The following is a 144,179-nucleotide window of genomic DNA, read 5'->3' as shown; positions in this document are numbered from 1 at the left end:
CACACACACACACACACACACACACACACACACACACACACACACACACACAACACACACGAGGGGGGGGGGGGGGGGTATCTGTGTTTGGTTTCCCTTCATCCTTTGACCTGGAGATGGCCCTTAGAATGATATGACCATGCATACAGTTCACTGTTCTGAGATGTTGAAAATGATTTACTTTTAAGTTAACATGCATGCATTGGTGATCCGTTATTGAAATGCTGTATACCTAACAGGGATCTGCATTATTACTTCCTGTGATTTTGGATATGACTGTGATGTGGCTATGTATGAGGTGCTGATGAGTACTGCAGCACTGATGCACCCTGAAAAACACTGTTTGCAGACCTAGGTCCATTTTGCTGTTGTTTGGTCTATTTTTCCTATTGGTGACATGCCGAGCTCCATTCGAGTTTGCTAGGAGAAAACGTTTCAATGATCTAAAACAGGGGTTTTCAAAGTCTGAGAATGTGGGCCTCCCCACAGACAAAGCTTGGAAGAAGGGAGCCATCGTCTGGTTTGTCAGGACGGCGTCTTCCTGTTCACTCCCTATCTCAGATAGCCTGACATTGCTGTTTGACAAACTTCAGACTACACTACACCAAATACAAAAAGGCATTTATTTGTTTCTGACTCTGGGAAAGTGGGAAAAACTGTCAAAATCTCTTTAGCCAAATCACACACATTTAGGCTATTCTATGTGATCTCCTTTTGATAACTAATGTAATAACTAATGTTATATTTTTTTTTACTTCCATTCACTGAGCCTCCCATGAAACTGCTTGGAGCTCCCATGTGCAGGCTTGCCTCCCACTTTGAAAACCTCTGATCTAAAACAGTGGTTCTCAACTGGTGTAGCCTCAGGACCCACTATTTTCCTTGCCATGAAGTCGCGACCCAAATTTCAGATTTTTTTTTAAACCACTCAAATTTATTGCACAAAAAATAGTGCATTAATTTAATACACAATGCCTTCATGCACTGTTATAAACCTCAAATGAACAAAAAAGTGCAACAGAAGTGCAACTAGGGCTAAAAACCAATTGAAATAAGGCAGACTTGAATTACAGGCCTATATGTTTTTAAATTTAAACAAGTCAAACTGGTCATGCTCAGAAAGTCTTATTTGAACTGTATGAAATATGAAATAAAAGGCAGTCTTATCTTGAATTACATGCCTATATGTTTTTAAACAAGTTAATAATAATAATAAAACAAGTTAACCTGGTCATGCTAATCCAGTTTCAATAGTCTGAATTTAACTAATATGAAATAAAAAGGAATCACAGGCAGGCTATATGCTTTTTAGTTAAACTGGTCATAACTTTTAATTAAACTGGGGCCATGCTAATCCAGTTTCAATCATCTGAATTGAACTAAAATTAAATATGAAATGAAAAGGCAGACTTCTCTTGAATTACAGGCAGAGCATATGCTTCAGCTTGTTAAACAAGTAAAACTGGTCAGGCTAATCCAGTTTCAATAATCTGAAATTAAAAATGAAATATGGGAAAATTTTTTTTTGCCAATGTCCCAATCAAAACGGCCCCGCGACCCACCAGTTGAGAAACGCTGATCTAAAACATCAAGAGTAAATGTCAGGTTTCAGTGTTCAGAGAAATGTAAATGTTAGTGTTATTGGAAAATAAAAGTGTACATTCCAAGTTGATTAATTATGAAATCTCAAAACAGGTTGTGTCTGTAAACCCAAACTCAAATGCCCTTTGCCCTATTAAACATGTATCTGAGTAATCTACCCAGTAACACTTTATTTTGAAACACAAAATCGGATTGTCTCTAATCTGATTTCTGATTGCATCACTGCAATTTAGTTGGATGTGATCAATCACCCACCAAGTGAGTAGTATGAATACTGAATGACACTAAGAACTGATACTTCCATGATAAACAAAGAAACAAAAAGAGGCAGGAGGTAGTACTGGGTGTCTGGTTCTTTTACCGACGGTCTCTGTGGTGAAATAAATGCACAAACACATCAGCTGTGTGTTCCTTCTCCTGCATGATGACATTGAGGAGGTACCAGGCTGTTGGGAGTACATGGATGCTCCTGATGTGTTCAATGAATAAAGCATGAAATGGGCAATATTCTTATTTGTTCCTTGTTACTGATAGAGTTCAATCATCCAATTTCCCAAACATCCATACCAACAGGAGAATACACTGCAATGTTGTGCAAGTTCACACTTCAAGAGCTAGCTCAAAGTTCAGCTCACACAGATTAAAATGAAGTAGTTCACGTTCATATGGTTCACAATTTTGAATTTTGATGTACGTTCACAGACAGTCCCAAAAAAGACCAGTTGATGTTCTTTCTTTTTTTAGCTGCTCTGAGCAATAGATAGTAGCCAATCAGTCCCTCCAGGATTTCACAGTAGGTTTTCTCAAAAATTGAGATGAAATTGATGTTTTATATATATTTTTTAACCGGCAACATTTTCAGGTTGGCGGGGGATCGATATTTTTTTCATAACTACAGACAACTTTTCTCTAAAATTACAATGGAAAAATCCCATATATATATATATATATATATATATATATATATATATACACATACATACATACATACATATATATATATATATATATATATACTCACCAGCGTGTGTGTGTGTGTGTGTGTATGCATTTTTTTTTGTATAGGGGAGAAATTAAGAGTTAGAACACCAAAACAAACAATATAGCCTGTAACCTTATAAACATGTTATAATACATTTCAGGATTGCCCGACTATAAAACTCTTAATGAGGGTTAACATAATAGAATAAAATCATAAAATTAACCTTATAACCGTTATAAGCATGGTTGTGTTGTGTAGATTGTCGCTTTTATTTTCAAAGACAACTCGCCCATCCGGAAATGCTGGTAGCTTCTGCTATCTTGCGCAACTAACTTTTCATAAACATGAGGGGAGGATCTCAGAATTTGGCAACGCCCCTCAAAGTGCGCTATTTCCTTCCTCCATTAGGTCCGCAAAAACAGTTTATATTGTGACGCTTTCTGAGTCTCTTCATCAGTTTCTTCTTCTTGAACTAAACGAATCAGCACGATGTCTGGCAGAGGAAAGGGTGGAAAGGGACTCGGGAAAGGAGGCGCCAAGCGTCATCGTAAAGTCCTCCGTGATAACATCCAGGGAATCACCAAGCCCGCTATCCGCCGTCTGGCTCGCCGCGGTGGAGTGAAGCGCATCTCTGGTCTGATCTACGAGGAGACCCGCGGGGTTCTCAAGGTCTTCCTGGAGAACGTCATCCGTGATGCCGTCACCTACACCGAGCACGCCAAGAGAAAGACCGTCACCGCCATGGATGTGGTGTATGCTCTGAAGAGGCAGGGCCGCACTCTGTACGGCTTCGGAGGTTAACTTAATTTACCGACAAACAAAACAAAGGCTCTTTTAAGAGCCGCCCACATTTACCAAAGAGTCTTCCCGTATCTAAATCATCTACTACATTGTATGTTTTCCTACCGACTGAACTGTTAACATGGCTATAGGGTTCCCACGGGTCGTTGAAGTCGATTGAATGTAGCCTACGTGTATTTATATCATGATTGCCTTTACATAAATGGGATGCGTTCCGTTGTCTGCATGTGGTCAGCCATCACTTGCACAGCATAGTTGAGACATGTTCACACATTCAAGTCTCGTAATTGTCAACACATAATTGAGTTTGTTAAATGTAACCCTGATCACATTGTGTACCAAATATGTAAAACAAGGACTCATTTATTACCCACAATTGGTTTAGGAGAGGACTGAATTAATTGATTTGCAACTTGAACCACAAAGAAACTGCACTTCACATTTGGAGCCCGTAAGCTGTCTGTGCATTTAAGTTAAGGTAAGTTATCCTTTATTTATCCCCTTGGGGAAATTCATCCTCTGCATTTGACCCATCCTCTACTAGGAACCTTCCTAGAACTAGGAGCAGTGGGCAGCCACTGTGCAGCGCCCGGGGACCAACTCCAGTTATTTTTGCCAGTACCTTGGTCAGGGGCACTGGCAGGAGTATTAACCCTAACATACATGTCTTTCTTTGATGGTGGGAGGAAACCCACACGGGGAGAACATGCAAACTCCACACAGAAAGGACCTGGGACGGACCGGGGTTCGAACCCGGGACCTTCTTGCTGTGAGGCAACAGTGTTAACCACTGAGCTACCGTGCCGTGCATGTTCTACATTGCAACGCAATGTTGTGAAAGAAAGGAGCAATAGGAGTACTTATGCAGGTGTGAGTTGCAAGGCGGAATAAACTCTTGAGTGAATATGGAGGTGGCTCTTAAAAGAGCCTTTGTGTTGGTGTCAGACAGCAGATGGTTTTAAGCAGAACAAACTACCCTGAAAGCTGCAGCATTTCGATCACCCCATATACTCATGAATTGTTGGCTTAAACTACCAATCAGATAATTAAGGAACATTTTGCCTGTACATTTTCTAAAATTGCAATATGAAGAGCCTCACACACAACATTCTGCAATACACATACTAGACATTATATTATAAGTGATTTATGTAGTAATAGTAACATTCTGTATTGTTTAAGGGTTAGGGTGAGCTGCATTTTTAAAACAGAATAGACTCTTGAGTGAATATGGAGGTGGCTCTTAAAAGAGCCTTTGTGTTGGTGTCAGACAGCAGATGGTTTAAGCGCGCTCTCCGCGGATGCGGCGGGCCAGCTGGATGTCTTTGGGCATGATGGTGACCCTCTTGGCGTGGATGGCGCACAGATTGGTGTCCTCAAACAGGCCGACCAGGTAAGCCTCGCTGGCCTCCTGCAGAGCCATGACAGCGGAGCTCTGGAAGCGCAGGTCGGTCTTGAAATCCTGAGCAATCTCTCTGACCAGGCGCTGGAAGGGCAGCTTGCGGATCAGCAGCTCAGTGGATTTCTGGTAGCGACGGATCTCTCTGAGAGCCACGGTACCGGGCCTGTAACGGTGAGGCTTCTTGACGCCGCCGGTGGCCGGGGCGCTCTTGCGGGCAGCCTTGGTGGCGAGCTGCTTCCTGGGAGCTTTTCCTCCAGTGGATTTACGGGCGGTCTGCTTGGTTCTGGCCATGGTTCAACTCTTCCTTCTTTTAGAAGTTGGAAAATGAGCTTCTAGGCAGTGAATGTCGGCTTTATAAAGGCAATGCCGGAGAGCTGCTGCACGCTGATTCGCCTGCCCGAGGGGAGGAGCGAGCTGCAACATATTAACTAGACCAATTGGAGGAAAGCCCGCCGAAATGTGCGTGCGTGTGCGCGCGCGCCTGTGTGTGTCGCGCGCGTGCCTGGCTTCGGGGGAGAGGGTAAATCTGCCACATCAAATATCTGTTGTGCTTTTTAAATGCATTTGTTTCGAAAAAGTCAGAGGGTTTTTACAAATAAATACAAAAAAAATAACTTACAATACAAAAGCACAAATAAAATCATTACATGGTCGAAGGGGGGAGACTCACAATTCATATCAATACATCAAAATAAAGTATGATTTCAAAAGTTCAGTAGATTCCAAGGGAAAGTATCTTGCCTGTCCAGAGTTCTCCTCCTGAGCTCAGCCAGGACCTGCCTTATGACTCTGTCACTATTAGAAACAGTTTATTGGATGCTCATGACAGATCTGGTTTTACATAATTTGTAACAGACTAATGATGAGGTGGAGGAACATCTCTTCTTGCTTAGAGGGCATCACCTCCTCCAGCAAACCATGCATGATGGAAGTATACGTGATGTTAAAAACCAGACCCAGACCTTGCAACATGGCCCAGACCTCCTGAGCTCTGTAACAGTCCATCAGCAGGTGTTGCTGCGTCAACAGAAATCAGCCATCTGACATCTCAAATGCTCTCGAGGTTCTCATTTGTTATCACCTCTGTGCTAGTGTTATTAGTTAAGTTATTACTTTCTACATAATTAGGCCACCATAAAGAGCATTCATTTAATTCTAAATCATTGTACTTGGTAGCCAGTCTACATGCTGGTATTCAGTGAAAAAGTCACCATAAATGACTGTATAGGGCCATATATAGTTTGGCTCTGCCTTGCAGTTTCCTCCACATTGAGGTCACCAACCCAGAGAGCATTTCTAGCGATGACAGCTGAGACATTTTTAACAAAGGCAATTTTCAGTCTGGAGCAAAGCTCTAGTCTACAGCACCCAAACCACCGTAGTACTTTTATACAACAGCATACATTTTGTAATTTACCTGGTTGTACCCCAGATTAGGTTAACACATTTATTGTACATATTGTGTGCTGGTGGAAATGTTTGCTAGGAAAAGCAGTTTGGATAGGATGCAAGTCTTAACTATATATTCTTAATTTAAAATGTGTACTTTTATTTTCCCATTTTAACACTTCATCTTTAATTTCACAAAATGTTGTCAATCTACAATCTGGTTACAGATGGTTAGACCAATTACTTTAATTTATTGTTTAGTTTGAATATTAATATATAAAATCTGTTGTGTAATGTGTTGTGATGGGCTCATAATTTGACATGAAATAATAATCATAGTAAGGATGCTCTTTCATGGAGGTTGTGGGTGGCTCTTAAAATAGCCTTTTTGGGGTGGGAGAGAGGCAGCCGCTTTACTTCTTCTTGGGTGCTGCTTTCTTTGCTGCTTTGGGCTTGGCAGCCTTCTTCGCTGGTGCTTTCGCGGGTGCTTTCTTGGCGGCAGCGGGCTTCTTCACCGCCTTCTTGGGACTCTTGGTCGCCTTCTTGGGGCTCTTGGCTGGTTTCTTGGCCGCTGCAGCGGGCTTCTTGGCTTTCTTGGGAGATTTCTTGGCGGCTACGGCTGCTGGCTTTTTAGCTGCAGCCTTCTTCTTGGGGCTCTTGACTGCTTTCTTGGCAGCGGGCTTCTTGGCTTTAGGAGCGGGTTTCTTGGCAACCGGCTTCTTCACCTTTTCTGCCTTGGGGACCTTGAAGGAGCCGGAAGCCCCGGTGCCCTTAACCTGGAGCAGAGCGCCTTTTTCCACCAGCTTCTTGATGGCGATCTTGACGCGGGCATTATTCTTCTCCACGTCGTAGCCTCCTGCAGCCAGGCTCTTCTTGACGGCGGCCAGAGACACGCCGCTTCGCTCCTTGGAGGCGGACACAGCTTTGACAATCAGCTCACCGACGCTGGGACCAGCCTTCTTCGGCTTCACGACCTTCTTCTTGGCGGCTTTGGTCGCTTTTGCCGGGGAGGCAGCGGCGGGTGCAGCTGGAGCGACTTCTGCCATTCTTCTCTCGTCTTTTCTGTTTCACACAACTCGACAAAGTCTGACCGGAATAATGTTGTCCATGCAGAGCAAGAGGCGGGACTTATACACAGCATGAGGACCGTGTAGACTCAACACACACAGCCTCTCTCTGCGCAGCTCAAATGTGGCAACACTTGTGTTTTCTCTCTCACATTTGAGGGATAAAAGACACAGATCGGATCAGTTTTGAAATGTAACTGTTATTGGACCTGTTAGAAAACATGTTTCCTTTCGAAATGGAGTCATTTTTAACAATGAGGAAACTTTATCTTTATTCAGGGAAGCTTCAGACCTCTGCATTACACTGTCACAGTATTCTGTTCGCAGTGGGATTTCCTTGCATTTCAACTCTTAAAATGGTTTAATATGCTTTATATTCCAGGCAACACTATTTTTCCAGTAAGCAGAGATGTCTGACGAGACAATAAAAGTCAGAGTACTGTAGTGCTGTGATTCGTTTTGTTTTAATTGTCGGATGTTTTCGTGTCCGTAAACACACTGATGCTGCGGGCGGGTTACATTGAGACTGTTCCTATGGAGCACTAACTTTCTGACTCTGGTGAATGATGCAGTCATGATTAATGAAACTGAAAATATTATGTTTCCTTTAAAAGTTTGATTTTACATGAAAGTAGGCCAAACATGTATTTTCTCCAATGGACATAATTGTCAATTGACTTAGACACTGTTATCCACCTTGCTGTGGTTGGTCCATTAGACAGACATTCTGCATTTTGTATAGACTACTACTACTCTACTGCTGATGTAGTTTCAGCCTGATATTTAAATCACTATTCACATTCTGAGACAGCTGGAATGGATCACCACTTTAACTGCCCAAAAACTGTGAGGGATGTGCCTTGATCAGATGCAGTGTGATGTGATTTGTTGAGGGATGAAAATATTTATTTGTTTTTGTTATTAATAGTAGCAAAAATGTGGTAGTTTAATATTTCCATCATTAACTTCATAATACATTATTCAGGCTGTGCTGGTCTTGGATCAGATCATCTCAGTCTTTGAATAAAATACCTGTGTCACCTTCTATTGTTTATTTCTGTAATAAGTAAGATGAGCAATACTACACATACTTCCCCACTGTCCCTGTGGGGAAATTTGTCATAAAATACAAGTTTAAAATACAAAATATTAATCTTTATGCAGTAAGACTGGGGCGGCATATCATCCAGTGTAGTTTAATATAGTTCCCAAGCTGTTCTGACTGATCTAGATTCTGAAAGGGTCGGGTGCTGTCAAACTTAAAATTGTGAATAATATTTCATACAACTTAGGCCCACTGTAGGGTAAAGTAGCCTGTTTCAACCAAACTGGAACTATACTGTAGTAATCTACATAGGCTTATGTAAATATGAAGATGGAGACATGATGGATAGTAGGCCTACTAATTGTGTGATTTCATTTTTTAGTATGAGCAGTAGGCTGTAGCATTACGTAATCACATGGCATTTTGGTTAGTTTACTTTTCGGTTTGAATTGTTAAAATGAAAAACAAACAAAATAACTTCGTAACTCCACACAGAAACAACTTGTGGTCTTCAGTCATTGTCTCTTGCATGGACGCATGGACAGTGGACACAGAGCGCACCTTACTTCATATTCGAATGAACTGGACACACAGTAAAGCAACAAAAATACATTATCTGAATAAAATCATAGTAGGCTATAGATACGTCATTGTAGACCACTATATTAATTACTTTACAAACTAAATGAATAAGCTCTTTGTGGAAGTTGTGTGTGGCCCTTAAAAGGGCCTTTGGGTTAAAGTAGTTCCAAGCGGTTTACTTGGAGCTGGTGTACTTGGTGACGGCCTTTGTGCCCTCGGACACGGCGTGCTTGGCCAGCTCACCGGGCAGCAGCAGGCGGACAGCTGTCTGGATCTCCCTGGAGGTGATGGTGCGGCGCTTGTTGTAATGAGCCAGTCGAGACGCCTCACCGGCGATGCGCTCAAAGATGTCATTGACAAAGGAGTTCATGATTCCCATGGCCTTGGAGGAGATGCCGGTGTCGGGATGGACCTGCTTCAGCACCTTGTACACGTAGATGGCATAGCTCTCCTTCCTGGACTTTCTGCGCTTCTTGCCGCCCTTGGCAGCGGTCTTCGTCACGGCTTTCTTGGAACCCTTCTTGGGCGCTGACTTCGCGGGTTCAGGCATGCTGACTTCTCGGTACTTGAGAGCAGAGAATGAAGTCCGCTTAACAGAAACACTCTATTTATAGGCAGCTCATGCAAATAGCGCTATTCGGCTCCCCGCCTGCGATAGGTTGACTCTCGTCGTGACTGTGACGTGCCTCGGTTCACTGCCCGCGCGCGGACTATATATTTCCCCTCCTCCTTCATCAACAATAGACCCTTTTCACGGGGGCCATTTTGTGTCGAAAAGGCAGAATAAGCACAGGTGCAAGCAAAACACTAATGAGGGTTTCCAAATTCCAATCATGGAAGTTGGAAACCCTCATTAGTGTTTTGCTTGCACCTGTGTTTTCCCTGCCTTTTCAACACAAAATGGCCCCCGTGAGAAGGGTCTATTCTCTCTTTGAACTAAAAAGGAATAGAATAGAATAGAATAGAAATATAAATAGAATAGAGTGGAATGGAATGTGATATAACATAATAGACTAGAATAGAATAGAATGGAATGGAAAGCAATAGAACGGAATATATAATAGAATAGAAACACATTTCAGAAGCAAAGATTGCTCTGCATTTTCCAATTGCCATGTAAGATGTCTTCCCTGTGCTGATGCATGGCCCTGTTTATATTTAAGACAGAGACAAATCTCCCATTGTACCTGAAACATTGTATCTGAAACATTGTCAGAAACATTGTATCTGAAACATTGCATCTGGCATGTAGCAATAAACATGTCAACGATATTTGTATGGACAGCTTCAATAGTGGGGGAAGAATAATCTCAAATTCAGTACATTTGCATAGCCTAATCTATAGGCTATAGGCTAATCTATATATATATATATATATATATATATATATATATATATATATATACACACACACACACACACACACACACACACACACACACACACACACACACACACATATATATATATTTAGAACACGGCTCTCTTGAATACTCGATTCTGATTGGTCAATCAACAATATTCACCGGTCATTATTTCTCGACAACCGACCGCTGCTCTGCCACACCTGGATTAATCAGTTGATAAGAGCTTTTTGTCAGCAAGACACTACTAATTAGGCCAACCAGTTGCAGCTGTGGTGTCTTGTGTGCCAATTACGAATGAAACCGCTTTGTCGTTGAAAACGCTATTAAAAAATCTATTTGAATAATTATTTTTGTCAGATTATTGAATGATTTAGTTGTAGGCCGTGTTCTAAGCGGGATAATGTATATTGAGGCGGTGATTACTGGGAAATAATGACCTTCAGGTGAACGATTAAGCCCTCCGCTGGCGCGTCGGGCTCAATCCACCTGTCGGTCATTATTTCCCCCGTAATCACCGCCTCAATATACATTATCCCTTACATACATACACACATATCAAATCACACACGACACACACACACACACACACACACACACACACACACACACACACACACACACACACATAAATTGTCTCACGTTTTATTCTACAGTAGATGTGTGATGTGATTATCTCTTTGTGATGTAATGATCTGTTTTTGTTGTAGCCTACAGTACATACAGAGTACAAGGACGAGGAACACATTGTCAGTTCGACTTTTTATTATGTAGGATAAAAAAGGCAAAATGGAAAAAAATACCTTCTTGGCTATTAGGATCACGATTTAATGTAGAAGTAATGTACAAGTGTACTGAACAAGTTTACTAACAATGTACATCTTCAAACAAAATAGCACGGGCAACAAAATGCAAGCGTTTCAACCTCACTGGTCGTCATCAGGCTGAATAAAAAAAAGCATAAATCAACAGTACAGTAGGTCCCAATAGACCCTTCTCATGGGGTCCATTTTGTGTCGAAAAGGCAGGGTTAACACAGGTGCAAGCAAAACACTAATGAGGGTTTCAAACTTCCATGATTGGAATGTGGAAACCCTCATTAAAGAAAATTTCTAAAACTATAGTGAACTTTATATGGGGAACTATTTATTTCTACTGTTTATACAATGTATTTACTGTAAATGTAACCCCTGATTGAATAATTGAATAAAGTATATTTAAAAAGGAAACCCTCATTAGTGTTTTGCTCGCACCTGTGTTTATTCTGCCTTTTCGACACAAAATGGCCCCTGTGAAAAGGGTCTATTGTGGAAAAAATCATGAGCATCTGCTCAGCATCTATAGCCTACAGTCACTTTCCACTGTGGCCTCCATTGTTCTTGACAATCAGGGGCAGAACTTTTGCTAAACCATTAATCAGATTGTCGCATGTTTGAGGGGACAGTTTGTTGTTCCAAAAGTCGCTGATGCCAGAAACAAGCTCATCTTTGGTCTTGGGTTTGATCACTTTTCGTATGTGATCTTTCAGAAGATGCCAAACTATTTCGATTGGATTCAAATCTGGAGATTCTGCGGGGGTTCTGACCCAGTTTATCACTTCTGCCTGGATACAGGCTTGAGCAGCGGAGTGCCTGGGATTGTTGTCTTGAAAGAAGCGATGGTATGGGCCAAAGTGCTTTCGAACGTATGGCCCGGCAGTCGCCTTGATTATCTTCTCCTCGAAGAAAATTCTGTCCATTATTCCATCGAAGATGACCATCGGCCCGGGCCCATGCCGTGAAATTGCCCCCCAGCAGTGGAGCTCGACAGGGTGCTTAGGGGTGGTTTCAGGAGCGAAGCGACCCTTCTTCATAAAAGTGGACCTTGCAAGCGAGTCTCAACTCTTTGTTCTTCTCTCTAATCATTGGGGTGAAGCAGGTGGGGAAGAACAGAAAAATAATAAAGAAATTAATGCAATGAACTGATAAGAATTTCACAAAATTCAATAGTGTTAAAGTGCAACGTGTTCCCTATAGCAACAGAAACTGTCTATACTTACTCAAACATTTTCCGCTTACGTGGACGCGAAGGTGCCTTGACTTTGAAATTACGTATTATTGTCTGGCGGCTTACATTGATGCCAACCGCAGCAAGATGTCTCTGTATCTGCCCGGTGGACTTCCCTGACGCACGAAGGTGGCGGATGTCCACGCTATGCTGCTTGGAGATCTTCATTGTCTTTTCCCAGGTTTAGGATAGAATCAGTTGATGTTATCTCCTGGTTATATACAGTATGAAACCATGCCCCACTCCACTTTATGGTCAGTGCATTCAAATTCCAGTTCAAACCAGTTTTCAGTTAGTTACCCTAGGCTACTTATTCACAGTGCACTTTTCAACCCACTGAATACTGAATTTGAATGGTTATGTAGTGACCATGAAGTGGTGTGTAGCTTAAAGTTTGAATAGAGCTTCACACCTACCAGCCACACCCGGCCTATTTTCTCTTTTAAATCATTAGACGATTAGACTATTGTAATGTCATTACCCAGCAAACATCGTCTTGACCGCGACGTCACCAGACGATATAATTGTGGTTTGGCATCTACCCAGAAAGTCTGACGTTCTCTCCACATTCCTCCAAAGTAACGTTTAGACTGTCACTTCAAAACAAAAAATATTGATCTCATATTGCTTTGAAAACACCACATGTAGGTGTCTTTTGTGATTTTGTTGAATAAAATGACATTTGATTGACAATTTACCTGTTGTGTGATCAGATTGTCACAGTGTGATGTGCCCTCCACATGTAACGCCCTTTTCTTTTTTTAATATGAAAACTAGGGCTGTCAAACGATTAATTTTATTAATCGCGATTAATTGTGCGATTAACTATAGTTAATCGCGATTAATCGCATCTTTGTATCGCATGTTTAAAATGCCATTATTTTGCATTTCAAAGCATTTTTTATTAGATATTAATCATTCTTACCAGTGTGTCGTGATTGGGAATCAAATTAATGCAAATAAATGTACTTTGTGATATTGAATTTTAGATTTGGAATGTACAGGAGGTAACAATGTCTACAAAATATATCTAGAACCGATACTTCCGGCGGCGGCGCTGTGGAGCAGTCGAAACCCAAAATGACACAGCCAAAGAAGGCTGTGTCTGAGCTAAAAACGTTGGCACCTCCATGTGAATAATGGCTCGGTATTGGAAACTGTGTATTGATAATGTGTATATCGCATGAAGCCATTGGAGCCGACCTCCCAGTGGTTAGAGGACCCGCGCATCCGAGATTCTGAAGGAAGAATGAGTGATGAGTCTTGCAGCCAGCTAGCCAGCTGGCTGCGAGACTCATCTAGCTATCAGTAAACTAATGACTTAGAAAGAATATTGATACACATATGGAGTCCAACAGGAGTCTGTTATTATAGACTGTTGTAGGCCAGGGACAAATTATTTAGTATGAATGGCTTGCAAAAAAAAAATCCCTGCATTGATTAAATATTAGCTAGAAGAGGAGCGAAATGTAAACACTCCTAATTTTCTGTGAAGTAACAGCCTATTTCACTATGGACTAACAGCTTAATTTCCAGTAGGATATACAAAAGTTTAATAACATTCACTAGGACAAGTATATGATTAGGAAAAGACAAGAGTGTCATTATAAACTCTCAGACCCTGTATGCTCACTGAGTAGGAAATTATTATGTAGGACTAGTATAGTATAGCCATCACAGGAAAAAATAAAAATAAAAGGCTTCTTGGAGATTTGGACAATATCACAGCATCATGTTCCATTTAGTCTTATGGAGCACAGGAATTTTTTTTCATTCCCATTCAGGTCCGCAAAGAAGGTTTATGAACTGAAGCTGTCCAGCATTTTGTATCTCTTTTATACCCTTTTTATCACTTTTGATAGGCTACTAATATTTGTATTTCTTTGTCTATTGACATTTTCTTATATTGAGTAAAAAAAAATAAGGAAAAAAAGAATAAACAAACAAACAAATTAATCCCATGGTGCACATGGTGCACTGATTTGACTGTGATTTGATGTGAACTTGTTAACCTTTTCCTGTCTCTCCCCATGGAGTCACTTCGAGTGGAAAACAGGGACTGAAGAGGACTGCCAGTCAAGATTTCAAGATTCAAGATTTCAAGATTTCAAGATTTTTATTGTCACTCCATGGTACAAGTATCACGTGTGAAATTCTTGTGCTGTGGACTCCGTTTACAACATAGTGCAAATAGTACAAATATAACAAATATAACAGGGCATATGGGTGCAAAAACAACAAGAGACACAACAAGCATAAGGCAGTATAGTGATAAGACAAGTCAGAGACAGTGGCATATTCACTGCACATAGGTGCACGTGTCGGGTGCATACTTTAGATGTGCTTAAACATTTTAAATTCTGCGTATTTGACATACAGGTGCAAATAACATATTCCTTATTAAACATACAATTAAACTCGGCATTTTAAATTCGGCGTATTTGACATACAGGTGCAAATAGCATATTCCTTATTAAACATACAATTAAACGTTAGACATACGTAATGGTAGCAGCTACAGTACGGTACAGTGCGGCTACTACACTATTTGTGTATGTTAAGGAGTCTCGTGGCCTGCGGGAAGAAACTGTTCCTCAAGCGATTTGTGCGTGCTTTCGGAACCCTGTATCTTCTCCCTGAGGTTAGCAGGGAGAACAGGATGTTGTGGGGATGGTTTGTGTCTTTGATGATCTTCAGGGACCTCCTGAGGCACCGCTGTTTATACAGTTCATGCAGATCTGGCAACTCACATTCTGTTACGTGCTGTGCCGCGCGTCTCACTCTCCGTAGCGCCCTGCGGTCCATGGTGGTACAGTTCCCGTACCAGGTGGTGAAGCCGCCAGTCAGCAGGCTTTCAATGGTGCCTCTGTAGAAGTCCCTGAGGATTTCTTTCCTTAGCCCAAATTTCTTCAGGCGCTTGAGTCCGTGTATTCGCTGTTGGGCCTTTTTGACAACAGTGGCGGTGTGGTTGGCCCATGTCAGGTCCTGGTGGATATTGATTCCCAGGTACTTGAAGCTGTCCACCCTTTCCACCACTGTGCCGTTGATGGTGATTGGGGGGTGTGCGCCCCCCCCCCTCCTGTAGTCTACAATGATCTCCTTGGTCTTGGAGACGTTCAGAGAGAGGTGGTTGTCCTGGCACCATTGTTCCAGGGCCCCCACCTCCTCTCTGTAGGCCGTCTCGTCGCTCCCCGAGATCAGCCCCACGACTGCTGTGTCGTCTGCAAACTTCACGATGGTGTTAGAGGTTTGAGTCGCCACGCAGTCGTGGGTGTAGAGGTCATACCAGAAGGGGCTGGAGATGCACCCCTGGGGCGCTCCTATGCTGATGGTCAGTGGGGAGGAGGTGAGGTTGCCCACCCTCACCACCTGGCGGCGGTCTGTCAGGAAATCCAGGATCCAGTCGCACATTGCTGTGTTAAGTCCCAGGTCCTTGAGCTTGCATACCAGCCTGGAGGGTACTATGGTGTTGAATGCTGAGCTGTAGTCCACGAACAGCATTCTTACGTAGGTGTCCTTCCCCTCCAGGTGGGACAGGGCGGTGTGGAGCACGTGTGCTACTGCATCCGCTGTGCTCCTGTTGGGCCGGTATGCGAATTGTAGCGGGTCGTGGTCCGGGGGGAGTGTGGGGCGGATCTTTGATATGACCAGCTTTTCAAAGCACTTGCTGGCTATTGGTGTGAGGGCTATTGGGCGCCAGTCGTTGAGGCTGGTCACTTTCTGCTGCTTGGGAATGGGGATGATTGTCGCTGCTTTGAAGCAGGAGGGAACTCGTCGGAGGGAGAGAGACTGGTTGAAAATGTCTGTGTATACGCCTGCCAGCTGGTGGGCGCAGGCCTTGAGGACCCGCCCGGGGATGCCGTCCGGGCCGGCCGCCTTGCGAGCGGTCCCTACAGGAACCATTTAATTTTGTATCAGTTTGTCTTTCCTTCCAAAGAAAACACACCGAAAACAAGTGTAAAGGATGTAATGTGAGAGGCATCAAGTCAATAGAGAATAGAAATATAAAAATTAATCCTCTTCTTAAAACACAATGTGATATTATATGTGCACAAGAATTAAGGTTGACGACACAGGAAGACAACATAGTGGATGTAATGAATATGTGGTCAAAAGGCACTTATATTATTTATATTGGAGGGGATAGAGCTGGTATATGTTTTAAAGTAAAGCTGAAATGATTCAAAGTAGAGAAATTATTCCAGGGCGTATCCTTTTATTTGATTGTTTTTATGCAAACACGAAAATGAGAATTATAAATGTGTACACACCTCCTGATGCCACATCGAAAATCTGAATCTTTAAGAAAGTATATGAATTCCTAATTGTTGGTTATCATACAGTCCTTTGTGGTGATATGAATGCTTATACAGACGTAATGACCGTATTGCGTTACGACCCTATAAGCCTAACAGGGAAGGAAAGGCACTTAAACATATGAGTGATTTATGTGGTGTTGGTGATGTATTTAGCATGTTGCATCCAACTAAAGTGGATTTGACTCGTTTTGATACAATGTGTAAAAAATGAATAATTCAATAACGTATTTAAAAAGCAAACTCTGAATACAAGCATAACAGACAGAAATGTCCCCTCTGATCTATGAAACTTTATTTTATGTCGCACAAAAGAGCATTTATATTAAAACCTCCCTCTCGTTAGTATGAGAGACCCTGCTTCAGTCTCTGTCACAGCTTTAAGGGGGCAGTGAGCTCAGGACTAAGACAAATCACCATTATATCAGATCTGTCTAGTATGAATGGCATTATGAATGCAATTTCATATCGAGGTAGTGGAGAAGCAGACACATAAAATCTATGGAGCAGCGTTAATTACTTTAGTTAGCCTATGGTTTTGATAAAACATCAATGTTTTCTATGTTGTAATTATGTCTTCTTTTAAATAAAGAGGACACGCACATAAAAAAAAAAAACATGCTGGGTTGGGTGCTGGATCAAAATATATAAATAAAATATATATAATTAGTTTTAAATAAGCCCTTAATGTGGGGACATCTAAACATACCTACAATGAAATAAACGGTGCTGCTGCATGCAATTTCAGCATGTTCAGTCATGATTCTTGTCAGTGTTTGAGGTCTGTGTGCGGAACACTTGTACCCCGCTAGTCCATCTGATGGACTTTTCCTGCATTCGCGTATGGGCCGTTTCAACATTTTTTGAGTATATGGTCTTAAATTAAGGCTAGGTATTTTTTGGGGGGTATTTGACAAAAATCAATCATAGTTATCATTTTTATACGATCCTAAGACCTATTTTCAAAAATACTCCTCAATTTACTACTGGTCCATCTGATGGACCCATTGACTTCCATTGAAACCACTCTATTGGTACTCCCAGCAAATTTTCACAAAATTAATTTATTTCATTTATTTCAGCGGGCATCCTGGACCAAATACCTTGAACTTTGACCTTAATATCTAACCTTGGAGTTGGTAGAAATTTTGGGGGAGTTACATGGTCTCAAAGTCCATTGCATAGTTGTCCCATTGATTTCAATGTTAATTTTGCACAAAAAGAACATTTTTTTTTGACTTCCAGCAAATTTTTCAAAAAATCATTATTTCCTTGATGTTACACATCTCACCTTGACTCAAGCGGTTAAAATTGTAGTTTCTAATGTGTTTGCCTATTTCCCCATATTCCCCCAGTTTTGGCATAGCAATCAATTCCATACAGTTTACGTGAAATGTAAAAAAAACTGATTCCTATGCCAAAAATGGGAAAATATTAGAAAACTGAATTTGACAGTCCACACTACTGATTTGAAGCCTTTAGACCAGGATAGATGCTGGACTAAAGCTTGTTTGGGTTTTTTGGGGAAAATGGCTGGAAGTCCAAAACATGCGCTTTTTGGATTTTTGGCTCAAAATATGAAAAAATACTATTTTTACAAAAAATCACAAAAAATACAAAAACCCACTGATGATGTCACAATGTCTGTGACATCATCAGTAATGTCATCAGTGACATATTATTGACAAAAAATCATCTCATGACATCACTGATGATGTCATAGGCTAGTGATGTCATAGCTATTGTGACATCATGCCTGCGAATCTTTGATACTAGGCATCTTGCAGTGGTGACTTTTGTAAAACACCCCAACCTGCCCATAATATCAGACCCAAAGCCAGTTTGTCTTTATGGAAATGGAAAAAAAATCACTTTTCTTTTATGTACTTTTTTTTTTTTTACTGTACTTACTGTACACTGGCATTTGAGGGGTTACAATTCGAATAGGTATGAAATGTTGGTATGAGGTATTAGGGAAGAAGTTACCAATGAATTATAAACAGTCAAAAATTTAAAAATTTAAATTAATATTTATAAATTAGTACAGTATTCCCGTTAAGGTCCATCAGATGGACCAATAGTAAATTGAGGATTCCGCGGCATTGGGGTACAAGGGTTAAATAAACTACGTTTCCAGTAGCAAACTTATCTCACAGCTTGCTTTGATGTAGGCTACATCTTAGTTATTCAAACGCATGCAACAGAACTGAGTAATAGGAGCTCTTTGTGGAAGTAGTGTGTGGCCCTTAAAAGGACCTTTGTGTTGGTGGTGAAGCTCTAGCGGTTTACTTGGAGCTGGTGTACTTGGTGACAGCCTTGGTGCCCTCGGACACGGCGTGCTTGGCCAGCTCACCAGGAAGCAGAAGACGCACGGCGGTCTGGATCTCCCTGGAAGTGATGGTGGAGCGCTTGTTATAGTGAGCCAGGCGAGACGCCTCACCGGCGATGCGCTCAAAGATGTCGTTGACAAAGGAGTTCATGATGCCCATGGCCTTGGAGGAGATGCCGGTGTCGGGATGGACTTGCTTCAGCACCTTGTACACGTAGATGGCATAGCTCTCCTTCCTGGTCTTTCTGCGCTTCTTGCCGCCCTTGGCAGCGGTCTTCGTCACGGCTTTCTTGGAGCCCTTCTTAGGTGCTGGCTTCGGGTTTTTAAATGGCTTTATTGGAAAATTGTTCAGGTACAAGTTTATGCAGTCAAAATATCAAAATAATACAGTTTTTTGTTTCTTTTTTTACATAGTGCATCAATCAATACAACCATAAAAATAAATTATAGAGCCAACAGGTGCCACGGTGTGGGTCTTTTAGTTCGTAAGTCCATTGTCCTCTGTTTTTTCAGTTCAGACTTGATCTGTTTAAAGACCACCTCACCCGGGATGGAGACCTGACGCATAATGATGGCACACCTGGTCTTCCACAACTTAGACACCACCACACATATCACCGACCAGAAAAAGTCCTGGTGTGGTCTAGGCAGTTTTTCAGTGAAGATGTCACGGGGTGACAAGGGAGATGTGGTGTGCTGTTCATATAATCTTATTGTGTGCGGTGTTTATTTAATGGGATTGTGTGCTGTGCCTTATCAAACTATTTTGTGTGACTCGGTATTGTTTGCTGTTTCATATAATCTTATTGTGTGCTGTGCCTTATCAAGTTGACTTTGTTTCTACTATGCGCCAAACCGTTTAGTGCGGTGAATATAGTTCTTATGATTGGGACAATGCATGGACTTATTTGCATGTACACATCATGGACAATTGCACACAACACTTTCCCCTTACTCCCCCTCCTACACTAATTGTCTCCCACTGATTGGCCCCGGCCAGCCTGCACCTGCTATAAAGGCAGGTGGAACTTACCTGTGAGCCCTTCCTCTTCCTTTTTAAATATACTTTATTAAATTATTCAATCAGGGGTTACATTTACAGTAAATACATTGTATAAACAGTAGAAAGCAATAATTATCAAAAATAAGAAGTCTGTTAGAAGGTGAGCAGGTGCCAGGGTGTGGGTCTCTTTGTTCTGATGTCCAGTGTTCTTAGTCTTTTCAGTTCTGTTATGATTTGTTTATAGACCACTCCACCCGAGATGACGGCTTGGTGGATAACCGTGGCACATCTCGTTTTCCACAACTTGGCCACGACCACACAAACAACTGTCCAGAAAAAGTCCTGGTGTGGCCCTGGCATTGTTTCATCAAAAACACCATACATCACAGCATTATAATTCACAGTAACATTAAGACCGATACTGACCATTTTCCCCCAAACATATTTAGATCGCTCACAGTTTAGGAGCAGATGTTCTATGGTTTCATCCTCTATGCAGTCATCCATAGGACACTCTTTGGTTGTGACAAAGCAGCTCCACTTAACGACTGTTCGGACTGCTAGTCTGCCAACTGAGACCAGCCACATGATGTCTCTCTTGTTTTCTGAGAGACTCTTGCTAAATATATTTTTTATACAGACCTGAGAGCTTGTTTCATCCAAATGTTTGTAGGGGAAAACACCACCATACAATTCACTACACAATTTTACATATATATATTTGCTGGACATTTGATTCCAAGCAATATTCATGTGTGCAAACTTGTTCACAAGATCACCATACAAAAGTTTGTAATATGGAACTGAGCTCCTTGCTCGTCCTATTTTTTTGGTCCAGCTCAGGGCCTCACCTATCCACGTGGCCTTTCGCTCTATGGCTGATGCAACGTTCTTACAGAAGGCGATGTTTACTTTTAACCCCAAGGCCTCCCTCCTTTTTACTCTTATAGAGTAGCTCCCTTTTTGTGACCTCCCTGGTGGTTCCCCATATGAAGTTCACTATAGTTTTCGAAATTTTCTTTAATGTCTGGGCTTTGGGGGGGAAAACAGTTGCTAAAAACAATAATTTGGATAAAACAAACATTTTTATTATTAATATTCTAGTTTTATAGTTATTTAATTTATTACCCCATTTCTCAAGTTCTTCCTTTATTTCTATTTCTTTGCTGTCCCAGTTTTCATCGTAACAATTTGTATTACTTATTTTGATACCTAAAACTGTCATATAATTTCTATCATTTATATTAATTACAGGTCGAGAGTTATTCTCTCCAAACCAGACTCCTTCTGTTTTATTGTGGTTCAGTCTGGCACCAGACACCTCTTCGTATGTCCTCTACAACAAGCGCTTAGGTCACATTTGCTTCCTGCATCGGCGAGTGTCCGCACGGAAAAGTGAGTCAAATCAGCAGACGCGCCCCTCCACAAGGTAGACGGTTTTCGCCTGGCCGTGCACACCCCGAATTGTCTAACTGCAGCTGGTCGGACAAAGTGGAGTTTTCAAGACTCCAGCTCACTTCCGCGAGCACAAACACCCACACAGTGTATAAAAGCTCCACACGTTTCCTCGTCAACATTCAGTCTCTCATTTCCGTGCGACAGCCCAAACTTCAAGCATAATTCCCACATAACGTTATACTCAGGGCCGATTTTACCAACGGGCTTACCCGGGCTGAAGCCCGGGGCCCGGGACATCAAGGGGCCCCAAAAAAAAAAAAAAAAAAAAAAAATTGGGGGGGGGGGGGGGGGGGGGACCCTTGATGTTTTTTTTTGGGCCCCCTGTCCAGGGTCTTCACAAAAAATGTTTTTTTTACTGACGCCATTCAATTTTTTTTGCAGAGTAATAACATCCACTGTGAGAGGGTGTCCACCCGCTATGCCGACCACTCGCAATGCCGACCTTAGGTTTAGGCGTGGGGGGTGGGAGAGGTTAGGTTTTGGGTTAGGGTCTGGGGGAGGTTAGGTTTAGGCGTGGGGGTGGGAGAGGTTAGGTTTTGGGTTAGGGTCTGGGGGAGGTTAGGTTTAGGCATAGGGGCTGGGAGAGGGGAGGTCGGAACAGCGAGAGGTCGGAAACAACGACATGGAACCCTATGAGAGGGCTCCCGAATTTGTAGATGAAATATAGTGCAATTCAAAGAATTCATCAAAAACAAAGACAATAAAAGTGTGCGGCACTTGCTTCAAATAATAAGGAAGAGGAACCTGTCATCAGTTTTTCCAAATGTGGATATTGCCTTCAGGATTTACTTAACTCTCCCTGTAACAAATGCCTCTGGAGAGCGCTCCTTTTCAAAACTTGGGCTTGTCAAGAACAGGATACGGTCTACAATGGGACAAGAAAGGCTCACCCACTTGACATTGATGTCATTGGAAAGTGACATTGTTAGAACATTGGACTTCATCACTCTAGTCAAACGCTTTGCCACGGCAAAAGTCAGGAAGAAGACATTTCAGGTACGAACAGACTTGAATACTGCTTGATTGATTTGTGCAATAATTGTGAGAATGTGTGTGTGCACTGTAATAATAACAGCAATAATAAATACTAAATAATAATAATAAAAGTGCTTGTTGTGACATCTCAGTGGCAATGTTTTCTTTCCAATCAGGCTGTTTATGAAAGAACATGATGGCTAAACCTACAGTTTGTGTTTGTAAGTTAGAATGCTGACAGGAGAGCAGGTGGTGACATGAAAGTTAGTGAGAAAAGGAGAAGATACTGAATAATGACATCACAACAGTATAATCCTAATGTTGATTTAAAATGAGATATTCCTTTAAATACGGCTAAAAAAGGTAAAAAAAAAACACTAAAATTTTTTTTCGGCGGCGCCCGTTGGGCGCCACCGAAGCCCCCCCTTCCGCTTGAGGGAGGGGCCCTGCAGAGATGAATAGCCCAGGGGCCCATGAAGTGTAAAATCGGCCCTGGTTATACTGCAAAGCATGTAGCCTACAACAAGCCTACAACATACACCTCGACCAGGACATCCTTCAAAAATGTTTTACCACCGCATGCTGAGGAATGATTTGCATCCCTGCCTCATGATCATCTGCCTGTCAGCCTGTCATACGGGCTGAGAGAGAGAGGGATTGCAGGGCCGCTTCTGGGCCTTTTGGGGCCCTATGCAACATCAGAGTAGGGGCCCCAAACCACTGTCATCATAGTAGGGGTGTCACAATATATCGTCCCACGAAATTTCGTGATTTTTCTTTCGGACCAAATGTACAGTAGACCACATTTCAATTAACAAGGCCAGGTCGAAACCTGGCATAGGGCCGGTGTGCTCAGTAAAGTGCAGAACTCTGCCAAGGTGTATTGTGCTTAATGTATGAATTAAAAGCGTTATTGATAATGAAGTAGCCTATGCCTCATCATGTTCATTCAGGGATACTATGATGTAGGGGTGTCACGATACAGTCAGTCAAACAAGCCTCCCCCTTCCTCCCCATGAAACATGTGTGTGTGTGTGTGTGTGTGTGTGTGTGTGTGTGTGTGTGTGTGTGTGTGTGTGTGTGTGTGTGTGTGTGTGGTTCTTTTCTTTCCTGTCAAACAAGTTTTTTGTTTTTCTTTTCTCTTCGTTCCTCTCAGACATTTTTTATTTCCTGTCAAACAAGCCTCCCCCCCCCCCCCCCATGAAACAATTGCTTTCACCTCCAACCACCCCATTACGTAACAATCAGACAAAAGTATCATGATGTAACAGTGTTGCTGCTGAGTCATAGGCAGACTTCACCGTATATTGACCAACACACACACACACACACACACACACACACACGCACACTGGCCTTCACTGTGTGAATAAGCTGTAGGCCCTCCCCTTGTTATATAATGAGCTGCAGATTCTATCAGTTTGCTCTGGTAAGAAAACAAGAGTTGGATGGTGTGAGGAAAGTTTCCCCGCCTCCCCATTGGCTGTGCCCCCACCCCCTTCACCCCCCTCTTTATCAGCCTGCTGGACTCCCAGACCCCCACAGATCCACTGACGTCCAGAGAACCCGCAGGAACCTCCAGAGAGCCTGCAGGAATCAAACCAAGTCTGCAACATGGGTGAGAACACTGCATGTGATCATTCATTTTATTCATACAGCACAGTTCATTCAACAGATAAAAGTGATGTTTTTTTCTTCTTCTAGCTAGACACTTTCTCTGCAAAGCCCTCTGAGACATGCTTGTGATAAACCCATATGGAAAAATAAATAGAAGAAACATATATGAAGTCCTGTTGCCTCCAATAGCAAATCTTTATGTTTTATATGTATTGTATGTCTTATATGTAAACTCTTGAAAGTGGCCCCTTTCATATTCTTCTCATATAAGTGAATTAAGCTAATTATATATAAATCAAGTAAACATCATGTATGTAGCATATAAGGAAAGTGCATGGGAAATTGTATTTTCCATACATGTTCAATATAATGTTTGTCATTTTTAATTATATGAGACATATGCTTTTTATAGATGAATATATGCCATTATATCTATGTTTTTTGTATGTAAAATGCATTTAATTTAAAAGAAAAGTATGCTTTCTTTATATGTTTTTTCTAAGATTGTTATATGTCAGCCAATTAATATTACCATATAGGTATAAAAAACATATACATTATATATATGTTTTTAGTATGTTAAGTGTATGGTAAAATATACTTTCTTTATGTTTTTTTAATACAATTTTTATATGTCCGACAATAAGAAATTACCATAGCAGTATAAAAAAATATATACTTTATTTATACAATTTCATACAGGTTTCTGTTGTCAAAAACGTTGTTAATAATAATAATCAGAGATGGGAAAAGTACTGACATTCTGTACTTGAGTAGAAGTACAGTTACTTGTGTAAAAAACTACTCTGGTAAAAGTAGAAGTACTGATTCAATTATTTTACTCAAGTAAAAGTAAAAAAGTACAGGCTCTGAAATGTACCCAAGGAGTAAAAGTAAAAGTATTTTTACCGTATCTTTCTGAATGACTGAACCTCACATCATAGAATATAATTTGAGGATAAAAGATCCCCTACAAATGTTTTACACATCTTAAAACTCTTCTTTAAATAGTGTGCTATGGTTTTTCCCACACAAAAAACACCATTAAAATCATATCTAGTCCCCCCTCATTAATATTTCCTTGATATATGAATGTGCAAATAGTTATACAAGTTTACCTGCTGGATACAAGGTGTCCCTTACAAAGTGCAGTATCACAATACTCGAGACTGATATGATACTGATACCTAATGGATAAGGAACTGAATGTCCACAGGTTGATCACATTCACAAATTCAAGGTTTATTATTAAGACAGAACTGTCTCTGGTGTTAGAACACCACCATATTCCATATTAGCTGAATGTTGACAGTGCACAAACTGAATGTATGTGTTAGAACAACACCATAAGGGGCCATGCACGCAGGGAGCGGTTATTTAAAAAAGAACGCTTGGAAAAGCCAGATTATTGGCAACTCTGGAAGCAGCGAGATGAAAATCCTCCTCTCCTGGGAGAAGACTCGAGGTGGGAGGAGTGAAGAGGAGCAGGGCACTTTTCCTGTTCAACTTTCCTCAGCTTTCAGCGCCCAGAGCGCTGCGCTAAAAAAAACACCACCAGCTTTTAAACGCGATGAAATGCTTCTTGAAAGAGATGCGCGCTAAGCGCGTACTTATAGAGAATGAATTGCAAAAAGACGAGCGTTAATAAGTGCTGGCTGTCTGCACGGCCCCTAATGTCTGCGTGTGTCTCCCCTCAGAGAAAATCCGTGTTTATCTTCTTTGTGCTTCTTTGTCCACGCCCCGGAGGAGTGCCAAGTCATACTATTGGCGGAGCTGGAATGAGCTTTTATCTATTACTTCTGCTCTGTTCTCTTGTTTCTACTCGTTTTTAAATTACATTCTCGTGCATTTAAACAAAAGTAACGAACCTGTTTTGAAAATGTACACAAGTAAAAGTACAGATACTTGTGTTAAAATGTAACGAGTAAAAGTAAAAAGTCGTCAGAAAATTAAATACTCAAGTAAAGTACAGATACTCGAAAAATCTACTTAAGTACAGTAACGAAGTATTTGTACTTCGTTACTTCCCATCTCTGATAATAATGATAATAATATTTGTGCTTTTCATACAACTATTCACCTTATGTAGAAGAGACCGTCTGGCTTGAGAGACTAACAGGAAGTGTAAATACAATCGGAAGTTCCGATTGTTCCGATTGTATTTACACTTCCTGTGACTCATACACCTAGTCTGACTCATAATCCAAGTCAAACTAGTTTGAGCAGGTAAAACAGCAAGCATTTTGAACAGTAAGTCGTGATACGATAGGTCAAGTGGGCGGGGCTATATGAGGTGAATAGCAACAGTTTTCTTTTCACACTTGGAGCAACTGCAATGTATGACACCACACAAAATCAACGAGTAAATAGATGAGACATGAAAGTTTGTTAGTAACTAGGAATTGGCAGATAATTTACTAATACATTTAAATTACACAAGATTAATAATGAATATACAGTACATTCATTTGAAAGAATTCTGACTAAATAAATGGCTTAAAGGGGATTAGGGAATGTCACAAAATATGCCCAAGGACACTTAAGGACAGTTGACAGTCATTATCTACTCACCCACATGCCAGTGGAAGGTCAGGTGAAGTTTTTTAGTCCACAAAACATTCCTGGAGCCGACACAATTTATTTTCTTTTTTTTATACAGGGGTAGTCTCACTGAGAGCAATGCTCTCTTTTTCAAGAGCGTCCTGTTCACATTCACACACACACACACACACTCACTCACACACACCTGGAAGCTGACCAGTACAAGCTTTCCAGTACTGATCTGTTGGCCACTGAGCAGCTCCACTGGAGCAGTTGGGGTTAAGGGCCTTGCTGAAGGGCACCACAGTGGTGGTAATGAGGGAGGGGCAAGTGCTGCCTTTTCACTTTCCCCACCCAGATTTATCCTGCCGGTCCCGGAGATTGAACAGACGACCTTCCGGTCACAAGCTCGCTTCTCTATCCATTGGGCCAACATTGAAGTGGATGTGACCAACTTTCAAACTTTCTCGTAATCCAAGTGTCTGAAAGCCCTGAGATGCCAAGTTGACTTGAAAAAAACGTCCTTTACACAATGTTTTTCGCTGAAATGTTCATACTGTAGCTACATAGCTCCCAGTCGTGTCCATGTTAAAGGAGAATTCAGTTTTTTTACACCCCGGACCTTATTTCCAGCTTAAAATATTATGTTTTACTCACCCAGATAACTTTGGTATCATTCGGATCCCCATAGAAAATATTCACATCCGAGTAGAGTCCTGGAACAGTCCAAAATTGGCGAAAACGGGACATACAAAGTACACACTGTAACTAACAATTTCTGCAATGTAGCGGTTCATATCCTCATATCGTCCATAAACGAATGTGAATCTGTCTATTCTCCTCCGGGCTGCCTCAGTTTCCTAATCTGGGGTCTGTGACTCCAACAGAGGCATTCCTCGTCTGTGGGCATACAGTGGGTTATAGCGTCCACAGGAACACCACCACCAGTCACCATTTGTTAATATATAACAATAACAATATATATATATATATATATATATATATATATATATATATATATATATATATATATATATATATATATATATATATATATATAAATAAATATATATATATATATATATATATATATATATATATATATATATATATATATATATATATATATATATATATATATATATAGTCTATTAGAAGGTGAGCAGTTGCCAGGTTGTGGGTCTTTTTGTTCTTACTGTACAGTATGTCCAGTGTTCTTTGTCTTTTAAGTTCCGATATGATTTGTTTATAGACCACTTCACCTGGGATGACAGCTTAGTGGATAACTGTGGCACACCTCGTCTTCCACAATTTTGCTGCGACCACACAAACAATTGTCCAGAAAAAGTCCTGGTGTGGTCCTGGCATTATTCCATTAAAGACACGATACATCACGGCATTATAATTCACAGTAATATTAAAACCAATACTTTCCATTTTCCCCCACACATATGTAGATCTCTCACATTTTAGCAGCAAATGCTCTATATATCTTAAATGATAGAAAACATACTGTGCACTTATTCTTCAGTATTTATTATATTTGAAAATCACTCCAAACAGCCAAGATGATCTCATTCGATTTTTCTAGTTTCATAAGTAAAATGGTATGGTTTGTCTTAGACCTCCCAGGCCAGGCAGAACCATCAGGAGGACCAGGTCTGTCCCCCGGGCCACATAATGCCCAGGTCTGCGTTAAAGTGTTGAATGAATGGACGGATAGACTGACACATGATATTGGGGCAATACAGCTGACCAAAAATCTATATTAATTCAATGTTGTCTTTTCAACATTGAAAAAGCACAGAATTAGACTATCAACATTGATTCAATGTTATTATAGCCTTGAATATTCAACCAACAAAAAATATCATTATGATGGAATTCCAACATTGAATCAATATCATCTTGCTATCTATCCATCCATCTATCCATTTATTTTAATGTAAGATGCAGGATGTCCTGCGCACAATATTTTTTTTTATGGCAAAGGCATGACCTGCCCTACTCTGCCTCTGATTGGCTTATACCCTGATATTTTACCCTAAGCTTAACCAATCATCACTCCTCATGGCTAAACCCAGCCATGCCTTCACCATCCTAGATGCCTTCTAAAACAATCCTAAGATGGCAAAGGCATGACCGTCCCTATTCTGCCTCTGATTGGCTTACCCTAACCCTAACAAATCTCCTAATGCCTAAACCTAACCAACCAATCTTCCCGTTTGGAGGCGGATCCAGAGTCAGCTGCTATCTGGGTACATAATGTCTTATACGTTGTTTTTTTTTAAATATCAGGTGGCAAGCTCGGGCTTGGGCAGATGGAGCCCCGGAAGTGATACTAAAAGCTGTAGTTCCTCGAATGGCCACTTGAGGCTGGCTCCAAAAGGGAATCGTTCCCAATTCGCCCCCATGTTAAAATGCCTGACTTTACAACTAGATTAAACATGTTTACAGCCTGATGCAGCTACGGCTCTGTGGGAAACCCTTGATCTTGTGCCGTCTCGTGCGAGCTGCGCAAGAACCCCAAGATGGCGATGGCCACACTCCCAGCTTCAAAACTGGGATGTCCAAAAATCAATGGGGGATGTTACGATGACTTAATTTTTTGAACACTTGCAAGATTTCGGTTTCACTATGGTTGCCCAACTCATAGAAGTTTGATAGTACATAAATCTTCTAAGGATCTTGTATGTGGATTTACTGTTATATATATTTCTTACGAGTTCCCAAATCATATAAGTTTCATTTTCCACAAATTTACTAAGAATATTGTATGTAGATTTACTGTCATATATAGTTCTTGTAAGTGACCAAATTATATAAGTTTCACTTTACACAAATTTACTATGGATCTTATATCTGGTTTGACTGTCATATATATTACTTACATATTACTTACAAGTTTCAGGTAAAACATATACAAATTTAGTAAAATCTTTTCCATATGGGAAGGGCTACCTAAATAAACATAATTACAGATTATGAAAGCTACCTGCTGAAATACGTACAGTACGTTGTTGCTGCTGTACCTATTCAACACCTAAAGGACATTCTTGAGTGCTGGCCTTTTCTTCCTTTTACGTTTCTACCTTGGCCCTGCACCTCGATTTTATTAGTTTATTAGTGTCCCAAAGGGCAAATTGAGTTGCAGCAGATAGAAATACAGATAAAAACACATGGAGTGTGCTCGCCACTGCTGTTCTTTGACCTATCTAAATAAACAAGCTTGAACATAGTTGTATTGAAGAATGAAAAAGACTACAAGTATTATTTTAAAATCTATTCTAAAAGATATGGGTAGCCAGAGCACATAACCTAATACAGGAGTTATGTGATTGTTTTTTTCTTCTTGTTTTTGTCTTAGATAAGAACTGGCACAGGCTGGCAGCGGCGTTAGTTAACAGCTGCCTTTGGGAGACAAGTAGAGCATTAGTCCACTATAGAGCATTGCAGTAATCAAGGCAACTGTGCAACCAGCTCAGTGGCCTTGTGGTTTGAGTGTCCGCCCTGAGACTGGGAGGTTGTGAGTTCGATCCCCGGCCGAGTCATACCAAAGACTATAAAAATGGGACCCGTTTGCCTCCCTGCTTGGCACTCAGCATCAAAGGGTTGGAATTGGGGGGTTAGATCACCATATGATTCCTGAGCACCTGCTCACCGCTCCCCCAGGGGATGGGTCAAATGTGGAGAACAAATTTCGCACACTCAGGTGTGTGACAATCGTTGGGACTTTACCTTACCTTTACTTTATTACTGGCTCCATTGTTGTCTTGCTTTTGACTATTTATTTTGACCTCTTGCCCAAGCAGTGATGGGCAAGCTACTTGGAAAATGTAGTAAGCTAAGCTTATCAGTTGCTCTCGATTAAATATAGCTAAACTACATTGAAGCTATCCCCAGAGAAATGTAGCAAGCTAAGCTATGAGCAACATGGCAAAAGCAGCTTGCTAGATCAAAGCTACTTTTTTCTCGCATTGAATCAACTTCATGTCAAAGAACAACTTTCGACCAAACAAATAGGCAGGCAAAAAAAAATCTCATTTTGATTGTTTATTATATTATAAAACACACTGAAACTCTCACTGGCACAATATTCAAAAACAGACAATAAAACCTGAACGTCTTCTTCATCTGTAGCTTCGCTACTTGTAGCAAGCTACTGCCCAACACTGTGCCCAAGAAGAAAACTGTACACGCATAAAAATCTGCAAAGTACATTTCCTCTCTTCCCGGTCGATGCCACCAATGCGGGCACATCTCCCACTATTCTGCCACTATTCTAAAGTATGGCACCCATTCTACCCTAAAGCATGGCACCCATTCTATCCTATATTTCCATATTTTCTATATTTCTCTATCATATGATTGTTCAATGTGTTATTATTACTACTGTAATTTGCTACTGTTGTGTCAGCTAGCCCTCCTTTCCCTGTTCTCTCCACATACTCTCTCATACTCCCCCTGCTCTCACTCCCCACCTCCTCCCCTTCCTGAACCCCCCCCCCCCCCCACTATTCTAAAGCATGTTCCTGCTCTCTCCTCTCTCACGTTCCCCCTGCTCTCCCTCCCCTGCACCCTCCCCACCTCCTCCCTTTCCTGATCTCTCCTCCCCACTATTCCCCCACTATTCTAAAGCATCGCACCCATTCTACCCTAAAGCATGGCACCCATTCTATCCTATATTTCCATATTTTCTACATTTCTCTATCATATGATTGTTCAATGTGTTATTATTACTACTGTAATTTGCTACTGTTGTGTCAGCTAGCCCTCCTTTCCCTGTTCTCTCCACATACTCTCTCATACTCCCCCTGCTCTCACTCCCCACCTCCTCCCCTTCCTGAACCCCCCCCCCCACTATTCTAAAGCATGTTCCTGCTCTCTCCTCTCTCACGTTCCCCCTGCTCTCCCTCCCCTGCACCCTCCCCACCTCCTCCCTTTCCTGATCTCTCCTCCCCACTATTCCCCCACTATTCTAAAGCATCGCACCCATTCTACCCTAAAGCATGGCACCCATTCTATCCTATATTTCCATATTTTCTACATTTCTCTATCATATGATTGTTCAATGTGTTATTATTACTACTGTAATTTGCTACTGTTGTGTCAGCTAGCCCTCCTTTCCCTGTTCTCTCCACATACTCTCTCATACTCCCCCTGCTCTCACTCCCCACCTCCTCCTCTTCCTGAACCCCCCCCCCCCACTATTCTAAAGCACTTTCCTGCTCTCTCCTCTCTCACATTCCCCCTGCTCTCCCTCCCCTGCACCTTCCCCACCTCCTCCCTTTCCTGATCTCTCCTCCCCACTATTCCCCCACTATTCTAAAGCAGGGCACCCATTCTATCCTATATTTCTATATTTTCTATATTTCTCTATCATATGACTGTTCAATGTGCTATTATTACTACTGTAATTTGCTACTGTTGTGTCAGCTAGCCCTCGTCTCCGTGTTCTCTCCACATACTCTCTCTCATACTCCCCCTGCTCTCCCTCCCCACCTCCTCCCCTTCCTGAACGCTCCCCCCACTGGACTGTAAATAACTTTGACTTGTTTTGGGCGAGACCACTCCTTTTAAAAAGGGATGGCCTCCACCCAAATAAACTAGGTGCTCAGCTTTTGTCCACCAACATCGCTGATTGCCTTGACCTGCTTTCTGCCTTGGGGCATGACATCAGATTATTCCAGTGAATAATAGAGAGCCCAGGGCTAAACCCATTTTGCCTGTGATTATGTTTTGTTGCCAAAGAAAGCAGGAGAAGAGCATATGGTGGCGTGGTTCATAGTAATTTGTTTTCTGTAGCCCGGGCAGCACCACCAGTGCCGCCCGTTAGTCAACCTGTGCCCCTCAAGTTGGCACTGGTAAATGCCCGCTCCATTACCAACAAATCATTCATTTTAAATGACCTTTTCATCTCCAAAGACTTAGACTTCTTGCTCATTACAGAGACTTGGCAAAAAAGGGAGGAATATGCCGCTCTGAACGAACTATGCCCACCAAACTGCTCCTTCACCTGTGCCCCCAGGTCCACGGGCCGAGGTGGGGGTCTTGCTGTGGTGCATAAAACTGTTTCCTATCTAGGATGGTGAGCGCTGAAACCTCTTTCTCCTCTTTTGAACTTTTAATGACCAAAGTTGGGCGTTCTAACCCATTTTATTGCATTTTAATTTATCGCCCTCCTGGTCTAAGTAGCTCTTTTCTATCAGAATTCAGTGACTTCTTAGCCTTCTGAGCGGATTTTGATGGTTGGTGAGTTTAAACAGTGTTGGGCAGTAGCTTGCTACAAGTAGCGAAGCTACATAGCTTAACTACATTTCTCAGTAGCTTGGTGGTAGCTTCACTACTTTTGAACCAAGTAGCTTTTTCAGTAGCTAAGCTATTTATAGACCCACGTAGCTTGTAGCTTCTCGCAAAAGCTACAAGCTACTTGCCAGAGAAAATCCATGAGCAAAGCACGCAATGGAGATTTCTGCTGCGGTTTGGAATAAACAGGAGGAGACATTGCATATTATGTCAAGTGTGTCTGTGTAGCCAATAAAGCACTTCCATTTCCATTATGACTGACCACAAGTGTTGTTGTCTGATCCTTGCTTTTTAGCATCCTTACCTCTCTTGCAGCAAGAGCACTACTCTGCCTCTGATTGGGTTGGGTTTAGGCAATGAAGACTGATGATTGGTTAAGGGTAGGGCAAAATATGTCATGTGCTGGCGAAGTCGCTTCAGCAACGAACTTTGAAAGATGGCTGAGCCACTGGTAGTGATGAAGAAGACGTTCAGGTTTTATTGTCTGTTTTTGAATATTGTGCCAGTGAGAGTTTAAGTGTGTTTTATAATATAATAAACAATCAAAATGAGATTTTTTTTTGCCTGCCTATTTGTTTGGTGGAAAGTTGTTCTTTGACATGAAGTTGATTCAATGTGAGAAAAAAGTAGCTTTGATGTAGCAAGCTGCTTTTGCCATGTTGCTCGTAGCTTAGCTTGCTACATTTCTCTGGGGATAGCTTCAATGTAGTTTAGCTATATTTAATCGAGAGTAACTGATAGCTTAGCTTACTACATTTTCCAAGTAGCTTGCCCATCACTGAGTTTAACATCCATGTAAATGACACGACAAATAGTGTGTCATTGAGTGTTACTGAATCGTTTAATTTTGTTCAACATGTCAGAGGCCCGACGCACATTAAGGGTAACACTCTGGACCTTGTTTTTACTTTTGGTTTAAACATAGACAGCCTTGGCTCTGAGGAGTTGCTTGTGACTGACCATGTTTGTGTTATTTTTAATCTGTCTTTTAACACCGATCGTTTAACTGATAAGCGTGTGAAGTGCTCACACATGTTAAATGACTTTTCTGCAGAAAATTTCTCCTCTGCTTTTGATAGTGTGGTGCAGCCATCTAACGATGTCGATGTTGATTCCTTAGCCGCACTGCTCTCTCATCTTAGGGGCCCTTTACACGAGGACGGTTTCCTATGGTGACGGGGAATTATTTTATCGTTAGTGCCTCCCTTTTAGACGGCGACGGCGAATTTGGGCTTAGGAAACGACCCATTTTGAAACCATCCTCCAGAGTGGAATTCTTTGACACGCCCCCCGCTGATCGTTCCATGTAATCGCTTTGAGACGGCACATTTCAGAAACTCTGACGTGCCTGCACACGCGACACACGCGATTACGCCATAGCCGTGCGCGAGTTGGCAACCATTTTCAAAATAAAACGTCAGTATGAATGAAGTTTGGCAACATTCAGAATTAAGCTACACTGCGGCCAACTTCAGTTACATGTTCATAACGTTACCCGGTCGGCATTTAACGTTAGTTACAAAAGCACGTCGACAGTGTTTTCTCACTGCCAGTAGCCTAATGCTGCATTCGTTTATGGTAGGAGCTGGCAAGTGACAAGTGGCCAACGCGTCATATCCGACCTATTTGCGTTCGAGATTGCACTGGGAAGTAGCAAGTAACATGACGCAAAATGACGCGTTTCATTCAATCTGATAAAAGTTTGATGTTTCTCACCATAAACAACATGCGTGGCCATCCTGAAATGACGTCAAATGACGCGGTGGGAGCTACTGGGGGTTGAGAAATCATTCCCAAGTTTGCGGGTAGGAACTCCGAGTTATAGTGGCGTTTTATTTGATTTTTGCTAGTAGCAACTGGCAACTTGCCACATCCCACTTATAATCGAACGCGGCATAACTACAGTACGGTTTGACAGATCACAGTCAGCGCTCCCGGTCCTCGCTGCTCGTTAAAGATTTCCAATAGGCGTTATTCTGATAAACTGGTCACATATATGTTACGTTCTCACCCGACAAATATTAAAACTTTAAAACTGTTTTATTTTAGCTTGAAAACAGCTTTTTGGCAAGTGACTGTGGTCAGGGCCGTAACCAGGGTTCCGAAATAGGGGAGGTCCAGCAAGGGGAGGCGGATTCGGTGCCGCCCGCAAGGGCGCCGCCGAAAAAAATTTGAGGGTTTTTTCCCCCTTTTTTAGCCATATTTAGAGTAATATATCATTTTAAATCAACATTAGGATTATACTGTTGTGATGTCATTATTCAGTATATTCTCTTTCATGTTACCACCTGCTCAGCTCTCCTGTCAACATAATTGTAACTAACAAACACAAACTGTTTTAGCCAAATTCATATCAAAATGACACCTACAAACACAGGTACACAACCCAAGCCGTACACAACACACAAAGTCATCATCGATAATAAAAAAAACATACAGAGGGACATTTATTTATTCCTGATAGGAACGATTGAAAAATAAAATAAAATATATTATGTTGTTTTTAACTTTACACCACCTCTTTTTGTTACTTATTGGGTCATGAAACTGAAACCATGCATATAGCCACCTGCATACCTGACTTCGGGAGCTTGGCAATTGGCATCATGCATGATTAGCCAGTAGCATCCCAACGTGTCACACAGGTAACATTACTTAAGAGACAGGCTAGACACTTACTTTCTTGGTTGTTGCTAAAAAATCTGTCAGTGTCACTCACTGTCTGTCGTTCACTCGCTCACTGTCTCGCAGCTCGCTCACCTTCAATTATCTCGCCAGGCAGACAGACAGTCATCACTCACCACCATGCTGCTGCTCTCTCGGAATCAAGTTACCGCAGACGCGGCGTCAGATGACTTCCTGCCTGACCTGCCTTTCGTTTCAAAATAAAAGTGATCCCGTGTTTTTCCATGCTTTTCCATGCAGATTGTTTTATTAAAAAAAAAAAAGAAAAGAAAATCTGAAATATTAGGGGAGGTCCGGACCTCCCCGTCCTCATAGCTAGTTACGGCCATGACTGCGGTAGGCATACTCTACTTCCGTGTTTAAACCGGAAAGACGATTACGAAATGACGTCATGCAGAAGCGTCCTTGTATGGGCAAAGAATAAGGTGTGAAGGAAAAAGTGTGAAGGAAACGCTATTGTGACGTTTCTTCCAGAAACTGTCCTCGTGTAAAGGGCCCCTTAGATGTAGTTGCTCCTCTTAAGTACCGTTCTGTTCGCGCTGTAAATTCATCACCCTGGTTAAACGATGACATTCGCTCTTTTAGGCGTAAATGTCGGGGTGTGGAGCGCCGGTGGAAGTCTTCTAACCTGCAGGTCCACCGCCTATATCTTAAAGAACTTTTAACTGAGTTCAACTCCATGGTTAAGGATGCGAGGGCTTCCTTTTTTGCCAATCTTATCTCCTCCGGTAGGCGAAACCCTAAAATCCTTTTTGACACAATAAAAAACATTGTTAGCCCTCCAGTGCACTCTGCACCTGTGTCTTCTGACAATGACTGCGACATTTTTCTTTCATTTTTTGTCGACAAAGTTGCGAGGGTGAGGTCGAGCATTGCTCCCTCCTCCTCTCCCCTACCCGCTTGTCCGGCTCAGCAGTCCATTATGTCTTGTTTTTCTCCCATCTCCTTGGAAGATTTAACGGAGCTAGTGGGCAGTATGAAAACTTCCTCCAGCCCTTTAGACATTTTACCAACTACATTGCTAAAGGATGTAATGAGCTCTATAGGCCCCTGTGTGCTAAAGGATGTAATGAGCTCTATAGGCCCCGCCCCTGTGTGCTCAATATCATAAACTGCTCACTGGAATCTGGCTGTGTTCCCTCCTATTTTAAACAGACAGTTGTCCAGCCTCTCCTTAAAAAGTCCAACGTGGACCCTTTTCCCAGCAACTACCAGCCCATTTCAAAGCTCCCTTTTATTTCACAGATTTTAGAAAAGGTCGTTGCCAAGCAGCTCACTGATATTTTAAACAACCATAATATTTTAGATAATTTTCAGTCCGGTTTCCGTCAGAAACACTCTACAGAGACAGCTCTCCTTAGAGTCTCCAACGAATTATTGATGGCCTCTGATGCCGGTAAATGTTCTGTTCTGGTGCTGCTTGATCTGAGCGCAGCTTTTGATCCTGTGGATCACCGCATCATGATCGACCGGCTCAGAGAGTGGGTGGGCATCTCGGGGTACGCCCTGGATTGGTTTTCCTCTTATCTTTCGGATAGGAGTTTGTCTGTAGCTGTGGGCCCTCATAGGTCTAAGTCTGCCTCCTTATCCTGTGGGGTGCCCCAGGGCTCGATAATGGGTCCTTTTCTTTTCACCTTATATATGCTCCCTTTATGACTCATTATTAGCAGTTTTAAGGGTATTTCGGTAACGCTTTAGAATACAGCCCGCAAATAAGCATGTAGTTATAGTATAACTATGGGTACAAGGAGTGAATTTAAACTTTAACTAGAGGGTAACAAGATCTGTAGTTATAGTATAACTACGGGGTACAAGGAGTGTAGTTATAGTATAACTACGGGGTTTAAGGAGTGTAGTTATAGTATAACTACGGGGTTTAAGGAGTGTAGTTATAGTATAACTACGGGGTTTAAGGAGTGTAGTTGTAGTATAACTACGGGGTTTAAGGAATGTAGTTATAGTATAACTACGGGGTACAAGGAGTGTAGTTATAGTATAACTACGGGGTACAAGGAGTGTAGTTATAGTATAACTACGGAGTTTAAGGAGTGTAGTTATAGTATAACTACGGGGTTTAAGGAGTGTAGTTATAGTATAACTACGGGGTTTAAGGAGTGTAGTTGTAGTATAACTACGGGGTTTAAGGAATGTAGTTATAGTATAACTACGGGGTACAAGGAGTGTAGTTATAGTATAACTACGGGGTACAAGGAGTGTAGTTATAGTATAACTACAGGGTTTAAGGAGTGTAGTTATAGTATAACTACGGGGTTTAAGGACTGTAGTTATAGTATAACTACGGGGTACAAGGAGTGAATTTAAACTTTAACTAGAGGGAAACAAGATAGTAGTTATAGTATAACTACGGGATACAAGGAGTGTAGTAATGCCATCTCAGAACCTTACCGTAATAAATTGCCTCTAGTTACCCATGAAGTTACTCACTACTTGAGTAGGGTTTTTTATGCCTCTGCCGGCGATAGCCAGGCCGGAGGCATTATGGATTTGTGTTGTCCGTCCGTCTGTACATACATACGTCCGTCCATCCGTATGTACATACGTCTGTCCGTCCGTACGTACGTCCATCTAATGTTCGTTAACGCGATGTCTGAGGAACGCCTTGATGGAATTTCATCAAATTTGCCTCAAAGGTCGACTTGGACTCAAGGATCAACTGATTACATTTTGGTGGTCACAGGTCAAAGTTCAAGGTCACTGTGACCTCACGAACGCCATCCCCACGTTCGTTAACGCGATATCTCAGGAACGCCTTGACGGAATATCATCAAATTTGCCTCAAACACTGAATTGCACTCAAGGATGAACTGATTATATTTTGGTGGTCAAAATTCAAGGTCATTGTGACCTCACGAATGTCATTCACAAGTTTGTTAACGCGATATCTCAGGAATGCCTTGACGGAATTTCTTCCAATTTGGCTCAAACGTTGACTTGGAGACAAGGATGAACTGATTAGATTTTGGTGATCAAAGGTCAAAGGTCAAGGTCACTGTGACCTCATGAACGCCATTCCCAAGCTTGTTAACACGATATCTCGGGAACGCCTTGAAGGAATTTCATCAAATTTGCCTCAAACGTTCAAGGTCACTGTGACCCCACGAATGCCATTTTCAAGCTCGGTAACGCCATATATCAGTAACACTCAGGGTAGGAAATTTACTTTTTTTAACAGGGGCTTTTTTTGCCCCTGTGAAATATGTTTCGGGGGCATTTTGTATAATTTCCAGGGCAATTTGGTCAAATGTTGGGAAATATATTAGTTCTTCTATTTTGCAGATATCCAATGACTTGCAAGCATATTTTATTTCTGACATATTATGTAATACTTGGCAAAAAAACATTTAAAATAACATCAATCAACCATTTTGTTTGAAGCTTTTTCACACATATAACCTTTAGAAGCATTTTTTGATTGGTCAACACCATTCAAACACTCCAAATGAAATGCAAATTGCAAATTGTTGTGATGGAGCCTGGAGGAATTCAAGCCAAGGTGTTAACTGTTCCTTGTTACAACTGTCCCTGCTCTCCCCTACTTACGTGTTGTGTGAAACAGGGTAACGGGAGCTAGGCCAAACTATCACGTGTTTGTAAACAAGGGATACATCATCAGTGATGATGATTCATCACACATGGGCTAATATAGTTTTACAGTATTTGGCGTTTTCAAGGAAGATTTGGACGTTGGGGGTTAATTAGAAGGAAAAACAGCAGGAGAGAACAACTAACTTTATCGCATCTGATGCAAGTTGGTGTGCATGGTGAGTATTTGTGACTTGTGGTGGATGTATTTTGCCTAGCTTTAATCTGCCGCATCGTTATACAGAACGTGCATAGATTTGACTTCACTTCTAGATGGAACATATTGATCGTAATATTGTGGCATGTTGCGGCGAGCGGTGTGTTTTAATGTTTATTGGCTCACGTTAACGGACTTGCGAGCGGGTTTGCCTCTCTCTCGGACCTCGGTCTGTCTCTCTCTGAACGGTACCGTCGGGCTATTTGTGTGATACATTTCACCGCGTCGGACGTCCACACAGCATGAGAGCGCAGCACTGCTATTAGATCTCACTCAAGTAGGCTACTGTCTGTTTACAACATGCTGCTCATCTTGTAGGCTAAACACACTGGGCCCTATTCTCCCACAGGCCTTCGGCGCTAAAACGGGCCTTAAACGCAAAAAAACCTGCCTTGCGCCTGCCTCGGGAAGATATCAACATGGCTTTACGCTGCCAAATGCGCTTTAGGCCGAATGGGTGTGGCGCAGTCCCAGAATGGGCGAGAATAGGCGTGTCGGTCTTAAATACCGGCCTAATGATATCTTCCGACCTGGCGTAAATTTAGCGCTTTGCGCTTTTGAAAACCAGGCCTATTCAGTGCGCCGGGGACAGGATAGTGAATGGAGAATAGAATATATAGAAAAAAATAGTTTAGAATACAATAGAATATAAGATTGGAAGATTATCATTACAGCATGCAGTGGCAACCCTTATCAGGCTTTGGGTGAAGCTGCAATGCACAGTTTCATTTATTTAGTTTAGGCTATCATAATCATCCCCATTTATGTGCAGCATCCAGACAGCAGCAGAGTTATATCTGTCTGATCTTTTTCAAATGGGATAGCTGTCTAACTACACATATTTGATGTATAAAAAAGTCATTTTGGAACATTTTGATTAGCAATATTAACGTTGTATTAATATAGCTCAACATTTTATTATCCCCCCCCCCCCCCCCGAAATTAGCTAGGCTACTAATATTACTAATATTCCTAATTAATATGTATTATTATTTCATTCAGATAATTGACATTATAGGCATGTATATCGTTTAATGTGAGAGAAAGGGAGAGAGAAAGAAAGAGAGAAAGAAACTGGAGAAACTTTTGTGTAACGCTTCTTCAAACCCCACTCTTCATTACAGCTATTCATTACAGAATTGTCTGTTGTATTTATATTTTCTGTGTGCAAAGCATAGTAGTTAGAATTATTTCCAAATGTTTCCCGCGTCTGTGGCAGCGGAGCTGTCCGAGGTGCTGAACAAGCCGCAGCGCATAGACGGCCACCTGGGGCGGCTCACTCAGGCGGTCCAGGACTGGGCGCGGGGCGTCGGCGGGGTAATTCCCCTCCCCAAACAGTGCGCAATGGTACATTTGAACCTGAATGGATAGATGAATAAACAACTTAAGTAAAGAGTTGTTTTGTAGCTATTCAAAATGGATGGTGGACAGATATATCACCTGATTCGCCAGCACCAATTTCTCCTCAGCTGTGAACTTCGCGGATCTGTTTTGGTCTGCCATGATCACACTACGCCAGCTGCTGCCAATCTGGCTTTTAAAGCCACTCTGATTGATTACTGAAGATTTTATTGAGAATGAACATATTTGTCAGAGCCTGTGGGCAGGGGGTGGGGGGGAGGATGGGGGAGCATATATAGGCCAAATAAAATACAAATACTCAATAATAAAATCCAGTAAATAAAATAGAATAAAGTAATCAGATCCAGTAAAAGTGATAGGTGTCATTCAGAGGATGTTGCATCATGCAGTGGGGGAGAAGAGAGAAAACGATATCATTCTGGCCAAACTTTCATCTAATCTCATGACATCCAGCCGGCTATATTTTTTTCTATCCGATGCGTTTAGAACATTATTTTCACTTTGATCTTGCTATAGTGTAGCGTATTTACATGCTTGCAGTATTTAAACTGCAGTTAGATTGGTTTGAGAAGCATAATAATATGGAATAATAGCCTATATATGGAGACAGACAGACAGGATGAAGGGGGGGGGGGGGGGAGCAGAGCGCTTGGCTTGGTCTGGTTTTACTGGACCACTGGAATTGGAGCTTAAAAGGCAAGCGTGTGATTCGTTTATTGCACTTATCCAATGAACTGACGGTGCATAATTTTACGCTTAAAAAGGCGTGGTTGTAATGCTTTAGGCTGCGTGTAGCGCCAACACGAAGATATCAAGTGCGCTGGTCCACGCCCACTGATTTGCGCAGCGCCAGGCGCTCGGCCTAGAAACAACGCCGATGCAACGATAGGGGCCACTATGTTTGTTACGTGATTGTTTGGCCATTTCGAGTCACGGTTTTGTTTTATTTTACAGGGCAAAAAAAGCCCCCGTCATCCCAATTCCAAGGGCAATTTCAGATCTTTTAGGGGCAAAAAGCCCCGAGCCCCCGCAAATTTCCGACCCTGGTAACACCTTGACGAAATTTCTTCACATTTGGCTCAAACGTCAAAGTCTCGACAGACATGGATGTCGACTGCTCACTTGTTGGCGGAGGCATATATCCGCGGTGCGGTCGCTCTAGTTTACGGGATACTTTTTTACTTACTCAGGTAGTACTTTTACTTCTACTTGAGTAAATATTCTTATAAAGTAACCGCACTTTTACTTGAGTGCCGTTTTTGTTTACCCACCACTGCCTGTGTTTTTAGCTATGCTTGGGCTCTATCTTCCCAAAAGCGCTAATTTAGCGTTTGCGCTCGTTTAACGCCATGCACAATGCAAATTGGGGGCGGACACAAGCGCATGTCTGTGATAATTGTACTGGGCATTGGCTGCCACAAGCCAAAGCAGGCGTTTCAGTGCTAAAATGTGGTGATAGACGGCATTATGCTATCGTCAGCAGCGCGCAATTACTTTGCGCTAAGAGCTTTGAAAAGGACCTCTTATGCGCCAATTCCTCTCTGCGCTGAGTTGCGCACCATAATCTCCGTGCAGCGCAGCGCAGTGCAAGTAAAATCCCGTTTGGATATGTCATTACGCACAGCCTTGCCATGCCAGGACATCAAATTATGCTGCTAAAATTGGGTATTAGCAGATAATTCAGTGAGGCAATCAACTATAACTCACTGAGAAACTTTTATCACATCGCAAAGAGGGAAATTAATTGAGAAAACTTGTTGGACAATGGACATAGGCTATTTACCGTCATAACCCGGAGGGTCGTTGGCACCACAGACGATCTGTCAATAAGCTCTCTCTGTCCTCGCACGAGTGAGTACACTCTATTACGCATGGAGAGAATTACAGCATATTGCATGCCTCGGTGAGGCAACCTCGCGCAAACAGCCATTGCGAGACGGGAATCTGAGTGGTTTTGATTGACGTAATGCCCAGCCTTGCCTGGCCATGCCTGTGAATAATTCTGGTAGTTAAGACCGCCCAAATCCCGTTTGCGCAGGCATTTTGGGGCGCAGATGATTTTGGCACGGCTCTAATTTGCGTCTGCGACAGGTGCCGTAAACGTTTCCGCATCCCGGCCGAGAATTGCATCCCCAACATATTCCGGGGCTGTTTTAACTTAGAGATCACGTCTACCAGACGATTATATCACTTTTAAACAGTTACATTTCTGTATAAATGGTTACAAGTAAGCTTCCGTGAGGTGGGGATGCTTTTTTTCCTGCTGGGCGGGGGAGCAAAACTCGGCAGAACACCTGGCGGACGGCGCAAGGCGGACTGCTATCTTCCCGTGCCTTAAGGCACGTGCAAACTGGTGTGCAAGCGCTATTAGGGGATAGCGCCTGTCGGAAGATATAGCCCCCTTGTCTTTTATAAGTTAGATCTAACTCAGCACATGCTCTGTAAAGTTTATAAGTTAGATGTAACTCAGCACATGCTCTGTAAATTTTATAAGTTAGATCTAACTCAGCACATGCTCTGTAAAGTTTATAAGTTCGATCTAACTCAGCACATGCTCTGTAAAGTTTATAAGTTAGATCTAACTCAGCACATGCTCTGTAAAGTTTATAAGTTAGATGTAACTCAGCACATGCTCACAGTCCTCTGAGCCATGTTTGTAATAAAGGGCTTGGAAATAAAGGAACTTGAACTTGAAGCGTGCACAATGCTTGTGGCATCCTGCTGTGGGGTGTCAGCTCTTTCTCCCAAGTGGAAAAATGCACTTCTAATCAAGTAATTCAAATGAGCTTTAAAACTGAGATGTGAGTCTAAAATAACACCCAGGTTTTTCACTTCTGCTTTTGTTTGTTGTCATTCTGCAGTTTAGCCAGAGTTTAGTCCGAGGTTAGCTGTGTTGTCAGTGAAATCACACAATTTACTCATTTTGCTGGGGACTCCCCCTGCGACCCCTCGTGTTCGAGTATACAGGTCTACAGGGCTGCCAAGTTTCAGCCACAGTTAGGAGTGAGATTTGCCAGCCAGCAAAGCTGGCTTGCCGGCAAAAAATTTTTGGCCCTTTTTTAGGGTAGATTTAGAGGGATATCTCAATTTAAATTAACATTAGGATTACTGTTGTGATGTAATTATTCAGTCTTCACCCCCATGCCAGCTGCTCTCCCTGCACTGTCAGCCTCCTCGTGCTCTCTCTCTGTCTTTACTCTCTTTTACTCCCTCATCTCCTGTCTCCCCTGCAGTCTCATTCTCTGTCTCTTCCACTATTTCATCCTCTGTGTCTTCTGGAGTCTCATTTTCCTCCGCTCTGTCATTTTCTGTCAGATCCTCCACTGTTTCCTCTGACCTGGCAAGTTTGGCAGGGGGTGGTTGACCCTTCACTGCCCAGAATGACAGCAGATCTCTCTGCTGCTTCTTCTTCCATGACATCTTTCAAACAGACAAAAATCCAAGTGTGCAGTTAATGTAAATCCCCTTAGCTCATAGTAAGTATCAATTGGCTCACACATGCGTGATGATTTTAATGAACACTGCTTGTCACGGTTGTTTGATGTTAAACCCACAGCAGCAATGTGCCACGCTGTTCACTTACCCCGCTAGCCGGGCGCTTCTCGCTCATACTGAGCACATTAGCGCCCGGCGAACGTCACGCATTTCCCATCAAACACTGTGCCATTTTCACGGATATAACGCCAGCTCCTACCTGAGTCTTCACGTGAAGACGCTATCCGATACGCAACATCCTCTATTATACGGCTCTGGTTAGATGTAGGCAGGGGGGACTGATGATTGGTTAAAGTTAGGGTAAGAATATCGGTCAGCCAATCAGAGGCAGAATAGGGCGGGCTCACCCTGTGACAGACTCGAACTACGGCAAGCCGCAAGCAGCGAGTTATGGAAATATAAGAAGTGAGAGGGAAACATTTATGAGCGTGTGAAATAGCAAGTGTGGCGTGTGCGCGTGTGAAGAGGTTAACTTGCGTGACTCTCACTCTCAATGGGTGAGACTTGGCAGCTCTGGGTCTAGCTGCCGTCGGCAAGTCAAGGCTGACGTAGCATGTTTCCAGCTTGAGTCTGCAGAGGACAGAGACGGCTGTAGGCTCAGGTGGGATTATGGGTAACACAGTTTCTGGTTCTGGATCTGTTCAGGTTCGGGGTCCTGCACATACAGATGCCACGATGCTCGCCATTATGATTATGATATGGCTGAGCACAGCCGCCAGTGTGAGCGAGCCGCAGCCGAAACGATTACGATTACGAAAACTTTGTCCACAATGTGGAAATTTGTCTTTGGTTTCACCATAAGACATAAAAACATAAAACACAACATAAAAACATATAAGACAATATATTGTCTCAACATACACATTGATTAAAAAAATATAGCTCACAATACACAAGTCAAGTTTACAATTCAATCAACACACATTCACTTACATGCAACATGCACATTCATAAAAATACAACACATTACGCAAGACAAGTTTACAATACACTCAACACACACATACACACACACACACACACACACACACACTAGGGCTGTGAATCTTCACTGGCCTCACGATTCGATTTGATTACGATTCAGAGGGCTACGATTCGATTACGATTATCGATGCATCTTAAATCGATGCATCACTTTTTTCCCCAATACATGTTTTATTTTTTCTCACTTTCTTTTTTCTCACTGTGTGGCTACTTTTAAAGTAAAAGTGCATTTAGAATTGCATTGTATTATGATCCATAATTAAAATAAACAACTGCATGTACTTCCATTATATTTTATTTGATTATAAATATATATATATATATATATTTATTTATTTTTATTTTTTTAATAATCGATTTTTGACATTTGTGAATCGATGCAGAATCGTGCAGGTCCGCATCGCGATGCATCTTATAATCGATTATTTTTGACACCCCTAACACACACACACACACACACACACACACACACACACACACACTCAAACATACATATTCATAATAATACAGCTCAGTGAGCTCACAATACACAAGTCAAGTTTACAATACACAGGCCACTATACAGCCTATCAAATTAACCTACGGTGCATCACTGACCACCCTGTGTCTACCGGGTTTGTCAGGGAAAAAGTGAATGGGGTTTTAGAATGGGGATTTCACTTAAATGCATAAAATAAGGTCTGTGGTTAACAAAAGTTTATGGGAGCGTGAATTTGGGTTCAGCAGGATAATCTTCACAAACGTTAATAACTTTGGTGACTTTTGGAACGTAAATGCGTTTTCTTAACACAATTTTTAGAAACGCTTCAAAAGGCCACTATACACCCTATCAAATGAACCTATCGTGCACCACTGTCCACCCTGTGTCTACCGGATCTTCGTTTTATTTAATGCCTTGACAGCATCTGGGACAAAGGATTTCTTAGAGATATTTATATTTCCCATGGGTAATCTGTAATGCTTCCCTGAAGGTAAAAGGTCAAATTCACTGTACAGTGGGTGAGAGAGGTTAAAGGTCAAATTCACTGTACAGTGGGTGAGAGGGGTTGCTAGTGATTCTATCAGCTTTACTTCTCACTAGTTCATCCGACAGTACTCTATGTAACCTGTAACCTCTGACCCCTGTGTGCAGCTGGCTGCTCAGGATGTGGACCGGGGTACCGCAGCCCTCTGGACGCCATGAAGGGTAAGCAACCTCCCATGATGCACGTGTCCACACACTCTACATGTAGAGACGAGCAGTCGAGGTGTCAGACACCAGAAGCTATAATAAAGAATATACAACTCCATCAATACTTTAAAGAGGACATGGCACATTTGATCATATATGGTGTCAGCGCTACACGCAGCCTCAACCATTATAACCACGCATTTTAAGCGTAAAATTATGCACAGTCCGCTCATTGGAGAAGTGCAGTAAAGAGTCACATGCTTGCCTTTGAAGCTCCAATTCCAGGAGAAATCCAGTAAAACCAGACAAAGCCAAGTGCTCTGCTCCCCCCCCTCCCTTCATCCCGTCTGTCTGTCTCCATATATAGGCTATTATTCCATATTATTATGCTTCTCAAACCAATCTAACTGCAGTTTAAATACTGCAAGCATGTAAATACGCTACACTAGCAAGATCAAAGTGAAAAGAATGTTCTAAAAATTGGTGAAAGTTTGTCCAGAAAGATATCGTTTTCTCTCCCCTGCTACAGGTAGGATGATGCACATAAATATAGCCTACATTATGTAATGGCCCAATCCCAATTCCTATCTTCCCTCAATCTTAACCCTCAGTCTCAAAAATGCGCACTCCCGCGAAGTGCTAGTGCTGTCCCGATTCTCAGTGTGTTGAGTTAAGGGTGAAGTTTAAGGGCTGTATGTCCCTTACTTTTGAGATTTTCCAGGACCACCCTTGGCAGTGAGTGCGATCCCAGAATCCCTTGCTAGATCCATTCAGATGGAAGATGGCGGCGAAAGGAGGAAAAAAGCAGCCCTACAAAGTTAAGTATTTCCTTGTTAATAGCGATGTAAAAATTACGATAACCATTGTATTAGCTTAGTTTAATGTAATTTTATGGATTTCCGTTTTGGAATCCTATCAACAATTGTTGTTGCTAACTATCGATAGTCAGTAGCCGTGCTGGTGCGGTCAAGCCATATTATTATTATTATATTATATTATAACATTGTTAACGTTGTTACGAAATGCCATAATTCTCGGTGGTAATGTCGTTGTTGAGTTGTTTTTTTTATCAAGATACAGCCTACGTGTAATGTTTGCACGGACATTTTCGTAAGATGACCGGGCTAGCGTTATCTCCCAGGCTGTTTATCTAACGATAGATCATTAGATAAAAAGCATGGGAGATAACTGCAAACTATTATCACATGAACACGGTAGTCAGTAGTTACAACATCCAGCAGTGCCGATAACATGTTTCGGTTTAACTGATGACCGTGTTAACTCGGCTACGTTGCAACGTTAGCAATGTTATAATATAATATAATATAATAATAATAATATGGCTTGACCGCACCAGCACGGCTACTGACTATCGATAGTTAGCAACAACAAATGTGTTAGGCTCCAAAACGGAAATCCATAAAATGACATTTAAGATAATACAATGGTTATCGTAATTTCTACATCTATATTATCAAGGAAATATTTGTAGGGATGCTTTTTTCCTCTTCTTTTGAATTGACAGACTGGACGGAGCTTTGGCATATTGCTGCCCCCCACAGTCTGAAGACGTATCTCCCTTTAACTCATTGAGTGCCAAGGACGGACATGTTCGTCATTTCAAATAGTAACGTAGAGTGCCAAGGACGGACATGTTCGTCAATTGCGTTTTTTGACGGTGGGGCGTCGATCAAAGCCTTCTGCCTCTGATGTACAAATATTATAGCTATTGGATGTGTCTAACCTATTTTACAGAACCCTTAGGTGGCGACAGTGCTCTCCACATAACAGAAAGGCAAGGAAAAAACAAAGAAGAAGTCGTTATGGAAACGGAAATCGCATCGCATCCGTATGCATCGATATGCTGAAGCACGTTACTGCAGCTGTGCCTGCAGCAGCCAATCTGCTCCCACAATTGAGCCGGACAGCACATCCGCACATCCACACCGTGGAGTTGTTATTATTCTCAACTAGAAGCATCGTTGCCGGTGACAAACACACGCGGAACGCTGTAAAAAAGCAGGATGTCGATGTCCCTTCACTGTGCGCACAGCAAACTCAGCAGAGAGCCACCACAGACAGGAGGAGGAGTGTGCAGTTGAGGCGAGGCGAGGCGAGGCGGGGCGGGGCGGGGCGGGGGGGGGGGGGGGGGGGGGCACGCAGAGCAGCGCGCAACACCCAGACAGACCCAGGCAGCAGGACAGGATTGACAAACGCAAGCCAGAATATCCGATGCCCACCAGATGACTCAGTGAATGTGCTTGAAATGCTGCATTTCACAAAAGGCGGAATAACTCAGCTTCTAATTTGAAAAGTGTCTTTTTGCTCAAAACAGCCTATCTTCTCCGGCTCATAACTAAAGAACGGAAAATGGGATCAATAAACTTTTTTTTGCAGATGATAGAATAGAGTCTCATCGTTCTTTGTGCGTGTTCAGTGTTTACATAGTAATATCACACAATATTCTGTGGGCCTCGAGAAATCACTGAAAACGCTCTGAAACTCTGGCACTGGGAGCATCCGTTCTCCAAAAGTGGCTGGCACTCAATGAGTTAAGGGCTGTCCCATTTTAAAGTCGCAAGATAGCCCTTAACACTTAGTTTTGAGGGCTACTAAGATTGAGGGTTGAGCTTGAGGGTTAAGATTGAGGGTTAAGAAAAGAATTGGGATTGGGCCAAAGTAATTGCATAAATGTGTTTTTATTGTAAAACTAAAATGTGAAGTAGAGCCAATTTATTGGAGCGGACATCACAGTAGGACATGACAGTAGAAGCGCGTTACGCTGTCACTTATCTAAATCACGTTAAATCGACGAGGGATATATATAGGACCAGGATGACATATATGTTTCACATAGGGTGGTGTTTTCATTTCGATGTTTTATTTGGTCCAATATTGAAATGTTCTACAATTGCAGGTTGTGTTACCATTACACATTATTTACATCTACCTTTATATCTATTTCGGCTCATTTGGTTGCTATTTAGTAGCGAAATGGAGTAGCACAATGCATGCTGGGACATTTCACAGGCAGTGAACTTACAACTTCTTTTTCCTATGGGACGTGTGTTGTGTCTGTCTGAGCGAGGGAGTCAGAGAGAGACAGAGAAGGGTGACAGAGAAGAGGCAGAGGAGCGCTCCTCGCAACTGGCGCACTGAATAGGCCTGGTTTTCAAAAGCGCAAAGCTCTAAATTTCCGCCAGGTGGGAAGATATAGGCCGGCATTTAAGGCCGAAACGCCCATTCTCGCCCATTCAGGGAGTGCGCCACGCCCATTCAGCGTAAAGCGCATTTGCCAGCCTAAAGCCATGTTGATATCTTCCCGAGACAGGCGCAAGGCACGTTTTTTTTGCGTGTAAGGCCCGTTTTAGCGCCGAAGGCCTGTGGGAGAATAGGGGCCTAGGATTTTCTTTTATTTATGTATTTGATATGTACTGTGTGCGCACAGGACTACAGATGCAAATTAGCTCTTAGCTATTTCTGGTGCAATATATTTATTGTGTACTGTCCCTGCTCAAATAAACAATAAAGATAAAGATAAAGATTTGCATTTCACCTCAGACAAGACAGGACACTGCTTTAAGTCTGAAATTTACCTAGATTTGCTAGGAAGATAAAAGCAACAACAAAAACATTTAACCTTTTCGCCAGCTAGGGCACTAGATGACACCACGAGGTTGACAGTACAGTACAGTACAGTACAGTATAGTACAGTATAGTAGTGGAGTGTTGGTAGTAATAAGAATTTGGAATGTTTTGATGAATCAAAACAACCACAATCCAAGCCAGAAACACAACAGCATATGCTGTGAGCCTGTTAGAATTCAAAATCCTTACTACATACCAACATCTAACTAGCCTGTACTACACTTTACTGTACTGTACAGTCAACCTAGTGATGTCATCTAGCAGCGCCCTTAGCGCCTAAAGTGAATGTTAATCTTTCTAGCAAATCTAGGTAAATTTCAGACTTGAAAGCAGTCTTGTCTGTTGTTAAATGCAAATTAATTAGAGTCATGTCCTCTTTAATCTCAGCCTGAAAACGCTATTTAAAGATTTAATTTGAACATGAAAACTCTAAAAGATTTAATCTGAGTCTGAAACCTCTATTTACAAATTTAATCTGAGCCTGAAAACCCTATTTAAAGATTTTGGGCCCCATCTTCCCAACGGCGGTAATTTTGCGTTAGCGACCGTTTTGCGCTGGAATAGCAAAGCCCTAATTGTGGGCGTGTCGGCCCGCTGCGCTTCACATCATCTCGGCGCACTTCTCTATAGGCGTGTTTATGCCCAAAAGCATTGTGGAGGTGTGGTCATGCCCATAAAACCACAGCGTCACGTCAGCAACTTCCTCCTTCACTGAGAGGGACTAGAGTGAGAGAGAGAAAGAGGGAGAGAGAAAAGATAGCCTAGATGGGGAGAGAGAGGGAGAGAGAGAGAGATGTGAGGCTGTCATGCATAGAAATCAAATAACGTGCTCATGCCCACCTATGAATCACCTGTGGTATTATTGCCATTTCACACGCTGAAAAAGGGCTGCTGCCCAAACGTCTGTATGCTTATCCCTTTTCGGGCTCTCTTCTATCTCCGCTGCGGTAATATACTGCATGCGTAATTACGCAGTGTACTGAGAGCCGCGATGAGTGATGCTGCTCTATTTGAAGAAGTTGAATTTTGTTCCACCAACACACATTATTAATCAGCTATTTTCTATTCGTTTCTATTAATATATATACATCGAATCCCACCAATTTAGTGTCATTTTCCCCTTGGCGCACATAAAGACACATGCTTCCGTCACTGTCTGCTTGATGGAGAGAGGGACTTCAGCTGCCATCCTATGGGCTGATTTATGTGCCACCTCAAATTGAATTCGAATTGCTCTTTTTGAATTCGAAATTTTGAATTTTGAATTTGAATTGCTCTTTTTGAATTCGAAATTTTGAATTTTGAATTTGAATTGCTCTTTTTGAATTCGAAATTTTGAATTTTGAATTTGAATTGCTCTTTTTGAATTCGAAATTTTTCATTTTGAAATTGAATTGCTCTATTTGAATTCAAATTTTTTCATTTTGAAATTGAATTGCTGTTTTTTATTTTGAAATTTTTATTTTTTAATGTGAGTTGAAAAACTGAATCTGAATAGCATAATTTTAAACTGAATTTATTTGCTTTGAAATTATTCAGTTTCCACATTCCTATTTCAAAATTCAATTCAAAATTTTCAGAATCTTGTGTTCAAAAATTTCAACATGTGTGTGCGCCATCCGGGTCCTCAAGGAGGAAGAGGAGGAAGGAGGAAGAGCAATCGAGCGCTGATTGACCTAACTCCTTTTTGGCCGAGGCAGTCACCACACACCCACAGTGGCGTGCCGTCCATTAGGCGAACTAGGCAAATGCTAAGGGCGCTTGAGCCGTTAGGGGCGCCAGAGAGGGTAAAAAAAAAAAAAAAAAAATTTTTTTTTTTTTTTTACAAATACTTTTTCATGATAATAGGCCTACTATTATTTTACAATAGTAGACAAAAATAAGAACAACAACGTCTTGAGTCTTTAAATAATAGTGAAATCATTTTTCTAATTCTGGCTTTCTGGCTGCCCGGGCTGCAGCACTTTCACCATGGTCCCTAATCCATACCACCCCACCCACTGCGCGGCCGCGCCCCCTTCTACCTGCTCGGAGCTTTTTCCCAGAGTGGGGGAAGGGAGCTGGAAGGTGGGTGCTGAGGGTGCTGCAGCACCCCCTGGTGGCAAGAAATGGATTTTCGAAATTGTTGGATTTGGCTGTCTTGTGTTTATACCACCAACAAGATGCATTAAAAAACAGTTTGTGCTTCCCAGCTCTAATCTTATTTCATACGCTCTCTCTTCAAAAGTGTTTGATTTTCATCATAATCTGGTTTTCCATAATAATAATAATAATAATAAGTTCAGTGTTTATGCCTGTGTTTCTGTCTGTTGTAGTGTAAAACGACTAAAGGGAGAGCAGGTGCTTACATGAAAGTGAGTGAGAAAAGGAGAAGATACTGAATAATGACATCACAACAGTATAATCCTAATGTTAATTTAAAATTAAATATTCTTCTAAATATGGATGAAAGTCCAAAAAACATAACATTTTCTTCGGCGCTGCCCTCGCGGGCAGCACCGAGAGACCCTTCCTTACAGCACCCCCTACCTAAAAGTACTTCCAGCGCCACTGGGGAAGGGCGATTCTGAGCCTGCACTGCAGTGCTGGATTAGCTGCGATATAATTTTTATTATATTTTCTTTGGGGGAGGGGGGGGGCACCAGCAAAAATCTTGCCTAGGGCACCAACTTGGTCAGGCACGCCACTGCACACCCACTCCCGCTAGAACGATTTGGTCTTGTTGTATTCAGGTTCGCTACAATCATAGAAGACCACTTTGAGTTGAACAAGGATGTTTATACAGTATATATCATTGAACAGTGTGAAAGGGCATAACTCATTAGACATTGGACTTACTCATCTTGTGTGCAAATTGTCACCGGACACCGTGCTCACGACTAGATGGTTCAGTGCCAAGATGAGTAAGTCCACGCTGACAAAGTAGCCAACCCATGTGTATACGAGGGATCAGTGTTGTAAACGAAGCTGGGGCAAACTTATAATGGGACCCTATTGAGCCAGCCTAGTTAGCAGGCTCGTGCTTGTTGTATTTGTTTATCCATGATTGATTGAGTTTGACACTGTGCATGTTTGTTTATAGTGGTTTCAGATACATTTGACTTTTATCTAGCATTTATTAGCGATTTGTATTGATTTATATTTGGAATAGAAGCATTATCCATAACCTGCCACCAGGGCGGCAGTATGACTGGGGTTAATGTTAAGAGGGCTACAAATTCGTAGAAGAAGAGTGCTTTTCCCATGAAGAAGAGACAACGTTAACTCAGACTACTGACTGAATGAATGAGTTATGCCCTTTCACACTGTTCAATGATATATACTGTATAAACATCCTTGTTCAACTCAAAGTGGTCTTCTATGATTGTAGCGAACCTGAATACAACAAGACCAAATAGTTCTAGCGGGAGTGGGTGTGTGGTGACTGCCTCGGCCAAAAAGGAGTTAGGTCAATCAGCGCTCGATTGCTCTTCCTCCTTCCTCCTCTTCCTCCTTGAGGACCCGGATGGCGCACACACATGTTGAAATTTTTGAACACAAGATTCTGAAAATTTTGAATTGAATTTTGAAATAGGAATGTGGAAACTGAATAATTTCAAAGCAAATAAATTCAGTTTAAAATTATGCTATTCAGATTCAGTTTTTCAACTCACATTAAAAAATAAAAATTTCAAAATAAAAAACAGCAATTCAATTTCAAAATGAAAAAATTCAAATTCAAATAGAGCAATTCAAATTCAAATAGAGCAATTCAATTTCAAAATGAAACAATTCGAATTCAAATAGAGCAATTCAATTTCAAAATGAAAAATTTCGAATTCAAAAAGAGCAATTCAAATTCAAAATTCAAAATTTTGAATTCAAGTTGAGCAATTCGAATTCAATTTGAGGTGGCACATGAATCAGCCCATACCATCCGCGCTGTGGAGAAGCTGGTCTTACATGCGTGCAATTGCAGGGAAAGAGGTTACTGTACTGGCCGGACACAGGTGTTGTGCGAAAAAATAAGATAGGGCCCTTAATCTGCGATCAGTTAGGTGAAGTTAGAAGTTAAGTAAGAAGTTAAGGTACAGCTCACCCTAAAATCCAAAATACTTATTTTTCCTCTCACCTCTGGTGCTATTGTTTTGTATTGCGTTAGAGTTTTGGAGATATCGGCTGTACAGATTTATTTTCTGCCTTCTCACCAATACAATGGAACTGGATGGCACTCGGCTTGTGGTGCTCAAGCACCAAAAAAATACATTTGAGAAAATAAATAACAATGTCTCTTTCCAGAAATCATGACCAGAGGGCTGTACCACAAATGTTGTATAAGAAGATCCAGGATCTGTCCCTTGATCTGGTTTGGCTAAACCATATAATTGCCATCTAGCTGGATTCTAGTTAAGTCATACTACGAATGTAGTTATCAACTCGTTAAGTGGAATCAGGTTTTCCTAATCAAGCTGAGAGCGCGTGCACATGAAAATGCCCGTGCACAGGAGCTCGTGCCCACAAAAGAGGTGTGGTTTTTAACAACTAGCCAATCACAATGCAATATGGACTGCTCCAGCTTCTACAGCGCCAGACACGCCTATTTCCTCGTTCATTCAAAGCGCAAATCGTGAAGCTTTACTATGTATGTCAGAATCAAAATCCGCGTTGGATATTATTAGTCTGTTCCTGAATGACTGTCTAAAGTTACCACTTTTATTCACATCAGTAATTTCTTTGAAGAGCGGTTTCTGCCTCCACGTAGGCTATCTACAGCAGCTCAATTCACCCTCTCAATAAACTCAATATAACCTGCATGTCTATCTCCAAAATCCGTAGGCATTTTTAGACCAGTTAGGCTCAATGAATAATAATGATCTCATGATGTGTTTGGTCACACTGATGGAATAATTCCTATAGGCTATAAAAAAATAATGATAAAAAAATAAAAAAAGGCTGCTGAACTGAATCGACACGGTACGTGCGGGCATAGATTTCATTGATAAAAAATAGCCTATTTTGTGGTCACATATGCTATTGGCAGCAGAGTCGCATACTCCATATTTCATACAAGGACTATGCTGGAAATAATATGAAGTTCAATCACATCATACAGGCCAAAAGCAACACAGTTGCAGCTGCAAAATGCAGGAGTAGCCTAGATATGAATAATCTGTGTGCAGGCGATCCCATATTAAATTGCTGAGATAGTAGTAGGCTATTCTGGCATGTTTGACCATGTCCAACCCAACGTCAGCCTCAGCTCCGTTGCGCACACGGCACCGTGCACTTTGGAGACGTTTATGTAACCTTTTTATGCCGGTTTAGTGATATTTCTCCACTCACCGTTCAACTGCAATCGATCGGCGGGGTCAAACAACGTATCTAGACTACTTGAGAGCACAAAAATGAATATATAAAAACATATTCCAAAGTGGTAAGTAGGGCTTAATTTAAATATAGCCTGCAACAATTGCAAGGCTTCAGTCCTTGATTAATTCAACAGGAGCCATTTTTTTCTTTTTTCTTTTTCTTTTTCATTTGAATGCAATGTATTTTTCATATGGGGACCATATGAATGGCAACTCTCTGTTTCCAGAGAGCTGATTGGTAAGCAGGTGGGTCTTTCATGGGTTTTGATCTTATCCTCTGAATTTAACCTGCTACAAAGCAGGTTAGCCGTAGAGCTGGGATACTCAACTTGCTTTGCCCGGGGGCCACTTTCGTGAAATGATAGAAGGCCAGGGGCCAGTTAATAAACAATCAATATACATTTTTCTGTAGCAGATTGTAGGTTTTTGGGGTGTCAGCCGGAGTTTAGTCTGACAATGTTGTGCACACCGGATAGTTAGTTAGGTTAAGTACATACATAAGTGCCTGGGTAGCAAGCAGATGGCGGTATTTGACAATTTAGCAGCTAAATCATAGATTATTGAAAGATATTCCATATTCCAGACTGAAATGCTATAACAGAAGTGGAGTATTGGCCAGAATGACATGAACATTTGGACACTTATTCAGCGGGTATCTTGCTTTTTTTTTTTTTTGCAATTCCATCGCGGGCCACACAGGGGGCGCCCGCGGGCCGCATGTGGCCCGCGGCCGCCAGTTGAGTATCACTGCCGTAGAGCATAAGTTGCTATGGTGATCTATCTCGGTAAGAAGTTAACTAGCGTCGTGGGGGGTCACCCCTATGCTCCCACATTTAGGGTTAGGGTTAGGGTTAGTTACTAGCTGCTAGATACTAGCTGCTGCCCTAGCAACTGAGCTGCAGTTTCATGTAGGAACTAGCTAGCAGCTAGAGGGTGTAGTTCGGTCGAAAGAAAATAGTTCCTACATTAAACTGCTCACAACAAGGTCTGTGGATTATCTTGAGTAACCGGGTCATGATTTCTGGAAAGAGACATTGCTGTTGAGTTTTTCAAATGTATGTTTTTGTCGCTTTGACCACCACCAGCCGAGTGCCATCCAGTTCCATTGTATTGGAGAAGGCAGACATCTCTATGCCCGATATCTCCAAAACTCAGACAACTAACACAATAGCACTACAGGTGTGTGTGTGTGTGTGGGGGGGGGGGGGGTGTATGTATTTTGGATTTTAGGGTGAGCTGTCCCTTTAAGTAATGGAGAGTTTCATTGTTTTGGAGAAACTTTGCTTCCTGAAGTCTGTCATTCAGAAATAGGACAAGTGTTTCCCTCCTTTGCCACAACTAAAGGTTCCAAAACTCATCATGGCTTCAGGCAGAACCCAGAGTGAGTGTTCTAACAGTGAAGGTTCATAAGAGCTGGAGGTGATCTCATTCTGCATCGCACTGAGCTGAGGAGGTGGCTGGTCTGTGTGGTCCTCTCTCAGGTCCTCGGGAGCAGATCGTCTACCTGCCCTGCATCTACCGCAACACCGGCGTGCAGAAGCCCGACTACCTGGCCACCGTCGACGTCAACCCAAAGTCCTCCACCTTCTCCCAGGTAGACTCAGCTGAGACTAGGGGCCCTATCTCAGCAAAAGCGCTTTTTGCAAAAGCGAATTTAGCGCTTGCACGTGTTTAGCGCCGAGCGCAATGCAAATTGTGGGCATGGTGAAGTGTAAAATGCCTGTGCGGCCGGCGCAAAAGCTTTAAATAGGCATGAATTGAGAATTATGCAGGCCACACTGATTGGTTTGATTAAAGGAAAGGAGCTGAGAAATTATGACCCCGTTAGTCAAGATAATCCACAGACCTTGTTATGAGCAGTTTCATGAAGGAACTATTTTCTTTTGACCGAACTACACCTGCTAGCTGCTAGCTAGTTCCTACAGGAGACTGCAAAAGAAAATAGTTCCTACATGAAACCGCTCACAACAAGGCCTGTGGATTATCTTGGGTAACCAAGTCATGATTTCTGGAAAGAGACAATGTTGTTGAATTTTTGCCATCTAGTTCCATTGTATTCAAGAGAAGGCAGACATCTCGGTAACACTTTACAATACTGGTGCAAACATGTGCATGAATGCATGCTTAACTCATGATGAATTAAGCCATTAATTGATGCTTACCGCATCATCAACTAATGAAAGGTATGTTTGATGAACACACCGAGTCATATATGAATTACTATTAATTAAGTAGGCTATGCCTATATCATCATAGTTAATTCCTCATCAACACATACATTAACACACTGTGTTCAATAATACCGTAATTCATGTGTTAATTACCACTATCGACATCTGGCTCCCTGCAACCGGAACTTTAGCGTTACCAGACCGCAATGCCGATAGCCCACAATCCGAACCAGCTGAGCGAGGCGGTGTGCAGCGTGTCAGGGACCGGCTGGATCTAACCTCTCCCAGCCATTTTACCTCGTTCATCATGGGCATTCCTTCCTCTTCGAAGCTTGGTCCACAGAACATGTGGCCGGTGTTTTGTGCCTATCTTACCGGGTGTCTAAATGCACGACCCAGCAGGCCAGCCACCCCCAGGCTAAGAGCCTCTCTCCCGGCCCGACACCCAGGGCAGCCCAGGGTCTGTCTGAGAGCAGGTCACTGGGGGCTGGGTTTACCCAGGCTACCACCACCCAACCCCTACCCGCCCTGCCCCTCACCTTGCCTGGGTCCCACACCTCCGGCCGAGACCCCTTCAGAACCTCTTAGCCGGGTACGGCTATTTCAGCAGCTGTAGTAGCTATCATTCAGATGTTGCTGCTCTGATATAGGCTATGCGTGTAGTAGCCCCGAACCAGACCAACTCCAACACATTCTCTGACGTTGTATCCACTGTGCATCTCCAACAGACATCAAACACTGGATGTATGTCTTGTAGGCTCTATATGCCAAGAACCACATATATATGTATGAGTTAAGTGTTGTGCCTCACAAGTGCCTATATCATTATGTATGAATTAATTGTTATGTGCCACAAATGGTAAAGTCACGACATACTTATGTATTAATTAATAGTTTTGTGCCACATATTGTAAAGTCACGACATAATGATATCCTCACAAATCATTAGCTGATGCTGATCATGAAATCACTTTTACGGTATACAGTATAGTCATGAGAACAATTCAAAATATATAGGTAATCAGTGAAGACCATCATTGGAGTTATAAAAGCACATTTATTTATCAAGTTTGTGAACATGTCCCCCCAAAGTCTGCCCTGGAGCAAGGACTCGCTCTCCAGTGCCCCTGGGAAACAGTCTGGCCTCTCCCCTCTCCTCCCCACGGCCCGCGTTGCTCGATCTCTCCGGCGGGTCCAGCTCTCGTCCTTTTTCACTTGTGTTGCTCTTCACTTCCCGAACCAACGTGACTGTAGCGACAGGTCTCCACCATGCACGCACACACAACAAACAAGCTAGCTAAATTGCTACGGCTAGCTACCTGAAACTCTAACAAACCCGCTCGTTCCTCTTGCGATTGGTATCCATTCGACACTGCCACCACCACTGTGACCGACTCTTAGGCTTTGCAGTTTGTACTCTTTGTAGAATAAGAACACGGAGGCAGCTGTTGATATTTGCAAAACGAACACCACCTTGTGCAACCCAGCTAGTTGCTCTCGACCACGAGGATAAGTGTCAAGAAAGACATGGCACACAAACAATTACTTCCGTTGCCTCAGCCTGCCATCAAAAATAAAAGCACGCAGAACTCAGTACTGCGTAGCTGGTTACAACATGAATTTCGACTTTTATTCTGAAAGTCTTGGCCGGAAACAATATGTTTTCTCGTGGTTACCTTGACAGTGGCCCAGCTACAATGGTGTCTGATATGAGAACATGTTGCAGGTCAGGATGTCAAACAAATAGCACGCTCACAGTGCGCTTTTAGCCTATTTCGGATTACCAGGGGCAAATCCCAAAGATACATGCAGCGGATGACAGATTGGGTAAACACATGGGCTCTTTTAGGCTACCCAGCGAGCATTTTTCGGTTGAAAAGACGTTTAAAAAACGTTTAGGGTCAACGTTGAAAAAACGTGCAAGGAAGGTTTGAAAGTGAAAGTTTTTTCACCCACTATTTGCAGACGTTTATTGAACGTTCAGATTTAGACCATATTTCACCAGGATCTTAAATTAAAGATTTAGCAGCGCACACGGGATTCGAACCCCGCTTTCCCACATTCAAGCCAGTCCGCTGTACGCGCTGAGCTATACATTTTCTTATACTCTGTAGAGAGCTGGGCACATATATACTCTATCTTGCACACAACTTGTAGACTACATGATTGTCGACGATCGGAGGACAAGTTATTTTATGTGATGTGTACGAGACTATTATATTAATGTAACAGACTAAAATTATGTTGTGTGTGTGTGTTGTCTATAGGCTGTAGCCTATGGCTTCAGAGGTTAACTTAATTTAACACCAGAGACTGAGGAGGTACACAGAGCCTCGTATACAATAACATAGCGTGCCCAGAGCACCTCGTTCCGCACTTGGTGCAGACCGGTGCAGACTTGCTTTGGTCTAGTCTAGTCAGTCACGGTTAGTATAGCTAGCAAGTACTTGCGCATGCGCGTTGCTGCAGGAACTGAATTCATTATTTTATAGTATTGCGCTAAACTATTAACCATAGTTGTGTCCTGGAAGCTTTTTGCTGGCACCACATAGCCTATATAGTCCCATATTTATGATAGTTCATGTGACCTAAAATGCGTTGAAATGTAGTTTTCGTATAGACCAGATTTCAACTCTCAGTTACACAATAAAATGGACAAATGCCAATTCACACACTATCAATATTGCCTCTATTCCAAGCTACAACAAATGTTTTAACACCTTAAGTGCCATAGCCGAAATAATTCGTCTTACATAATCCAACGCTTAAGTGCCAGAGCCGAGTTTACTCGTCTTACATAAACTTTTTTTTTTTTTTGACGGTGGGACATCAATCAACAACTTTTACATCTTCGAGATCACTATTGGAGCAAGATAATGTGTATAATCTATTTTACCGACCCACTAAGTGTTGACAGTGCTCCCCCAGATGACCGAAATCAAAGAAAAAACTGCCGCGGGACCAAGCCGTTCAAGGAAATGCCGTGGCGATTTTACAGTAATCCATTCAAGACTTGTCTTGCCTGAGAGCGGCCGCGCACCGGCAGCAGCACACAGAGAGCGGAGAGCGATTTGCAAAATAGATCATAGGTGAAACACACTTTGAAACACCTCAGAAAGGCCAGAATCAACATCTGCCCATCGCCCACGCATTCCCCGGCCCATCTTGACTCGCACAAGGAGCGTCCGCACGCAGGCAAGCAGGCAGGCAGGCACACAGGCAGGCAGCAGCAAAAGCGCTTCTGACACGCCCGCTGTACAGCCAGGAGGAAGGAGGAGAAGACACACGGAGGGAGGAGTTTGAATGAGAGGGGTGTTTCCTGTTGTTATGGAGGAAATTACTGTTCAAAACTATTGTTTAGAATGTCTGACGGTCTTACTGATGCCAAAAATGAATGGTTAAAGTGACTGTTTCACAAAAAGCCATTTATCTCTGAATAAATTTCCAGACGCTGAAACCATGCTGTACTCAACGGCTAATATCTACATAACTACTAACTCTGCAAACTAACTCTTTTAGACAGAGAAAGCACACATTCTATTAGTTATTTTTAGATGATTGGTGTTCATGAATTCTTAACAGAAAAGAATCCTCGGCTGTTGTTAAAATGAGCCAGAATCGTCAAAAACACCCCTGGCACAACTTACCTACAGGAATGAAAACATGGCTGGCATTCAATGTGTTAACAATATGATGCACCAAATTGTGTTTTTTTACACGTTGACGTTGTAACCGCATTTTAGCCGGTTGAAAAGAGGGTGAAATTAGGTCTTAGACGTTCAAACCCAATATCACCCAGATTTCAACTAAAAATCAACGTTGAAAAAACGTTTTGTGCTCGCTGGGTACTGTCAATTTGAGTTTACCCGTGAGCACCAAGCATCAATCACTCGATCAGCCTGAGCCACGAGAGGAACCTCCATAAAATAGCGTAGCCTACACTACTACACTAGTAACAAGTAATCAGAATGATAGCCTATTCGCCCATAAACACACGCTTCCCAGTCATACATATAGCGCCAGTGTCTCCGCCAGGCCACCACCACTGACAAACTACCGTAAACAGCAGAGGCGACTCCGCTGCACCCCGAACGCCTCTTTCCAGCCAGCTAGGCACCGGTCAAACAAAGAGAACTCTCTTTCCCCGAAGTCGAGTATGTTTTCCCTGAGATGTCGCTCGGACATAGCCTGGTAAACCAGCCCGTCACGTGAACTCACATTTCATTTGGTTTACCAGGCTAGCTCGGACAAGGAGGAGCGTGGCTAGCGCATCCCGTCTTCGTTATGCAACGGGGGAAACTCAATCGATTTCCCGGGTGCAGGCGACTGGATGGGTGGTGGTAGTAGGGGGGCTGCCCTGGGTGTCGGGCCGGGAGAGAGGCTCTTAGCCTGGGTAGTGGTAGAGGGTGGCTGGCCTGCTGGGTCGTGCATGGCCCATTTCCACCGCTGGTATCAACGCAGTAGACACCCGGTAAGATAGGCACAAAACACCGGCCACATGTTCTGCGTCCCTGCAGTGGACCAAGCTTCGAAGAGGAAGGAATGCCCATGATGAACAAGCTAATGGCTGGGAGAGGTTAGATCCAGCCGGTCCCTGACACGCTGCACACCGCCTCGCTCAGCTGGTTCTGATGTGGGCTATCGGCATTGCGGTCTGGTAACGCTAAAGTTCCGGTTGCAGGGAGCTGGATGTCGATAGTAATAATAATAATAATACATTTTATTTGGAGGCGCCTTTCAGAACACCCAAGGTCGCCTTACAGTGCATATAAAAACAGTTTCACGTAATAAGAACATATATTAAAAACAGGGCAAATTACAGCAGGAATAAAACATAGCTAAGAAGGAAGGAAAATGCAGATTGGTTGGGGAAAAGTGACATTAATAGTGGTAATTAACACATGAATTACGGTATTATTGAACACAGTGTGTTGATGTATGTGTTGATGAGGAATTAACTATGATGATATAGGCATAGCCTACTTAATTAATAGTAATTCATATATGACTCGGTGTGTTCATCAAACATACCTTTCATTAGTTGATGATGCGGTAAGCATCAATTAATGGCTTAATTCATCATGAGTTAAGCATGCATTCATGCACATGTTTGCACCAGTATTGTAAAGCGTTACCGACATCTCTGCGTATCTCCAAAATTCAGGCAACTATCCCAAAACCATATAGATGGATAAATACCACTACAGGAGAGAGGGAAAATATGTATTTTGGATCTTAGGGTGAGCTGTCCCTTTAAATAAGCTACATGTATAATACGCAATCAGGTCAGGTATTGCAGTTATTTATGTGTATAAATATCGTAAACTACATGTATAAACAATCAGGTCAGGTATTGTACCGTTATTTACGTGTATAAATAAGCTACATGTAGCCTATAGACAATCAGGTCAGGTGTTGCACAGTTATTTACCGTTCAATGATTTAGGCTTTGCATCAGATATTTTGGGAAGGGAAGGGGGAGGGGGGGGGGGTTCATATACACAGGGGTAGGTGATACAGGTTACTGCACATTGGGTGTTCAAGCTTGCAAGGTGTCCAAAGTGATCAAGAGTGAAGTCAAGTCATTCCAGTTTTTGCAAAAGTGGTCAAGTGAAAGATTTTATGTGTTAATCAGGGTGATGGCCTGGGTAGAAACTGTTTTTGTGTCTGTTAGTTTTGGCATACAGTGCTCTATAGCGCCTGCCAGAGGGGAGGAGTTGGAACAGATCATGACCGGGGTGAGATGGGTCTGTGATTATCTTTCCTGCCCGTTGTTTCACTCTGGAGGAGTTCAGTTCAGTTCAGTTCACTTTATTTATACAGGAAGGGATAAAAATGACATTTCACATGTACATTTAACTGGCCTGACTCAGTTACAAACTGGTTTTCAGCAGGTTCCTGTTCTGCAGTACATTAAACAAAAAATAATTAATATACAAGAACATGTTCAATTTCACTACATACAATTTTACAGACCTAACAAAAACAATTACATTTACAGACATTCATTCATTCATCAATACAAAAACGGCAACAGCAAAAAATTTAAACCTAGGGGTGAGTCGGATCAGTGATTACAGGTGTTTTCTAGCATCAGATGTTGTTTGTAGGCTTGTTTGAAATGTGAGATGGAGGTTATTTCTCTGGTGTGAAATGGGATCTCGTTCCAAATTTTGGTGTATGTGTGGAAGAATGATCTTAGTCCATAATTATTTTTGTATGCCGGTACTGGTATGAGTGCATGTGAGATTGATCTGGTGATGCGTTCTTGTCTTGTGTTCAGGGCCGTAGCTAGCTATGAGAACGGGGAGATCCGGACCTCCCCTAATATTTCAGAGGGATTTTTTTTTTTTTTTTTTTTTTTTTTTTTTAATAAAACAATCTGCATGGAAAAGCATGAAAAACACGGGATCGCTTTTATTTTGAAACGAAAGGCAGGTCAGGCAGGAAGTCATCTGACGCCACGTCCGCGGTAACTTGATTCCGAGAGAGCAGCAGCATGGTGGTGAGTGATGACTGTCTGTCTGCCTGGCGAGATAATTGAAGGTGAGCGAGCGAGTGAACAGTGAGCGAGTGAACGACAGACAGTGAGTGACACTGACAGATTTTTTAGCAACAACCAAGAAAGTAAGTGTCTAGTCTGTCTCTTAAGTAATGTTACCTGTGTGACACGTTGGGATGCTACTGGCTAATCATGCATGATGCCAATTGCCAAGCTCCCGAAGTCAGGTATGCAGGTGGCTATATGCATGGTTTCAGTTTCATGACCCAATAAGTAACAAAAAGAGGTGGTGTAAAGTTAAAAACAACATAATATATTTTATTTTATTTTTCAATCGTTCCTATCAGGAATAAATAAATGTCCCTCTGTATGTTTTTTTTATTATCGATGATGACTTTGTGTGTTGTGTACGGCTTGGGTTGTGTACCTGTGTTTGTAGGTGTCATTTTGATATGAATTTGGCTAAAACAGTTTGTGTTTGTTAGTTACAATTATGTTGACAGGAGAGCTGAGCAGGTGGTGACATGAAAGAGAATATACTGAATAATGACATCACAACAGTATAATCCTAATGTTGATTTAAAATGATATATTACTCTAAATATGGCTTAAAAAGGGAAAAAGAAAAAAAAATCCGCCTCCCCTTGCTGGACCTCCCCTATTTCGGAACCCTGGCTACGGCCCTGCTTGTGTTGTGTCTTGGGAGTAAAGCTGTAAGTGTTGGAGAAGAGTACAGGTCCTGGATGGAGGGCAGTTTGGCACAGATGATTTTCTCTGCAGTCCTGACTGTCCGTTGCAGTTTGTGCCTGTCATGTTTGGTGGCTGAGCCAAACCAGACGGAGATGGAGTTGCAGAGGACAGACTGGATGATGGCGGTGTAGAAGTGGATCAGTAGCTCCTCAAGCAGTTTGTACTTCCTGAGCTGGCGTAGGAAGTACAACCTCTGCTGTGCCTTCTTGGTGATGGTGTCTATGTTGGCCTCCCACTTGAGGTCCTGGGAGATTATGGATCCTAGGAACTTGTAGCATTCCACTGTAGACACAGTGCTGTTGGATATGGTGTGTGTGTGTGTGGGGGGGGGGGGGCGGGGGGGCAGTGCTGGGGGGATCCTCCTGAACTCCACTATCATCTCTACAGTTTTCAGTTCATTCAGCTCCAGGTTGTTCTGACCGCACCAGAGGGCCAGCTGTTCCACCTCCCGTCTGTAAGCAGACTCATCACCGTCCTTGATGAGACCGATGACCGTTGTGTCGTCTGCAAACTTCAGTTTGACCGATGGGTCCCTGGATATGCAGTCGCTCGTGCAGAGGAGGAACCAGGGGGAGCACACACCCCTGGGGGGCACCAGTGCTGATTATCCGGATGCTGGATGTGATTTTCCCCAGCTTCACCTGTCTGTCAGGAAGTTTATGATACATTTGCAGGTGGAGGCTGGCACACCAAGTTGGGTGAGTCTGGAGCAGTGGAGGATTTCAGGGATGATGGTCAGATGGTGTTAAACGCCGAACTGAAGTCCACAAACAGGATCCTGGCATATGTCCCTGGGGAGTCGAGATGTTGCAGTATGTGGTGTAGTCCAGTGTTGACTGCATCATCCACTGACCTGTTTGCCCGGTAGGCAAACTGCAGGGGGTCCAGCAGGTGTCCTGTCACGTCCTTCATGTGGTCCAACACCAGTCTCTCGAAGGATTTCATCACCACAGACGTCAGGGCGACGGGCCTGTAGTCATTAAGTCCTGTGATGGAGGCCTTCTTTGGAACTGGGTGATCTGTTGAAGATTCAAGTGAAGATAGGGGTCAGCTGGTCAGCACAGGCTTTCAGACAGGATGGAGACACTCTGTCTGGGCCCGGGGCCTTAGCAGTCTTCTGTCGCTGAAACAGTTTTCGCACTTCTTCCTCGTAGATCTTCAGTGCTGGTGGGGCGGCAGCAGGGGAGAGGTGTGTGGGGGTGGTAGGAGGAGGAGAGGGTGGTGAGGTGGCAGGAGCATCTTATTACATCACATCATAGGCATTGATGTCATAGGTATTGTGACATCATCAGTGATGTCAGCAGGCGATTGTGTACCCCGAAGGGTAAATGTACCGGAAGACCTGCGGAAACTTGTCTATAGCACACCCAAGTCTTTTAGAATCGAAGAGGCAAGGACATCTTGTTTTATACAAAATGGGACCTCTAATTTGTGTTAATGTGTTTTCTGAAGTTGCAGTGCTTTGAGCTCTCTCTCTCTCTCTTGGCCACCATACTAACCACCTGACCCCTGACCCCTGGCAGGTGGTGCACCGGCTGCCCATGCTGAACCTTGGTGATGAGCTACACCACTCGGGCTGGAACGCCTGCAGCAGCTGCTTCGGCGACGCCTCCAAGAAACGCAACCGCCTCATCCTGCCCTCGCTCATCTCCTCACGTGTCTATGTGATCGACGTGGGGACGGACCCCCGCGCACCACGCATACACAAGGTCAGAGAGACCCCCGCGCCCCACGCATACACAAGGTCAGAGAGACCCCCGCACACCACGCATACACAAGGTCAGAGAGACCCCCACACACCACGCATACACAAGGTCAGAGAGACCCCCACACACCACACATACACAAGGTCAGAGAGACCCCCACACACCACGCATACACAAGGTCAGAGAGACCCCCACACACCACGCATACACAAGGTCAGAGAGACCCCCACACACCACACATACACAAGGTCAGAGAGACCCCCGCGCACCACGCATACACAAGGTCAGAGAGACCCCCGCGCACCACGCATACACAAGGTCAGAGAGACCCCCACACACCACACATACACAAGGTCAGAGAGACCCCCACACACCACGCATACACAAGGTCAGAGAGACCCCCACACACCACACATACACAAGGTCAGAGAGACCCCCGTGCACCACGCATACACAAGGTCAGAGAGACCCCCGCGCATCACGCATACACAAGGTCAGAGAGACCCCCACACACCACACATACACAAGGTCAGAGAGACCCCCATAGACCACACATACACAAGGTCAGAGAGACCCCCACACACCACACATACACAAGGTCAGAGAGACCCCCATAGACCACACATACACAAGGTCAGAGAGACCCCCATAGACCACGCATACACAAGGTCAGAGAGACCCCCGCGCATCACGCATACACAAGGTCAGAGAGACCCCCACACACCACACATACACAAGGTCAGAGAGACCCCCACACACCACACATACACAAGGTCAGAGACACCCCCGTGCACCACGCATACACAAGGTCAGAGAGACCCCCACACACCACACATACACAAGGTCAGAGAGACCCCCACGCACCACACATACACAAGGTCAGAGAGACCCCCGCGCACCACGCATACACAAGGTCAGAGAGACCCCCACACACCACACATACACAAGTTCAGAGAGACCCCCACGCACCACACATACACAAGGTCAGAGAGACCCCCGCGCACCACGCATACACAAGGTCAGAGAGACCCCCGCGCACCACGCATACACAAGGTCAGAGAGACCCCCGCGCACCACGCATACACAAGGTCAGAGAGACCACCACGCATACACAAGGTCAGAGACACCCCCGTGCACCACGCATACACAAGGTCAGAGAGACCCCCACACACCACACATACACAAGGTCAGAGAGACCCCCACGCACCACACATACACAAGGTCAGAGAGACCCCCGCGCACCACGCATACACAAGGTCAGAGAGACCCCCGCGCACCACGCATACACAAGGTCAGAGAGACCACCACGCATACACAAGGTCAGAGAGACCCCGCGCACCACGCATACACAAGGTCAGAGAGACCACCACACATACACAAGGTCAGAGAGACCCCCACACACCACACATACACAAGGTCAGAGAGACCCCCATAGACCACACATACACCAGGCCAGAGAGACCCCCACACACCACACATACACAAGGTCAGAATAGCGGAAATCCAATTTTAACTCCCTGACTTCACTACTGACTTCTGCAAGAGCATGTGAATTTCTTCAAATTTGCGATACGACCTCGGAAACGGGTAAGAAACTGCTTTATACCCTCTGCACCTCAGACCACGGATGGTAACTTTATGTGACGAGTCCTGGAGCCAGAGGCGGTGGGCGAGGGAGCGTAATGGAGTTAGTGGAGGATATGACAGGTGCTCTTTTGATGGAGCTAGTGGAACAGGTGCTCTCAAGGTCAGAGAGACCTGTAGCACTGAGTAGGCTATCAGGGCTGAGAACTGAAACGGCTATTCAGTAAAAACAAGTTTGGTGATTCATTCATGTGCTGATGGTCGTTTGAGAGTGAAAGCGCACTCAGTACTGCACATAATAGCGTTTCATTGCGACTTTTCACGGGCTGTTCTCACTATTGGCCCATTTCCACCGCTGGTATCAACGCGGCCCCGCACAGCTCGTCTCGCTTTTTTGTCTCATTCCACCGATCAAAAACGTGGACAGCCCGGGTTGAGTCGGGGTTGAGTCGTGCTGCTTTTGGTCCCTGCTCTGTTGAGGTTCTAGGGCTGTGGACCCGGTACCATACGGTGACGTGAAAACACTGCAGACGACTGATTGGTCAGGCAGAATCGTGTTTACTGTAGGCATCTACTGTCAATGCTGGATACCAGTTTAGTGGGGCTTACCTTCTCTTCTGTTATTTCCAGAAGTTATTTCTTTTGTGTTGCTGCCTTCGGCTCTGGTGAAATAAAATCGATCTCCTTGCTCAGCTTTATTTCAAATAGTTTTTATTCGTTTTTAAACAATACAAACAAGAAAAAACAAAACTCATAGAAGACAGACAATACAAAATAGGTGCAAGGTTGCATGATGTCATACATGTATACAATATCCTGAATAATTGTGATGCAATGACAACCAAGTAGGGGTGTCACGATACACTCAGTTCACGATACGATACGTATCACGATACTGGGTTCACGATAACGATACGATACGATACGATTTTAACAATATTTTTTTAAACTTGAATAATGACAATATATGACTGGAAAAGTAGTATTTTATTTGAAATGCACAAATACAAAACATGCTGTTGTGGGAAATTGTTATTACAATAACAACTAGAAAAAACATGAGATTGGAGATAAGGCTTATCTTGAAATAGAATGAGTTACACCGTCACTTAGATTTACTTTGAACTAAAAGGTTTCTCAGCAGTATAAATTCTCATTATGCATCTTCAGTTTTTCTTCAAACTCAAACAACAAGACTTTTCTTAGTCTATTTTTTATGCATCTTCAGTTTTTCCTGTCAAGTAAACAGTTTTGCCAGAAACTCAATTGAATGGTTTCTCTCCTGTATAACTTCTCATGTGTCTCTTCAGAGACTTGTTCAACTGAACTACTTTCCACACATTGAACTTCAACAAACAAAGACGTTTCTTTGTCTACTTTTGAAAAAAAAAAAAAAAAAAAAAAAAAAAAAAAAAAAAAAAAATTCACGATATGAGATTTCATCTCAACGATACATATCGTGACGTTTTACTATCGCGAAATTTCGTGGGACGATATATTGTGACACCCCTACAACCAAGTGTAAAAAAAAATAATAATAATAATAATAATAATAATAATAATAGAGACAAGGAAAGAACAAGAGGGGGGTGGGAAGAGGGTAGGGTAGAGGTGTTGGGGGCTACTAATCTAAAGCTCTTGCGTCAAATTCCTTATCATAATAATCTAAGAAGGGGTCTTGCTCAGCTTTCAATTGTTTTGAGAGAGAAAAAAGTCCGCTCCTCGGGAAGCCCTTTGTAGCTGGCTCCGCTAGGCCGCAGGCGAAGCCGCGGTCTTGCCTGTTGAGTTGCCGCTGGGGTTCTCCCCGTAGCGCCTCTCCCGTCCCCGCGCAGTGCATGCATGTGAGTTTGAGTAACAACAAAGTGATATCCATTCTCCTAGCCGATTGTCACATTTGCCCATGTACACTGTAGGTCATTTAGGCACCAGTATTTCATAATCAGTTTAAAAGTTCCGTGTATGGATTTTATTTTAACGTTATACTTATAGCCTACTTCGGCTATGGGCGGAGGGCAGATATGCGGTCGCTATGGCGACCAGGTGTGGGCGGAGGCAAGTAAACTTGCTATGGAAACAGAGTCAAGTAGAGCCGAGTAATACCAGATCGAGTAGAGCTGTACTGTGCTGTTATATGTGGTGGAAATGAGCCATATTACCATTGTAATGTTTGTTGATCACTTCGCTGATCACTTCTGAGTATAAAAGCATCTGCCCCAGCGCGAGGTCCGCACGTGACTCGCGGAGCTCCACCTCACAGAGCCTTGCTCAAGTATAATGAGCCCTTTACACTACTCGTTGCAGACAAATCTAATGTGATTACAGTAATGCATTATTACCCCAACGCCCCAACTGCCAGTAAGGAGTTAACTGTGAGACCGGAGGACAAGCATTTGGGAGGAGCAGGTTTGTTTCCATCATGGGAGCAGAGAGTTCAGACTGAGTTCGGACTGATAAACACTGTGACAGCTGTTGGCCGGCGTCCTGTCGTGCTGCTGATGTTGCAGGCTGGAATTGATATGCACATTGTATAAAGTAGAACATCGATAAGAAAGAAATAACAGACAAGAGTAAAAGTAATTGGTTTATTTCATTGTTTATTTCACTAGGATACACTATTTGGTTGTTTTGTTAAATTCATAGTGACCTGAGGAAAACGTACTGTCACTTTAAAAACCAAGCAATGTGATCATTATGTTATCGCGAGACTGAGAACGTGAGTTGTGTTGAAAATACTTGCCTTGCTGTGAATCTCCATGTCCGGTGGCTTCAGAAAAGAAAGTCAAAAAATAATACAGCGCCGGGGAGAATAAAGTTGCCAGAACAGAAAACGAATCCTGTCCAAGTCTGTTTCAAGGTTGCAACATAAATTTGGTGTTTCCGCCCGGTCTGATCTTTCGCTACTGGACTGAAGCAACTGCTGGACGGACGGAGAAAAGCCTGAACCACGAGCTCAACATGGAGTCTGTAAGTAGCGTGGATGCTACTATTGTTAGCGTAGCATGCTAATGCTGATCCAGATGATTCAAACAGACGAAGTTAACAGTAATATTCTGCTATGGCTGGCCCAGAGAGGATGTCACCCGAGTGGGAGAAGACATTTGGGGATATAGAAGAAAAACTGCCGTTGCTGTCGTTGTTGGATCTAAATAAGGTGTGCGCAGCACTTGGAATAACAGTGGATGCTACTGATAGAAGCACAGCTCGCAAACTGAGGAGATGTATTTTGCAGTACTTAGAAGGAGAAGATATTATTTCAACGGAAGATGAAGGACTGTCAGTATTGCTACATGCATAGCTCATTGAGTCACTGACAACAAATGAAGATGACGAACGTCAGTCAATTCAGGGGGAGGATGCGGGTACTGCACCCGACATCTTGAATGAAGAGACAGCCTCCATTATTGATCAGAATGCTGCAAAGCCAGTGAATGTCCCAATACACCCACTGTACAAAAGAGACTTAAAAATTATAGGACAAATAGGAGAACCGAATCAGAAAGATAAACTGAGCTACGCCAGCCTAGAGAGATAAATCCAAAAGGCTCTGAAAAAAGGATATGATGAAAGTGAAGTCGTGGAAGCAGTTATCCAGGCCATCGCCCCAGGAATAAAACTGAGAAGTTACCTGGAAAGCAGAATTGATCTCAAATTATCAGCTTTGAGACAGATATTGAGAACTCATTATATTGAGAAAGATGCTACAGAGCTGTATCACTCACTGACACGCGCTGCTCAGGAACCAAAAGAAACGCCCATTCAATTTCTAGTGCGAGCGATGGACCTGAGACAACAAGTTCTTTTCGCCTCAGAAAGGGCAAAGACAGGACTGAAATACAGCCCGGAGCTAATTCAAAATCAGTTCCTCCAGACAGTGATGACTGGTCTCCAGGACGACACTATCCGCGCAGACCTAAAACAATACTTACAAGATCCACTGATCGAGGATGAGGTTCTGTTGGAGAAAATGAATGCTGTCTACAGCCTGGAAATGGAAAGACGAAATAAATTGTCAACCACAAGATCCAGGATGGTAAAGGTAGCAGCAGTAAATGACGAACAACATGGGGAAGTAGAGCAAAACGGCTCCGCCCATACAAGACACAGTGGAACAAAGCAGAAGGAAACAACAAAACGTGACACACTGATGGAAAAGATGGAAAGGATGGATAAGGACAATAAAGTGCTTTGCGAGGCAATCCAGGGCCTTACCACCCAAATAGCAAGCCTAACTCAAACCTCAACACCACCAGCACCATCACCAATGAGAGTGCCCCAGCAGTCTAACGGAAAATACCAGCCAAGGCCTGGTGCAATCATCAGACGATGTCAGCAATGTGAGTTGTCAAATCCCGAAGGGAGGTGTAACCATTGTTATAAGTGTGGCAGCAGTGAACACTGGGCGGCAGGCTGTCGTAAAAGAATGACCACAGCCAGCACAAATAAAATTGAAATTCGCTCCCCTGCCAAAGAACAAACAGGCTCAATGGATCTGCTCCACATTAGACCACCTCTCTCTGGTAAGCAGCAACAAACAGCTCGACTCGTGGGAAGGAGATGTCTAGTTCGAGGCACCATGGGTGGCGTGAATACAACAGTACTGTGGGACACAGGCTCACAAGTGTCGATTGTGAGCGCTAGCTGGAAAAGACAGTACCTACGTGATGTGGAGGTGAGGCCAGTGGAAGAATTGCTTGAGGAGGGAGGACTTGATCTTTCAGCAGCCAATGGAACTGAGATTCCTTACGAAGGATGGATTGGAGTTGAATTCAGCTTGTCAAAAAATGCACTGGCTGGAATGAGTGAAAAACCACTCCTGGTACCGATCCTGGTAGCTAGCAGTGAACTCGAACGCCCAATTATTGGCTTTAATGTGATCGAAGAACTGGCACAAAGAGAAGCATCTGATGAAAAAGCTCCTTCAGGCTACTTAGTACAAAGACTGTGCTCAGCGCTGGACGTGGGACGTAAAAAAGCGAGAGCAGTGTTATCTGTCCTAAAAAAAGAAATGCCTGACAATGATTCCCACATAGCCAGACTCCGCAGACAACCTGTTGTCATTCCTAAACACAAAGAAATAAATGTAGAGTGTGGACGACTGAATAAGAGAGTACTGAGTGGATCACATGTAGTGTTCGAACCAAACCAAGATGCACCATGGCCCACAGGACTAACGGTAAGAGAACAACTCATTCAGCTCCCAGAAGAAGACAATCAGAAAGTAACAGTGACTGTAGAAAATATGACAGACAATGATATCACACTCTGGGGTCGTACTGTGCTAGGATGGTTATATAGTGTTGATGCAATCTATCCATTAAAAATGAAAGAATTGCAGGAAGAGGAGCCTCAACCAGCAGACTGCAGTGTTGACGTCCAAGCAGAACAGCCCAGCCAAGCAACAGGAGAGGAGCCATGGGACCCTCCAGTGGACCTGAGTCATCTGTCCGAGGACCAACAACAGCAGGTACAACAGATGCTTAGAAAGGAGTGTGACGTGTTTGCTAAGAATGATTGGGACACAGGATGTATACCTGACCTACAAATGGACATTAATTTAAAAGATAACATCCCTGTTCAGAAAACATACAATGCCATTCCTCGACACCTCTACCAAGAAGTAAAAAATCACATAAATGACCTCCTAAGCCAAGGCTTGATCCAGGAATCAAAATCACCATACTCTTCACCAGTAGTGTGTGTCAGAAAAAAAGATGGAAGTTTGCGCTTGTGTATAGACTACAGAAAACTGAACGAGAAGACAATACCTGATCGACATCCAATCCCGAGAATACAGGAGATGCTCGACAACTTGGGGGGCAACTCCTGGTTTACAGTCCTTGACCAGGGCAAGGCTTATCATCAGGGCTTTGTGAGCGAGAGAAGCAGAGCATGTACAGCATTTATAACACCATGGGGGTTATACGAATGGGTCAGGATCCCGTTCGGCCTTACCAATGCGCCGGCGGCTTTTCAACGCTACATGGAGGGATCACTGCGAGACCTTAGGGATCAAATCTGCGTTCCCTATCTTGATGATGTGCTTGTGTTTAGTCATAACTTTGACCAACACGTACAAAACGTCGGAAAAGTGCTCAAACGACAAAAGCAATGTGGTATCAAACTACGACCAAAAAAGTGTGACTTTTTCAAACGAGAGGTCTGTTATGTTGGCCGTGTCATCTCAGCAGAAGGCTACAGAATGAACCCCAAGGAAGCAGAAGCAGTGCAAGCCCTGAAACACGAGACACCAGTCAATGTTCGTGAGGTGAGAAAATTAATGGGTTTTCTCAGTTATTATCGGACCTATGTCGCTGACTTCTCCAGACTAGCAAAACCGCTATATGCACTTGTAGCAAAACCAGAGACTGAACAAAAAAAGCATGTAAAGAAAAAGAAGGGTGGTCGTCAGTCAGCTCAACTACCACCATCTTATCCAGTTGAATGGACTGAAACTCACAAAGCGATCGTGGGAAATCTAGTAGACCAACTGTCAAGCCCACCTGTCATGGCATATCCTGACCTAGAAAAGCCGTTCGTGTTACACACTGATGCCTCAGAGGAGGGCCTGGGAGCGGTTTTGTATCAGCGTCAAGAAGGGATACTGAGGATCATCGCTTTTGGATCCAGGACACTGAACCCAGCAGAGAGGAATTATAAGCTGCACTCCGGTAAGCTGGAATTCCTAGCTCTGAAATGGGCTGTCACAGAGCGTTTTCGGGACTATCTGTTTCACGCACCCCATTTCACAGTGTACAGCGATAATAATCCGTTAACCTATGTCACCAAGACTGCAAAACTCAATGCTGTGGGACACCGTTGGGTGGCTGAGCTCGCAGATTACCGATTCACACTGAAATACAGACCTGGTTCAGCAAATAGCGATGCAGACTTCCTATCGAGGAGACCAAAATCCATTGAAGAGATCATGCAGGAGTGCACAGGAGAGTGTCAGCCGGATGAGTTGGAATCTGTGGGAGAAGCGCTGAAAGTGTCAAGGAGAGGAGAAATAGACTGGATATCAGCAGTAACATGCAACATGGATGCACTGCCTGAAGAGAACAGTGTCGGAGACCCAATTCAACCTTTGACAGTGGAGAGCATCAGAAATGCACAAAACACAGATCCAGTAATTAGCAGAGTGATGACCCTGAAAAGAAATCACAATCGTTTGAGACACAAAGATAAGCTAATGGAGTCAGTAACTGTCAGACAACTCCTCAGAGAATGGCCCCGCTTAAAGATAGATGGAGATGGAATCCTACGAAGAGAAGCAGCATCGAGAAACCAGTTAGTGATTCCTGAGTCACTGAAACATGTCATCTACACACACCTGCACGAGGAAATGGGACACCTAGGTGCTAATCGAATGATTAACCTCGCCCGGAAGCGTTTCTTCTGGCCCAAAATGGGTGCGGAAATGGAGCACTATGTAACCAAGGTGTGTCGCTGTGTTAAACAAAAGAAACCCAACCGTGTCACCAGAACACCTATACAGAGCATTGAGACATCAGCCCCATTCGAAATGATTTCAATCGACTATCTGCACCTCGAGAAAAGCAGAGGGGGTGAAGAATACATACTCGTGGTTGTGGACCATTTTACAAAATATGCCCAGGCATATGCAACCAGAAATAAATCAGGAAAGACAGCAGCCAGGAAGATCTTTGATGATTTCATCATGCGCTTTGGTTTCCCATCAAAGATACATCACGATCAAGGAAGGGAATTTGAAAATGACCTCTTTCACAAACTCCAGAGCTACAGTGGAATTAAGCATTCACGCACTTCCCCGTACCACCCTCAGGGAAATCCTGCGGAACCCTTCAACAGGACAATTTTGAGTATGTTACGCACACTGGAAGAGACTCAGAAGTCAACCTGGAAAGAGCACCTTAACAAAGTGGTACATGCTTACAATTCAACTGTGCACGAGGCGACAGGATTTTCACCATTCTTCCTTCTGTTCGGTCGTGAACCCACCCTGCCAATTGATCTGATGTTCCCATCAAAGGATGCAAGAGGAAAACGCTCACATGCTGGATATGCAGAGACATGGAGAGAAACCATGCAGGAGGCATACTCTATAGCAATGAGAAACCTAAAGAAAGCAGCAGTGAGGGGACAGAAAAACTATAACCAGCGTGTATGGAGCTCTGTACTTGAACCCGGAGATCATGTTCTGGTAAGGAACCTATCAGCTAGAGGCGGCCCAGGAAAGCTGCGTAGCTATTGGGAAAACCAGACGCATGTCATCAAAGGAAGAAGAGGCCCTGATAGTCCAGTATACGTGGTCGAACCTCTGGAAGGGAAAGGGAGAACACGAGTGCTACATCGAAATCTTCTATTACCTTGCCCCTATCTGATTGACAAGCCAAACACCAACAATACTCACCTGAAAGAGAAAGAGAAAGAGAAGAAAAACAAGGCGGAGAAAATCACAAAAAACAAGAGACAAAAACATGATACTCACCTAACTAATACAGACAGCTCCAGTGAAGATGAATACAGCATTTGGACAACAGAGAGGAGAGCAGGACCTCACCTCAATGTCGGAGCAGAGGAATTTCATCCCAGGACAGAGGTACAGAGGAAGGAACCTGAAAATGCACCTGTGTTCGAGGAGAATCTGGAAGAAATACAAGAGGATGATGTACATGATTCAGAGGATTCCGATGAAGGACACAGATCAGGATCTGAGGATGAGCAGATAGAAGCTGAAGCACGGCGGGAGAGACCTGTAAGAGTCCGACAGCCCAGACGTATGTATACATACGATCAGCTTGGACAGCCGACATACCAGTCCGTGAGAACCTGCAGGATGGGTGTTGAAGAAACAACACTGGGAAGATCTCCAGTGACCGGCTGTGACCCTCCATCAGACCCACCAGATCTCCACTCTATATCCTTTGAAAATAAATAATGCACACATATAAAAAATAAAAAAATAAATCATATTGACACATTTTATAGTTCAAGGTGAAGTGATATGGTAAAGTTACAGTAAATAATTCTAAGCATCTTATTTTGATGAGAATGAGCACATACAGAAGTTACTAATTGACATCTAAGGTCACATGGTAATGTGATATTAAGTAGAATTTATCTATTTGAGTATCAGTTAAACTGAAGACATGACATACAAAATGTACAGACATAATGTGAGGTGTTTGTGGTAATTTCCTTGTCGAAGCCGGAAGATATGGGAGGGCCCCCCAACATTCCAATGGACAATCCACCTCTCAATACTAATGGACTACAGAATTTAGTCTTGTATTATTATTATTAATGTCATGGAAACGAGTGAAGACTAAGCTAAAGAATGACAGAAGTAAAGAAAAATGACATTGAGTAACCTGTGCTAAGAGACTGTTCTAAAATACTCACCTGTATACTCACCTTTCCTAATGCGTCAGTTCTGTAAATGTTGTTTATTGTGAGAAAAAGAAAATGTTATTGGCAACATTTTATTTTTTTTAGTGGGGGAGGGTGTTGCAGGCTGGAATTGATATGCACATTGTATAAAGTAGAACATCGATAAGAAAGAAATAACAGACAAGAGTAAAAGTAATTGGTTTATTTCATTGTTTATTTCACTAGGATACACTATTTGGTTGTTTTGTTAAATTCATAGTGACCTGAGGAAAACGTACTGTCACTTTAAAAACCAAGCAATGTGATCATTATGTTATCGCGAGACTGAGAACGTGAGTTGTGTTGAAAATACTTGCCTTGCTGTGAATCTCCATGTCCGGTGGCTTCAGAAAAGAAAGTCAAAAAATAATACAGCGCCGGGGAGAATAAAGTTGCCAGAACAGAAAACGAATCCTGTCCAAGTCTGTTTCAAGGTTGCAACACTGATCTTGGCCCTAAAGCTTGCTCCTGCTAAGAGTTGGTCCGAGTGGTGAAACTATAAGAAAGTACACTACTTCCTGTGTGGAGTTTACATTCTCCCCCGTGCTCCCCTGCGGTTTCTTCCATATAACATCAGTATGGACGCCCACTAAACGCATGCAGAAGATGGCCATCTGACCTGCGGCGGTTGGAAGAAGTTGGTCCCCGGGCGCTCCTGGCCTGACCATGGAGGAGGACGAGCCAGGATGGGTCAAACGTGGAGGACAAATTTCACGGTGCCTCTAATCATTTGTGTGTGTGTGTGTCTATGTACTTATGATAAATCAAGACAAAACACAAATAGTACATTTTAGACCCACTTCAAGGGTGAGGAGCTCTTTTGTTTTTAATGTTGGTTCAGTAGTGCTATCATATACGGTTCACTATAAATATTTGGGCTTGACGCTGGATGAGCATATGACCTTTAAGGAGGGAGTCAATGTGCTAGCTCAATCAGCGGGCAGAGCATTGGGCTCTGTACTGAACAAAGTTAAACATTGTGGTAACCTGGGTTTTGATACTTACACACAATTGTATAACTCATGTGTCTGTCCTGTGTTGGATTATGCTTCTGGTGTTTGGGGCTTCCGGGATCATCCAAGCTGTAACACTGCACCAAAGAGTCATCCGCTATTCTCTAGGAGTTCATAAACTCACTCCAATCCTGGCCATGAGTGGTGATATGGGATGGGAACCCACAAACATCAGACACAAAGGTCAAATACTGCGGCTCTGGAATAGATTGGTGAGAATGTCTGATCAGAGACTCACTAAAAATATATTTAATTGGGACATCGCCCATGGACACCCCTGGGCCAATGAAGTGAAATCCCTTCTTGATTTGAACGAATTATCGTTTATCTTTCATAACCGGTTACTTTGTGACACCTGTAAGTCTAGGTTGGGTAGGTATATAGGTTGAAAAGATGTCTGTGTGCTCAGTTACGATCAGGAACCCTTCCCTTAGCACTAGAAACCGGTAGATTTAAGGCTACCCCTGAAGAAGAAAGACTATGCTTACTTTGTGAGCTACACAAAATTGAAAATTAGGTTAATTTCCTGTTTTACTGCACTGCTTATGATGACGCAAGGGATGTACTCTTTAGTAAAATGTCCTCTATCTATGTTGACTTCTTTGAGTTGGACGACTGAGAAGCATGAGTTATGTTTCAGGAAGGGAATCTTCCTCATTACAAATTTTATTTTTCAAGCATGGGAACAAAGACAGAACCTTCTATTTAGAAATTGATGTATTACCTTTTTATATTGCTGTCCTGCCCATTGCTGTCTTGCGTATTATATTTCAAATGTACCATTGCTGTGTTGTTTACTGTTGATGTTTTACTGTTGTGTCTTGTAAACCCATGGGGGCACCTAGAGTGCATGACACGTAAATAAAATGAATCAATCATTGGTGCTTTGAATACCTTTGAAACACTCCCAGACGAACATGCTTTCTTCAATGTTTTGCTGAGCCCTCCTCACTCTAAGCATCTAATTTCTAGGTTTGTATGTTTGTTTGACAACTGCATCACGGCCTCTACTGAGAGGATTAGAGAAGCATAGCAGGTGGAACTTGGCATTGAGTTATGTGATATTGTATGGGATAGGAGTTTGTCTGTGGTGCAGCTCTACTCAGTTAATAGTAGACACCAGCTGATCCAATTTAAAGTCACCCATCGTCTTCACTATTCTAAGCAAAAGATTTACCCCTCTGTCTCTCCACTGTGTGACAGATGTCAGGTATCGGAGGGCACTCTGTCTCATGCCTTCTGGTTCTGCCCTTCACTGGCAGGATTCTGGGCCAAAATATTTGACTGGTACTCTTAAGGCCTAAGTAATAACCCTTCAGCCAGAGGCAGAACTCGCCATCTCCGGCTGCTCGGAGTCCTCTCTGAACTTCACTACTGCTGTGCAACAATCTCTGACACTGGGGACAACTGTTGCCAAAAAACTAATTCTTAAGGAATGGAAGTCCCCCTCTTCACCCTCTTTCCAATTGTGGATGATGGACATGGTCTCTGTTATCCGGATGGAGAGACTCAGGTTCCTGAGAACCAACTCACTTAGAAAATGTCTAACTATATGGGACCCGTTTTAAGCCTACCTCGATGAGGTTAGGGGCAACGGGTGACTCGTCCGGCTGGTTTCCTATAGACCCCTTGCAGGAGATCTCAAGTACATCGCTTACAAGCACGTAAGCACCTTACATGGCTGGTAGCACCACTGTAATATTGAATGTTCATTATGTATGTATGTTTTTGTTTTGTTTCTTTTCTTGTGTCTGAGCCTGTCTTTTTGTTTTTTTTGTGTTTCTTTAAAAAAAAAAAAAAAAAAAAATTGGTGCTTTGTGGCAATTAACGACGGGGTTGTCCGTCCTGTAACTTCTTAAACTCTGAGATCGATGAAGCTTTCTAAGAATTTACCCTTAAAAATAAGACTAAATACTAATAAAGATTAAAGCTATTCACAAAGCATCTTAGCCCTTAAGGGAACTCCTAAGGTAGAATACTATTAAGAGTAGAGAGGAGGACTTTAAAGAGTTTCTTAAAGACACTGTCAGTCACATAAATCAAGTGAGAAGTAGGGTCATTTTCTCTTCCATGCAATCAGACTTATTTTTGCAGTCAGTGGAGTTGCCCCTGCAGGCCATTAGAAAGAATGCAGGGTTAAGCTCCATTCCCCCTCCCCTGGCTGTGTTATAGATGGTGGAGCCCACTGAGCTGTTCTGGAAGTGCGGCCTGGCGAACCCCCACACCTCTCACTGCCTGGGCAGCGGACACATCATGATCAGCTGCATGGGCGACCCCAGTGGCAACGGCAAGGGTGAGACCTGACTGACAAGACTTTGTTTTTTAATAGACTAGGCATCTCAAGATTCAAGATTTTTATTGTCACTCCATGGTACAAGTATCACGTGTGAAATTCTTGTGCTGTGGACTCCGTTTACAACATAGTACAAATATAACAGGGCATATGAGTGCAAAAACAACAAGAGACACAACAAGCAATAAGGCAGTATAGTGATAAGACAAGTCAGAGACAGTGGCATATTCACTGCACATAGGTGCACGTGTCGTGTGCATACTTTAGACGTGCTTAAACATTTTAAATTCGGCGTATTTGACATACAGGTGCAAATAGCATATTCCTTATTAAACATACAATTAAACTCGGCGTTTTAAATTCGGCGTATTTGACATACAGGTGCAAATAGCATATTCCTTATTAAACATACAATTAAACATTAGACATACGTAATGGTAGCAGCTACAGTATGGTACAGTACGGCTACTACACTATTTGTGTATGTTAAGGAGTCTCGTGGCCTGCGGGAAGAAACTGTTCCTCAAGCGATTTGTGCGTGCTTTCGGAACCCTGTATCTTCTCCCTGAGGGTAACAGGGAGAACAGGCTGTTGTGGGGATGGTTTGTGTCTTTGATGATCTTCAGGGACCTCCTGAGGCACCGCTGTTTATACAGTTCATGCAGATCTGGCAACTCACATCCTGTTACGTGCTGGGCCGCGCGTCTCACTCTCCGTAGCGCCCTACGGTCCATGGTGGTACAGTTCCCGTACCAGGTGGTGAAGCCGCCAGTCAGCAGGCTTTCAATGGTGCCTCTGTAGAAGTCCCTGAGGATTTCTTTCCTTAGCCCAAATTTCTTCAGGCGCTTGAGTCCGTGTATTCGCTGTTGGGCCTTTTTGACAACAGTGGCGGTGGCCGGTGTGGCCGGTGTGGCGGTGTGGCTCGCCTGTAGCTCGGCCCCGCCTGTGCTATTGGCACGTGCGGGTGTGTGTGTGTTGCTCACTAAATGTTATCGCATCAGTCGTGTCACAATGCCTCCTTGTGTGTGGGTGTGCCCCCCTATCACATCACTGATCAGTCTTGTCACAATGCCTCCTCGTGTGTGTGTGTGTGTGTGTGTGTGTGTGTGTGTGTGTGTGTGTGTGTGTGTGTGTGTGCGCGCGCCCTTATGACTTATCACTTTTGACATCATCGCTAATTACATCATCACTGATGACATCATCACTGATGACAATTAAAAATTCCAGCTCCGTCAGCTCACCCGCATGGGTGCCCTTTATACATCCTGAAGGTTTCAGCCCGATCGCAGGTAAAACGGCATAGCTGTGGCCGAACACAGAACTTGAAACAGCTAAATGTCGATTATAAGATCATCACTAAAATTCTAACTTTACGCCTTGAATCAGTGGTATCTAGTCTTATTCATTCGGACCAAACAGGTTTTGTTCAGGGTCGTCTATTGTCTGACAATATACGTAGGTATTTTGATATTTTGTTTCACACTAAAGACTGTACTACTCCTATGGTGGCTATTTCTATCGATGCTGAAAAAGCATTTGATAGATTAGAATGGGAATACTTAATAGCCATTCTATCAAGATTTAATTTTGGACCTATTTTTATTTCTTGGATTCGCATTATTTATAGTCTCCCTATGGCAATTATTAAGACAAACACTCAGCACTCATCCCCCTTTAAGCTATCACGAGGGACAAGACAAGGCTGTCCGATGTCTCCATCATTATTTGCTCTTGCTATTGAAGCTCTGGCTGCAATAATAAGATCACATAATCACCTACAGGGCATTAAAATTGGAAGCGAAAATCATGTTATTTCATTATATGCAGATGATATTTTACTTTATTTACGGGACCCTTTGTACTCAATTCCAATCCTGTTTACAATACTGGATCAGTTTGGCGATCTATCGGGCTACAAAGTCAACCAGTCCAAAACCGAAATTATGCCAATTTCCAAATTTAACTTTGACTCTTTAAGAGACAAATTTAATTTGAAATGGTCTCCAGATTATATGAAGTATTTGGGCATATACATTCCTAGCAAAATAGAAGACATTTATCACCTGAATTATTCTCCATTAATTGAGAAAGTTACAAATGATCTGAAAAGAATGAATCTACTTCCTATATCTCTTATGGGCAGAACCAACATTATTAAGATGTCTATTTTACCCAAATTTCTTTTTTTGTTTCAAAACCTCCCATTTTCCCCTCCGTTACTTTTCTTCAAAAAGATGCAGAGCATCTTCTCCTCTTTCATTTGGGAGAGTAAGTCACCAAGGATTAGCCAACAGGTCTTACAACTTCCATATACTGCTGGTGGCTTAAACCTACCAAACCTTAACATTTATTTTCTGGCTGCCCAACTTACCCAGATTAGGCAGTGGTTCTCTAGCTCATCTAGCGCATGGTCTAGACTGGAATCCTATGATATTTTACCATATGAACTGAGATACCTGCCTTATATTGGTTTACAACAGGTTAAACAAATCACAAATAATCCTATTATTATTAATAGTTTACTGATATGGAAGAACTCCCATAAACTTATGGGTCACAAGGAACACCTTTCACCCTATACTCCTATCTGGAGAAACCCCAATTTTACATCTTGTTTTAATGATGACACCTTCAAGTCTTGGTATGACAAGGGGATAAGGGAAATAACACATCTTTACGACAGTGGTACATTTGTTTCCTTTCTTCAGTTAAAGTCAAAATATAATTTACCTTCCACACATTTATTTCGATTTTTTCAAATCCGCCATATGATACAGACAACTCAAGGCACTCTTGAGGAACCCAAGCCCTCCAAAATAGAATGCCTTATCAATAAGGAGGTTCAAAGTTCTAAATGTATTTCTCAAGTTTATTTATCTTTGCTTGAATGTTTGTCTACAAGTACAGATGCTACGAGGTGTAAATGGGAAAAGGATTTAGACATGGATATAAGTAAAGAGGACTGGTCTTTCTTTTGTTTTAAAGTTCATAAGTGTTCTTACAATATGAGGCACAAACTCCTTCTTTTTAAAATTTTGCATAGAACATATTATACACCGGTAAAACTTTATAAAATGAATAATGAAATGTCCTTTTTGTGCTGGCGCTGCAAAAAACAGAAAGGGGAGTTTTGCCATATGTTTTGGTCATGTAATTTGTTGTTAACATTTTGGAACTCTGTAATTGACACGATAGCACTATGTTTAAACATTCACATTACAAAATCGTCTCGCTTGTGTCTTTTAGGCACAATCAATATGGACCCTTGGAATGAATTTCAAAAAAAATATATTGATCTTGCTTTGATTGCTGCAAAGAAGTGTATTGCAATCCATTGGAAATCCGATTACCCTCCTACAATATCACATTGGTTAAATGAAATCTCTAGCTATGTTCCATTAGATAAAATATACTATAATATAAGACATAAGAGTCAGGACTTTGTAAAAATATGGCAACCACATATAGATTTTATGGCAAGAAGGGCAGCTTCGGGTACTACTGTTTGATGGACAGTGTTTCTTGTAGGGATGCACGGTGATGTGATTTGCTGTTAATATCATAGAGCATCCCTAATGAATGTATTATTGTGTGTGTGTGTGTGTGTGTGTGTGTGTGTGTGTGTGTGTGTGTGTATGTGTGTATGTAGGCATGTGTGTTTTATTTTATTATTTTCTTTTTCTTTCTTTTCTTTTCTTTTCTTTTTGTTGTGTTGTCGTTGGGCGTTGCCGCACAATGGTGGGTGGGGGGGGGGGGGGGGGGTACATGGGGGCGGGGAAACAAGAAAAAATGTCTTCAATTATGTTGTAAAAATGCTTGAATCTTTGAAAACTTAATAAAAAATATATATAAAAAAAAAAGAACTTGAAACAAACAAAGTCCACATCCTCAATTTTATAGATAGATAGATTTTATATACTCAATTTTATATAGATGGTGGTCTCACTTTTAGTTATCATATAGAGTCCCTGGTGAAAAGGCTTCCACTCAAGTTAGGTTTTTATTTGAGAAAACAAATCCCGTTTTTCCCTCTCTCTGCCTGCTATCCGTCCGTCACATTGGTAGAGATAAAAGCTCCCGTTGCCCCCAATCTTCAGTTTGTAATCCCTATAATGTGAGTTAAATAAATACAGGCGGCCATCGAATTCAAATGCCTCGTCCATATTCTCGAAATCAGATCAATATTCAGTCATAGGCTACTGTGATTTACAAAATCATTCAACTGTGCTATAGAGTGCCATTCATTTTTCCATAGATGTTTCGTAAAATGCTTACAAAAATAGTTTTACTTCGTCAAACCAAGCGAATTTGCCATATTTAGAATCAGGGGAGACCATAGAACATTTCACTCTTTTTATGTATCTTTTTTGTGTTGGTCTGAGTGAAATTGTGCTTTAGTAGGGTTTGTCACTACTATTTCCCCCTCTGCCCCTCAGGTGGGTTCGTGCTGCTGGACGGCGAGACGTTTGAGGTGGTGGGGAACTGGGAGCACCCGGGCGAGGCAGCGCCCTTCGGCTATGACTTCTGGTACCAGCCGAGACACAACGTGATGATCAGCACGGAGTGGGGCGCGCCCAAAGCCCTGGCCGGGGGCTTTGACCCCAACCACGTCAAGGAGGGTGAGTGCCCGAGTCTCCTCTATGTCACTCCTCTGGCATCATCACCATGCTGACCCCAGTCGCTAGTCTCTCAAGACTGACAGGTGTTGGCTCCCGCTCTATACCAATGCTCCCGCCTACCCATAACTCAGCCTACCTGTCTGTACTTCAGCCTACTGTCTGTACTCCAGCCTACTCTCTGTACTTCAGCCTACTGTCTGTACTTCAGCCTACTGTCTGTACTCCAGCCTACTCTCTGTACTTCAGCCTACTGTCTGTACTTCAGCCTACTGTCTGTACTCCAGCCTACTCTCTGTACTTCAGCCTACTCTCTGTACTTCAGCCTACTGTCTGTACTTCAGCCTACTGTCTGTACTTCAGTTTGTCTGTACTTCAGCCTACTGTCTGTACTCCAGCCTACTGTCTGTACTTCAGCCTACTGTCTGTACTCCAGCCTACTCTGTACTCCAGCCTACTCTCTGTACTTCAGCCTACTCTCTGTACTCCAGCCTACTCTCTGTACTTCAGCCTACTGTCTGTACTTCAGCCTACTCTCTGTACTTCAGCCTACTGTCTGTACTCCAGCCTACTGTCTGTACTTCAGTTTGTCTGTACTTCAGCCTACTGTCTGTACTCCAGCCTACTCTCTGTACTTCAGCCTACTGTCTGTACTTCAGTGTGTCTGTACTTCAGCCTACTGTCTGTACTTCAGTTTGTCTGTACTTCAGCCTACTGTCTGTACTTCAGTTTGTCTGTACTTCAGTCTACTGTCTGTACTTCAGCCTAATGTCTGTACTTCAACCTACTGTCTGTACTTCAGTTTGTCTGTACTTCAGCCTACCTGTCTGTACTTCAGTTTGTCTGTACTTCAGTCTACTGTCTGTACTTCAGCCTACTGTCTGTACTTCATTTTGTCTGTACTTCAGCCTACTGTCTGTACTTCAGCCTACTGTCTGTACTTCAGTTTGTCTGTACTTCAGTCTACTGTCTGTACTTCAGCCTACTGTCTGTACTTCAGTCTACTGTCTGTACTTCAGTCTACTGTCTGTACTTCAGCCTACTGTCTGTACTTCAGCCTACCTGTCTGTACTTCAGTCTACTGTCTGTACTTCAGCCTACCTGTCTGTACTTCAGCCTAGTGTTGGAGTCGAGACCACCTAACCCGAGACCGAGACAAGACCAAGACTGACGGCGGGCGAGACCAAGACCAAGACCAGACAAATGCGAGACCATTTTCAAGACCATTTATACGCGACCATTTAACCTTTAGAGTAGACTATTGCTCTGCTAACAACAAAATAAATTATTATCCTACATATATTTAGGAATTATAGTAAAATATAAATGGCTGTACAGTACACTCAGTGACATAATGTAATCCTTTGATCTGAAACACTTTCATATCACTGACCTTCAGAAAGGCTCAACACAGTGGACAGAATGAAAACACCTTATGACCTATGACTCCGCCCCCTTTGTGGTTTGTCTCCAGCCACCTTGTTGACCTGTGTTGTCTTCCTTTGTGCATGAACGTGAGGGGAGTGGCTACAGCGTTAGACACTTTCAAACTGCAAGGTTATTGGTTGCGATTGAAGGAGGGATTTTTACACCCAATCACAGTAAAAAAAATTATATACACAGGCAAGTAATGATGTCACTGCACTGCAGTTGTGGTCTTGGCTGGTCTTGAAATCAAATCCCGAGTCCGGCTTGCCCGAGACCGAGACGAGACCGAGACCGATGGAGGGCGAGACCGAGACGAGACCGAGACCATCAAAATGTGGTCTCGAGACCAAGACCGGTCTCGAGTACTCCAACACTACTTCAGCCTACTGTCTGTACTTCATCCTACTGTCTGTACTTCAGCCAACCTGTCTGTACTTCAGCCTACCTGTCTGTACTTCAGTCTACTCTCTGTACTTCAGTCTACTGTCTGTACTTCAGCCTACCTGTCTGTACTTCAGCCTACTGTCTGTACTTCATCCTACTGTCTGTACTTCATCCTACTGTCTGTACTTCATCCTACTGTCTGTACTTCAGCCTACCTGTCTGTACTTCAGTCTACTGTCTGTACTTCAGCCTACTGTCTGTACTTCAGTCTACTGTCTGTACTTAAAGCAATGTTTCCCAACCAGGTTTACATTACAATTTATTTCCAAAATGATTAAACAAAAAGTCCAAGTAATTTCAAGTGACTGTCACGCATGTCAAAATTGTGCACAAATCAACTAGCTACAGTAGCAACCATGGATAAATGGCTCAAATGTCAAGTTGTTGTCCCTCCAGATTCAGGGTGAGAAAAGGAAAAAAGACGCCAAGCCCAAACACCAGCACTTCAGCGACATATACTGTATATATATATTTTTTTTCCCCAGCTGTTTTTATTGGTATAAAAATATATGATACAATACAGTACTGTCGATATAGAACATTGTGTACCCGTATTTTCTTTTTTCCCTTTCAAGACTTGTTGTAGACTTTAGAGTAAAGTATTTCAAGCAACAATACAATACACCTATTATGAAATAAACAGAGCTTTACAGAACTTTACAAATCCTGCATAAACCCACCCCACCCACCCTCATCAAAGCGACATATATTTTATATGATGTACCAGTGGTTCCCAACCTTTTTTGTCTTATGTACGCCTTGAGCTGTTTTGCCATGCCAATAGTGCCCCCTCACTCGTGCGTGTTGATGATGCTCCTAAATTTGTTCTACTAAACTCATATAAACTTTTTAGCAGGCCCCTCTAACACATCTGATTATTAAATGGAAATCATTTGAATGACTCCCCTTTAATACAATTCTGACAGTTTTCATTTGGAAAAAGTCGTCAGTTTTACCAAGAGGGCCCTATGAAATTACTTGGAATATTGTTTTTATCAGTTTGGAAATAAATAAATTGTAATCCCCAATCTTTCCAAGTACCCCCTGCAAGCTGCTCAAGTACCCCTGGTTTGGAAACATTGATTTAGGCTACTCGTACGTCCGCGGATCCACCGCAGCCACAGTGTTTTCTTTGTGCCGCAAAGAACACGCTTGAGTGAGGGGTACTAATGGCCTGGCAAAACAGCTCAAGGGGTACAGAAGACAAAAAAGGGTGGGTACCACTGCTCTAAAACATGCCATTGTCGATTACGATAATTATTCTAATGCATTGCAGTGACAAAGAAATGGCTACCTAATGAAACAGGCAATTAGAAAGAAAGGCCTGTTTCTAATGTAGGCTAATAAAGGCATGCTACCCTCTGCAGCTGAGCTAAGTAAAGACCGGGGACAATATTAGAGGAAATATGGTAATCGATTGTCACACTCTAAACGTAAACCCCGTCTCACAACGGTTCTCTTGGTTCTGGTCTGGTCTCAGGTCAGTACGGCAGTGCCCTGCACGTGTGGGACTGGACCACGCACCGCAAGCTGCAGACGCTCGATCTGGGGGAAGAGGGCGCCATTCCCCTGGAGGTCCGCTTCCTCCACGACCCCGACGCTACCGAGGGATACGTGGGCTGCGCTCTGCAGGGAACTGTCTTCCACTTCTACAGAACCCCGGTCAGTACCTCAGGGTTCTAGGTTCTTATCCCAGTTATATCCCAGACAGTATACCTGTAGTACAGACTTCACTTCATGTCAGCTGTCAATGCGGTTTGTTGCCACACTAATAAACCAGCGGTTTGTTCCAAGCCAGTGTGATCCTTGACTCACACGGCAGCCAATAATTGTTGAGCAGCAAGCGACTGTTGCCAGCGAGATTTCGCTCGAGTTGGGATATTTCATCTTGGGCGATCGATGTGTCACTATCGCTCGGACGACCAGCGATTTTTATCCCGTGCGAATATACGCTCAATCGCTCATTTGCATTGACTTTGTATGTAAACTCGATGCCCGCTTTAACTTTAATAGGTCGGTGTGAACGCACCTTTAGACTCCAGTTAGTACCTCAGGGTTCCTATCTTAGTTCGATGCCAGTCAGTACTTCAGGGTTCTATGTTTCTATCCCAGTTAGACTCCAGGCAGTACCTCAGGGTTCTAGGTTCCTATACCAGTTAGACTCCAGTTAGTACCTCAGGGTTCCTATCCCAGTTAGACTCTAGTCAGTACTTCAGGGTTCTAGGTTCATATCCCAGTTATAACCTCAGAGTTCCTATCCGAGTGAGAGTCCAGTTCGTGCCTCAGGATTCCTATCCCAGTAGACACCAGTCAGTACTTCAGGGTTCTAGGTTCCTATCAGAATCAGAATCAGAATCAGAAAGACTTTAATGATCCCCGGGGGGAAATTGGGACAGGTTACAGTAGCTCGCACTCAGAACACAACATAGCATAAAATAAACAGTAGTAAAATGCGATAAGTAAGCAAAAATAAAGCAAAAATAAAGTAGAGTACGTATAAAGTAAGCAAAATAAGTAGAGTAAGTGATGTACATTACGTGACAATTGCAGTTATTGCACACTGGACTTATATTAAGTCGGCTTGCCCCTTACATTACACGTGGCTCAGCCAGGCACAGTTAACCTATCGGCTGGCTCAGTCTCAGGGAGACTGAGCGTCTCCGAGGTGCTCTTTTAAGAGAGGCGTTAAAGAGTCCAATGGCCACAGGCAGGAATGATTTCCTGTGCCTCTCCGTATTGCATCTAGGTGGGATCAGCCTCTCACTGAACGTGCTCCTGTGTTTGACTAGCACGCCGTGGAGTGGGTGCGAGTCATTGCTCATGATGGAGCGTAGCCTGGACAACGTTCTTTTCTCTGACACCGCAGTCAGAGAGCCCAGATCCAGCCCCACAATGTCCCTGGCCTTACGGATCAGTTTGTTGAGTGTGTTGGCGTCCGCTGCCTTCAGCCTGCTGCCCCAGCACACAATAGCATACAGGAAGGCACTAGCCACTACCGAGATGGGCAGTATTTGAAATACTTGTATTTGAAATACGTATTTCAACTACTTTTTTGTATTTTGTAATTTGTATTTGGCTGGGCAGAGAAAAATGAGTTGTAATTTGTATCAAGATACTTTCAGATCTTGTATTTTGTGTATTTCAAATACATAAAATACATTTTTCTTTTTATTCTCAAATTGACACATGTAAACATTGACACAGGTTTAAACTAAAGATGGAGAAATTAGTTGTACTAAAAACAACTAAGTGAACTAAACTGAACTGAAACCTGATATGAAAAGATGGAGAAATAAGGTGTATTGAAAAACAACTAACTGAACTGAAACTTGATGTGAAAAGATGGAGAAATTAGTTGTACTAAAAACAACTAAGTGAACTAAACTGAAACCTGATATGAATAAACAGAGAAATTACTTGTACTAAAAAACAACTAACTGGACTGAACTGAAACCTGATTTGAATAAGAGAAATTAGTTGTACTAAAAACAACTAAGTGAACTAAACTGAACTGAAACCTGATATGAAAAGATGGAGAAATAAGGTGCATTGAAAAACAACTAACTGAACTGAAAGCTGATCTGAAAAGATGGAGAAATTAGTTGTACTAAAAACAACTAAGTGAACTAAACTGAACTGAAACCTGATATGAAAAGATGGAGAAATAAGGTGTATTGAAAAACAACTAACTGAACTGAAACCTGATGGGAAAAGATGGAGAAATTAGTTGTACTAAAAACAACTAAGTGAACTAAACTGAAACCTGATATGAATAGATGGAGAAATAAGTTGAAAAAACAACTAACTGAACTAAACTGAAAGCTGATATGATTCAGAATAGATTGAGAAAGAAGTTGTATTGAAAAACTAACTAACTGAACTAAACTGAAACCTGATGCGAATAGCTGAAGAAATAAGTTGTACTGGAAAAAAAACAACTAACTGAACTATACTAAAACCTGATATGAATAGATTGAGAAATAAGTTGTACTGAAAAAAAACCTAACTGAACTAAACTGAAACCTGATTTGAATAGGAGAAATTAGTTGTACTGAAAAACAACTAACTGTCATAAACCTGATTTGAATAGATGGAGAAATTAGTTATACTGAAAAACTATAACTGAACACCAAAGTACCCTAATGAAAATCAAAAATGTCTTTCTGTTGCTACAAGGATGTCTGAGCTTCACTGTGCATAATGATGGCTGTGCAGATTTTGACACTAGAATGGTGTTACCACTGCTGATAGTGGAAAGTTGTATTCAGTGAGTGATTGTTCTTTAGTAATTATGTTCTAGATAGCCAGGTTGTTTTGGATTTTGTTTATGAAGCAGAAGGAGGGGAAGTCATTTTAAGGATGTAAGGATTTGAACAAGAGTCCAATTTCATGGAAGGCCTTTTTTGTTTGAGATGCAGTTTCTCATCGTTCCTCTCACCGATTCACAATTTCACAACCTTAGACAGGATGTGCATCAGGGCATTCAATTCCTGAAATGTAACCTTTTCTAGTTGTATAAATATGTTTGCACGTTAAATAAATACTGTGACGACAAGTTACTGACATGGTGGTGAATGTGAAGTTGTTTAAAGGGGACCTACTATGCCTTTGACCTATTTCAGTTAATATATATTGTGTTATGATATCAGATATCTATGGCTAAACATAGTCAAAGTTCCAAAACTTGAGGTTAACATGCAGAAATGCTGCCTTTAAGTCAAAAGCCCTCACAGAAGGTGATTAACAGCTGAGCTGAAGGAGAAATTAGTTCTACTGAAAAACAACTAAAACTAAAATGGAAGAACTGCAGTGTGTTAGGGAGTACACATACTGTGACAGAGGACTAAAGAGAGGATTTACTGTCTAAGGAAACCAGAAAATGTCACTTTTGAATAGCTGAAATCAGAGAATTGGGACATTTTCCTTAAAGAAATGTCTCTAAATGATTAATAGATCATCAAAATAGGCAATTAATTTAATATTTGGCAATTCATCTATGAATTGACTAATCGTTGCAGCTCTTTATAAGTTTTTATAAAATGTATTTTCATGTATTTTCAAAATACAAAATACGTATTTGTATCTCAAATACATTTTCAGACAGGTATTTTGTATTTGTATTGTGATACATTTTTTGAGCAAGTATTTGTAATTTGTATCAAAATACTTTATGATGTATTTTCGCCCATCTCTCATAGAACATCCTCAGCATGGTCCGGCAGACGTTGAAGGACCTCAGCCGTCTCAGGAAGTCTATCCCAGTTAGACTCCAGTCAGTACTGCAGGGTTCAGGGTTCCTATCCCACTGACGCTCCAGGGTTAGGGTTAGCTACCCATTCCGGTCAACTCTGGTCTGGTCTGGGTTAAGGTTAGCGGTGAGTATTAAAACAGTTTGTGTTTTGTGTCCTCAGAAAGGAGACTGGGCGGCAGAGAGAGTCATCAAGGTTCCCAGTAAGAAGGTGGAGGGATGGGTTCTGCCTGAGATGCCTAGTGAGTCACACACACACACACACACACACACACACACACACACACACACACACCAACATATTTTCATGAAACATTCGTATATCTACAAAGTATTTTTTGTGCATGATCTAGTAGAAATTGTGCTGTGGAAATTGCAGTGTTTACGGGACACAGACTTTTAATTACCTTTTTCAACGTAGACTACATCAGAGTTATTTTCTCAGAAAGCAATTCTTCACTCCATGAAAAAAAAAAACGTTATTCTGGCGATAGGGTTAGAAAACGTGGGCAAAGCTTGCAATGTGCCAAATAGTGAGCTGCCCTATATTTATAATGGTTATATATATATATGGTTATTGAGCTGCCAAATAGTGGTCGTGGTAATGTAAAAGGGATAGGCCCATACATAAACAAGATAAACAATGCCTTTACCGTCACTCTCCGTGCAGTCCACTGTGAGGTACAGCCCTCCAGTTAGTTAGATTCACAATTGAATGGGAGTTACCGGTACAGCTCCATACCCCCGTTCAAGTCACCAAAAACACACATTCCAACAGCACCAAAAAGCTGTATTACATGTTGTGACTCGTGATGAAATAATAATCCAAAATGCAGAGAAACGGTCATTTTCGAAGGTAAATAGATAGTTGGAACTACTTTCCAAACATGGCTGCCAGGCGCAGTGATTTCACACAGCACCTCATAAGCCGAAAACAAACAAAGAGTTGCTTGTGGTCATCTCAGTAAAACACACAAGAGAAAAGAGTCTAGTCAAAAATATGTCAGACATAGAAACCATGTCAGAAACATGTAAAGAAAGCACAGCATTTAAGTTACCCTATCTACAATAAAGTTAAATAAAATAAGATAAGAAATTGCACCTGTAATTTACAGCAGTAAGCACACATGTTCTATGTGGCCAAAATGGACATTGTGCAACATCATTATAAAGTGACATACAGCAACAGCAATGATGAAATGAGGGTACACACCAGCGTATCTATGGGAGGGGTGTGGAGGAGAGAGGGAGAGGGAGTGAAAGGAGGAGTCTGCTCTCCCTGCATGTATGTGACTTATTATACATGCTTATTGCAGTGGGCACAAAAGAGCTCCTGTAACGCTCTTTAGTGCAGGGGAGCTGCCGGAGCCTCTGACTGAACACACTCTGTTGTCCAGTCAGTAGGTCGTGTAGGGGGTGTGTCACATTGTCCATTATTTTGAGCACTTTCTCCAGCATCCTCCTCTCCACCACCACCTCCAGGGGCTCCAGAGTAGTGTTCCACACATGAACCCCATCCGAGTTACGTCTGGATATTTTTAGGAGTTCAATGCATGTCTGAAAAGCGTTTGTCAGTCTTACTGATTGAGTGACTGACTGACTGACTGGTCTCCTGTCTGTCTGTCTGTCTGTCTGTCTGTCTGTCTGTAGGTCTGATCACAGACATCCTGCTCTCACTGGATGACCGTTTCCTCTACTTCAGTAATTGGCTGCATGGTGACATCAGACAGTATGACATCACCGACAGGAGGAACCCGCGATTGGTCGGCCAGGTCTGCTGAGAGCAACACTCACTTCCTGTGTTTACTCATCTCACTTCGTGCTTACTGCTGCTGTTTCCTGTCTGCACTGCCGGCAGCTTCAGGAAGTTTTAGAAATATCACTTTAAAATATACTGTATTATTTTACCACAATGTGTTTTACCTTGAGGACTGCAAAGAAGTTTCTTCTTTAAATCTGTTGTTTCTAGATTTCATTGTTTACATTTGTGGAAATCAAATAAAGTAAAGAGGGCGGAGCCAAATATCCTTTAGACATCATGACTGACAGTGTCAGCGCTTCTCTGTTCAACCCATTCTCACTCCCAACTCCTCAAATCCTGACGTCACCTTTTTTGTCATTTTCCAAGACCACAAGTTTACAACTACAAGAACAAAAACTAGAACAAATGCAATGCAAATATGTATTACAGTTAAAGGAGTTAAATTATGGAATGGACTGGAAAAGAACAGCCACTCTGTTATTCAGATCAAGCCAGGTCTCTGTGAGGAACATTAAGTCCAGATTATAACTGGTAATCAGGTCACTGATGAGGAGAGATTTATTTGACAGTGATCTCACATTGAAAAGTGCGGCTTTGACAGTTTTGGGGAATGTTTGATTTTCAAAGGGGATGGATTCAAGGGGGATGGAGATTAAGTTTGGTTTAGATCGTGCTAAACCTGAGGGGAAGGTGTTTTGCCTCTGCGTAATCAGAGCAGGAATAGTGTGGTAGACAGTGTTTACGCCGTGGACAGTTTTATTGCCAGGCTGCTGTGAGACCTTGTCTCTATCGGACCAGCCGGTCGATGCTTGGAGAGGGGGGCAGGTCGGGGGGGCTGTTGGGGTAGGGGCTGAGAGCTTGTCTCTATTCGAGCGGGCGGGGATGGGGCCTGTCGACGCTTGGGGGACAGCACTTGGGGTAGGGGCTGAGAGCTTGGTGGAGGGGGGGCGGGTCGGGGTGCTAGCACAGCCATCGGGAGCAATTCGGGGTTCAGTGTCTTGCCCAAGGACACTTCGACATGCGGACTGGAGGAGCCGGGGATCGAACCACCGACCTTCTGATTAGTGGACAACCCGCTCTACCTCCTGAGCCACAGCCGCCCCTACATATCTCAATCTCAATAACTGTGAAGTTCTCAAAGCTTCTGCAGTGTTTTAGCAAGTCTGTCATCAGAACAGCTCAGGGTGTCACATGTGCTCGTTTGTTCCAGGTGTTTCTTGGAGGCAGTATCGTTAACGACGGTCCAGTCAGAGTGCTGGAAGACCCAGAGAACCAGCCCCAACCGCCCCCACGCATCATCAAGGTGCGTCAGAACTTTGTGGTCTATCACAAATGAAAATGACTGAAGAGAAGCTAAACAACAAATCAGACCAGTAGCAGAAGCTTTCGATAACCATTTTGTTTGTCTGCCTGCCCTTCTGCCTGTCTGTCTGTCTGTCTGCCTGCCTGCCTGCCTGTCTGCCTGCCTGTCTGTTTGTCTGTCTGTCTCTCAGGGAAAGCGTATTCCTGGCAGTCCTCAAATGTTACAGTTGAGTCTGGATGGTCAGAGGCTTTATGTCACCACGTCTCTGTACAGCGGCTGGGACAAACAGTTCTACCCAGACATGATCCAGTAAGTAGCCTACTGCCAGTCCTACAGTACACAGCAGTAGCCTGACATCGCCAGACCAGACCAATTTGCAAATGTGAATGAGTCTGTAATCTCTCAGTTCAATTACTATTTACAGGGGGGCATAGAGTACCGCAGGGATGACGTATTTTGGTAGACGGAACCCGGTTCTTCACTGTTTCTGCCTATGGGATTTCTGAATGGGTTTTTGGCGCGATGCTTTAAATAAGGTCTGTGGGCAACGCAAGCTTATTCAAACGCGAACCTGTGTTCAGCGAGATAATCTTCACACATGAGGACCACTTTCATGAGTTTTGAAGCGTAAATGCGAGCCCTAGAAGTAAAAAGCTCATGCTACTACACACAGTGTCGCATAGGCTTGCACGTCACGTCACCACGGCCAAATTCAACCTGGAGTGTTGTTGATGTGTGCCCTGCTGTGCACTGATAACCCGGGCTGAACCAGGTGAGGTAAAAATAATTTCCGTGTTCGTTATTGACATATAATATCCCTGTCGACTCAACAGTGTAGTCTCATTTACCCGTTTGCTAGCTAGCCGCCCTTTTAACGGCACGTAAAAGCTTCAAAACTAATAAAAGTGGTCCTCATGTGTGAAGATTATCCTGCTGAACACTGGTTCGCGTTTGAATAAGCCTCCGTTAACCACAGACCTTGAAGCATCGCGCCAAAAACCCATTCAAAAATCCCATAGGCAGAAACACTGAAGAACCCGGAAGTGTTAGCATCGATGTTTTCCGGACTCATTCCTGCGCAGGCGCGGCTCCAGTATTGGGCCTGGCGGGCCTAGGCCCACCCACTTTTTCCCCAGGCCCAATCAGATTTTTTTTTTTTTTTTTTTTTTTTTTAATATATATATATGTTTTTTTAATTAATTAATTTTTAAAACGAACATTTGAATACAAAATAAACACACAAAAACGTTTCCTGACTCTTTCTAACAATAAAAGAAAAATAAAACTGTTATATTAGATTTCAAGTACTGACGGGAGTTAAATTTGGCGCTTCAGTTGTTGTTGTAATGTACAGTGTAGCTAAAAAAGGTCAAAAAAAGCCCTCAAATCATTAATTTAAATGAGATATTCCTCTAAATATCGCTAAAAATGTAAAAAAAAAAGACCTCCAAATTTTTTTTGGCGGCACCCTAAGGGTGCCGCCAAATCGGGTGCCGCCAAGATGGGCCCAGCCTACATTTGTTGAGCCCACCCAAAACTGAAATCCTGGAGCCGCCCCTGTTCCTGCGGCTCTCTATTACCAACGGATGTAGTCCAAAATGCCTCAACGAAACGTGTCAACAGACACTGCTACTTTACTGATCAGCTGGTTTCAGATCAGCTGTCACAGCGAGCCGCTCATTATCGCCAAATAAACCCCGACAGGGTGATGCAGGACTTCTTTCTGTGGACTGATATGATTGGACATGGTCCACCAGAGTATATCAGAACAGTGTTAGCAACGGTCTGCTAGCAGCGGTTTGCTATACAAAAATAACAGATGTAGAATGCTGTGATTGACCAATCAGAAGAGTATTAGAAAGGGGTTGTGATTGGCTTGGCGGTTCTTAGGCCGAGTCGAAATGTGTCCTAAACAAGAGCTTGCAGGTTCCATCAGGCGGGAGGGGGGGGTGGGGTGAATAGTCTAGTGAACTTTGTCAACTTCCTTTCAGTCTCAGCCTAGCATACCGTTTTTACTTCTACATCAAAATGGTAGCAGCTTGTTTAGCGCAGTGGTGCCAACAAGCGGTTAAAAAGGTTCAAAGACTCAAAGCAGTGTCCTGCCTCCTGTTGATTCTGCTGTTCTTTCTGATGAAGCAACAGTTTGATCACAACATCATCTTAACTTAACTACGGTAACTTAACTTAGAGTCAGAAAAAACACCTTTTTTTCCCCACACCAATGATTGGCACCATTTTGTAATTTTCACCGAGATACACCAAAACTGGCCCAGAGGCGAAGTCAGCACTTGATATAAAAACAGGCTGCACCACCAACACCAACCCAAGCACCCCGGGTAAATAACAAGCACACCCTGTTCCTGTAGCATGACTCAATTTCCCATCAGGGATCAGTTTTTCTGAAATTCTCCTGAAAAAATAGCAAACGTATTTGACGTTACTTACACCAAATACATGAGCGTCTGCACAAAGAGACAAGAGAGTCCAACCAAAGAAAGTGATCAGAATGAGTGTTTACATGACGAAAGTTTAGGTGTGTTAAGTCTCGTGATTGGATGGGCCTACGCAAGAAGTGGGCGGGCCTAGTTGGATCTCGAATGTGTTTATCACTAATTTGGCATTTAGCTTCGCTGGTAGTCTAGGGATGATGTTTTAAGGTCTCATTAGCTTCAACACACACATCTTGAGTCCTTCACTATAAACTATTAATCGAGCAATGTGCATTTAGGCCATGAGCCAGGGCCCAAATTTGGGCCACGGGTACCATCTTGGGGGACTAACTTTCATAGTGATTTTGGCAAGGTATCAGAAGCGTCATGCCCATTTTTGAGAGTTTTTTTTTTTTATATATATATATATAAACATAGGCGATAATATTATAGGCTGTGTTTGGTAGTTGAAACATATAGTTTCAAGTTGACGTTTATTTCTGTTTGTAGTTAAAACAAAAACATAAATACTGTATAGGCTAGGCTACATACAGTACAACACAAAAGGCTGTTATTTACCCTTTGTCGCCACCTGGTGAGTAAATACATTATGTAACTAAAACCATTCAAATTGACAACCGGTCCGCAACCTTTCTTTCCATGTATCTACCGGTCCTTGGCACAAAAAATGTTGGGAACCCCTGCTCTAGAGGACACTAGATGAGACTAATGGAAGAGAAAAGATTTCTACCTTCTGAAAAGGCAATACCAGCCAAAATAAACATTGTGTTACATTGCGTTGAAACGTGTGGTCTCCCTTTTTTGTCAAGTCCATTGAGCCTGAGCAGTGGCAATGTACTTAGCCTGGTGATTATGGATCTTTCCAGGAGGCTGAGCAGTTTGGAAAATAGCCTTATGGTTACACCTGCTCAGTCTGTTAATTTAAAATTAGATATTCCTCTAAATCTGGCTTCCAACCCCCCACATTTTTTTTGCCGCCGCATGGTGGCGCCAGAGTTCGCCTCCTCAGGTTGTTGGCTTGCATGACGCCCCTGCAAGGTATACACCACTACTGCTAGAAAATATGTGATAGCAATGCAGCAGTTGCCTCCAAATGTGTGCTATCACCCATTTTATAACACTACCAAGCATATGCATGGGTAGTGGTGGTCGTCGGTTCAATCCCCAGGACCGGCAGGATCAATCTGGGTGGGGAAAGTGAAAAGGCAGCATTGCCCCTCCCTCATTACCACCACTGAGGTGCCCTTGAGCAAGGCCCTCAACCGCAACTGCTCCAGTGGAGCAGTCCAGCAGATCAGACTGTGGTCATACTGGTCAGCTTCCAGGTATGAATATCTGTGTGTGAATGTGAACAGGACACTCCTGAAAAATAGAGCATTGCTCTCAGTGAGATTCCCCCTATAGAAAGAAAGAAAGAAAGAAAGAAAGAAAGAAAGAAAGAAAGAAAGAAAGAAAGAAAGAAAGAAAGAAAGAAAGAAAGAATATTCTTCAGGTCTCCTGCCTGAAATGACATCCCCCAAATTAATCATGATAGCTCCTGAACCATAAGACCTACAGTATATGCATGTTTCTGGTCCCCTTTGATAGGTAACAAGTTAAGCAATGAATCCAGTGTAAGTAAGCCTGCATCTATTACCATTCTAGAGTAAATGGAGATACCAGGCTACTGAAGTCACAGTTAACAAAGACACAGACTCCTAGAGGCACAACATGGTTCAGCTTAAACAAGGGGCGGCTGTGGCTCAGGAGGCAGGGCCGCCCAAAGAGATGGCAGTGCCCCTGGAAGGGTCCAGCCACTATGCCCCCCCTCCCCCGCACACGCTTTACTCATATCAACGCTGCAGCTTTCAGATCTGACTGAAAAAAGTTTGTTAACAGATTATTATTTGGGTCTAAAGCCCTTGCCTGCTCCCGTTTTTTTTTGCCTTGCGATTTTGGCATCCTGACTTTTGTTTTGCTCCTGGCATTTTGCTATCGCCGGTCTTGTTTTGTTTGCTATCACCTGTCTGTGTTGTGTGTTATACCATAAATGGTCCCTCTAGCTGCTGCTGCTGCCACAAGCTAAAATGGTCTGCCCCAAGCCTGCCTTGTTCTTCTTCTTCTTCTTCTTCTTTTGGCTTTCCAGCAGACTAGATGCATTACATTACATTACGTCATTTGGCAGACGCTTTTATCCAAAGCGACTTACAATAACACATTTTTGTCAGCAATAGAGCAATCAACTATGTAGCACAGTCTATGACAACTACAACTTCTGAAGGAACAGTGGTACAAGTTTAGGTTAGTTTTTTTTGTTTTGTTTTTTTTAAGAAAGAAGTAAGATCAAGAAGGGCCCAGATGGAGCCTGAAAAGGTGTGTCTTTAGTCTTTTCCGAAAGGTCGGCAGTGATTCGGCCGTCCTGACCGAAGGTGGAAGCTCGTTCCACCATTGAGGTGCCAGGGACGAGAAGAGTCGAGATCGGGATGAGCGACTTTTGAGCCCCCGTAGCGAAGGAGGGGCGAGGCGTCCTGCACTGGTGGAGGAGCGGAGGGAACGCTGAGAGGTTTGGAACCTGACCATAGATTGCAGGTACAGGGGAGCTGACTTGTGTACTGCCCTGTAGGCCAGTACCAGTGTCTTGAATTTGATGCGTGCCGAGATGGGAAGCCAGTGGAGGTCCTGGAAGAGGGGAGTGACATGAGAGAATTTGGGTTGGTTGAATACCAGACGGGCTGCAGCGTTCTGAATGAGCTGAAGCGGTCGGATGTTGGTGGCAGGTAGGCCGGCCAGGAGCACGTTGCAGTAGTCCAGGCGAGAGATGATAAGTGACTGGACCAGGAGTTGAGTCGCTTCTCTTATGAGAAAGGGACGGATTTTGCGGATGTTGTAGAGGGAGAACCTACAGGAGCGTGCTGTCGCAGCTATGTTGGCTGAGCAAGACAGCCGGTTGTCAAGAATCACCCCAAGGTTCTTAGCTGTTTGGGAGGGAAGTACAGTGGTATTGTCAATGGAGATAGATACAGTAGATGCCTTGCGGCACATTGCTGCCTCTTACTGCACTGGTCGGATGGGGGATTACATCAGAATGGCACTATTTTCCACAGGAGCACTCCTGCCCAAGCATGCCTTGTTGCTGCTGCTGTGTTTTGTGTATTTGTTCAACTCCTTGCAAAACTTTTTTTTTTTTTGCCTGGCTCCAATACCCCCCCTAGTGGCGATGCCCCTGGAAGCTTACCCCTTTACCCCCCCTTATGGGCGGCCCTGTCAGGAGGTAGAGCAGGTCGTCCACTAATCAAAAGGTCAGTGGTTCGATCCCCGGCTCCTCCAGTCGACATGTCGAAGTGTGGGCAAGACACTGAACCTCAAGGCTGAGAGACTGGAGAAAGACCCATAAACCAGTGAAAAACATGCTGAATACATTTAGTGATATGTGTAAGAAGAGAGAAGTGAGATGAAGCGGGAGGGCAGACAGGTCTTTGTTTGGATGCATCAAAGTGATGGCACAAGGGTGCAGCCTATGTATGGAGGAGATCCTTTCTCACCCCCTTGGACCATTCCCCTGGGCCCTGTCCACACCAGATGGATTGCTGAGAAAGACAAATTAAGCTACTTTGGTCACAAAATTGCAGAAAAATGTAGCAGTAGCAGAGCAACTCCCAGGGAACTCTGCTACAGTGGTTGCTGGAATGAACTTGATCCAAAGAGTGAAAGGGAAAAATGTTCGCTCCCAAGATGTACAGTATGTGTTGTAAATGGCCTCAGGTGTAGACCGGCAGACTGTGAGAACCAAGCATCCGCCTCAGGGAGTGTGCAAAGTTCTGATAAAGATGAAGATGTGGAACACATGGAAGACTTGGAAATGAGTGTGATTATTAGGTTATTAAAGTATGTAAAACAAAGTATGATAAGTTTTGTATTATTATTCATTTTTTAATGGCTGTACTGTAGTACAGTAGTCTCGGCTGCCAGACAATTGGAGAGTGCCACTAACAGCACCACGGATAGAGACTGAGACTGAGTCTACATCTGTACTAGACTCAGCTCTCAGTCTTAATCCGTTTCACTACTTTAAGACTGAGAATATTATTATTTAAATCTTTTCATAACGTTAGGTGGTGCTGTTGGAAGCCTTGCATCGGAGAACCAATCATGAGTGTTGTAGGCGGGCCTGCTTTCTGGGGGCAGTGACGCTCATGCAGAACCGGTGTCTCGCAAAACATCGCCGCGTTTGCGGAGAAACATATTAATCACTTAGAAACAAACATAACCTGTTAATAGGACGTGTTTCATCCGGCCCGACTCCCGAGGCTAACGTTACAGAGCCTGCTGATGACTTCACAGTAGCAAGCGGACCACTTCCGGGGAGGAAAAATTATTGTAAAATAAACAACAGGTATAAACTCTCTTTGCAGCACATCAGTGTCTTGCTCTATATTGGAACTATGAAACATTGCATTGCCGCTACCAAATACAATTATGATAATAAATGTAGGCGTGTCTGCTGCCGGCCGTTCTTCTCGCTGGGCTCGAAGAGACAGATTTTGACAATGAAATTCCCAGACGTTTGGTGGTTAGGTGGCGCTGTTGGCGCCGCTCACCAAACGTCTGGAAACCGAGACTACATCTGTATTGATAGTAATTAGTTATAATATAATTATTAATATTGTAATATTCATAATGCATAGCTTGTTACCTATCAAAATATACCAGAAACATGCATATTATGGTTCAGGAGATAATGTATCATGATGATAATTTGGGGGATGTCATTTCAGGCAGGAGACCTGAAGAATATGCTTGGTAGTGTTATAAAATGGGTGATAGCACACATTTGGAGGCAACAACAACATTGCTATCACATCTTTTCTAGCAGTAGGGGTGTACTATGTATACCTTGCCAAAAATCACTATGAAAGTTAGTCCCCCAAGATGGTAGCGACCAACCCTACTGGCTCACGGCCTAATTTGGGCTTGTTTGGGCTGTCACAAGCAAGCATGAAGCATGTCTGTGCAAAGAGGACGGAAAGCTCACCCCATTCACTACGGTAGCCTGCTTCAGTGAACACTGTTCCTTTGGGCTGAGTTTCACGCCTTCACTATTGTCAACAATTGTCAACAATACATTGTCCTACTGGTAAATCCAATAAAGGATATTATCCTCAATACTGAGTCTGTGTGTCTTGGTGTTTCAGTATCAATATTCCACACACATGCTCCTACGAGGTCCATTCACAAAAGTGTCCCACCACATCCAGTGGCCATTAACATATGTCCGCCATGTCAAACATCACAAGAAGCCTGTATGTATATGTATATGTATATGTATATGTATATATATATATATATATATATATATATATATATATATATATATATATATATGTGTGTGTGTGTGTGTGTGTGTGTGTGTGTGTGTGTGTGTGTGTGTGTGTGTGTGTGTGTGTGTGTGTGTGTATATATATGTGTGTGTATGTATATATATATTGTATATATATTATATATAATAATATGCTATTTTGCATTTATATATCTGCTATTTTATATATATATATATATATATATATATATATATATATATATATATATATATATATATATATATATATGTATACACACACACAGTATATATAAATATACACAGTATGTACATGCAAAATAGCCTATGCAACACATGTTAGCTCTCTTATTTATTTAGTAATTCCAAATAAAATTTAACAAACAACTAACCTATATTACTAACCTATATTACTCATTACAATTATTAAAATATTCCAGGAATTAATTTGAAACATCGTAAAATTACTACATCAAAGCAGCAGCAACACACCCATTTAGTAAATGTAGTCAATTAAAAATTCACTCTGAACTTTTTGTATAGCTTAAGGCTATATATTTGCAATAATAGTGTACGGTTGTCACAAAATCTCCAGGCACACCTGGACTTGCCTCAAGGCCACCAGTGTGCTGAGGCACACCATTTGGGAACCACTGCTCTAATCTAGACCAATAATTAACTCCCAAATCAACGTTATCTGATTACATCACTCCATCAGCTGTCATTTAATTACATTTATTTACGTTTTTGAGCCGACGTGAGCAATCCTATCATGACAAAATCCAAACTTCTAAATCTCTCTCTCTCTCCCTTCCTCACTCTCTCTCCCCTCTGTCTCTCTCCCTCACCCTCTCTCCCCCCTCTCTCTCCTTCTTTCTCTCTGCAGGGAGGGCTCTGTGATGATGCAGGTAGATGTGGACTCAGTGAACGGGGGTCTCTCTCTGAATGAAGACTTCCTGGTTGATTTTGGTAAGGAGCCGGAGGGTCCAGCACTTGCCCACGAGCTGCGGTACCCCGGAGGAGACTGTACCTCTGACATCTGGCTGTAACCACTGGACCTGTCTGTCTGCAAGCTGTCTGTCTGTCTTTTGACTTTTGAAGTATTCTCTGAAAATCCCATTAAAAACCCCTCGAAAGTCATAAAAGTGGTCCTCATTTGTAAAGATTATCTTGCTCAACGCAAAGTTCGCTGTTTCATAAACTATTGTTAACGGGAGGCTTCGCCGATTTTCAACCCACTTGGTATCATTACAATGTCAGTAATTATGCAGATGGGCAACCTTTACCCTGTCTTCATGATTTCCTGCACCTGAGAGCTCTGCAGTTTATTTCAGCACTTCCTGTCCAGAATGACACAAAACGCATCATTCTGGACATTCTGGACGTGGAAGTGAACAGATGTTGCTCGAGGGCGGCTGTTATTGTTTCTCTTCATTTTCTCTGTATGCGCACATCCACGGAGAATCGCAACGAGAGTCTTAACTAGCGTTAAAGGATAATTCCAACCTGGACCTTATTTCCAGCTTTAAATATAATTTTTAAGTCACCCTGATGAGTTCGGTTTGATTCCCATGCACTGAAATGTTAGGGTTGTGCTACAACCCAGGTTTTACGAGTGAGAACGAGAGCTCTCACTTACTGCCATATCCCTGCCAGACCACCCACTGGATTAACTAATTTTACTCCAAAATTACCTTTTTTCTATAAAACCAACCATCCACCAGTAGGTGGCATGGTATGCATGAGAATGGCGCGGGACCCACTAGCAATCGCTGTGATTGCGTCACGTCCGCCCAGCTCTCATGCTCCCCACTCCAACTCATCCAGCCCACTGCGCAATCGACGCAGCAAGGCTGGGTAGTGAGAGCTCTCGTTCTCACTCGTAAAACCTGGGTTGTAGCACAACCCTAAGGTTTTACTTCGTTTCGAACTCAAGCTCTCACTTAATGGCAACTTCAACCGCCCTTGCTGCAGGGAGCACTGCCCAGAGTGACCCTGAGAGGCGTAGGTTAACAACGGACGCATGGCAACTGCCCATGCCCCATCGTGTGGCATCGGAGTGACAACGGCATTACCGTCTAGCAATTGACAGGACACATCAAGACTGTAGTACCTAACAACGTGTGATGAGAGGACCATGAGGCCACAGCGCACATGTCCTCCACCGATACACCACGCAATAATGCGCAAGACGTCTCGACGCCTCACGTATAATGCACCTTGATACCCTCCGGGGGTGCCTTACCCATGGCAGAGTATGCCAAAGCAATCGCTTTCACTATCCAGTGTGATAAGCGATCCTTGGAAAGGGGTCCACCCTGGGCTCTCTGCCCGAAACAGACCAACAACTGGTTCGAAGTGCGTAACGTTCTCGTCACGTAGGCTGAGAGCGCCCTTACGGGACACAGCATGCACAAACGTCGCTCCTCGTCCGAACTGAACAGCGGGGGACAGAAAGCTGACAAGTCTATGACCATAGACCTAAAGCTGGCAATAATATTCCTAGGTTGGTACGCAGGGTTAGGCCGCAACGTCACCCTGCGTCCATCACCAGCGAACACCATGCAGGACTGCTGCACCGAGAGGGCAATCCTTTTTTTTTTACCAACCCTCTTTCCTGACGACAAGGCCAGCAGCAGCGCAGTCTTCAAAGACAGAAGCTTCAGATCGACGGAGTCCGGATGACCCGAGAGCCCGTCCAGCACCGTGACCAAGTCCCATTTGGGAAAGACGAGCGTAACCTACGCGCTCCTTCCATGACGTGCAAGATTAAAGGGAGCCCCTCCATGGGCCCACCCTCAATTCCCATGATGCAAGCGGAAATCCCGGCCACGTACACCTTAAGAGACTGCACGTCCACGTGGGTAAGGTAACACATCCACCACTGAGGCCATAAGTCCCAACATGATCATGCACTGATGCACTGACACGGAGAGACCCAGACTTAACGCCCTTGCTGCCCCGTGTGGTGCACGCCTGGCGCGAGGCGCACCAGCATGGCCCGAGAGTCCAGCTCGAGCCCCAGGAAGGTTGCAACCTGCGCTGGGACAAGGCAACTCTTCTGCCAGTTCACCAAAAACCCCAGGGTCTGCAGGTGATCTGTTACCGCCCTGGTATGCTCCACAGCGCGGACCCTCGAGTCCGCCACTATGAGAGCGTCGTCGAGATAGAGGAAGACGCAAATCCCACTCAAGCGGAGGGGAGCCAGGGCTGTCTCCACGCACACATTGAAGGTCCGTGGGCTCAAGGACATGCCAAACGGCAGGATGCAGAACTCGTAAGCTTTTCCCAGGAAGGAGATCCTCAGGTATTTCCTGTGCCTTCGAACCACGGGGATATGGAAGAACGCATCTTTCAGATCCACGGAAGTAAAGAAATCCCCCTGCTTCAACGAATTGAAAGGTGGGGAAGGGAAAGCACTAGGAACGGGAACCTCCCTCAGCATCCCGTTGAGGCGCCAAAAGTCCAGAATCGGACGCAAGGAACCGTCCTTCTTGGGTACGGCAAGGTACCTGTGATAGAAACCCCGAGCGCCCCTCTGCCTTGGGGACCGAGCGTATTGCCCCCTTAGCGACCAGCGTGGTTGGGGGGAGAATTTGGGGGGAGCAGGGTGTGAGAGGCTGCGCCCACCTGTCACACAGCTAGCTCCGCAGATGCTAGGCATGCTGGGGGAAAGTCCTTTATGCAAACTCTGACTATAGACGTGTCCGGGGGATGCGCCAGGTCGGGCTGGTCCTCTTTTGAGCCCGAGACCGAAGACGGCCATTGACGGCGGGCTCGCAACACCACTCGGCAGCCTGAACCACTGTGGAACACCTTGGAGGCCGCACACGGATCCCATGTAGGCTCCCACTGGCGAAGTCGGGCCCTGGGCCCCGATGATGGTGAGCCGGTGTCCGGTGGCGTGGTCCGCAGGAGAGATCCCGACCGATGACAGGTGCACGGTGCCATCGACGGTGGGCTTGTCCTGGGCGCTACAAACCGAGGCCCGGCCGTGGCCATGGGCCAAGGTGAGCTGGGCGCCTTGCGCTGGCAGGGGCGCCCCAACGAAGGGGGCAAAATTGACCATTTACCATTTACCAACGAAGGGAATGGGACCCGAGGAGAGCTCCTAACCGAACTCGGGCCCTGGGCACCGAGGACGGTGGGCTTGTCCCTAGAGCTACACGCCGAAGGCTGGCACTGAGCCCAGACCTTGGCGAGCTGACCGGTGGGCTTGTCCTGACCGCTGCAAACCGAGGCCAGGCCGTGGCCATGGACCAAGGTGCGCTGGGCCCCCTGCCAGGCTCCTTGCGTTTGCAGGGGGCGCCCCAATGAAGAGAATGGGACCCAAGGAGAGCTCCCGACCGAACCCGGGCCCTGGGCACCGAGGACGATGGGCTTGTCCTTAGAGCTACAAGCCGAAGGCTGGCACTGAGCCCAGACCTTGGCGAGCTGACGCCTCTGCTGGATGTCTAGCGCCAGCAAGGGGGCAGTATGTCCATCGTAGACAAAGGAGCCATGTTAGCGCAAGCGGCTTGGCCTCCTGTGGCCTTTCCCACACCGTCTGCACAGCACGAGTCACGCCCTTGACAGGCATGTGACGCGGTGTGCGAGATGCCAGCCATGCCTGAAAGAGCGCCCCTGTAGCACTGGTGCAGGGGGCTGGGGTGGCTCAGCCCAGGAAATGATGAAAAAAGGAAGGTCCGCACACTGAGGCTCCAATTTTACCTTTTATTTAGCCATTCAGCCCAGAAAATGCCCAGCTTAGCTGCGGCCCTGGACATCACCCCACGAAACTGCTTTTGGTAGGGCTCGTTCGTTTCCGCGCGAGCCTCCTTCTCCGCAGTAGCAGTGACGGTGCTAGCACCGTCCCAAGCCTCCTCCCTAACGGGAACCTCCTCCTGGGCGGTCTCGACTAGGGGGTCGTACCTGGGGAATTTGCCCCACTCTATGAATGAAGGTATGGGCTCATGGCCCCACCTAACTCAAGACTGCTCGTCTAATTCGGACTGGGGCCCTTGGCCCTGTACGCCCTGATCAGCAGGGGCTTCACCCATGACAGGCCGGAGAGATTCAACGGACACGCTTCTCTCGAGAGGCATACCGCTGGAGGGATGTCCTCCTCAAGAAGAGCGAAGCTATATGACGCAGCACAGCTATCTCGAAGATAGCACAGCAGCTGCAAGACCGAGGGTTCAAAAGCACCTGTGCAGCCTGCTCATGCCCAAGGCAGAACACGCACCTATCGTGCCAGTTCATACTCGGCCAACGTAGCCTTACACAAGGCGCATCCCCTCGCTGACTTTCCCTTATCCATGCTTAGTAGCACAAGAGAAAAGCAGGAAACTAATCACTAAAGTAGCAAGCTCCCGCAGGCCGCACCCTGTTAGCGGGAGTACCGTTTAAGCAAGCTAGCAAACTAGCGTGACGCACAGGCTAGACAGTAAGCAACCCGGAGGCTAGCGAATGTGCGCGTGCAACGGTAAGGTAAGCGGCAATAGCCTAGCCCAAAGGGAAGGCAGCAACACCCACAACCTGTTAACCCGAGAGAACAAGCGTGAACAAGCCACTAGCTGAGCTAGCGTAAGTACTGAGAGACAAGCGCGAGCTAACACAAGCCTGCGCAAAAGCCAGTGAAGCGAGCCTCTACCCTGAGTAACACAGGGAAGTGAGCGTGACCGCAAGCTGAAAGCCAGCAGCTCGCGAACCTAGTCAATCTCAGAAGAAAACTCCTCAGAGGAGGTCATAATCTAGTAGATGCTATTTGCACAGCGGCAAAGCAACACTTAGCAGACAAGCAAAGCTAGCTAAGTAAGTGTAAGTACTGAGAGAAGCGGCACACACTCGTGTGAAGCGAGCTGACCTAGCTAGCGTATTCGCTAAGCTAAATATCTCAGAGCGCTCCCCCAGTCCGGGGAGGAAGCCAGTAATAGCTACACGGTGGTAGCCGTATGTGCTACTGCTAACACATAATAAGGCGAACACTCTTAGCTTAGAGGAATGGGTCCCTAGCTAAGCAAGAGGGGAGAAGGTAATAAGGAAGCTTAGCACCTCTGAAGTGAGCTAACGCAACCTCCATGCCCTACCCTGAGAACAGGGCGAAGAAACCAAGCTTATTGTCTAGCTACAGCTAGCGTGAGAGGAGCTTACTAGCTAATCTGTGAATAGCTACAAGCAAACCCCGTAGGCTAGCGCACGTGCGCTGGAGCGTAAGCAGCTATAATGCCTACCTGAGCGGGAAGGCAAGCTAACACAGCCTGTCTAACCCAAAGGAAAGCAAGCATGACTAGCAAATTAGCTGATGCTAGTGTAATGAACTGAGAGACAAGCGCAAGCCAACACACCTGTGAAGCGAGCCTCTACCCTGAGTAACCACCCGCACCCGCGAGCATAACCGTGAGCTGAAGGCTAGCGGCTAGCAAAGCTGTCAGTCTCAGAGAAAACTCCTCAGCCGAGGAGAAAGGTCAATAATAAGCTAGTAGAGGCTATTTGCACGGCGGCAAAAGCCATACTTAGCAGACAGAATGAGCTAACAATAGAAGGCGAAAACATTCTTAGCTTTCGATGACTTTCGAAGCTGGAACTGCCGCCCGAGGCGAACAGGACAGGTTCGGAGCCCCGATGCCTGTCTGGGTCTCGTTCGCCGAACGCCTGTAGTTTGGTGGGCTGTCAAGACAGAGTTAGCCTCGGCTAAGAAAGCAGCTTCAGTTAGCAATACAGGGGCAAATCACCGAGCGACCAAACAATGGGCTGGATGAAGCGAGAATGGGGCGCATGAGAGCTGGGCGGACGTGATGCAATCAGAGCGATTGCTAGTGGGTGCCGCGCCATTCTCATGCATACTGTACCATGCCACCTAGTGGTGGATGGTTGGTTTTATAGAAAAAAGGTCATTTTGGAGTAAAATGAGTTCATCCAGTGGTTGCTCTGGCAGCGATATGGCAGTAAGTGAGAGCTTGAGTTCTAAACGAAGTAAAACGATAATTTGTTTTGAACTGTGCCCTGAAAACGAGGAAAACAGGGCATTTTGTTGCAGTGTCATCACTCAATCCTCCTGACACCTTTTCCTTCAGTCTTCTGTTTCACAGCGCCACCTAGCGCACAAACTTTACTTTACTTTACTTTATTGTTTATTTGGACAGGACAATGCACATTAATAAAACAGTTAAACACGTACAGAATCATCCATATGTGACAACGGTAAAAGTGCCGGGGTTAGCCGAAGCTAATTTTCACCCGCAGTCCTCGGAACATAAACAACTAAAAACTACAGGATAAATACAGAATACGGGAATAAAAAACAATATAATAAAAATGCACAAGGGGTAACAAAGAACATACACAAGGGATAACAATACATACACAGAATAAAAGCAATACACACAAACAGATAAGATAATAAAATGATAAAAAAATAAAATGTCCAAGAGAAGGCTATTAGTTATGGGTGCACTGTTGTGTCGATTTGAGCCATTCCTTGATTTTGCCTTTAAAACTAGGGTAGGTGGGGCATTCCCTAACTGTGGCCGGGAGACTGTTCCACATTTTTCCGCCCACAATGGACAGGACGTTCTTCCCAAAGGTGGTGCGTCTGTGGCCCAGCTCGCAGTTTCCTCTTAGGCACGCCTTGGTGGTCATGCCCTCCACGGACCTCCGTTTAAAAAACTCTCCCAGAGGGGGTGGGGCAAGACCATGGAGACACTTAAAAACAAAACAGGCCTGTCTAAAAGTTTTAAAATGGTCAAAATCAAGGAAATCTTGCTTCTTTATAATGTTACAAATATGGGTGAAGATTGTTTTTTTATCAAAGATCTTTAGGGCTTTTTTAAATAGAGATTCAATCGGCTTAAGAGCTGTTTTACATGCCTACCGAGTGTAGGAACATCAGGGCAGCATCGTCCGTCAGGAAATTTCTGATCTGTCTGAAGTCCACCAGGTTGTATTTGACTGAATTGGTCACTTTTTTAATGTGTTTCCGAAAGGTGAGTGTTGAGTCCAAGATGACTCCGAGATATTTGAACTCGCTTACTAGAGCGAGTTCCTCACCGTTCAGGAACACACCCGAGTGAGTGACAGTTTTTTTTTTTGGTGAACATCATACAGACCGTTTTTTTTTGTATTTAAGAGGAGACAGGAATCTTCGAGCCATTTCTGGACGTGGACCATCGCTGCCGTGAGGGCCTGTGCAGCATCTGCGGCATTTGCTGCAGCCGTAAAGATCACGGCGTCGTCCGCATACAACTGTGCATAGACATTTCTGCATGCATCAAAGAAATCATTAACTCATTGAGTGCCAAGGACGTCGATCGACGTCAAAGTAAATAGTGACGTAGAGTGCCAAGGACGTCGATCGACGTCAAATGCGTTTTTTGACGGTGGGACGTGGATCAAAGCCTCAGGCATCTCCTGTACAAATATGGGAGCTATTGAAGGTGTATAACCTATTTTACGGACTCATTAGGTGGCGACAGTGCTCTCCAGATTAGAAAAAGGTCCGGAAAACAGCTGGAAAAAGCCGTGATCAAAGAGAAACCGATGCATGCTGCAGCCAGAGCCATATAGATTGCTCTGTCTGCAGCTGACGTTGGCTGCGAAGAGCAGTCAATCCGCTCCCACAACTGAGCCCCCCCTCTGCCTCTGTCTGTCTGTCTGCATAGTTTATCCACACGATTAGCCGCCAGAAAGGCAGCACCCGACGCCGAAGGGCCAAACCTTTCCCTGCAGTCCGGTTTGGCTCTTCCGTATCGCGCTGGGAACAAAAACGGAGCGCTCCGAAAATAGAGTGGGTGCGTGTTGGCTGTGTGTTAGTGTGGGGAGGAGTTTGCAGCTGAGGAGGGGAGGGGGGGAGAGGGGGGTGGGGCACGCAGGGCATCACACAACTACACCACGTCACTACATCAGAAAATATTATCTTCAGAGTCCGTGAATGTGCTTGAGATGCTTCATTTCACAAAAGGCGGAATATCTCAGCTAATAATTTGAAACGCCTGTATTTGCTCAAAACGACCTATCTTCTCCGGCTCATAACTAAAGAACGGAAAATGGTATCAATAAACTTTTTTTTGCTGATGATACAATAGAGCCAGCTCGTTCTTTGTGCGTGTTCCGTGTTTACATAGTAATATCACACAATATTCTGTGGGCCTCGAGAAATCACTGAAAACGCTCTGAAAACTCTGGCACTGGGAGCGTCCGTTCTCCAAAAGTGGCTGGCACTCAATGAGTTAACATGGGTTGCTGCCAGAAGTGTCAACACAAACGCAGATTACACTAAGTTGAGTCTGAACCTCCAAATCAAGGCTGTTTAGAGGAAGTTGAATTTGTCTGAGGTGTAGACTTCACAGTCAGTGGAGTCTGAGCCGATGGTCACTCCCTTCAGCTCAAACTGCGGTCCGGGGTCCGAAGAGAGACAGTCATATCCAAGAGGGACAGAGGGAGCAGTGGATGGAGGGGTTGCCTGTCCTCCTGAAGCTGGAACCTGGACAGAAAAACACAAAAAAGTTTGCTATTTGTGAGAGGCAAGGAGGTGATAGAGCTGATGGTGTAGGTATATTTTTTTTAAAGTAAAGCTGAAATTATTTAAAGTAGAGAAATTATTCCAGGGCGTATCCTTTTAGTTGACTGTTTTTATGCAAACACGAGAATGAGAATTATAAATGTGTATAGCCTACACCTCCTGACAGAGCGGGGAAAGTCAGAATATTCAAGAAACTACATGAACTTTTATTTGTTGGTTATCATGCAGTCCTCTGTGGTGATATGAATGCTTATACAGATGGTAATGACCGTATTCCTCTACGACCCTATAAGCCTAGCAGGGAAGGAAAGGCACTTAAAAATATGAGTGATTTCTGTGGTGTGAGTGATGTATTTAGGATGTTGCATCCAACTAAAGTTGACTTTACTCGTTTTGATACAAAGTGCAAGACAAGAATAGACCGTATATATATTACGGATGGCATTACGCCATTGAATTATCAAACTAAAGTATTGGTCAATTCCGATCACCTGGCTGTTGAAGCTCTCCTGAGTCTCGGCAAGAGCGAGAAGAAAGGTTACTGGAAATTAAATACTAGCTGTCTAAATAATAATGATGTCATCGCAGATCTGAAAAAAGAAATTGCAATCATAAAGAGCTTGAATGTATTGTCTGAGTCTGCTGTCCATTTATGGGAAACTATGAAATCTCGACTCAGGAATTTCTTTAAACATAAATGTAAAATCTTGAAACAAGAACAAAATGAAAAATATAAAGAGCTAATGTTTAAATATGTTGATCTGCAAACAAAAGCTAATAAAACAGAAGAAGATAAAGATAACTTGAGTGATATTGAATCGGAATTGACCAAAATGAATAATATGAATCATTGCCTATGTATACAAGCACGTATGATCAACAAAGAGTCCTCCATTAATGTTCAGGGTCTGATAAATATGCAAAAAAAGAAACTTCAGAATAAATATGTGGAGTCAATTAAAAATGCAAATGGGCAAGTCATTAAAGACGAGCAAGGAAAAAGAGAGACAGTTAAGTCTCTGTGTGAAAACATGTATGAAAAGGTAAATATAAACTATACTAAACTAAGTGCATTTCTGGAACCCATCAATTTACAGGAGGCCAACCTAAACTCACTGGGTGGAGAGATCACTGAAAGTGAAGTAAAAAAAGCAATCTCAGAATTAAATAAAGGAAAATCACCAGGTCCAGATGGACTTCCTACTGAATTTTATCAAGCATGTATGTTAGATATTGCAGATTTCTTGGCCTCTGTGTACAATGATGGAATCCAGAAAGGCACCCTACACAGCTCCTTCTACCATGGAGTGATCTCACTGATCTATAAGAAAGGTGACTCACAAGAATTGGATAATTGGAGACACATCACACTGATGAATATTGATTATAAAATACTTGCAAAGATTATTATGAATAGACTGAATGATGCCCTAGAAAAAATAATAGAAAAAGAACAGACATGTGCCATAAAGGGCAGACTGATGTGGGACAATTTAGGAATGTTAAGAAATATAATTAATAATACAGAGGAGGAATTTTTCATCATAGGACTAGACCAAAAAAAAGCATTAGATTTTATTTCAAGGGAATATTTGTGGGAAGTTTTAAAGTGTTATGGTTTTGAAAATGATTTTATTAATATGATTAAGTTGTTGTATGCACAATCGATAACTCAAGTAAACGTGAATGGAGTTCTAACAGACTCTTTTGAAATTAAGAGAGGGGTAAAACAGGGTTGCCCTCTTTCTGCTGCCCTCTATGTTTTAGCCATCAACCCGTTATTAAAAATAATTAAGGAGGATAACAGGCTGAGTGGGACGAGAACCAGTGGTGGAGACCGAGTGACCGTCCTGGCTTATGCCGATGACGTCACGGTCATAGTAAAAAGTCAAAAGGAACTAGACATAGTAAATTAACACCTTAGGACATACGAAGAGGTGTCTGGTGCCAGACTGAACCACAATAAAACAGAAGGAGTCTGGTTTGGAGAGAATAACTCTCGACCTGTAATTAATATAAATGATAGAAATTATATGACAGTTTTAGGTATCAAAATAAGTAATACAAATTGTTACGATGAAAACTGGGACAGCAAAGAAATAGAAATAAAGGAAGAACTTGAGAAATGGGGTAATAAATTAAATAACTATAAAACTAGAATATTAATAATAAAAAAATTTGTTTTATCCAAATTATTGTTTTTAGCAACTGTTTTCCCCCCCAAAGCCCAGACATTAAAGAAAATTTCTAAAACTATAGTGAACTTCATATGGGGAACCACCAGGGAGGTCACAAAAAGGGAGCTACTCTATAAGAGTAAAAAGGAGGGAGGCCTTGGGGCTGTTGATCTGGGGTTAAAAGTAAACATCGCCTTCTGTAAGAACGTTGCATCAGCCATAGAGCGAAAGGCCATATGGATAGGTGAAGCCCTGAGCTGGACCAAAAAAAGAGGACGAGCAAGGAGCTCAGTTCCATATTACAAACTTTTGTATGGTGATCTTGTGAACAAGTTTGCACACATTAATATTGCTTGGAATCAAATGTCCAGCAAATATATATATGTAAAATTGTGTAGTGAATTGTATGGTGGTGTTTTCCCCTACAAACATTTGGATGAAACAAGCTCTCAGGTCTGTATCAGAAATATATTTAGTAAGAGTCTCTCAGAAAACAAGAGAGACATTATGTGGCTGGTATCAGTTGGCAGACTGGCAGTCCGAACAGTCGTTAAGTGGAGCTGCTTTGTCACAACCAAAGAGTGTCCTATGGATGACTGCATAGAGGATGAAACCTTAGAACATCTGCTCCTAAATTGCGAGCGATCTAAATATGTTTGGGGGGAAATGGTCAGTATCGGTCTTAATGTTACTGTGAATTATAATGCTGTGATGTATGGTGTTTTTGATGAAACAATGCCAGGGCCACACCAGGACTTTTTCTGGACAGTTGTTTGTGTGGTCGTGGTCAAGTTGTGGAAAACGAGATGTGCCACGGTTATCCACCAAGCCGTCATCCCGGGTGGAGTGGTCTATAAACAAATCATAACAGAACTGAAAAGACTAAGAACACTGGACATCAGAACAAAGAGACCCACACCCTGGCACCTGCTCACCTTCTAACAGACTTCTTTTTTGTGATAATTATTGCTTTCTACTGTTTATACAATGTATTTACTGTAAATGTAACCCCTGATTGAATAATTTAATAAAGTATATTTAAAAAGCAAGCTTGCAGCACTGCCTGGAACACAGCAGGTGAGGCCGCGCAGCGGCAGAGCTGTGGGCGGCGGGGTCGCGCAGCAGCCGAGCTGCGTCTGCAAGCCCGCAGAGCGGGCGATTTTCATAACTGCGCCCATGCCGCATTATCTCCAGAGTCTCCACCCTAGGAATCGAGTGGGCACAGCGCGCAACATTTGTAGTATGCATGCATGATGACTGCCCTCACCTATATATTTTAATAATGTTACATATTAAAAGGGAAACCTACCCATAGAACCCATTCTCATTCAGATATCTGGAGGTGAAAGGTCAAGCGACCCCTTTGAAAATGGCCATGCCAGTTTTAGCGGGAAGTGGCTTAGCGGGCTAAAAGTTTTACGCTTGTTCATTGAGTAGTGAGTGTGTGTGTGTGTGTGTGTGTGTGTGTGTGTGTGTGTGTGTGTGTGTAAGTGTGTGTGTGTGTGTGTGTGTGTGCTCATACCTGACAATAGGGGGAGGGCACATCGGGCTCACTGCACTTCCGAAGCGTTGGGGGCGTTCCAGCAGGCTTGGCGGTATCCTGCAGTTTGAATGCAGCATGTTGGGAATGTGATATCAATGGCATAAATTGCTTTATTCAAATGATTTGTATACTATTGTACACACATACAGGCAGATTCTCACCTCAGCACCGGCGTCAGGCTCAGCAGGAGTGGGGTCACCAGGCGGTAAGCAGCCCAATATCACACAGCAGTAGCATAGTAGGTAGCAGCCGTACTTCAAACACGCACAGAGGCAGGGCCCAAGAAACACCGCACCACACACCACGAGTGCCACAGCGCCGAGGAATTTCAAGTGTCGCATGTAGATTTGATCCAGGGAATCCCCTTCCTTGTACCACTTCACCATCTGGATGTCCCCATAACGCTGCTCCACCGTGTCATTGGAGAGGCCTGGAGGGAGTGAACACACACTGAGGATGCTGAGGGGGAGGAAGAAACCATGGGTAACACTTCATTCGAATAGTCCACCTACAGAGAGTCTAGACTAGAGCAGGGGTGGGCAACATTTTTCTCCAGAGGGCCATACTGACTTACATCAAGTAAGCGAAGGGACACACATTGGAGATCATACCTGCCAACGCTCCTGCTTTTTGCAGGAGTCTCCCTATTTTTTACTCTCTCTCCCGCTGTGATTGGTAATTTCTTGTTAGGGTGTATTCACACGTAGGTCGTTTGGTTTGTTCCAATTCAGGTACTTAATTGATACAATTGTTGCATTTGTGCCTTGGTTCGTTTGTGTTCACACAGCCACAAATCAAACGGTCCAAATAGTATTGCCAAGCCTCCTGGATTGGCAAGGAGACACTCTGGTAGGCTAATAGCCTCTCGGGATGGAAAAAATAATTCCCAGAGATTTTTCTATATGATTATAAGAATGCATTTTGTTAGACATACATTGTAGGCTATGTCAGGCGTGCGCCGTGCGAGGAGAGAGAGAGAGAGAGAGAGACAGAGAGAGAGAGAAAGAGGAAGGGATCGGGAGAGAGAGAAAGAGAGAGGGAGAAAGTTATTTATTTATGTATTTATGTAGGCTATGTAGGCTATGTAAAGCCTATGTATTTATTTAGCCTATTTAGGCTATCGGGAATTTGGAGATATAAGATCAAAGACCTTCCTCCCAGCACCCCCTGCTTAAAGTGACTTCCAGCGGCCCTGCGCCACCGTGCCGTGGTGACCAGTGGTGACTGATGATGTCATACCCACTGATGGCATGACATCAGTGATGTCTGATGTCATAAAGGTGAGGCTATAAATGTTAGAAGTATAAGTAGGACTGGTACTACACTGCTTCACGTGAGTGTGAGTCAGCAATGCCCAAGAGGAAGGGACCGGCATACACTCAAATGCGGCATACACTCATGCCTGTGTGTGTGTGTGTGTATTTGTGTGTGTGTGTGTGTGTGTGTGTGTGTGTGTGTGTGTGTGTGTGTGTGTGTGTGTGCGACTGCGTGTGCGTGTTCATACTGGCATCAGCATGCCCAAGATTAGCCCCATAACGTGACGCCCTACTGTACTCCGAGATAATTATCGACGTACAGCAGTCGGCGTCACACAGTGTTAGAATCCTCAATAGGTGGACAAGGCTGTTAAAAAAGCTCTCTTACCCGTATCCGATCTCCGATTGCAGATCCGAAGATATGATCACCCGCCTAGTGAAGCCAGTAAGTTTGCCGGGGTGGTTAAATGATACTGCTGCGTGAAACAACCGTTTAGAACAGGGGTGCCCAAATTCTTTCCCATGAAGGGCCAAAACTCAATCTGGGTGGAGGGCCGAGGGCCAAAAATAAACGTGGAATTACATTAAAATGTATTGTGTTTTAGGAGTGGAGCAAAAGGTGTCCCTTTATGCTGATGATCTGCTGTTGTATGTCTCCGACCCTGATAAATCCATCCCTCATGTGCTTACCATCCTTGGAAGTTTTGGTCAAATCTCTGGGTACAAGTTAAATCTAAACAAAAGCGAACTCATGCCGGTTAACTCTTCAGCTAGGACCCTGAATTTCAGTAGATTGCCGTTTATAATTTCTCATAAAAAATTCACCTATCTTGGAATATGTGTAACTAATAGTTTTAAGGATTTATTTAAAAATAATTTTGCCCCTTTACTAGCCCGTCTCACTCAAGACTTCCAACGATGGTCACTTCTCCCCCTGTCTTTGGCTGGGCGGATAAATTGTGTCAAGATGAATGTGCTTCCCAGGTTCTTGTACCTTTTTCAATGTATTCCCATTTTTATTGTAAAGTCTTTTTTCCGTAAGTTGGATGGCAGGATTTTGCATTTTATTTGGGGGGTTAGGAACCCAAGAATTCGAAAACACGTACTGCAGAGACCCAAACTCTCAGGGGGAATGCCTCTACCTAACTTCCAACAGTACTTTTGGGCAGCCAATTTGCGCTCCATCCTACATTGGCAGAATATGGATGATATGGATCCCACTCCTGCGTGGCTATGTATGGAATCTGCTTCCTGCGCTCCAGCCTCATTGTCGGCTTTTTTGTGCTCACCCTCCCTGCCACCATTAGCCAAATTTATTAAGAATATTATGGTGAAGAACAGTGTCAAAATCTGGCAACAATTTGCACGTCATCATGGTTTTTTGCTCACCTCCCCTCCCCTGTCATCCCCTGTCCGTGCCAACCCGCTTTTCCCTCCCTCTGTACTGGACAAGGCCTACAATTTGTGGCACAGTCAGGGAATCTCCACAATTAGTGACCTATATGTCGATGGCATATTTGCTTCATTTAATGATTTGGTAAATATATATGAGCTTCCAAAAGCCCACTTCTTCAGGTACCTGCAAGTTCGTGATTTTGTCCGCAAACATTTCTCAGGGTTTCCTGCCATTCCTTCTATTTCTCCCATTGATTTGCTTTTACAACAAGATCCGATTCAAAAAGGTGTCATTACACGTTTATATAATGAGATATCCATGCTACAGTCCCCTGAACCCTTCGCATTATGTACAATCTGGTCACAGGAATTGGGAGAAGAATTAGATAATGAGACCTGGGATGAGATTATTTACAGAGTTCACCACTCTTCCTTATGTGCCAGACATGGGGTGTTGCAATGTAAGGTGGTCAACAGGGTGCACTGGTCTAAGTGTAAGCTTGCAAGGATTTTTCCTGACATTGATCCCACGTGTGATAAATGTCGGCAAGCTCCTGCAGATCTTTGTCATATGTTTTGGCTGTGTCCCTCTCTCTCTTCCTACTGGGAAGCTGTTTTTGATACTTTGTCTAAGGTCACTTCGGTGCCCATTGAGCCATCTCCAATTGCTGCACTGTTCGGAGTCCTGCCAGCTGGGACTCTGCCCAAATACTTCTTAGACTTTGTGGCTTTTCTAACTCTTCTAGCGAGGCGATCAATTCTAATGAATTGGAAGGGTCCCTACGCTCCCACTCATTCTCGGTGGGTGGGGGACGTGCTGCATTTTATGCAGTTGGAGAAAATTAAGCACACCCTACGAGGCTCCCTGCACAAGTACTATAAAATCTGGCAGCCTTTTTCAGAATATATAAAGGGCATACAAATTATCCCGCCAGCCCCGGACTGATGAACCTCTGGTCCCTCTTGATCTTGTCTTGACCCTGAGCTACAGTATCTGACCTCAGAATAAGCTACTTCTACTGACCTCTTTTTATCCTTAATTTTGTGTACCCCCCCCCCCTCTTGTTTATTTTATTTGATATTTATTTATTTATTTACTTTTCTCTCTGTATTGTATTGTTGTTTTGTTGTAACTGTGAAGCTGTGTGTTGTGTTGTGATGTACGTGATTTGTTGGTGTAAACCTGAAAAATCCCATAAATAAATCATAAAAAAATAAAATAAAAAAAATGTATTGTGTTTTATAGAAAATTAACATTCTAAATCTAAAATAACATTTCAATATAATAATCTACTTTTTATCTGTTTGGTAATTATAATAATTTGCAATTGGTTATATATATTAAAAAAAACATCTGCATTTGTGGGGAGCTTAAACATTTAATCAGTAAACACCCACTTAAAATCAGTTGTATTTTCCACCTTTGTAATCAAGAGATAAATTTGACTTAATTCACAACTTGAAAAATCCTCAAGGTACTTTGAAAATCAGCTTTATTGTCCATCTTTTGTAAACAATTTGCCATGACAATTTGCAGGGATGCAATCTCAGGAGTGAACACAGTATCCTCAGCCACATTCAGACACTGTTTCACAAAGTCACTACATGAAAAAGCTCGTCCACTCTTTGCAATCAGTGCAGATATCTGATAACTTGCCCGAGTTGCATTCTGGATAAAAAATCGCGGGGGGGGGGGGATCCCCAAATCCGTGGTGGGCCAAAACAAACAGTACTGGTTTAGAAGCAGTCTTTGCACAGCCTGCACTGAATTTACAGCAGGGTGTTTGATCTCACTATCATGGTGCACCGCTTGCACGCGGCGAGCAAACAACACATGCGGCTGTCAGTGATCAACGCAAATCCAGCGCACCTGGGAAGCAAAACATGTCATGAAATACTCAAACTCCCAAGGTTCCTGTCGGCACTAGGAAGCTTCTCCTGTCCTCAATATGGCTGCTTCTGAACGGTTGTTTCACGCAGCAGTATCATTTAACCGCCCCGGCGAACTTACTGGCTTCACTAGGCTGGCGATCATATCTTTGGATCTGCAATCGGAGGTCGGATACGGGTAGGAGAGCTTTTTGAACAGCCTTGCCCACCTATTGAGGATTCTAACGCTGTGTGGCGCCGATTGCTGTACAAGAATTATCTCGGAGTACAGTAGGGAGTCACGTTATGGGGCTAGCCCAAGATGTGAGTGCCATGGACCTATAGAGGGAATGCACCGACGCCACGCCCCCTCCCGAACACGCCCCCTCAGCCGGACTGAGCAGCACTGAGTGTCAAATTTCCAAAACAAACGTGGCTTCTGCCAGGGGTAGTAGCGAAACCACGGCTAATATAAACGATTATCTGCTTAAAATAAAGGCAGTTGGACTCGAATGTGACCCTTACAGCTTGCCAAAGAACCAGTGGTCCATGGACGTAGACATGTGGCCAGGAATAGGGTTTCCTGACATTTATATGTACTTAATATCGACGCCGGGGAAATACACAAACCAAAGCATGAAAGCATACAAGAGCCTGGATGCGTGGTCGTACTTCAAGGCTGGATTTGTTGGCGACATTAAAGTAACGAGGACAGCAATGGATATTCTGGTTGTATGTGGAGAGGTACATATTTATTTTATTACAACTTTTATTAAGAAAAAATATAGCATACGCTGTCCCTAGCTTTGTTCATAGTGAACACTGTCACTCATGTAACGTTATATCTGTGCAGGTAGAACACAGCCAGAGAATGAATGAGCCCTCATTGAAACCCTGGATAGCTGCAGAGAAGACCGGGACCGTTTCATTAGCTTTCGGCAGCCTGTAAAAAGATACCTCCGACGCCTTGTTGAATCTATTTTTACAGTCAATGGCACAACAGCACTTTACCATTTTCGTTGTTTTCTCGCGGAAGCTGAACGCTAAACACCGTGACCCGGCGGCGCCACCTGGTTAGACGTTTTGACACTCACTGCAGCTGAGTGGGCGTACCCGCACTGACTGTCGCGTCCGTGACGTCACGTGCATTCCCTCTATTATAATCTGGTTGGACCATGGGGAACACTGAACCCTGGGAACTGATACGCTCTCACCGTGTCTAGTCTGTCTTTCAGTAGATGGTACACTTTGTTCCTTAAACGCCCTTAAACCCGGTTGTATGCCGGTATTTGTTACATACTAGGCATATATGTTAGTAGTCTGTGTTACAGGGACACCTAGTGGTGCCCGGATGTTGTATGTGGGCATGCGAAGGGGAAACCTCAGTTTAATAAAAGCTATACTGAAACAGTATTCTTCATTATAGCGGCTAATTACCCACTGTTTATTTAAAAGTAGCTATCTGCTTCCAGTGTTGGGGGTAACTCATTACAAAAGTAACATATTACATGTAATATATTACTTTCAGCAGTAACTCAGTAATATAACTTATTACTTATAGGATTTCAGTAATATTATACCAGTTACTTTGTCAAGTAACTCAAGTTACAAATTAAGTTACATTTTATTAAATCAAAGCACATATTTTAAAAAGATACAATCATTTCCTAATCAAACTGTGTGTTTTTATGCAAATAACCACTATAGATGACAATGGTAAATGGTAAATGGTAAATGGCCTGCATTTATATAGCGCTTTTATCCAAAGCGCTTTACAATCAGTAGGTAGTCTACATTCACCCATCCATACACCGATGGCGGCAGGCTGCCACGCAGGGTGCCTACACACCATCGGGAGCAAGGAGGGTTAGGTGTCTTGCCCAAGGACACCACGACAGCAGCTGGGATGGAGCGGGGATCGAACCGCCAACCCTTGCGTCATTGGCCGACCCGCTCTACCTCCTGAGCTAAAGCCGCCCCAGACAATCACAAAGGAAAATAATAACATTTCGAATTTTGGATTGTTTACACTGACTTCAAGGCGGTTGAAATTATTTTGCGGGATGGTTCCGGGGTGGCGATGTCATTCTGTTGCTGCTGTTGTTTTGGTGAAAGTAATGCAAAAGTAGTGTAATAAGTAATGAGTTACTCTACACAGAAAGTAATATTGTAACGTAACTTATTACTTTTAAATGAAAGTAACTAGTAATATGTAGTAGATTACATTTTGAAAGTAACTTGCCAACACTGTCTGCTTCAAGCACCCGGCTCTCCCCTTCATTTAGCAACTTTGTGAAAAAATGAAGGACTCACCCATACAAAGACAGGCACCCAGCAGCGCCAACAGCATCATCTGCACTGACTTGAAATGCATCGCAGTTAGTTCCATATAAACAACACTAGCTTCGATCAACACTTGTTTAATTAGACTAACGCCACGCTATTCTATTTTAGCGTTGTCTTGCCTGCTACATCACCACATCACGCACCACAGGTCCATCTTCACAACGTGGATGCTGTACAGCCGAGCGGGGCGTTCCCAGTTGCCTTCAAGTCCTGTCGGACCGTTGTTTCTTTCCCCCCGTAAAGATATTGAGAAGATCGAGGAATACAGTACAAACAGAAACCATACGGAGTTCAGTCCATAGCTTTTATGCACTTGACATTAGCAAGCAATAGTGGCTTCACTGTATGGTGGAGACAACACTGTTCAGATGATCTTGATCACACAGATATGTACATGCCTTATGCCTTCATATCGTTTATGGAAAAAGTAAAACATATTTACACAATACAATAAGAACAAATTAATTCCATAAACAATAAATTATCACACACAAATAAGGCTCTTTGTTTAGTGCTGTGTGTTTTTGTGTGACTGTGGAGACTGTGGGATGAATGAAAGTGAGAGTGAACACAAAAATTATGACAAATACAAAATCTGCAAAACAAGCACACATTGTGTGTGTGTGTGTGTGTGTGTGTGTGTGTGTGTGTGTGTGTGTGTGTGTGTGTGTGTGTGTGTGTGTGTGTGTGTGTGTGTGCATGCGTGCGTGCGTGTGTGTGTGTGTGTGTGTGTGTGATCATTGGACGGTGTGTAGAACAGAAGTCACAAAGTGGTCACAGAATTATATTACCTAAAGTTTGAGTTTCAGATTTGATAGGCACAAAGTTGACTTCACACACACACAGGCAGGTAGGATATTTATCTGGTTCATTTTCTCTTTGCAATTGCAACCCAATGTGCATAAGAGAAAGGCAACCGGTGTCATAAGTTCAAGTTCTCAACACACTCACTATAAAGTACTGATACAGTACTGAGGTAGATTTGTGTTGATTCAGTTGATTCTGCTGTAACTTGACAATCTGAATGAAAGGATCATGTAGTAGGACAATTCTGACCAAGCGCGTCATTTTGCATAGGGTCGGTAGGGTCCGGACCCTACCAACATTTCAGGGTGTCCAATTGTCCCTACCAACTTTTAAGCAACCTTATTTGCATTATCTTTGGAGTGCAGTTATATAGGTCATTTAGATTGTCTCCCCATATTTTGCAAGTATAGAATTGACCCGACCATTATTGAGTGAAATTAGTTTGCAATATGTTCAAAGTTACATTTACCACTGTTTTTCACAACAGAATGGGCCAGTCCAAAAACCCCCGTTTGATTGGCTCATTTGGCTGATGACCAAACAAACCCCCACCCACACACATGGCTCTGACACACTACTAACAACACACCGACATGCCGCCGCCGCCTCCTCCTCCTCCTCCCGCTCGGAAAAAGAGGGGTCGGTCCCCCTGCAGCAACTGTAAGTAACTCGTTACGTTAGGGTAGCAAAACGAGACGTCATTGTTGTAATTTTATTACTGAAAGTCCGACGCGCATCACGCGTCGCATTTGTGCCCAGGGCAGGCTGTCAAACTGTGACAGGCTAGAGGCTGTAGACAGGGACGCTGCAGCCTTTTCTTACGGCCGGGACACACATCTTGCATGTGCGTGGCGTGTGCGTGTGCGTGGCGTGCTTGCTGCGGCTGGCACGCCCGTGGCATCCACACAGGCAGCGTGGCTGCTGCGCGCTGCTGCCTGTCTGCCAACTATCTTCCTATAGAGTTTACCTTTTATTAAATTTGCTATAAACAATACAATGATGATTTTAACTGAAGATCGCTTGGGCTCACTTCAGAATCGAGGCAGTATCATTTGTGTGTGTGTGTGTGTCTGTGTGTGTGTGGTGGGGAGGGGAGGAACGAAGCCACTTGTAGCCTATGTGGTTTTCAGAGGGCAGGAGAACTGCAGCTGTGAGCTCAGCTCATCCTCTCGTCTCAAATCAAAACACAAATCACTGTAATATTACTGGTAAGTGAAAGTTAGTATAAGTCAGTGCACATTCTTTTATGCATGGTGTGTGGGTTTCAGTGGCAATGTTTTCTTTCCAAACCGGCTGTTTGTGAAAGAACATGATTAGATGGCTAAACCTACAGTTTGTGTTTGTTAGTTACAATTATGCTGACAGGACACATAAATATGGCTAAAAAAGGTTAAAAGAAACCTAATTTTTTTCATTTAAAATTAGATATTCCTCTAAATATGGCTAAAAAAGGTTAAAAAAAAAAGCTCAAATTTTTTTCGGCGGCGCCCGCCTCCCCTCCTGCCGTCCTCGACCCTACCAACCTTGAGACCAAAACGACGCCCTTGATTCTGACTACCAGGCACGGTGGCAAGGGGGGCTCTGGAATGAGCCAAGCTCCCCTAATGGCTCTCATACACTGTACGACTTTAGAAATGTTGTTTAATTGCATATCCTAGGCTACTGTATGAGAAAATCGTCTTGCGATGTAAAGCTAAAGCTCACAAGTTATGTGCCTCACATTCGGTCTGACCGTTAAGCCCAACCTGGGTGCTCAATCTGCTCATACTGTAGGTGTAAAATCTAAAATAAAATGATTCATCGGCCCCCTGCGGACCGTTCTGGCTATTGACAATTATTGTCAATACAGATTTGTTTGAAAGCTCCGAGGCAGGTAGCAAGGCTCATACTGTATGTGTCTCTCTCTCACACCCACATACAAGACACCAGCACCAACAAACTAACAAGCTATAATAACAAAGCTACGTTAGATAAATCAGAACAAAAAATAGGCAGCTGAAGATCTATGGCTTTCTCCTGCCAGCGTTTGTCTCGTTCATATCGGTAGTGATAGGAGGAATTACATGAAAGTGAAAGTGTAGTGATAGGAGGAATTAACACCAAAGAGGCACGTGTGAAGTTACCACAGCTTGACCAACCTGCGAGGCGCATCTATGGTCAGGCGTAGTGAGAAGCTATAGATTGGACATTGACAGTGTGACTGACCGCTTTGCTGTGAATCACAGAAACAGTTCTTCTGTGACTAGTGAGTAGGGCACATTTTTTGGGTTGGTGATTTTTTTAGTGACGAGTTATTATCACCAATGAGTGGGCCAAGCATAATAGTGTGATCATGGATCATGGATCACCCACCTGGCCTGAGTAGGGGGTTCCCACAGTAAAACCTAGCCATTTCCACCACTGTGTGTGTGTGTGTGTGTGTGTGTGTGTGTGTGTGTGTGTGTGTGTGTGTGTGTGTGTGTGTGTGTGTGTGTGTGTGTGTGTGTGTGTGTGTGTGTGTATGAATATACATATATGTATAAATATGTCTCCCCCATAGATTATTTTAGTATACATTTTATAGTAGTTGTGTGGTTTATAGTATTTAGTAAGTTAGTTAACGATTTTAGACAGTTCCAATTTTAGTAGCTGTAGTAGGTTAGCTTTAGCTGTATGTTGCATGCTTCTGATATTAAATAACACCAAAAACAGTTTCCCCCTTTTGCTCCCAATAGTATAATAATAATAATAATAATAATAATAATAATAATAATAATAATAATAATAATAATAATAATAATAATAATAATAATAATAATAATAATAATAATAATAATAATAATAACAACAACAACAAAATAAAATAAAATAAAATAAAATAAAATAAAATAAAATAAAATAAAAATAAAGGGGGGGTCAAATCTTTTATGGTCACACGCGATTGATCTCGGTTGTTTTTTTCAAGTAAAACTCTTCATAGACAGATTTTATGAAATGTCAATGAAGAAATGAATGGGAAATGCACTTCCTGGGGTCCCATGCGGAACCCGGAAGAGGGCTTGACTTAGGCATTATATTGTACATGGCCAATTTCCCATGCCTAAGTGGTCCTGGTCGTTGCTCCACCCCCTCTGCCTGGGAAGGGTGTACCATTTTACAATTTTGGAGACGAAATTGTAACATAGCAATGTTGGTCCAAAATGTTGCTATTTTACAATTGTCTGTGAGACTGTGTTGCAATGACTCTCACATGCCTTCTCCGATGCATGTGGACTCACCAGCTGTGTATTTTCACCTGACAGTGAGGAGTTCCACTGGGAGGACATAGCGCGTTCAGAGGATTACTCCCCCAAGTTCTCCTCCCCGCTGAACAGGTGCCCCAACCGACCAGAGGAAGTGCTGGTGCAGCAACCAGGACACATACCGTCGTCCGGCTTCCCACCCGCAGACACGGCCAATTGCGTCTGTAGGAATGCCCGACTAAGCCAGAGGTAGCACAGGGCGCGAACCTGTGGCCCTCGTGTTGGTGCCAGGGAATAGAACGCTACACCACCCACGCGCCCCTAAAAACACTTTCTTGAGGCTGGATAAGAACTTCAGGGGTACAGTAATGATTGGATTTGCCAAGTTGAGTCTGAACCTACAAGTCAAGGCTGTTTAGGGGAAGTTGAGTTTGTCTGAGGTGTAGACATCACAGTGAGTTGAGTCTGAGCCGAAGGTCACTCCCTTCAGCTCAAACCGCGGTCCGGGGTCCGAAGAGAGACAGTCATCCCCAAGAAGGACGGATGGAGTGGATGGACGGGTTGCCTGCCCTCCTGAAGCTGGAACCTGGAGATAAAAAGACAAAATGTTTCCTGTGTGAGAGGCAAGTTCACACACTGATGCAGCACTGCAAGTGTCAAAGAAGTGTGCAAGAGGACAGGCACTGTAGTGTGTTGAGAGAGCCACTGTACAGCCTTTAAATGACTCCAGATTTTTTCAATCGACCTTTCTACCAATAAAGTGATTCATGTTTGTGAAGATTATCCTGCTGAACACAAATGACCACTCCCATAAACTTTTGTTAACCACAGACCTTATTTTATGCATTTAAGTGAAATCCCCATTCTAAAACCCCATTCACTTTTCCCCGTAAGCTCCAACATGCTACTTCTGGACTCATTCCTGCGGTGTCCTATTAATATAACACTTTTCCAAAGAGGTCACCATAAGAACAAGTTTGTTTATTGAGCAGTGAGTGAGTGAGTGAGTGAGTGAGTGAGTGAGCGAGCGAGCGAGCGAGCGTGCGTGCGTGCGTGCGTGTTTGTGTGTCTGTGTGTGTGTGTGTGTGTGTGTGTGTGCGTGCGTGCGTGCGTGCGTGCGAGCGTGCGTGCGTGCATGTGCTCATACCTCACGATGGGGGGAGGACACATCGGGCTGGTTGCACCTCTGAAAGCTAGGGGTCGGTCCGGCCGGCATGGTGGTATCCTGCAGTTTGAATGCAGCATGGTGGGAATGTGATATCAACGGCATAAACTTGCTTTATTCAAACGATTTGTATACTATTGTACACACTGCAGGTCTAAGGCAGATTTGTATACTATTGTACACACTACAGGTCTAAGGCAGATTTGTATACTACTGTACACACATGCAGGTCTTAAACCAGAGGCTCACCTCCTGGTAATACCCAGTGGTTGCAGCTTCAGGCTCAGCAGGAGCGGGGTGATCTGTGGTTCCGCTGCAGCACGTCTTCACACAGCAGCGGCAGAGCCACACCATGAAGACAACGACGACCGTCACGCCCATGTAGAACGACACTGAAGATGCTGTGAGGGTGCTGGGTGCTGGAGGACAGAGGAGAGGTGTGTGTAAAAACAGGTCCATGTCACTCATCATTCATCGTCTAACCCATCCATGTGCATGTACCGTATGTCTTTTCGCTAATGTTGTTAAAGAGTTCTATTCCAAAATGCTTCCATTATGGAAAAACCACGTTAAAGGGGGACTAACCCCCTAGATATGTATTAGAACAGTGATTTGAAAATACCTATGGAAAAAACCAAGAAATGACATATACTCTTGTCTATACTAGACTCTTTGGCTGTGTTAAGTCAAGATTTTTTTTCGGAAATCGACGCCATTACAGTTTGCCTACTGCCTCAAAAATAATTTATTTGAGAGGGGCGATATCTTTATAAATATCAACAATTAGCCAACGCTGGTGGCCTGTATGGAAACAGAAAATCCTGAAATGGTTGATAGTTATATCAATTTGGCCATTCAGTGGCGAACTAGAAATTTAATTATTTTTGTCCCATTTTGTCCCATGTGTGTGTGCGTGGCTTGCATGTGGCTTGTCTAAACTTACGTTAAGAGCCTCGCTGCTCGCAGCACACAGCACACAGTGAGGACAAACCTCTCGCTCTGGGGTAACACAATGCGAGATTTCTCCACGTAATTCCCTCGTCTAACTAGAGATAAACCGCGCAATGAAATCCGTTTTTAATTTTAGTTTGGGGGCTTTTCGTGATTCTTGTTAAAAGTTGTGCAAAGGTTTTCTTCTCAGCGCAGTGCAGGGCAGGCTGCGCCTCCTCCCTCCTGCCAGACCCAGGCTGGCGAAACAGCCTGCTGCATGCATGGGGCGCTCGTAACCTCACGGAGCAACAAACAAACAGACAGAAATAGCTGGTGTGCGATTTAGAGAATACAGTCTGAGATTGGGTACAGGATTGAGGGAATCCCGCATCTGTTTGCGAAGGTGCGACTGGACAGGACGCTTTTCACAGACGGGCACAGTAGTCGGAGCGAGGCGAGTGTCTCTCAGGGCTACTCAGGGCAGAGCTGCAGATCTCTCCTCCTCCTCCGCGCATTCAGTCTGTCCAAAATCATTACCGATATAATCTCAGTAGGAGGGATGCAGGGAAATATGATAGTAGCCGATGTGTTTAGAGAAGCTTTGTCACGTTGTCACGTCGTAGTATAGCGTTATATTTTACATGTGCGCTAAACTGCGACCATATTTGTTTGCGGAAATATCAGACTGCTCTCTCTGCTGCTCTCAGAGCACAGAGAGCCCAGCTGCTGCTGGCCTGCTGCGCGCGCCCGCGGAGCTTGGGGCTCGTCCATGTAACAGTACGACTCTCGCCTGCCTGGGCTGGAGACAGTGCTTGCAACTCGGACTGATAATATAAACATCATCATTCGAGCTTATCCAGGTAAGATATCAATAAAGTAATGACACATTCAGCGGGAAACTAACTATAATTAAGACATGTGCCAACTTTGACGACGTTTGGTTCAGTATTTTAAGAGCAAACTTCAATAAGAATAGGCTTGGAGTTCTGAGGAGCTGAAAGGGTACAGGGGGGGTAGGGGAGTAATTATCTTGAAATCCCATAGTCTTTGGGAACACTGTGACGTCAGTGTGTTCCTAATCTCCCATTCATTTGAGAAAAAAAAAAAAAGCAGTGTTGGACCCTAAGAGGGCGCTTATGCCAGATATGCTGCTGAAAAATGATACAAATGGTAAAATGGCAACAGTTTGGTGTCAAATGTGGAAATTCTGACCAGAATTCTTCACACATCACCCCCAAAGTCATATATATTGGTTAAAAGCTGAAAAAAAGTGTTTTGGAGGTTAGTTACACTTTAACTTTCTCATCTATAAAATGTGATGCGGTCTGGTGAAAGGGGTGGGCAACCGTGAAGTCGCACAAATTAAGATAAAGGTTTGTTTGTTTTTTAAATACAAAAACTTTTTTTTTTATATACTTTTTCCCATATTACGCAAGTTTAGATGTTGAATAACACACTCAATATGACAAACAACAGCTTAAGGATCACTAATATAATATAATATAATATAATATAATGTAATGTAATGTAATATAATATAAATTTGTCATCAAACTAAGCTTGTTCAGTGGAAAACCAAGCTTGTTCACCAACTTTCAGGGTGATTTTCTCTGAATGTTGCTTTTAGAAGTACGGACATTCAAAAGTGTCAGCCAGTAAATTAGAAATATTATTTCTAATTTACTGGCTGTAGCATTGTTGTCGGAGAACCAGTATTTCAACTTAGCGTGTCTCTGAAATGTCTGATAACATATCATGGTCATTTTATGACTTAATGCAGTAAATATAATACCACATATCGTTCCTTTAACCATTTCAAACCCATGTGTATAATATAAAAATGCATGGTGGTGGGCAATCTGAAAGTGAGGCTGTTTCTTCTTCTTCTTCTTCTTCTTCTTCTTCTGACATTTCAGAGATAATAGGTTTCCCCCTGACAGTGGCAATATGATAGAGAGGACTTAGTAGGACTTACCCATCACCTCCAGGTACACCTCCAGGGCCAGGTTGCCATTCTTATCTGTGAGCGCAAAGCGTCCAGAGTTTGAGGTTTGGAGGTTCCTGATCAAAACCACAAACCTGGACAAAGAGGAGTGAAGTGAAATATCGGGAAATAAATGATTATCCTGCAGCCTGCCTGCACTGACCAACTCGTACGAATTAGCATCATCCTCCGGGGAGAAGGTGAGGTGACACGAGTCAGGCTGGAGGTCGAAGGAGATCTCGAGCTCTTCCCCCACCATCAGGTCATGGGACCATCCATGTGCTGAAAGAGAGGAAGCGCGAGAAAGAGGATGTTATTAATGTCACCAAATCATCCTTTTCACAATCATTCATTTTCACGCGTGCTGTCGGGTTTCAGCTTGATCACCATACAGGTTTTGAGGTTATCCAATAACTTTTCAAAAGGTTTCATAAACCTGAATACACTACATTTCTTAGATAATGAAATTGATAAGCAATGCAAAGAGTTAGAATTCCCCAGAGTGCTATAGACCAGTGGTTCCCAACCTTTTTACACCAAGTACCACCTGAGAAAGTAGTTGGCTCTCCAAGTACCACCATATGACCGACGTTAAAATACAGTCTATTCAGCTATGCACAGTTCACGCAGGAGGCAAATTTATTCCAACCTGCAGCCTATGTGCAACCTGCAGCAGCTGCACTTGTGCTGGGTTGACTGCTGTCTTCACCTCCTTGTGCTTCATCGTTGCTGCTCTCCTCTACTACAGCTCTTTTACGATTCCCTCCCGTTTTGATCCACTTTAGCATCCCTCCTCGTCTTTGTTCACCACTTGTGTAACCATGCGGGGCGGGCAGGTAATTGTGCATGCGCAACAGGTATAGTGTCCGTCAGAAACAAATATTTGTTTCTAAATCTCAAGACAACAAAATAAACCTCAATTTCAATGATCACAAGTTTATTTTCATTTGTAGTATTATTTTGATAGATAAACATGTTTTACAATTGATTTTAAAGTTGGGTTTATTTCATAATTTAAACAATGGGATTCCAGGGATCAAGTACCACCAGCAGGGGGAGCGCAAGTACCACCTACCTTGAGAAACACTGCCAATAATATTAATAATTATTATTATTATTTCACTTTCACATGTTTGAAAACTACTACTAATGACCACCATGGATTTTGCACAAAAACTAAAAAAAAAAAAAAAAAAAAAAATTGAATTTTCACAGAGCCTTCCAAGTACCACCAGCAGGGGTCGCAAGTACCACCTACGGTACGCGTACTGTAGGTTGGGAACCACTGCTATAGACGGTTTTCATGGAATTGTGTTGCTAGGGAACAGTTTGTAACCTATCTTATGTCTGGTCAGTTATTGTACTAGCAAACACTGCAACAGGAAGTCAGCTGGGGGCAATTTAGAATGTTTATGTTGTCGAGTTGAAATCGTCGGAGGACCCTTACCTGATACTTTGAGGACCTTGTTCAGCACAAAACGGCTCCTTTCGTCCCCTCTGGCTGTGTAGCGGCCATTGTCTTCCTGGGTCACCTTTTCTATCACCCACCTGTGCCCTTTAACCAGCCCGTACTGAATGATTTCGCTATGCTTCCCCCTGCCGGTTGCAGGATATTTACTACTCCATTCCGATCTCCATTCCCAGACCACCGTGGGCTGCGTGTCGTACTGTGGGGTAAACTCCAGGGATGCTGTATTCCTGGGCAGCACCAACAGGAACTTGTCCCCGTAACGAAGCACCACCTCCTCATATGTGCCACTGGACACGCCTAGAGAAGGAGTGAACACACACAGTGAGGATGCTGAGGGGAAGGAAATAACCAGACACATGAAAACTTCTATCACTGTTGACACCTCCTTACAGCCTTGGAGCATTTAAAGGAGAATTTCGGTATTTTTCAACCTGGACCCTATTTTCATATTTGCTTAATGTTCTGTATAAATAAGTCATACTCTTACAGAAAAAACACGTGAGTTTCACGTGTCCACATGAGTTTCACATGTGTCTATATGTCGACACGTGAAACTCATGTAGACACATGTAACATGTGGTAACATCTTATAACATGGAAACAAGACCAGGAGACCTGGTTATGCCAGACCCAGAAGGAACAAATTCCTAGTAGGCAACACACCTACAAACCACTTTATAAGTTAAAAGTATAAATCATTTTAGGCATTTTGTGTGTGTGTAGCATTTTGTGTATAGGGGTATTTGGTTGTAGATTTGTGTATAGGCTAGACCAGCAAACCTTCCAGTCTGATTACATTCACCTGTCCCTTGTCAGTCAGTGCACAGAATATGGGCAGAAGGGCTTTTCCTCCCCAGCCATTCAGGAACGCTTCAGATTTCAACCACCAGGGGCAACAGAGTAGGTCTGGTTTTGAGACCAACACACCTACAACAAACCACTTTATAAGTTAAAAGTATAAATCATTTTAGGCCGTATTAACATTTTGTTGGAATTAAATGGGAATACAGCACGGTGGGGGTGTATAGCGGTATTTGGTTGTAGATTTGTGTATAGGCTAGACCAGCAAACCTTCCAGTCTGATTATATTCACCTGTCCCTTGTTGATTAGACCCTCATTGATTTTACTTGCTCACCTGACCTGCCCAACGCAGCTTCCCAATGCAATTTGAGTGGCTAAAACATTTTCAACTCATGAATGTTACAAGTGTGTTGTGGGTTTATGGTTGTGTAAATATGATCAATTGCTGTCATACTATTGATTGCCATCTCATTAATCAGTTGGCTGTAGGTGATATTTATACAAATTACCTTCAGGTGTTGTGGGCCCTCTATTGCCCTCTAATGTACTGTAGTTAATGACCACATTTAAACATGTCTTTCTTTTAACTATTCCATAAATAAATAAGTATGATCTAATATGATCTAATGGCCAATAATGAACCAAACTAGGCACCACAATTACAACAAGTACAGATCCTGTACAGTTACACGGCACATGTTTAAACCAGTTGAATTAAAGGTAATTCAATGTTTGTTAGTGTGTCCCCATTCACTGCTGGTTCAAATGGTAGCAAGTCCAGACCTGCTCTGTTGCCCCTGGTGGTTGAAATCTGAAGCGTTCCTGAATGGCTGGGGAGGAAAAGAGGGACAGACCGACAGACCGACCGACCGACAGACAAAGCCTCCTGTAGGCCGACCCCCTGGGTCTGGCAAACAAATTTTTTTTTTTTTTTGGGTGGGTGGGGGGGGGGGGGGGGTCGACCCCCCCTCCCAACCCGGGATGGGGGCCACCGAGGCCGGGATGAACCTCTGCATGATAGAGCGAAAAACATTTTTTTTTTTTTTTGGGTGGGTAGGGGGGGGGGGGGTGGGGTAGGTCGACCCCCCCTCCCCAACCCGGGATGGGGGCCACCGAGGCCGGGACCAACCTCTCTGCATGATAGAGCGGAGAAAAAAAAAAGTTAAAAAAATATATTTTTTTGGGTGGGGGGGGGGGGGGGTGGGGTAGACCCCCTCCCAACCCGGGAGGGGGCCACCGAGGCCGGGACGAACCTCTGCATGATAGAGCGGAAAAAAAAAGAAAAAGAAATTGGGTGGGGGGGTAGGTCGACCCCCCTCCCAACCCGGGAGGGGGCCACCGAGGCCGGGCATACCTCTGCGCCATGACGGGGGTCCGTCCTGGAGCACCACACGAAAAATGGAAAAAAATTGAAAAAAGCTCCATAAAAGGAGGCTCTCATCCCGATCAATCTATCCGCCAATAGTGCATCCCAGCCTGGATGACTCTTGCACGGTCCCCCTGTGTACCTCCAGGGAGGAAAAGAGGGACAGACCGACCGACAGACCGACCGACAGACCGACAGACAGACCGACCGACCGACAAAGCCTTCTGTAGGCCGACCCCCTGGGTCTGGCAAACATGGTATCACATGTTATAATGTGAAAAATATTTTTGTATTATTTGATGCCATGTGGAATGGATGTGCTCGGACATGTGGTAACATGTGGGGCACGGTGGCTCAGTGGTAGATCTGTCGCCTCGCAGTCAGAAGGCCCTGAGTTCGATTCTCGCCTGGGACACTGTGGGCGCTGTGGTTGTGTTCCCCCCCATATCTTCTGTGCCTACTGCCCAGGTGGGGTATCTCGTCGTAAGGGCCTTTCTGTCTGTGTGGAGTTTGCATGTTCTCCCCGTGCTCCCCCAGGGGGGTTCCTCCGTATATAACCCCCCCCCCCCCCCCCCCATTAAAAAACATGCAGAAGATCAGATCGTCATCATCATCCGACCAGTGACGACAACATCCGAAGTCGGTCCCCGGGCGCTGTACAAGAAAGCGACCACTGCTCCTGGCCTGCCCCCCGGAGGAAAAGGACAAAGCCAGGATGGGTTAAATGCAGAGGACAAATTTCACCGGCCACCATCAGCATGTGTGTGTTGTGGCCCTCCGTGCATGTGTTGATTGTAATCGTGTGACAATAAAGACGGGCTTGTCCGTCTGAAATCGTGTTTTTTTTTTTTTTTTTACATGTTTTCCACATGTGGAAAACAACATTTACATGGGTTTTACATGTAATCACATGGGTTTCACAGATTTCACATGTGAAAATGTTCCAAAACCACACGGTTCCCATGGGCAAAGCACATGTTTCACATGTGTTCCACATGTTTTCAAATATGAAATTTCATGCAAAAATTACATGTGGTTTTTCACATGTGATTTTTGCACATGTGAAGTTCATGTGGTTTTTCTGTAAGGGTATGAGCAGATTTTTTTTGTTTTTGGTGCAGTATTCACCAAGAGGACCAGTCACTTTTCCCACATGCCCCTCCTGCCTTGGCAGCCTGCATGTACGTCCACTAAACAAGCTTGTTTTTGCAATGGAGACTGTTATTGTAAAAGAGAGAGAAAAAATGAACCCTTGTTTTACCTTGCAGTAGCTTGTGATTGTGATTTACCCCCTCCTTTCAGCTTTTTGCTCCTCTCGCCATGTTTGTATCCATATAGCGTTACTCCAGCTCAAATAAATATGAGCGGCCATTGAATTCAAATGCATCATCCATGTTCTCGAAATCAGGGAAATATTCAGCCATAACTTACAAAATCCTTCAGCTATGCTGTTACTCCAAGCGAAACATGGCGGCTTGCTCCAGTACAGCTGATTTTTCCTGCAACAACGCAATGCTTGTGAAACTCCCACAGACAGTCCCCCAGGAGACTCAGGTCACACACACAGTCCCCCAGGATCTGGGATCAGCAGGCAGATGGAGGTAGAAGCGCTTCCATTTCTCTGTATGATATAATAATGATATGAGCCTGGCAGAAAATAAGCTCTTCACAGGATGTACAGTACATGCATGGTTCCCAGATGCCCCAATGGCCCCTGTTCCAGGCCTTTGCGTGGCGGGTTCTCGACAATTACTTCAGAAATGTCTGCCCTGGGTAGGTAGTTAAACACATATTAAAAAAATAATAATAAGGTCCAGGTTGTAAAATATCGAAATTCTCCTAGGGAAGAGCAGGGTAAATTGTCATGTGAGTCTTATCCGGTTTTGATCATATTTGGGATATGTAATTTACATGGAACACAGAGAAATCTGGTTATTTACATCCCTGTATAGGCTACATGATAAATACTATCCCGTTTACTGAGTAATGCATGCTATTTTGCGCATGCGCCTGTGTTGTTTACATCACAAACTGGCAATTTTGAAATCATTATTCTGTTATGCATGTTAACCTTAAATTAACTTGACTGCGACTATTGAAATAAGACCACAATATCGGTGCTGAATAATCAGAGAAAAAAGCATGTAGCATGATTAAATTACTGACATGCTTTTATCTTATGCGCTTGCTAAGGTAAATAATGACATAGCCAAAGGATTTGGGTTCATGCATTGTCACAAAAGAGAGAGGAGATGGCAGATAACAATGTACTTTTATAGTGATTTCATGACATTATTGTGCTTTGTTTATATGAGAGAAAATAGAAGAAAACAAGATGAGAAAAAACAAAGATAAACGTATGTTTGCATTACAGGTGGATGATTTGGCAATTAGGCCTACAGTAGTTTTGTGAATAATCAAGCATCGATAATAGTCAAAGGTGGCAGTGAGATGGCGGGGGCCCCCCAAAACTGTTTGGGGCCACATGAAGGCTTGATGTCTACTTGATGTGAGCTTGAGAGTCCGCCATGAAGCAGCCTACAGCACACTAACCTGACGCTGCCAGATGGACGGTTTAGCTCCACATTATGTTTCATTACGTCGAGAGAATCTATTTTGATCTCGCGAGGTTATCCATCTTGCAAGCAAGGTTAACAGCACACAGCACCACAGATAAACAATAAACCCATAGGGATAGGCTACGAGTGAGGGAAGGATGCTGTTTATCGATTAGGATGAAGATGAAATGAAAGTGAAGGAGGATTCACCATCACTACTCACCCATAGTAACATAGGCACCCAGCAGCATCAACAGCAGCATCTGCACTGACTTGAAATTCATGGCCGGGCAGAATTTAACAACACTAGCTCCAACACGTGTTTAATTAGACTAACAGAGCAGAGGAGACACCATGCTTTATAATTTACCGCTGTCTGGCCCACTAGGCTACATCACGTCAGCGGGGCTTGTCTGGTCCACATTTTCACATCATGTACTGCGGCAGCGGTACAGCCAAGCGGGGCGTTCCCATTGCCTTCAAGTGCTGTCGGACATATCGCAATTGTGGACAAACGGCCCAAGATGGACCCAACCAAGTGGTAAATGGACGGTGAGGGGAAGGGAGTGTCCGAATGCACGTCTTTATGGGTCGTCCGTGTTCTGCCACAATACACGATCGACGATCTCGTCAGACTCGGAGGAAACCTGCCAAAATCAGACGGGATAGCGTGCGCAGGGTGGTGTGTGTGTGTGTGTGTGTGTGTGTGGGGGGGGGGGGGGTATTATTATTATATTAAGTGACAGAATGCTTTTTGTTTGTTTTGACAAGTGGTTGTATGCAAGCAGTAGGCCTAAATGTGACTGTGAAAATCATATATAATTTCTCATTGATAGGCTACCCATTGTATTTGTCATCAAACTTTCAAAATAAACTTCAGAATAAATCTTACAAGAAAAAGGACCATTTCAGTTAGGCTGGTACTCGATCGGGCAATCAAGAAGTTCAATATCCAGGCAAAATCCACGTTTTGGGTTGATTTATTTCTGCATCCGGTTAAGCAAACAAACACGTCCTGCTCATGGTCCTGCTGCCTCTTTCTTGCTCTGCTTAAAAAAAAAAAAAAAAAAAAAAAAAAAAAAACTTCGGGTCCCATTCTGCCACGCGGTGGACGGGCACATCGGACGGTTTTCAAAACCCGGCATGGGTTTTGAACAGCAGTGGACGGGGTTTCAGCACCTTGGAGAGTAGCCTACCCAAGCCTACACAGAACTGCCTGGACAGCAGCTGGGCAGTTGTAACAATTCTAGGCTAATTATGGTGTGTGCAATTAACATTAACATTAACATTGCTTTAGATTCTAAAGCAATGTTAATTCCCTCCTTCTAAAGTTTAGAATACAGCCCGCACCCCTGCAGTTACCCAATAGTTATACAGTATAAGTTCTCCTAAATTGAAATTAAATTGAAATTATTATTTCTCATAGGTCATATCTGTAACAACATAATAGCTATAGCCTACCTGGTAGTTACAAAATTATCTATGGTATAACAACAAAATAGGTACCCGGTAGGCTAGTTAAAATAGGTATGGTATAAGTTATTTTGTAAGTCCTCGATTTGTTACCCCTTATTCCATAATTGCAGATTTCGTTACCCTTACCCTGTAAGTAGCGGGCTGTAGCTATAAAGCAGCCGTTCTCAAACTTTTTACACCAAATAGGCTACCACCTCAGAAATCACCACCCTATGAAAGTATGAGAGGGAGGGAGCCCTGCATACCACCAGTGGTACATGTACTACAGGTTGAGAACCACTGTTCTAAAGTGTTACAGGATTTTTTAATTGATCTCATGGACTAAAGATCAGGCCAGTCAGTCTCTCAGAGCCACAAAAAAGGCCTTAAAAAGAGAACTGCAAATGTTCACTTTTTCTGTGGATATGACAGAAGTTCTGGGAGATACATTGTAACAGTTTCCAGGTATTAATCTTTTTTTTTTTTACAATGCAAATCCAAAATATCACACACCATTTCACAAATAAAATGTCAGGATAAAAAGCCACCCCTAATATAACAGTTTGATATAAGAAGCTGAAGGCTTGTTTTAAAACAACACATACAAATACATATCAATCAAAACCTGCAAAAGTGGTTTTCTATAGCATGTCTATAGCATGTCACACACACACACAGTCCAGTCTTCAAGAAAATAATTTAATTATTTATCTTCTATTTGTTCTATTATGCCGAACATAGCCTGCTGTTAACTTAACATACCAGTAGCCTACCCTTGTAATGAAAATTGTCCAAGGCTGACAGTTGGTCAGCAGGTGGTTTTATGAAGCTAGCTAGGGATATAGATATACTCTGTCATGTTACTTCTGGTAACGTGTGCGTGTGCGTGTGTGTGTGTGTGTGTGTGTGTGTGTGTGTGTGTGTGTGTGTGTGTGTGTGTGTGTGTGTGTGTGTGTGTGTGTGTGTGTGTGTGTGTGTGTGTGTGTGTGTGTGTGTGTGTGTGTGTGTGTGTGTGTGTGTGTGTGTGGCCGTGTGGGAAAACGCGAGGATTTCCCCCGCGCTGACCCATTGACCACACGTCTATGATGAGACACCGCCTGAATGTATAACTATATTCTGGGCCAATAAAAAAAAGTTATACGCTTATGCAAGATTCAGTCAAAAAAGGCCCTTTGTCTGCCGGACTAAAACCTCAGGCCCTTGATCTCAAATTGTGGTTCAGGGTTTGGAGAGACGGTCAGAGCCAGAGAGAAGGATGGAGCGGCTGGCGGGCCTCCTGAAGCTGGAACCTGGAGAACGCAGAGAACAGGAAAAATGAAACGGGTCTGCTTGGGATTTCCCCGGACCAAAAAACAATTCAGAAATTAGTAATTTCTTATTACTGTTTTAATGTTTATGCTAAGAGACATTGGTGCCTTTACATTTCATGCATTTAAGAGTTTGTGCATCCCTCATGTTTAGGTGGGTTCATCAGGATAAAAATACAACACCTACCGGTGGCTCCAGGGACCTGGATTCAGGTTCCTTAGCAGTGAGGGGAGTGGGCTCCTGAGTGTACGTTGGAACGTCTATGGTTGGAACATATGCGGGAGTCGAGTAACTTGGACCTGAAGATTGACTGGCCTCCTGGAAGGCAAGGATGTTGAAATGAGAAAAAGCGGCACACTTAACAGATAGTTGCCCCCCTCCAGTGTATTTTGTAATTTTTAAGATATTTCATGTGTTTCATGACCTAGCCTGTTTATTAACCACACTGTTGCTAAAAAGGGGTGATGACATATGGTATGACTCAATGGAACGTAATAGTCATACGTCATACTGATATACTGATACGACTGATATAAACATTGTTATAAATAACTAGCGTTAGCCTCTGGCGTTAGCTAGCTGTTAGCTATGTTAGTTCGCTACTACAGTATGTTCACCAGGCTCAAAATAATTAAATATAATTGGCAGTTTAGATGGGAGAAAGCATATGGATATGCTGACCTATTCAAGTCTGTAGTACACAGACTACGGAGAAGGTGTTGTGACTAAAATGAAAGAAAGAAGTAGTGCGCGGACAGACCACTGTGAAGAGGAAATCCCACACAGTCTTGGCCCCAAAAAGGTGAATGACGTCACACACCCAATACAAGCGGAGAAAAATAAATAAATAATAATAATGATGATGATGCCAGTGTTATACAGAGTTCTGCATCCCCGCTGAGAATTGCATCCCCATATTTTGGGGATGCAAATCTCAGCAGACTACAAACCGCCAAGATTTGCATCTGCCTCCATAAGCCAGGAGAGATCCCCAGGCCTCAAGGTCACCTGTACCCGGATTTTAAGCACCAAAGTCGGCCTCCATGAGCCATTAGAGAGCCCCAGCATGAAGGTCACCACGACACGGATTTGATGCATCAAAGTGGTTCTGCATGAGCCAGGACAGACCCCCTGGCCCGGAGGTCGCATCTACCAGAAGATTATATCATTTTTAAACAGTTGGGTGGCCGTATAAATCATTACAATATGCTCCCGTGAGATGGGGATGCATTTGCTGGCAGGGGTGCAAAACTCATCATAACACCGGTTTGTGTTGTAAACATCACAGGCGCCTGCATGGGCAAATAACATGCAGTAATCAGAGACTGGGATACTAGTAGCCTACTTATCATGTATACAGGGATGAATAACCTGATTTATCTGTGTTGCATGTAAACCTGATATCCGAATATGATCAAAACCAGGATAAGCCTCATAACCGGGATACTCTAGTCCATTTAAACGCAGTCAATGTAAGTTCTTTGGTGTAAATCAGATGACGTAGAAATATGCAAACACAGAATGTTTTCAGGAACACTAACACAGGGAGGAAAACTGACTGGAGGCAGCCTTTAAGCCCCCAAATATTACAAGCTAGAGATGTGTGACCCCGATATGAGTGTCAGGAAGCCCCTTGGGTGAGATACCTACATCATGGTAATGCACAGCGGGTGCTGCTGCAGTCTGAGGAACAGAGCTGTCCCATTTAGAGGAGCTCTTCTCACAGCAGACACAGCAACAGCAGACAGCCGCCACCAAGATAGCGCCGACACCAATAGCAATATAGCCCCAACTATGGAGCAATGGAGGAGGTTCTGTAAGAGCACAGAGATGTATGTGGTTTATGTTGATTTGAAACAATGAGCAATGGGTCGTTCAGTCCCCTCCTCCCCGCCAAGGTAGACGTCAGCATTACTCACCATTCACCTTCAGCTCAACAACGAGGCCCAAGTTGCCGTTCTGGTCTCGCATCTCAAAGCGGCCAGAGTCTGAGGCCTTTAAGGGATTGATTATAATACTACACCTGGGTATGAATGATGATGGTATCGAAATTCTCCCTGCAAACACATACCCATAAATATCTTCAATCAGTCTCCCTGCTTTCATCACCTCTATGGGTTCCGTCTCTGAACTGGGAGTAAAGATCACGGTGCACAAGATGGCGACCAGAGGAAACTCTATCTGTAGTCTCTCGTCCACTAGTTTCTCATCCAATCCAGTGTTCTCTGTGTATGTGATAAAGAGTAGGTTGCATTAGGACAAGACTGACAGGAGTATGGATTAAACATATCCCACGTGGGGGGGGGGGGTTATTTCTACAACTCTACTACTCAACTACTGTAAGTTTACATCATCACCTGTTACTGTGAGCTTCTTCCTGGTTACCAGCGTGTTGTCATTTTTTCTGAAGTTATAGTAACCGTTGTCTGCCTGTGTGACATCGTACATCCTCCAGAGTGTATGGTCCCTTGGGTCCACATACCCCCTGCGCCGGGCTTGAGGTTTGGTGCGGTTCCACAGGATCTTTGGCTGATCGGGGCTGTGCAAGGCAGTGAATTCCAGGAAGTCTGCGTCTTTGGAAAATCTGCAAGTGTACGTGTCCCCGTATTTCTTGTCGTCCTCAGAACAATCTAAAAAAGCATACATAGAAAAAGGAAAATAAAACAATATTGGCTGATTCTATTGAAGAATAAATTGTAAGTGTAACAGTCCACGGCTATAACATTAGGTGACATTAGAAAGCTCTCACCTAAAACTTTCAGTTTGAAGAGGTCAAACAAGGGTAACAAGATTGTACTATTTTTGATTGATTGATTTCTTTATTTACGTGTCACACACCAATGGTGCCCAGCCCGTATGGGCTTATGAGACACGACAAAAACAGATACAAAACTGTGGTTTACAATACTTCAGCTTCCATATTTCAGAATGCAACATAGCAAAAAAAAGGACACACGGTGTCATATAGAAAAATAGAACATACCGTATTCATTACAAACCTATACAAACAGCATATTTTGTCTTCTTTCCCAGACATTACTAATACATTGAGCTATATCAAAGACTCTTATTAAATAAAAATTCAAGTCTAGGCACATCCTCTAACCAAAAAGCTTCAGGGTGAACAACAAACACTTTTTCATACATTGTGTGTCTCAGGTCATCATACAGAGTGCAGGAAAACACAAAATTAATTTCATTTTCTATCTCCCCAAGGTCGCAACATAAACACAACCTGTCCTCTTCTGGAACTGCGTTGAATCTACCGGTTTCTCACGCCAAAGGGAGAGTGCCGGATCTGAGTTGTGCACTCATAGTTGTGTACTTATAGTGTAACTACAGCTCAAGCTATTGGACTAATGGGGCGGCGGCCTATTGAGTTGTCGGACCAATGAGCTGCCGGACTATTGAGCTGTCGGACTAATGGGGCATCGGGCTACTGAGCTGTCGGACCAATGAGCTACCGGACTATTGAGCTGTTGGACTAATGGGGCATCGGGCTACTGAGCTGTCGGACCAATGAGCTGTCGGACTAATGCGGCGTCGGACCAATGAGCTGTCAGACTATTGAGTTATCGGACCAATGAGCTGTCGGACTACCCTGTGTGGTACCCCGTAATCACCCTATAAGCACAGTCTTGTTACCCTGTAGTTACAGGCTAAATTCACTTCTTGTAGCCCGTAGTTACACTAT

At 43.4% G+C, this 144,179-nt stretch overlaps 3 protein-coding genes and 3 pseudogenes across 6 annotated transcripts; 2 read left to right on the top strand and 4 right to left on the bottom strand.

Moving 5' to 3' along the window:
• Positions 1 to 3,073: 3,073 nt before the first annotated feature.
• On the top strand, positions 3,074 to 3,385 carry LOC310789793 (histone H4; the record flags this gene model as incomplete). Its single annotated transcript, XM_083651474.1, has 1 exon — positions 3,074 to 3,385. The coding sequence occupies one exon, from the start codon at positions 3,074 to 3,076 to the stop codon at positions 3,383 to 3,385; it is 312 nt and encodes a 103-aa protein (XP_083507600.1).
• A 1,282-nt stretch (positions 3,386 to 4,667) lies between these two features.
• On the bottom strand, positions 4,668 to 5,078 carry LOC310790402 (histone H3.2; the record flags this gene model as incomplete). Its single annotated transcript, XM_083652087.1, has 1 exon — positions 4,668 to 5,078. The coding sequence occupies one exon, from the start codon at positions 5,076 to 5,078 to the stop codon at positions 4,668 to 4,670; it is 411 nt and encodes a 136-aa protein (XP_083508213.1).
• A 1,511-nt stretch (positions 5,079 to 6,589) lies between these two features.
• On the bottom strand, positions 6,590 to 7,222 carry LOC310790423 (histone H1 pseudogene; annotated as a pseudogene). Its single transcript has one exon. The product of its transcript is annotated as a histone H1 pseudogene (transcript).
• A 1,823-nt stretch (positions 7,223 to 9,045) lies between these two features.
• LOC310790588 (histone H2B pseudogene) lies at positions 9,046 to 9,420 on the bottom strand (annotated as a pseudogene). The gene has a single exon. The product of its transcript is annotated as a histone H2B pseudogene (transcript).
• A 9,461-nt stretch (positions 9,421 to 18,881) lies between these two features.
• On the bottom strand, positions 18,882 to 19,492 carry LOC310790079 (histone H2B 1/2 pseudogene; annotated as a pseudogene). The gene is made up of 2 exons: positions 19,466 to 19,492; positions 18,882 to 19,238 (listed from the first exon to the last, which is right to left on the bottom strand). The product of its transcript is annotated as a histone H2B 1/2 pseudogene (transcript).
• A 4,372-nt stretch (positions 19,493 to 23,864) lies between these two features.
• LOC310790718 (methanethiol oxidase-like) lies at positions 23,865 to 104,455 on the top strand. Its single transcript, XM_083652457.1, has 12 exons — positions 23,865 to 23,979; positions 46,304 to 46,357; positions 56,820 to 56,932; positions 66,285 to 66,470; positions 80,648 to 80,768; positions 85,205 to 85,387; positions 88,737 to 88,918; positions 92,668 to 92,746; positions 94,155 to 94,276; positions 95,477 to 95,569; positions 95,760 to 95,878; positions 104,220 to 104,455. The coding sequence occupies exons 1-12, from the start codon at positions 23,976 to 23,978 to the stop codon at positions 104,380 to 104,382; spliced, it is 1,419 nt and encodes a 472-aa protein (XP_083508583.1). The 5' UTR covers positions 23,865 to 23,975; the 3' UTR covers positions 104,383 to 104,455.
• The last annotated feature ends 39,724 nt before the right edge of the window (positions 104,456 to 144,179 follow it).

This window comes from Poromitra crassiceps, assembly GCF_964638095.1.
Source record: "Poromitra crassiceps genome assembly, chromosome: 15".
Lineage (NCBI taxonomy): Eukaryota > Metazoa > Chordata > Actinopteri > Beryciformes > Melamphaidae > Poromitra > Poromitra crassiceps.
This window is presented reverse-complemented; position numbering and strand designations above follow the sequence as displayed.

Coding starts and splice junctions, on each gene's coding strand:
- LOC310790718 (XM_083652457.1), top strand. Junction 56,933..66,284: donor AGTCCTCCACCTTCTCCCAG/GTAGACTCAGCT, acceptor GACCCCTGGCAG/GTGGTGCACCGGCTGCCCAT. Junction 92,747..94,154: donor GGTTCTGCCTGAGATGCCTA/GTGAGTCACACA, acceptor GTCTGTCTGTAG/GTCTGATCACAGACATCCTG.